The 132,235-nt window shown below is 47.6% G+C and overlaps 3 protein-coding genes across 9 annotated transcripts; 1 reads left to right on the top strand and 2 right to left on the bottom strand.

Moving 5' to 3' along the window:
- Positions 1 to 19,349: 19,349 nt before the first annotated feature.
- LOC147007680 (netrin-3-like) lies at positions 19,350 to 97,426 on the bottom strand. 7 transcript variants are annotated; one of them, XM_085866596.1, is made up of 5 exons: positions 96,749 to 97,411; positions 84,053 to 84,204; positions 83,666 to 83,803; positions 73,142 to 73,405; positions 67,246 to 67,503 (listed from the first exon to the last, which is right to left on the bottom strand). In XM_085866596.1, the coding sequence occupies exons 1-5, from the start codon at positions 96,955 to 96,957 to the stop codon at positions 67,403 to 67,405; spliced, it is 864 nt and encodes a 287-aa protein (XP_085722722.1). In that variant the 5' UTR covers positions 96,958 to 97,411; the 3' UTR covers positions 67,246 to 67,402. The 7 variants fall into 7 exon arrangements, with proteins under 7 accessions (XP_085722724.1, XP_085722726.1, XP_085722723.1 ...); XM_085866598.1 differs by lacking the exons at positions 67,246 to 67,503; positions 73,142 to 73,405 and adding an exon at positions 19,350 to 19,536 and having other exon boundaries at positions 96,749 to 97,426; XM_085866600.1 differs by lacking the exons at positions 67,246 to 67,503; positions 73,142 to 73,405; positions 83,666 to 83,803; positions 84,053 to 84,204; positions 96,749 to 97,411 and adding exons at positions 19,352 to 19,536; positions 29,168 to 29,218; positions 30,420 to 30,470; positions 30,659 to 32,117.
- A 17,045-nt stretch (positions 97,427 to 114,471) lies between these two features.
- Positions 114,472 to 115,467, top strand: LOC147007679 (protein FAM200A-like). Its single transcript, XM_085866602.1, has one exon. The coding sequence runs from the start codon at positions 114,472 to 114,474 to the stop codon at positions 115,465 to 115,467; it is 996 nt and encodes a 331-aa protein (XP_085722728.1).
- A 1,934-nt stretch (positions 115,468 to 117,401) lies between these two features.
- Positions 117,402 to 127,086, bottom strand: LOC147007678 (uncharacterized). Its single transcript, XM_085866601.1, has 3 exons — positions 126,876 to 127,086; positions 126,483 to 126,620; positions 117,402 to 119,250 (listed from the first exon to the last, which is right to left on the bottom strand). The coding sequence occupies exons 1-3, from the start codon at positions 126,961 to 126,963 to the stop codon at positions 117,905 to 117,907; spliced, it is 1,572 nt and encodes a 523-aa protein (XP_085722727.1). The 5' UTR covers positions 126,964 to 127,086; the 3' UTR covers positions 117,402 to 117,904.
- Between the last annotated feature and the right edge of the window lie 5,149 nt (positions 127,087 to 132,235).

Genomic DNA, 132,235 nt, shown 5'->3' with positions numbered 1-132,235 from the left:
CCCATCCTCCCTCCATGTCCCATCATCCCTCCATGTCCATTCATCCCTCCATGTCCCATCATCCCTCCATGTCCCATAATCCCTCCATGTCCCATCATCCGCCCATGTCCCATCATCCGCCCATGTCCCATTATCCCTCCATGTCCCATCACCCCTCCAAGTCCCATCATTCCTCCATGTCCCATCATCCCTCCATGCCCATCATCCCTCCATGTCCCTTCATCCCTCCATGTCCCTTCATCCCGCCATGTCCCATCACCCTCCAAGTCCCGTCATCCCTCCATGTCCCATCATCCCTCCATGTCCCATCATCCCTCCATGTCCCATCATCCCTCCACGTCCCATCACCCTCCAAGTCCCGTCATCCCTCCATGTCCCATCATCCCTCCATGTCCCTTCATCCCTCCATGCCCATCATCCCTCCATGTCCCATCATCTGCCCATGTCCCATCATCCCTCCATGTCCCATCATCCCTCCATGTCCCATCACCCTCCAAGTCACGTCATCCCTCCATGTCCCATTATCCCTCCATGTCCCATTATCCCTCCATGTCCCATCATCCCTCCATGCCCATCATCCCTCCATGTCCCATCATCCCTCCATGTCCCATCATCCTTCCATGTCCCATCATCGCTCCATGTCCCATCACCCTCCAAGTCCCGTCATCCCTCCATGTCCCATCATCCCTCAATGTCCCATCATCCCTCCATGCTGATCATCCCTCCATGTCCCATCATCCCTCCATGTCCCATCATCCCTCCATGTCCCTTCATCCCTCCATGTCCCATCATCTGCCCATGTCCCATCATCCCTCCATGTCCCATCATCCCTCCATGTCCCATCATCCCTCCATGTCCCATCACCCTCCAAGTCCCGTCTTCCCTCCATGTCCCATCATCCCTCCATGTCCCATCACCCTCCAAGTCCCGTCATCCCTCCATGTCCCATCATCCCTCCAGGTCCCATCATCCCTCCATGCCCATCATCCCTCCATGTCCCATCATCCCTCCATGTCCCATCATCCCTCCATGTCCCATCATCCCTCCATGCCCATCATCCCTCCATGTCCCAACATCCCTCCATGTCCCATCATCCCTCCATGTCCCATCATCCCTCCATGTCCCATCATTGATCCATATCCCATCATCCCTCCATGTCCCATCATCGATCCATATCCCATCATCCCTCCATGTTCCATCATCCCTCCATGTCCCATCATCCCTCCATGCCCATCATCCCTCCATGTCCCATCATCCCTCCATGTCCCATCATCCCTCCACGTCCCATCACCCTCCAAGTCCCGTCATCCCTCCATGTCCCATCATCCCTCCATGTCCCTTCATCCCTCCATGCCCATCATCCCTCCATGTCCCATCATCTGCCCATGTCCCATCATCCCTCCATGTCCCATCATCCCTCCATGTCCCATCACCCTCCAAGTCACGTCATCCCTCCATGTCCCATTATCCCTCCATGTCCCATCATCCCTCCATGCTCATCACCCTCCATGTCCCATCATCCCTCCATGTCCCATCATCCTTCCATGTCCCATCATCGCTCCATGTCCCATCACCCTCAAAGTCCCGTCATCCCTCCATGTCCCATCATCCCTCAATGTCCCATCATCCCTCCATGCCGATCATCCCTCCATGTCCCATCATCCCTCCATGTCCCATCATCCCTCCATGTCCCTTCATCCCTCCATGTCCCATCATCTGCCCGTTTCCCATCATCCCTCCATGTCCCATCATCCCTCCATGTCCCATCATCCCTCCATGTCCCATCACCCTCCAAGTCCCGTCTTCCCTCCATGTCCCATCATCCCTCCATGTCCCATCACCCTCCAAGTCCCGTCATCCCTCCATGTCCCATCATCCCTCCAGGTCCCATCATCCCTCCATGCCCATCATCCCTCCATGTCCCATCATCCCTCCATGTCCCATAATCCCTCCATGTCCCATCATCCCTCCATGCCCATCATCCCTCCATGTCCCAACATCCCTCCATGTCCCATCATCCCTCCATGTCCCATCATCCCTCCATGTCCCATCATCCCTCCATGTCCCATCATTGATCCATATCCCATCATCCCTCCATGTCCCATCATCGATCCATATCCCATCATCCCTCCATGTTCCATCATCCCTCCATGTCCCTTCATCCCTCCATGCCCATCATCCCTCCATGTCCCATCATCCATCCATGTCCCTTCATCCCTCCATGTCCCATCATCCCTCCATGTCGCATCATCCGCCCATGTACCATCATCCCTCCATGTCCCATCAACCCTCCATCTCCCATCATCCCTCAATGTCCCATCATCCCTCCATGTCCCATCACCCCTCCAAGTCCCATCATTCCTCCATGTCCCATCATCCCTCCATGCCCATCATCCCTCCATGTCCATTCATCCCTCCATGTCCCATCATCCCTCCATGTCCCTTCATCCCTCCATGTCCCTTCATCCCTCCATGCCCATCATCCCTCCATGTCCCATCATCCCTCCATGTCCCATCACCCTCCAAGTCCCGTCATCCCTCCATGTCCCATCATGCCTCCATGTCCCATCATCCCTCCATGCGCATCATCCCTCCATGTCCCATCATCCCCCCATGTCCCATCATTCGTCCATGTTCCATCATCCCTCCATGTCCCATCATCCCTCAATGTCCCATCATCCCTCCATGTCCCTTCATCCCTCCATGTCCCTTCATCCCTCCATGTCCCATCATCCCTCCATGTCCCATAATCCCTCCATGTCCCATCATCCGCCCATGTCCCATCATCCGCCCATGTCCCATTATCCCTCCATGTCCCATCACCCCTCCAAGTCCCATCATTCCTCCATGTCCCATCATCCCTTCATGCTCATCATCCCTCCATGTCCCATCATCCCTCCATGTCCCTTCATCCCTCCATGTCCCATCACCCTCCAAGTCCCGTCATCCCTCCATGTCCCATCATCCCTCCATGTCCCATCATCCCTCCACATCCCATCATCCCTCCACGTCCCATCACCCTCCAAGTCCCATCATCCCTCCATGTCCCATCATCCCTCCATGTCCCTTCATCCCTCCATGCCCATCATCCCTCCATGTCCCATCATCCACCCATGTCCCATCATCCCTCCATGTCCCATCATCCCTCCATGTCCCATCACCCTCCAAGTCCCATCATCCCTCCATGTCCCATCATCCCTCCATGTCCCATCATCCCTCCATGCCCATCATCCCTCCATGTCCCATCATCGCTCCATGTCCCATCATCCCTCCATGTCCCATCATCCCTCCATGTCCCATCACCCTCCAAGTCCCGTCATCCCTCCATGTCCCATCATCCCTCCATGTCCCATCATCCCTCCATGCCCATCATCCCTCCATGTCCCATCATCCCTCCATGTCCCTTCATCCCTCCATGCCCATCATCCCTCCATGTCCCAACATTCCTCCATGTCCCATAACCACCCATGTCCCATCATCCCTCCATGTCCCATCATCCCTCCATGTGCTATCATCCCTCCAAGTCCCGTCATCCCTCCATGTCCCATCATCCCTCCATGTCCCATCACCCTCCAAGTCCCGTCATCCCTCCATGTCCCATCATCCCTCCATGTCCCATCATCCCTCCATGCCCATCATCCCTCCATGTCCCGTCATCCCTCCATGTCCCATCATCCCTCCATGTCCCATCATCCCTCCATGCGCATCATCTCTCCATGTCCCAACATCCCTCCATGTCCCATTATCCCTCCATGTCCCATCATCCCTCCATGCTCATCATCCCTCCATGTCCCATCATCCCTCCATGTCCCATCATCCCTCCATGTCCCATCATTGATCCATATCCCATCATCCCTCCATGTCCCATCATCGATCCATATCCCATCATCCCTCCATGTTCCATCATCCCTCCATGTCCCTTCATCCCTCCATGCCCATCATCCCTCCATGTCCCATCATCCCTCCATGTCCCATCATCCCTCCACGTCCCATCACCCTCCAAGTCCCGTCATCCCTCCATGTCCCATCATCCCTCCATGTCCCTTCATCCCTCCATGCCCATCATCCCTCCATGTCCCATCATCTGCCCATGTCCCATCATGCCTCCATGTCCCATCATCCCTCCATGTCCCATCACCCTCCAAGTCACGTCATCCCTCCATGTCCCATTATCCCTCCATGTCCCATCATCCCTCCATGCTCATCATCCCTCCATGTCCCATCATCCCTCCATGTCCCATCATCCTTCCATGTCCCATCATCGCTCCATGTCCCATCACCCTCAAAGTCCCGTCATCCCTCCATGTCCCATCATCCCTCAATGTCCCATCATCCCTCCATGCCGATCATCCCTCCATGTCCCATCATCCCTCCATGTCCCATCATCCCTCCATGTCCCTTCATCCCTCCATGTCCCATCATCTGCCCATGTCCCATCATCCCTCCATGTCCCATCATCCCTCCATGTCCCATCATCCCTCCATGTCCCATCACCCTCCAAGTCCCGTCTTCCCTCCATGTCCCATCATCCCTCCATGTCCCATCACCCACCAAGTCCCGTCATCCCTCCATGTCCCATCATCCCTCCAGGTCCCATCATCCCTCCATGCCCATCATCCCTCCATGTCCCATCATCCCTCCATGTCCCATAATCCCTCCATGTCCCATCATCCCTCCATGCCCATCATCCCTCCATGTCCCAACATCCCTCCATGTCCCATCATCCCTCCATGTCCCATCATCCCTCCATGTCCCATCATCCCTCCATGTCCCATCATTGATCCATATCCCATCATCCCTCCATGTCCCATCATCGATCCATATCCCAACATCCCTCCATGTTCCATCATCCCTCCATGTCCCTTCATCCCTCCATGCCCATCATCCCTCCATGTCCCATCATCCATCCATGTCCCTTCATCCCTCCATGTCCCATCATCCCTCCATGTCCCATCATCTGCCCATGTCCCATCATCCCTCCATGTCCCATCATCCGCCCATGTCCCATCATCCCTCGATGTCCCATCATCCGTCCATGTCCCATCACCCCTCCAAGTCCCATCATTCCTCCATGTCCCATCATCCCTCCATGTCCCATCATCCCTCCATGTCCCATCATCCCTCCATGTCCTTCATCCCTCCATGTCCCATCATCCCTCCATGTCCCATCATCACTCCATGTCCCATCATCCCTCCATGTCCCATCATCCCTCCATGTCCCATCATCCCTCCATGTCCCGTCATCCCTCCAAGCCCCATCATCCCTCCCTGTCCCATCATCCCTCCATGTCCCATTATCCCTCCATGTCCCATCACCCCTCCAAGTCCCATCATTCCTCCATGTCCCATCATCCCTCCATGCCCATCATCCCTCCATGTCCCATCATCCCTCCACATCCCATCATCCCTCCACGTCCCATCACCCTCCAAGTCCCGTCATCCCTCCATGTCCCATCATCCGTCCATGTCCCTTCATCCCTCCATGCCCATCATCCCTCCATGTCCCATCATCCACCCATGTCCCATCATCCCTCCATGTCCCATCATCCCTCCATGTCCCATCATCCCTCCATGCCCATCATCCCTCCATGTCCCATCATCCCTCCATGCCCATCACCCCTCCATGCCCATCATCCCTCCATGTCCCATCATCGCTCCATGTCCCATCATCCCTCCATGTCCCATCATCCCTCCATGTCCCATCACCCTCCAAGTCCCGTCATCCCTCCATGTCCCATCATCCCTCCATGTCCCATCATCCCTCCATGCCCATCATCCCTCCATGTCCCATCATCCCTCCATGCCCATCATCCCTCCATGTCCCATCATCCCTCCATGTCCCAACATCCCTCCATGTCCCATCACCACCCATGTCCCATCATCCCTCCATGTCCCATCATCCCTCCATGTGCCATCATCCCTCCAAGTCCCGTCATCCCTCCATGTCCCATCATCCCTCCATGTCCCATCACCCTCCAAGTCCCGTCATCCCTCCATGTCCCATCATCCCTCCATGTCCCATCATCCCTCCATGCCCATCATCCCTCCATGTCCCGTCATCCCTCCATGTCCCATCATCCCTCCATGTCCCATCATCCCTCCATGCGCATCATCTCTCCATGTCCCAACATCCCTGCATGTCCCATCATCCCTCCATGTCCCATCATCCCTCCATGCCCATCATCCCTCCATGTCCCATCATACCTCCATGTCCCATCATCCCTCCATGTCCCATCATCCACCCATGTCCCATCATCCCTCCATGCCCATCATCCCTCCATGTCTCATCATACCTCCATGTCCCATCATCCCTCCATGTCCCATCATCCCTCCTGTCCCATCATCCCTCCATGTCCCATCATTGATCCATATCCCATCGTCCCTCCATGTCCCATGATCGATCCATATCCCAACATCCCTCCATGTTCCATCATCCCTCCATGTCCCTTCATCCCTCCATGCCCATCATCCCTCCATGTCCCATCATCCATCCATGTCCCTTCATCCCTCCATGTCCCATCATCCCTCCATGTCCCATCATCCGCCCATGTCCCATCATCCCTCCATGTCCCATCATCCCTCAATGTCCCATCATCCCTCCATGTCCCATCACCCCTCCAAGTCCCATCATTCCTCCATGTCCCATCATCCCTCCATGCCCCATCATCGATCCATATCCCATCATCCCTCCATGTTCCATCATCCCTCCATGTCCCTTCATCCCTCCATGCCCATCATCCCTCCATGTCCCATCATCCCTCCATGTCCCATCATCCCTCCACGTCCCATCACCCTCCAAGTCCCGTCATCCCTCCATGTCCCATCATCCCTCCATGTCCCTTCATCCCTCCATGCCCATCATCCCTCCATGTCCCATCATCTGCCCATGTCCCATCATCCCTCCATGTCCCATCATCCCTCCATGTCCCATCACCCTCCAAGTCACGTCATCCCTCCATGTCCCATTATCCCTCCATGTCCCATCATCCCTCCATGCTCATCACCCTCCATGTCCCATCATCCCTCAATGTCCCATCATCCCTCCATGCCGATCATCCCTCCATGTCCCATCATCCCTCCATGTCCCATCATCCCTCCATGTCCCTTCATCCCTCCATGTCCCATCATCTGCCCATGTCCCATCATCCCTCCATGTCCCATCATCCCTCCATGTCCCATCATCCCTCCATGTCCCATCACCCTCCAAGTCCCGTCTTCCCTCCATGTCCCATCATCCCTCCATGTCCCATCACCCTCCAAGTCCCGTCATCCCTCCATGTCCCATCATCCCTCCATGTCCCGTCATCCCTCCATGCCCATCATCCCTCCATGCCCATCATCCCTCCATGTCCCATCATCCCTCCATGCCCATCATCCCTCCATGCCCATCATCCCTCCATGTCCCAACATCCCTCCATGTCCCATCATCCCTCCATGTCCCATCATCCCTCCATGTCCCATCATCCCTCCATGTCCCATCATTGATCCATATCCCATCATCCCTCCATGTCCCATCATCGATCCATATCCCATCATCCCTCCATGTCCCTTCATCCCTCCATGCCCATCATCCCTCCATGTCCCATCGTCCATCCATGTCCTTTCATCCCTCCATGTCCCATCATCCCTCCATGTCGCATCATCCGCCCATGTACCATCATCCCTCCATGTCCCATCACCCCTCCATGTCCCATCATCCCTCAATGTCCCATCATCCCTCCATGTCCCATCACCCCTCCAAGTCCCATCATTCCTCCATGTCCCATCATCCCTCCATGCCCATCATCCCTCCATGTCCCATCATCCCTCCATGTCCCATCATCCCTCCATGTCCCTTCATCCCTCCATGTCCCTTCATCCCTCCATGCCCATCATCCCTCCATGTCCCATCATCCCTCCATGTCCCATCACCCTCCAAGTCCCGTCATCCCTCCATGTCCCATCATCCCTCCATGTCCCATCATCCCTCCATGCGCATCATCCCTCCATGTCCCATCATCCCCCCATGTCCCATCATTCGTCCATGTTCCATCATCCCTCCATGTCCCATCATCCCTCAATGTCCCATCATCCCTCCATCTCCCTTCATCCCTCCATGTCCCTTCATCCGTCCATGTCCCATCATCCCTCCATGTCCCATAATCCCTCCATGTCCCATCATCCGCCCATGTCCCATCATCCGCCCATGTCCCATTATCCCTCCATGTCCCATCACCCCTCCAAGTCCCATCATTCCTCCATGTCCCATCATCCCTCCATGCCCATCATCCCTCCATGTCCCATCATCCCTCCATGTCCCTTCATCCCGCCATGTCCCATCACCCTCCAAGTCCCGTCATCCCTCCATGTCCCATCATCCCTCCATGTCCCATCATCCCTCCATGTCCCATCATCCCTCCACGTCCCATCACCCTCCAAGTCCCGTCATCCCTCCATGTCCCATCATCCCTCCATGTCCCTTTATCCCTCCATGCCCATCATCCCTCCATGTCCCATCATCCACCCATGTCCCATCATCCCTCCATGTCCCATCATCCCTCCATGTCCCATCACCCTCCAAGTCCCATCAACCCTCCATGTCCCATCATCCCTCCATGCCCATCATCCCTCCATGTCCCATCATCACTCCATGTCCCATCATCCCTCCATGTCCCATCATCCCTCCATGTCCCATCACCCTCCAAGTCCCGTCATCCCTCCATCTCCCATCATCCCTCCATGCCGATCATCCCTCCATGTCCCATCATCCCTCCATGCCCATCATCCCTCCATGTCCCATCATCCCTCCATGTCCCATCATCCCTCCATGCCCATCATCCCTCCATGTCCCAACATCCCTCCATGTCCCATCACCACCCATGTCCCATCATCCCTCCATGTCCCATCATCGATCCATATCCAATCATCCCTCCATGTCCCATCATCCCTCCATTGCCCTTCATCCCTCCATGTCCCTTCATCCCTCCATGCCCATAATCCCTCCATGTCCCTTCATCACTCCATGCCGATCATCCCTCCATGTCCCATCATCCCTCCATGTCCCATCATCCACCCATGTCCCATCACCCCTCACAGTCCCATCATCCCTCCATGTCCCATCATCCCTCCATGTCCCATCATCCCTCCATATCCCTTCATCCCTCCAAGTCCCTTCATCTCTCCATGCCCATCATCCCTCCATATCCCATCATCCCTCCATGTCCCATCATCGATGCATATCCCATCATCCCTCCATGTCCCATCATCCCTCCATGTCCCATCATCTCTCCATGTCCCATCATCGATCCATATCCCATCATCCCTCCATGTCCCATCACCCCTCCAAGTCCCATCATCCCTCCATATCCCATCATCCCTCCATGTCCCATCATCCCTCCATGCCCATCATCCCTCCATGTCCCGTCATCCCTCCATGTCCCATCATCCGCCCATGTCCCATCATCCCCCCATGTCCCATCATCTCTCCATGTCCCATCATCGATCCATATCCCATCATCCCTCCATGTCCCATCATCCCTCCATGTCCCATAATCCCTCCATGTCCCATCATCCCTCCATGTCCCATCATCCATCCAAGTCCCATTATCCCTCCATGTCCCATCACCCCTCCAAGTCCCATCATCCCTCCATGTCCCATCATCCCTCCATGTCCCATCATCGATCCATGTCCCATCATCCCTCCATGTCCCATCATCCCTCCATGTCCCATCATCGATCCATATCCCATCATCCCTCCATGTCCCATCATCCCTCCATGTCCCATCATCCCTCCATGCCCATCATCCTTCCATGTCCCATCATCCCTCCATGTCCCATCATCGATCCATGTCCCATCATCCGTCCATGTCCCATCATCGATCCATTTCCCATCATCCCTCCATGTCCCATCATCCCTCCATGTCCCATCATCTCTCCATGTCCCATCATCGATCCATTTCCCATCATCCCTCCATGTCCCATCATCCCTCCATGTCCCATCATCTCTCCATGTCCCATCATCCCTCCATGTCCCATCATCTCTCCATGTCCCATCATCGATCCATATCCCATCATCCCTCCATGTCCCATCATCGATCCATGTCCCATCATCGATCCATTTCCCATCATCCCTCCATGTCCCATCATCCCTCCATGTCCCATCATCCATCCATCACCCATCATCCCTCCATGTCCCATCATCCCTCCATGTCCCATCATCGATCCATGTCCCATCATCCCTCTATGTCCCATCATCTCTCCATGTCCCATCATCGATCCATATCCCATCATCCCTCCATGTCCCATCATCCCTCCATGTCCCATCATCTCTCCATGTCCCATCATCGATCCATTTCCCATCATCCCTCCATGTCCCATCATCCCTCCATGTCCCATCATCTCTCCATGTCCCATCATCCCTCCATGTCCCATCATCTCTCCATGTCCCATCATCGATCCATATCCCATCATCCCTCCACGTCCCATCATCGATCCATGTCCCATCATCGATGTCATTTCCCATCATCCCTCCATGTCCCATCATCCCTCCATGTCCCATCATCCATCCATAACCCATCATCCCTCCATGTCCCATCATCCCTCCATGTCCCATCATCGATCCATATCCCATCATCCCTCCATGTCCCATCATCCCTCCATGTCCCATCATCGATCCACATCCCATCATCCCTCCATATCCCATCATCCCTCCATGTCCCATCATCCGTCCATGTACCTTTGTGTCCGCGATATTTCAAAAACTGTTGAACATTTCTTTATCATCTTTCAGATATGTATTCCTTATAACATGATCTCATCCTGATTCGATCACGGCTGTAATTGGATGAATTATGTAACAATACTTACAAAGGTTGTCATGATCTTCTGTGGCAAAGCTCCACATTTTCCTCGCACCATCTGAAACGGGATGTGCATGATATTGATTCCGGTGTTTGTCCAAGTTTGGACAAAACCACAAAATAACAGCACAGAGGAAAAACTAATAAAAACAACAACAACAACAAACCTGGAAACAGTTTCCCTTGTTTTCAAAGCAACCACAAGTGTTGCATCAACGACCCAGAAAAACAACCACTTGCCCACTTTCTTGGTCAAGTGTTCAGCAACAACCAGGTTTGTATATCTTATAATATATTATTTATTTGTTTCACAGTTTTCCAGGTATATGTCCGTTGTTTCAAGGTATATGTCCATTGTTTATAGGTATATATCGATTGATAATAGGAATATGTTGATGGTTTAAAGCTTATAGGTATTCTATGTTGTTTATAGGTAGATGTCCATTGCTTAAAGGTATATGTGTTGCTTAAAGTGATATACAGCACGATATCTCAAAAAAGTTGTTGATGGATTATGACAAAACTTGGTGAATGAGTTGGTTCGGTGACATGAACAAACCGATTAAATTTTGGTTCAGGTCCGGATGCAGATCCACCTATCCGTGAGATACAAAATGTAAACTGTCTGTCTGTGCAATCCAAGCCAACTCCACTCTTGGGTAACTGACTTCCTCCACCCTCGTCGTCAATGTGTGGCTCTCAACAGAACCCTTTTATCTGCTCTCCCTGTCATGGTTGTAGAACATCAAAGCAGTGTTCAAGACCCCCATATTATTCCTTGTCTTCATCAATGATATCACTGACTCTCTGGAAAATCCTCTTCATCTCTTTGCTGATGCCTCCATTCTCTGCCGTGACATCCCTTGTCATCTTGACAGACAGGTGGCAGCTTCTTCCCTCTCATCAGACCTTGACAATATCACAAACTGATCAAACACTTGGAATATGTCTTTCAATCCGAATAAATCCATGACACTCATTCTCTCTCTCCGATAGGACCGCACTGCAAACGCTTCCATATCCCTTCTCAACAACCCTCTTGAAGAGGTTCATTCACTCAGACAATTGTATCTCACTCTCAGCTATGATCTCTCTTGGACAAGCCACATTTCAAAATTGGCCTCCAAAGCCAGACTCCGACTGGGGATCCTCCATCGTGTGAAGTCCTTCCATGGCACACCTGAGCTCCTATCTTCCGCCAAGGCCTTCATCTGCAGATTCATGGAGTACGGCTTTCTCCTCTGGGCTGGCTCCCTTGCCTCACGTCTTGCTTTGCTTGACACCGTGGAAACAAAGGCCTTCAATATCATTGGACTCTCGCGATGAAGCTGAATCTCTGGGCCTTTCACTTCGCCACCGCCGACAGGTCGGTGGTCTCTCTTGCCTTCTTCTGCCTCATTTCTAGTTTTGCACCCTCTGCCCTCTCCGTTATTTGTCCCCAAGTATCTGCACGACGCACGCATTCCACAAGCCACTCTCTCCAATCACTGCTCACCTCTACTCATGTATTCCTCTCTTTTCCCGCCTGTGGAACGACATTCCACATTCTCTGCAATCTCATTCTTCGTCTTCAAGACAGCTGTTCACCACCATCTCAGGTGGTGAGTCCGGAGTACGGTGAGTACGTGTTGTACTTTGAGCTGTTGATATTCTTGTTTAACAAATGGTGTTTCAAAAATATAAAACAGAGGTTTGCCTTTTGTTGTCTGGGGAGGAGCCTCTGATGAGTTGCTGCGCCCCTCAATTTCCGATGGAAAATCCCTTTTAAACACTCTCAACGTACATTTCAACTTTAACATTCACTTCCCCCTTTCACATCAACTCTCCACCACAAAGGAAGAGGACTCTCCACCTCCTGAACTCTCGCACCGAACTTGGAACACCAAACTTGGTGGACAGATCTTGGTGAAGATCCGAATCCGGATAAGAGAATCTTCATTGTTTTTCCAAGTGATTCTTCACCGTTCAGAGATGGGGAGAAAAACGATACGGACGAAGTACACGGGGGCAACAAGATGGACACAACGAGGACTTTCAGGAAGGAAATCAGGGCATTTGAAGGAGGTGGGTTTGAGGTGGATTAACGGGGGTAGAAAAGATTGTGGTGTTGGATGGGGGAAGACATGAGATGGTGGTGAATGGCTGTTTTGAAGACCTGGAGGGAAGAGAGCGATTGAAGAGAGTGTGGGAGTTTTCTCCAGAGGCGGGAAAAAAGAGGAATGAAAAAGTGAAGGTGAGCAGTGATTCGTGATTTTGGTAGTTTTACCAGAAGGGGGTTGCTGGCGGACCTTGAGCGCTCTGTAGAAATGTAGGCGGGACAGAGCACAGACGGAGCGGGGGGGGGGCGAGACCAGAGAGGAGACAGTAGAAGACAGAAAGACCACTGACCTGCCTGCGGTGAGAGTGAGAGAGCCAAAAACTCAGCCTCATGGTGGGAGACACAAATGATCCGAAAAGCCTTGGTTTCCACAGCGTGAAGCTGAGGCAGGGGCACCAGCCCAGAGGGGAGAGCAGTACTACATCAGGCTGAGGATGAAAGCTTTGTATGTGGTTGTGAGCTCAGGTGTGTCAAGGAAGGACTTTGCGAATGGCGCTGGAGGTCAGATGGGGGAAATGGACGCCAGATGAAATGTGGGAAAAGGTTCAATGACAGAAGGTTGGGAGTGAAGGTGCCTGGCAGGCAGCAGGGTGAGTTTTATGATCATGCTCTATTAGAAAGGGAGACCATTTAGGTCATGCCACAACCTGCAGCCAAGTTGAGAAGACAATGCAATGCATGGTGGGCCATTGCCATCGACCAATCAAGTTTATCCACACCTTATCCAGCGGAAAGCCGTCCAACCCTAGTTTCACCTTCGGATAGTTAACCAGGGCTTACGAATGATTTTTGAAAAAGAAATTTTTTATGATTTTTCAAAAATTTCAAAGTCCCATTGCGAGGAAACGGTCGTGTCCATAGCAACGGTTCTCATTTGCACACAACTCGTTCATGGTATGAACCTTCCAACCAAGTTTCATCGAAATCTCCATTGTATTAACGGAGCACTTGACCGAACAGAGGGACAGACAGACAGACAAACAAGCCGGTTGGCAGACATGGGTAGTCGCCTACCCAATAGAACCTGGCGCGATGTACCCGTTCGATGGGGAATGGCCTGATGATTAAGCACAAGAAAATTCATGATTCTCGCTTGAAGGGTTGATGCATTAGATTGTTTTTTCGTTAAAATACCCCCACATTTAGAGGTTTTTCGGCCGTTGCTCGGCAACGGAGGGGTCCGTAGCAACGGTTCTTTCTCACACATAACTTGGACATACCATGAACCAACCATACCAGTTTTATGTATTTCTGACTCAAAGTCTCTAAGATATAAGGAACTTCGTTTTTTCATTGTTTTCGACCAGGGTTCATTCAAAGTCTATCTTCTCCGACAGTTTTCATGGGATCCGACTGGAAAATTTTGACAATATGGCTGAATGTACTGTCCGCAGTCGCTCGTGGCCCGATTTTTGATTTTCGTAAAAGTAATTTTTTTATTATTTTTCAAAAATTTCAAAGTCCGGTTGATAGGCAACGGTGGTGTCCATAGCAACGGTTCTCATTTGCACACAACTCGGTCATGGTATGAACCAACCAACCAAGTTTCATCGAAATCGCCATTGTATTAACGGAGCACTTGACCGAACAGAGGGACAGACAGATAAACAAGCCGGTTGGCGGACATGGGTAGTCGCCTACCCAAGACAACCTGACGCGATGTACCCGTTCGATGGGGAATGGCCTGATGATTAAGCACAAGAAAATTCATGATTCTCGCTTCAAGGGTTGATGCTGCAGATTGTTTTTTCGTTAAAATACCCCCACATTTAGAGGTTTTTCGGCCGTTGCTCGGCAACGGAGAAGTCCGAGCAACGGTTCTTTCTCACACATAACTAGGACATTCCATGAACGTACCATACCAGTTTCATGTATATCTGATTCATAGTCTCTGAGATATAACGAACTTCGTTTTTTTATTGTTTTTGACCAGGGTTCATTCAAAGTCTATCTTCTCCGACAATTTTCATAGGATCCGGCTGGAAATTTTTGACAATATGGCTGAATGTACTGCCCACAGTTGCTCGTGGCCAGATTTTTGATTTTAATTTTTTTTATGATTTTTCAAAAATTTCAAAGTCCAGTTGCTCGGCAACGGTAATGCCCAGAGCAACGGTTCTCATTTGCACACAACGAGGTCATGGTATGAACCTACCAACCAAGTTTCATCGAAATCGCCATTTTATTAACTGAAATCGCCATTTTAAATACTGATAAGGGGAGAACAAATCTCAAAAAAAAAAAAATTCGACTAGATCGACTTCCCAATATCGACGGAAATACTGCTAATAAGGAGAGAACAAATTTCAAAAAAAAATTTTTGAATTTTTTTTTTTCGACGAGATCGACTCCCCAACAGACAGACAAGCCGTTCGGCGACATGGCTGCTCGCTCTCAATGGAAAGCTGGCCGACGAGACTTGCCGATATTCATGTGCATGCTATCAATCAATTTCGCACAATAAATATGATTATCACAGCCCTCTTAGTTTGCGCCCAGAAACCCACATTGTGAAATTTCAGGCATGTTTCCAAAGAGACTCTAACAAATGGCAGCCCTGGTAATTCCATTTATCTATTCGCTAAAGATTTTATTTTTTTAGATGATGCTGCAAGACATTCTCCTTGGGCACAAAAAAACAGTTCCCTCGGAGGTCCAGTTTCGGAGGTATTAATTTTTTTGTACAGTCCACAATAAGTGGACGATGTACGATAAAGTATTTTAGCTGTTGCTAAGCAACGGATGGTGTGCATAGCAACCATTCATTTTTGTGTACATGCGACCCACATTGTTCACATGTCACCCAAGTTTCATCAAAATCACACTCTTTCTCTTAGAGATATACGCAATTAACCGTTTCTGAAATGTTCGACATGTACTCGCCCAAAACCTATTTCCTCCGACAAATAGTTTTTGTTGGGGCTGCAAATTGGCATGAAGGGAGCGAGATAGAATGCGCACAGAACTCTAGGCTTCGATTTTTCGATTTTTTGACCACTCTAAAGGGCCGTTGCTGTGCCGTTGCTTGGGCCCGGGGTCCCATATTCGAAAGCACACGATTCCCAGAAATATTGGTCCTACCTACCAAATTTCATTGGAATCGGTTGAGTGGTTTAGTCCCTTGGCTTGACCAAAGTTTCGCGGACAGACAGACAGATGGAAATGTCCAGAATAAGGGTGCTCTAAGAGCAGCCAACAGACAAGCCGGTCGGCGACGAGGGATCCGCGAGGATCGAAGCATTGGAGCTGATGCTTTTCATTCTGACCGATCCACCAACGAAGATTCATTGCCAAGACGTATTGGTTCACATACAATTGTTCCTCTGTCGGGCAAGATTTTTCCGATTGCGTATTTTGCCAACTGGCACTCCTCATAAAAAATGACGGAAAATGGACACCCTATTTTTGAAGGACTACCATTTCGAAAAAAAACCTAAATCAAAAATCGGCTCGAGTAAAATTTTCGAAATATCTCGAAGTATTTAATTCCGAAGTCTCGTTTCTCCACATTCAAACCTGAAGGACAAGTATTGAAAATAGTGAACGCAGTTTTTCGGCCGCTGCATAGCAACTCAAACAAAAAACGCTGCATAGCAACTCATGAAACTCAAACGCGCACACTCCCAGCCTATTTGGCACCTGTGCGCCAAGTTTCATCGAAATCGGTTTGCTGGTTTGTGCTGTGGAGCCTCGCGTTGCAGACACACACACACACACACACACACACACACACACACACACACACACACACACACACACACACACACACACACACACACACACACACGGAAAACCCGACAATAAGGGTACTCTCGCGACCACCCAACAGACGGAAAACCCGACAAAAAGGGTACTCCAGCGACCACCCAACAGACGGAAAACCCGACAATAAGGGATATCTCGCGAATCCAACAGATGGAAAACCCGACAATAAAGATACTCTTGCGAATCCAACAGACGGAAAACCCGACAATGAGAGTACTCCAGTGAATCCAACAGACAAACATATCGACGGAAATACTGATCTTCAGGGTAGAAAAAAAAATCAAAAAAAAGTTTTTTTGACATTTGTTTTTTCGACAAGATCGACGACCCAACAAACAAACTGGACGATTACAATATCCCGCTCCCTCCCTCCGGGGGGCGGAATAATAATTGAGCTTTTTGTATTCCACCAGTAGAAGTATCCGTTGCTTCCCTGACGGTTTCATCAAATGGCAGCACGTTGTCCTTTCAAACATTCTGCTCCATTCACTCCATCATTTTCCCGGGGTCATCTTCCCTCTGCTTGGAAGTCAACTGACATCATCTTCATGAACCATCCTTGCTGCTTCCATCTCCATCTGGCGTGAGCAAAAATCACCTCCGCTTCGCTGCAAAGTTCATTGTTGTTTACTTTGGTTTGAACCTCCGTTTGAAATGAGTGAAATGAAACATTCCCCTTCCCTCGTACCGCCTTCTGCTCCAATCAAGCTGCCTTCCCCACCTCACGATGCCCCTCCCCCTCATGCTGCTTTCTTATCCCCTTGTGCCACCTCCCCCTCCTCAACAGCAATCAATTACCAGATCACAGCAGGATAGCCAAGAGGTACGCATGATCGCTCTCAGCTGTCTCGCCTGGGTTTGAATCCCGACCCAGCTATAAACTGTCATCCCGGTGTTTCACAGGCAGGGTGATTCATAAATGTGTGTTGTGTCCCGCATGGTGTTAAACTCGGCGTCACATCTGCCTGGATCCCCCCTCCTCTCCCCTCCTCCTCTCCCTTCTCCCTCTCCAACCCCTATCCCTCTCTATCCCACCCCTATCCATCTCTCTCTCTCTGTCTCTCTCTCTCTCTCTCTCTCTCTCTCTCTCTCTCTCTCTCTCTCTCTCTCTCTCTCTCTCTCTCTCTCTCTCTCTCTCTCTCTCTCTCTCTCTCATCCCTCTCCCTCACCCCTTTTGGTCTCTCTCCTCATCCTCTCTCTACTCACCCTATCCCTGTCTCTCCTACCACTCTTCCTCCTCTATCCTTTTATTCCCTCTTTCTCCCTCTTCCCCTCTCACCTCCATCCCCTCTCATCTCCCTCCTCTCCTCTATCCTTCCCATCCCTCCTTGCCCTCGTCAACTCCTTCCTCTCCCTACCCCCTCTCCCTCTTCCCTTGAATATTCCCATCAGCGAAGCGACAGGAAGTATTTGCTGGTAAACAAGTAAACAAACACGAATTAAGCTTTATATTTTACATTTCACACTTTCTTCAATTAAAAGAGGTTATGATAGACTATAAATTATTTAATTAGTTAGGTGCTCATGAGAGTTCAAGTCCCTGACCCTCAGTGATGGGTAATGTTGCTAAAAGTGTCCTTTATGATCCATCCATGAAAACACACTCTGTACAGAGGGAGCATCAGTGCTGCGACAGCAGTCACCTGCGTTATTGGACACAATCCTGGACAGGTGACCACTCTGATACAGGATACTCAAACGGCTCAATCATCCCAGCAAGCTGGTGTCACTTTGCCAACCTCAGAAGGATGACAAGCTGAGTCAACCCCACCTGGTATGAATTCAACAGCCAAGTGGGATTTGAACTCAGGACCAAGTAAACCAAGCCCACCACCTTAACCATGAAACCAACACCAGGTATACCTTTATGATATTTTGCCAAAACAGATCAACAGAGTCGCCACAAACACACCTATCCCGTGACAATGGTTTCATAACAGTTCTTACAGCGGGTCAAAGGTCAAGGTCACAGCTTCAGGTCAAAATTTCGGGAAAAATGATTTTGGGTCAAACTTTGACCTTGAACTTGTGACTTCCATCCATCGAGCAGAATTAATTAGTTTCCTGGTAAACTCTCACCAACTCTACTTTACAAACAGCCTCCTGGTTTAGTGGTAACTCAGTTCACCCTTCACATCTTTAAATATAATATTGAACATAATTTGGCCGAAAATAAGGTTGGTACAAGACGAGCTATAAACTCCCAACCAAGTGATGCACAGGGAATGTGTTGCATCAGTGAGCATACCTTCCTCTGAAAGCAAGGGTACGTGTCTTGTCTTCTCATCCCGTGATTCCTCGAGGACGTTTAAGATGCCACTGCAGTCCCCAGGAACAGGCCATTGTGTGTTGGTGCAGAGGCGCATCATCACAAGTAAATCTTCATCTGATTTGTTGTAAACGAGATTAAAGAGGAATCGAATGCTGAATGAAGTGATGAGGTACATAATGATGTCATACTAACATGTACAAGAGGGAGGGTAACATCTCATGGATGGGATTTCCATTCTCAATTCAATTCCGGCTCCGCTCCAGACATCGTGACATTCACTAAATCAATGAGTTCCTGTGTTAGTAAACAGCACGGATCAGCACAGGAAACACAAGTTCTCGGTACGGAGTGAACGTCACGTACCGGGTCTGGACTCCTTGTCCTCGGGTGAACCGACCATGGACCCGCGGTCTTCCGGAGAACCTCGCGGACCGACCACGTATCCTCCATCGGAGCCGCTCGTGGATCCCGGGGTGTTCTCTCTGAGATCTCGGGTCATGGTGGACCGCACGTCGTGTCGGGTGAAGGACGGTACGCTGTGGTAACCGAGTGAAGAGCGCGAGCTGTTTGGGGAAAATGCGAACCGCGAGATCGCGGTGTCTGATTGGTTCCCGCCAAATCACGTGTCCATGATTTAAAATAAATACAAAGATTGAACGTTTCGTTTTAACGGATTGTTTGTGTTTCAGATTGTGTTGTGAAAGTGAAAAACGAGTCCGAGTTCGTCGATGATTATTCCCTCGATACGAATCAACGTTCTTTATTTTCTGTTTTTGTATTTATCGACAATCTTCCCTCCATAACGGAATTATTTTTGGGTCATTCTCACATAACTGACAGAATCAGGAGGTGGTAACATTAGAAAATTATTTGAACAAGATTAAAATTTTCAGGTCCGAATGTGGCAATTGTGACGTAGTTTCAGGTGTATTTGCTGAAAGCAGCGCTGAATTACCTCTCATTTCGCCGGTTTTTCACCGCAATTTCAGTGCTTTATGTCCGTCGAGTCATTCCCGTTACGGAAATGAAAGGGCTTGTGTATCCGACAATGATGTTTTCAAGAGACGTCAAAGATGCCAAGAATATTCTACCTCCATCATGTTTATTGAGAAACAAAAGAAAAAGTTGTCATCAATAAGAAATCGGTGTGCAATTCGTCATTAAACATCGGTGCAATGAACAATTGGTCAGCGCTGGTGCCTGATTGATTGGATTAAAATCATGAGAAACACACATGTTGGACCACTAAGTATGAGTCGATACTTTTAAAAATAAAATAATATCTTGAATTCACAGTGACATACAGCAAACCAGAAATGATAGGAACCGAGTGACGGATTTGTTCATGATGTCGGCGCTGGGGTTGGGCCAAGTACGGTGTTCCTCAACAGAAAAAAAATATAATTGGATCGCCGGCAATACAATCTGGAGCCATTTCCGACATTCAAAGCGGATCGATGAAAGAAGACGATTTGAAGAGCACAGAAGCGCACCCCCTTGAATCCGCAACTGAAACGGTGCCCTGGTGCGATTGAGAAATTTTGGCGAGTGGCGTCAGCTGGGATCCCGCAGCACGAAGGGCAGGTGTGTAACGCACGGTGGTTCACACGGTGGATGGCCCGAAGGCGAGCGTGTCATGCGATTAACGGGGCGACATTACGCCCTCATGTTCCGGCCAAACGAAAGGGACGAATGGACTGTAAACTGCCGCCCTGGAGACGCAAAGCTCGTCGAGCCTTGCCGCGAGTGCACGATGCCCGGCTTGGATGTCGCGAACATCGTCGCGCGGGGGCAAAGGAGCATTAGTTATGGGAAGGGTTGAGCGTTAGATACACCGGCCTCATGGGGGCATGAGCAGTCCTCCATGGGGCCCGGAAACATCAGTTGGGAGAAATTTAGTATAGAATTTAGAATGCATTGGAGACATGGACGACATTGAACGTGTGGTGGGGACGTAGATTAGCTACGTATAATTAAATGGAACGTGCATTAGAATAAGGGATGACGGGAACACGAGCTAGAATAAGGGAACACGAGCTAGTTGAGGGAATGTAGTTAGTTGAGCGTCAGTGTGGTGTGAAAAAAAAAAAACAAGAAAGAAACATGATGAGTGAACGTGGGTCAGCGGGCCCGAGTGTGAATGGAGTGAATGTGGAATGGAATGGTGCAACCGAATGATTGGGGGGAGGATTGAATACCACCCAAGGGAACCCAGGGTTCGTGTAATAATAGTTAGTAGATTAGTTAAATTAACCAAAAGGATGTCGTTTGGTTGTTGGTGTTGAACGAAGGCACGAAACCTTTTTGTAGGGTGCACGAGACTATTGACCAGCTGGGAGCGTGGCTGATGAAATATGCGCAATGAGTAGAGGGCACCCCGGGCAGCGAAGTAGTCGGCCAGAGTTGGCCATGGGTCTAAGCGACCGAGTTAGTGTAATGAGCACGGATACCCACGGGAAAGGGACCCGGAGCACCAAAATGCCACGTGGGCATCTACGGGGAAATGCCACGAAGGGCATTCCCCACGTTCATAAGGAGTAGCTCGGCTCGGAGACAGCCTCAACGACCCGGGGGTGCCGAAGATCGAGTTCGGCAAGTGTGTAGACCTGCCAGTGGAGCCACGCTTCCCAGCCACGAAATTGTACGAGAGCACGGGAGAAAATTTGCGGGCCAGGCCCAAATGAATAACGAACACCGACACAGGCGACGGGATTCGTGGTTGCTGGAACCAATAGTTTAAAGAGACAGGGGTGTTGAAAAGCCCAGCGGATAGATGAACGTTTAATAAATGCGAGGATATATAAGAAACATGTACCCCTTCGCACCATCCATCCCTTCGCTGTTCGTAGGCCACTGGACTCATCTTGAAAATGTTGAAACCTGTGGGAGCTATTCTGAGGCTGCATTGGGCTCGAGACAGATTCACTTGTCTCTTCCTCAATCCTTTCAAAAGGGATCTTAGGGATTGGGAATAGACAGTTTGGACAGGTTAGTCGAACAAAAACGATAAGGGGGTTTGGGACACACATAATTTTTTTTTTAAACAAAAAAAAGTCAAAATTTAGTTTTTTTGTGACAACCGAATGGGGGTGGGTATGGACAATGACAGGCATAGGCAATAGGTTGAGGGGAGACTGTAGGGAAGGACCGAGACCGTCTTCGGACCGGCCAACGCCACCACACTCCCTCCACAACCTCCTGAGACCACACCGAGGCTGGGCAGCTTCATGTGCCAACCTGTTGTTGTATCGCACCTTACCTGGTCTGCATTTGCCAAGCCTTTATCTGCCTTTGCCTCGACTCCATTTGCCATACCTTAATTTGCCTTGCCATGTCACTCACCTTTACCATGTGTGCCAGGACCATCTTTGTGACAGTATTTGCAAGGACTGCCTTGCAGGCAGCTGCGTTACAGGTGACTGCATTTGCGCAGTCCGGACATCTATCTCCTTGTTGTATAAAGGCCAGTTCAAATGGACTGTGAGACGGCGTGTGGCCTGCCGTGAAAGGGTGAGTTGCCTCCAGCAACCAGGAACAGGAAAAATAAATAAAACCAACAAACAAAGGACCATTGAGGGCCCTGAAGATGCCTGATCATCGATTCCTGCTGCTGCACTCATCCCCGAATGTTGCCTTTATTGTTCTCTCCTGAAGTCACAGTTCCTGGGCCATGGGTAATGTAAATATGAGAAATGTATATCGTTCTAATCCACCTGTTTGTTTGTTTAGTTCCGGCAATGTAGCTAAGTTGTCCGAATGAGTCTGTTAGTTTAGTTACGCAATGCACTAGGTTATTTATTTTTGGGACATGTATTCAAAATGTCGCACTCAGGGATCCGGAGGTAAAATGTTCTGGGGGAACCTACACCTGCATGCCACACGAATGTTTACGACTCGGGTCGAGTCTGGCAAAATGGAGGGGGGTAGTGTTGCGGTTACCGGAACCGCATGCATACAACAGATAGATGTCCCGAGACAGTTATGCCATTAATATACGTGTCGATAGACCCCTTCCTTTTGTTTAGTGGGAAGATAAGGGAGTGCGTTGCGATGGTCTAATACTTCGGTTATTAAATCATTTTCCCCTTTTATTTCATCCCAACTCTTTTTCTTCCCTCCATTTCATTTCTGAGGTAAATCTGCCTGCTTGCCCCTCGTCTCGTCTTCCACAGCCGTGCATCAACGTCTCCCCAAAACCAGACATGTGCGGCGAGTCACGTACGCTTTGGTACCCAGGTGGGCGGGCTGTGCCGGCGTCTGCCCGAAGCCCGGACCAGGCTGGCGGGCCACGTGGGGAGCCAGTCAGAACGCCCGATTCGGGCGATAACATTGGATTTGGCATGGCCCCTCCCACGAGCTCCGGGCTCGATAAAACACGGAGAAATCCTCCGTGTAAGTGTGGAATTGAGAAGTGTTTTGTTCGGTGTGGGTGTTCTTCACGCGGAGTGTTCCTGCTTCTTGACTCCGCCCACATCTCGCGTCGACGAATCGCCTCCTGCCTGCTCCAGCCTGCTGCTCCACGCTCGCATTCTGGACTCCGCCCTTCTCCACTCAAGCTCCTCCTTCGGAACACAATCTCCACACGTGCGGCTGTGGCTAGAGCAACGTGACAATTGTCGGGAACCGCACCATGGAGCATCCCTCCCCTGAAACGCCTATGTACCGAAAACTATTACCTCAACTCCCCTCCATCCCTGGCTGCAAAAGTCCTTCACATTTGGGTTTCTTTTCCTGTGTGTGTCTGAGTGTGCTGTTGCCTGTCTGTCAAGTAAGACTGTCGAAGATCCTTATTGTTGTTACTGTTAATAATCTCACGTCAAGTCTGCACTGTGTCTGCTTTAGTAAGTTGCTTGATTATTGTCACACCCCACACCCCTCTCCTCTTTCCCTGCGTTACATACCCAATAAACCCTTGTTGTACCACATGCTTTTCTCGCTTGCTGTAAATAAATAATCATCATTAGAAATATTCCCAGCTCGCCTTTGTCTTCTCTCTCATTGGTCCAGCATGGTTCGAATCTAAGTTTAGCCGGGTCTTTATTCCCAACGATCCGTTCCTACTTTTGCCGGTATGTCCTTGGCAGTGCCGCTCGGCTGCATCCGATCCGGAAAGGTGATCCGATCCGGTACAGTAGTGTTTTCAAAACTATGGGTCGCGACCCAAACGTGGGTTGCAAAGGGTCCAAAAATGGGTCGCGAGGACCCCGGCAAAAAAAATTATTTTTATAAATCAAGCGGGTAAAAGGCAATCGTGCAAACGCCACATCGTCGGACAATGCCGTTTGGTACCGTTCCACTCGGTAATTCAGCCCGAGGTGCAGCTGCACTTCCGTTTCGACCTACTCTTGCCGTTCAGTACTTTGTACCCGCCCAAAACGGTTCACTGCAGGTCAATCATTTCGCCAGCTCACCTTTCCAATTACTCGCTCTCTCTGCAACCGAAGTAATTTCGTGAGGTGACGAACTCAGTCCGGTCACTTCACATTGGCTGACCGACAAGTCGAGACGCTGTTTTGTGTGATCTGCCTTGCTGGCTGGACTGCGCAGCGCAGTTTTCTGCTCCACATTGCGTTGCGTGTTTTGTGTCAGTTCGCCTTGACACTGATTCCACTGACTGATCTAGTCTCCTCTTTCGTTTTGCAGGATGGCAAAGCGTTCCTACAATCAAGCATTTTTGGATGTGGGCTTCACTTCTATCAGTGATTGTGATTCTGTGAAGCCACAATGTGTGTTGTGCTTCGATGTGCTGTCCAACAAATCGCTGAAGGAAAACAAACTGAAGAGGCATCTGGCGACGAAGCACGATTTGTTAGGGTAGTCGCCTACCCAATAGAACCTGACGCGATGGTCCCGTTCGATGGGGAATGACCTGAGGATTAAGCACAAGAAAATTCATGATTCTCCCTTCAAGGGTTATTGCTGCAGATTGTTTTTTCGTTAAAATACCCCCACATTTAGAGGTTTTTCGGCCATTGCTAGGCAACGGAGGGGTCCATAGCAACGGTTCTTTCTCACACATAACTAGGACATACCATGAACCTTCCATAGCAGTTTCATGGGAATCTGACTCATAGTCTCTGAGAAAAAACGAACTTCGTTTTTTTATTGTTTTCGACCAGGGTTCATTCAAAATCAACCTTCTCCGACAGTTTTAATAGGATCCGGCTGGAAATATTTGACAATATGGCTGAATGTACTGCCCACAGTCGCTCGAGGCCTGATTTTGATTTTCGAAAAAATAATTTTTTTATGATTTTTCAAAAATTTCAAAGTCCAGTTGCTTGGCAACGGTGATGCCCAGAGCAACGGTTCTCATTTGCACACAACCAGGTCATGGTATGAACCTACCAACCAAGTTTCATCGAAATCGCCATTGTATAAACTGAAATCACCATTTTAAATACTGATAAGGGAAGAACAAATCTCAAAAAAAATTTTAAAAATTTCGACGAGATCGACTTCCCAATATCGACGGAAATACTGATAAAAAGGAGAACAAATTTCAAAAAAAAATTTTTGAATTTTTTTTTTTTTCGACGAGATCGACTCCCCAACACAGACAAGCCGTTCGGCGACATGGCTGCTCGCTCTCGATGGAAAGCTGGCCGACGCGACGAGCCGATATTCATGTACATGCTATCAATCAATTTAGCACAATAAATATGATTATCACAGCCCTCTTAGTTTGCGCCCAGAAACCCACCTTGTGAAATTTCAGGCATGTTTCCAAAGAGACTCCAACAAATGGCAGCCCTGGTAATTCCATTTATCAATTCACGAATGATTTTATTTTTTTAGATGATGCTGCAAGACATTCTCCTTGGGCACAAAAAAACAGGTCCCTCGGAGGTCCAGTTTCGGAGGTATTGATTTTTTTGTACCGTCCACAATAAGTGGACGATGTACGATAAAGTATTTTAGCTGTTGCTAAGCAACGGATGGTGTGCATAGCAACCATTCATTTTTGTGTACATGCGAGCCACATTGTTCACATGTCACCCAAGTTTCATCAAAATCACACTCTTTCTCTTAGAGATATACGCAATTAACCGTTTCTGAAATGTTCGACATGTACTCGCCCAAAACCTATCTCCTCCGACAAATATTTTTTGTTGGGGCTGCAAATTGGCATGAAGGGAGCGAGATAGATTGCGCACAGAACTCTCGGCTTCGATTTTTCGATTTTTTGACCACTTTAAAGGGCCGTTGCTGTGCCGTTGCTTGGGCCCGGGATCCCATATTCGAAAGCACACGATTCCCAGAAATATTGGTCCTACCTACAAAATTTCATTGGAATCGGTTGAGTGGTTTAGTCCCTTGGCTTGACCAAAGTTTCGCGGACAGACAGACAGATGGAAATGTCCAGAATAAGGGTGCTCTAAGAGCAGCCAGCAGACAAGCCGGTCGGCGATGAGGGATCCGCGAGGATCGAAGCATTGGAGCTGATGCTTTTCATTCTGACCGATCCACCAACGAAGATTCATTGCCAAGACGTATTGGTTCACATACAATTGTTCCTCTGTCGGGCAAGATTTTTCCGATTGCGTATTTTGCCAACTGGCACTCCTCATAAAAAATGACGGAAAATGGACACCATATTTTTGAAGGACTACCATTTCGAAAAAAAAACCTAAATCAAAAATCGGCTCGAGTAAAATTTACTAAATATCTCGAAGTATTTAATTCCGAAGTCTCGTTTCTCCACATTCAAAACTGAAGGACAAGTATTGAAAATAGTGAACGCAGTTTTTCGGCCGCTGCATGGCAACGGGTGGTTGCTCAGCAACGAAACTCAAACGCGCACACTCCCAGCCCATATGGCACCTGTGCGCCAAATTTCATCGAAATCGGTTTGCTGGTTTGTGCTGTGGAGCCTCGCGTTGCAAAGACACACACACACACACACACACACACACACACACACACACACACACACACACACACACACATACACACACACACACACACACAGACGGAAAACCCGACACTAAGGGTACTCTCGCGACCACCCAACAGACAGAAATCCGAAAATAAGGGTACTCTGGCGACCACCCAACAGACGGAAAACCCGACAATAAAGGTATTCTCGCGACCACCGAACAGACGGAAAACCCGACAATAAAGGTACTCTTGCGAATCCAACAGACGGAAAACCCGACAATGAGAGTACTCCAGCGAATCCAACAGACAAACATATGGACGGAAATACTGATCTTCAGGAAAGAAAAAATAAAATCAAAAAAATTTTTTTTTGACATTTGTTTTTTCGACAAGATCGACGACCCAACAAACAAACCGGACGATTACAATATCCCGCTCCCTCCCTCCGGGGGGCGGAATAATAATTGAGCTTTAAGTATTCCACCAGTACAAGTACCCGTTGCTTCCCTGACGGTTTCATCAAATGGCAGCACGTTGTCCTTTCAAACATTCTGCTCCATTCACTCCATCATTTTCCAGGGTCATCTTCCCTCTGCTTGGAAGTCAACTGACATCATCTTCATGAACCATCCTTGCTGCTTCTATCTCCATCTGGCGTGAGCAAAAATCACCTCCGCTTCGCTGCAAAGTTCATTGTTGTTTACTTTGGTTTGAACCTCCGCTTGAAATGAGTGAAATGAAACATTCCCCTTCCCTCGTACTGCCTTCTGCTCCAATCAAGCTGCCTTCCCCCCCTCACGATGCCCCTCCCCCTCATGCTGCCTTCCCATCCCCTTGTCCCGCCTCCCCCTCCCTCAACAGCAATGTATTACCAGATCACGGCAGGGAAGCCAAGAGGTACGAATGATCGCTCTCAGCTGTCTCGCCTGGGTTTGAATCTCGACCCAGCTCTGAACTGTCATCCCGGTGTTTCACAGGCAGGGTGATTCATAAATGTGTGTGTTGTGTCCCGCATGGGTGTTAAACTCGGCGTCACATCTGCCTGGAGCCCCTCTCCTCTCCCCCTCACCTCCTCCTCTCCCTTCTCCCTCTCCAACCCCTATCCCTCTCTATCCCACCCCTATCCCTCTCTCATCCCTATCCCTCTCCCTCACCCCTTTTGGTAATGTGTGTGTACGTGCACGGAACGAGCCGCTTAAGCGGTCCGTGTCCGAAGTCGACCTGCGGCGTGGTACAACTCCTCGGTACGCTACCCGCGCAGGTACTTAGGTATATCGACATTCGGCGATTCACCCTATTTTGAGCGGGTAGAATGCGGACTGGGTTGTGGTGAGGTTAAAGCCCCACCCGTGACTGACTCCTGGCGGTTGTTCCAGGAGGGTCACGACTGAATTGTCCGTTCCGGTGGGTGACGCGTCGCGATTCGAGTTACGTGGCCGATCACACGCCGGACGGGCCAGAATTCGTAACAATATTAATTTTACAGGCCATATCTACACTCTACAGACATACGCGGCCAGCTCTGGATTAACATAATTTACAAGTTTAAGTACCCGTGATTTAAACAAATTGTCACATTCAAGCATGATGAGGTCATTGGTCAAAATTACATCTTTTCCATTATAAATGAAAAAAGGTTAAAAATATACGTGTTTACTATGGAAGACATATATCAAGTCCTTTATTGGCTTTCATTTGACACGATGACCTTTGACCTTACGTGGCCTTGAAAGGTCAAAATCATTTTGCGGTCATTACTTCGTCAAAAATGGTTTAATTGACTTCAAACTTAGACTAAAATATTCCTTATTCTATTCCTTATAATCAACATTCAGGTTAAGGATGTTGTCAAATTTAAATTTGATCACCAAAATAACTTTATGCCTTAAATGGGCGAGATTTGTTGTGCCTGGCACCACTTGTTTTGTTGTTTTTTCGGCGAATAAATCCGTTCGTTTTAAAAGAATGAAGAGCCTTGTGTTCTTCTTGTGATTCCCGCACGCACAAAGCCACCATTGTTTGAGCGCAATCCAGGGGAGTAAAAGCCAGTTTCGGTCCATCCGTCCAGCATCGGTCTCAATCAGCATGGATACGACAATAACAATAATAATGGTGATGTTGATGATGATGTTGATGATGATCATGATGATGATCTTGATGATGATGATGGTGATGATGATAATGTTTATTATTATGGTGATGATGATGGTGATGTTGATGATAATGTTGATTATGATGATGATGATGGTGATGTTGATGATAATGTTGATTATTATGATGATAATGGCTTTAATAGTGAAGTGAAGAACTCACCAAGAGTGTTGGTCCTCTTCGGCTCTTGTCCCACAGAATCAGCAAGCACACCTGAGGGGGAGTCATTGAGTCAGGAAGAACAATGACAATGTTTTTGTTTGTTTTGTTCAGAAGCAATAAAGGAATCAGAACAGCACTCGGTCGAGTGTATACCTCCTCCAGGCTGTACAGTTTACGTTTTCTATCCCGCTGTGGGCCGGATCTGGATCTGGACGTGAACCAAAATCGAATCACCTTGTTGTTGTCACACACCCAACCTGTCCACCAAGTTTTGCCCGAATCCATCCGATATCGTGCAAAATATCGTTTTGGGCCTGATCTCTCAATGATGAAGAATCATTTCAAAAAATTCAAATATCCAGATCCGGATCGGGATCTTCAACTAAAATCTAATTATTTCTTCCTTGTCACACACCCAATGTGTCCACCAACCTTCGTCCGAATCCATCTCTAACTTTTTGATAGATCGTGCTCAAATACAAACAGACGGACGGACGAGGGTGAAAACATAATCTCAATCCACCTTCGTTGGTGGAGGTAAAAATGATCGTGATGGTAATGATGAGGCGATGATGATGATAATTATGACAATGATGATAATTATGAGGGCGATGATGATTATAATTATGATAATTATGATGGTGATGATCATGATAATGATGGTGACGATGATAATTATGATGACGATAATTATCGTGATGATGATAATTATGATGGTGATGATGATGATAAGTATGATGCTGATAATTATGGTGATGATGATAATTATGATAATCATGATAATTATGAGGGCGATGATGATGATGATGATAATTATGATAATCATGATGGTGATGATGATAATTATGATGATGATGGGGCGATGATGGTGATGATAATTATACTAATGATGATAATTATGATGGTGATGATGATGATAATTATGGTGATGATGGGGCGATGATGATGATAATTATGATGGTGATGATGATAATTATGGTGATGATGGGGCGATGATGATAATGATAATTATGGTGATGATGATAATTATGGTGATGATGATAATTATGGTGATGATGATGATTATGATAATTATGATGGTGATGATGGTGATAATTATAGTGATGACGGGGCGATGATGATGATGATAATGATGATAATTATGATGGTGATGATGATGATAATTATGGTGATGATGATAATTATGATGATGATAATTATGGTGATGATAATTATGATGGTGATGACTTTAATAGTGAAGTGAAGAACCCACCAAGAGTGCTGTTCCTCTTCGACTCTTGTCCCACAGAATCAGCAGGCATACCTGAGAGGTAGAGTCAGGAAGAACAATTCGATTAAGGATACATATTGTTAGAGCAGAATGATGAAAATGTTATTGTTTGTTGAATATCAGATTGAGAAGCATGAAATAAGTTTAAGGTTTTAGTGCAAAGGTGTTAGCGAATACCATTGGTGGACCCGTAACGCAGAGTAAAATGGAGGAGTACGTACGGGTGCATGGAATGGTGCTTGAACCGGGTCCTTGATAACCCTCCGCACATCGGTTGCACTTGAGACCCTCGACTCCATGTTTACAGTCGGATCGCCCGGTCCGTAGGCTGCACATATCGGATATCGATCCGAGAAGGTTGCAGTCACAAGCTACCGAGGCACACGGAGGCAACACCCCATAGGGTATTCAAACAAATGCACAATCGACCGGTTCACCCTGTTGCTTGTATCATTCCTGGGAGGTGTGGCTCTGTCGGTGAGGCAGTGATTCGCAATTTGGCAAGGATGCCTGAACACAATGGCCTACTCTTTTCAATAAGGGCACAGTGGGATATTTAACACCGACCAGTGTATGCTGGCTGAAAGGACACCCGGCTTAACGTCCCGTACGGACTGAAGACCTCCCTCCTCCACGCCCTCCCTACCCCCGACACAGTCTATAAAACATCAACCTATAATTCCAGCAATCTCTGTGTGTCCGTGTGTGTGTGTGTGTGTGTGTGTGTGTGTGTGTGTGTGTGTGTGTGTGTGTGTGTGTGTGTGTGTGTGTGTGTGTGTGTGTGTGTGTGTGTGCGTGTGTGTCTGTATGTGTGTCTGCGACCGCCGTTTCTCGACAACCACTGGTCCGACCTAATTGAAACTTGCCAGGTATATTGCTGGGGACCTGAGGATGTGCCTTTTCAAGGTTTGATATAAATCGGCCAAGCGGTTCCCAAGTTACGGCTATTTATTTGCCAACGAATGACAGGACACGGTGCGATGACATCACTATTGACGTCACAATTAAAAAAAATGTTTTTTTGATTTTATGTCACAATTGACGCTGGGGACCTGAGTATGTGCCTTTTCAAGGTTTAATATTAACCGGACAAGCGGTTCCCAAGTTACGTCCATTTATTTGCCAACCAATGACAGGACACGGTGCTATGACATCACTATCGACGTCACAATTTAAAAAAAAAAATTTTTTGATATGATATCATAATTGACGCTGGGGACCTGAGGGTGTGCCTTTTCAAGGTTTGATATTAATCGGACAAGCGGTTCCCAAGTTACGGCCATTTATTTGCCAACCAATGACAGGACACGGTACTATGACATCACGATTGACGTCACAATTAAAAAAAAATTTTTTTTGATGTGATGTCACAATTGACGCTGGGGACCTGAGGATGAGCCTTTTCAAGGTTTGATATCGTTCTTCTTCATCCGTTTCAGCTGTTTCCCAAGTGTTTCCCAAGTTATGGCCATTTATGATACGATTGGTCCGATATAATTGAAACAATGCCCCAATCCAGTTTTTTTTTCGCACGTACGGCCACGCACATACGGGCCCGCACGTATGGGCCCGCACAAGTATTTAATAAAGGCAACAACATGTCCAAACTCAGACCTAATATCGATCCCGAATTTCTACCCAATCCCACACCCCCCCAGCTACCATACGCATCTCCCACCTACTCAAGTACTCACGTTTGCAGGCGTTGTGATGACTTATCTCGAAATCGAAATCTTGGTGGAATCCCAGGAAACAGGTCTGACAGTGTCGTCCGATCGTATTGTGTCCGCAACCGATGCACTGACTACCAGCGCCGGTGAATCCGTGCCAATCTCGGTCGAACTTGCACCTGCGTGAGTGCCCGTTGCATTTGCACGCTGCAGGTGTGCGAGTAGGAACACAAAGGGAAATACAATGAGAATCACGGACACTTCCCCACCCCCCCAACCGCTCAACAAATGCAACTGTCTCTCCTTATGTGCACTCCTCGTCATAGAACATAACGAACGATTAACAGGGTGCTGAATGAGTGTTCGAGCACACCAACATTCTCATTCCTATGACGACACCGATTTGACCTGTGAACTGTGAAAAATCGAACCTGCTGTCTGGAAAACATCATAAATCAGATCTGTTCAATGCATCGAAACAAATACAACAAGTTGAATCCTTCATCCCTCACAGACCCCCTTCTACATACAGTACAAGTGAAGTTGAATCCTTCATCCTTCACAGACCCCCTTTTACATTCAGTACAAGTGAAGTTGAATCCTTCATCCCTCACAGACCCCCTTCCACATTCAGTGCAAGTGAAGTTGAATCCTTCATCCCTCACAGACCCCCTTTTACATTCAATACAAGTGAAGTTGAATCCTTCATCCCTCACAGACCCCCTTCTACATTCAGTACAAGTGAAGTTGAATCCTTCATCCCTCACAGACCCCCTTCTACATTCAGTACAAGTGAAGTTGAATCCTTCATCCCTCACAGACCCCCTTCTACATACAGTACAAGTGAAGTTGAATCCTTCATCCTTCACAGACCCCCTTCTACATTCAGTACAAGTGAAGTTGAATCCTTCATCCCTCACAGACCCCCTTCTACATACAATACAAGTGAAGTTGAATCCTTCATCCCTCACAGACCCCCTTCTACATTCAGTGCAAGTGAAGTTGAATCCTTCATCCCTCACAGATCCCCTTCTACATACAATACAAGTGAAGTTGAATCCTTCATCCCTCACAGACCCCCTTCTACATACAGTACAAGTGAAGTTGAATCCTTCATCCTTCACAGACCCCCTTCTACATTCAGTACAAGTGAAGTTGAATCCTTCATCCCTCACAGACCCCCTTCCACATACAATACAAGTGAAGTTTAATCCTTCATCCTTCACAGACCCCCTTCCACATTCAGTGCAAGTGAAGTTGAATCCTTCATCCCTCACAGACCCCCTTTTACATTCAGTACAAGTGAAGTTGAATCCTTCATCCCTCACAGACCCCCTTATACATACAATACAAGTGAAGTTGAATCCTTCATCCCTCACAGACCCCCTTTTACATTCAGTACAAGTGAAGTTGAATCCTTCATCCCTCACAGACCCCCTTATACATACAATACAAGTGAAGTTGAATCCTTCATTCCACACAGACCCCCTTCCACAGACAGTACATGTGAAGTTGAATCCTTCATCCCTCACAGACCCCCTTCTACATACAGTACAAGTGAAGTTGAATCCTTCATCCCTCACAGACCCCCTTTTACATTCAGTACAAGTGAAGTTGAATCCTTCATCCCTCACAGACCCCCTTCTACATACAATACAAGTGAAGTTGAATCCTTCATCCTTCACAGACCCCCTTCTACATACAGTACAAGTGAAGTTGAATCCTTCATCCCTCACAGACCCCCTTCTACATTCAGTACAAGTGAAGTTGAATCCTTCATCCCTCACAGACCCCCTTCTACATTCAGTACAAGTGAAGTTGAATCCTTCATCCCTCACAGACCCCCTTCTACATACAGTACAAGTGAAGTTGAATCCTTCATCCCTCACAGACCCCCTTCTACATACAGTACAAGTGAAGTTGAATCCTTCATCCCTCACAGACCCCCTTCTACATACAGTACAAGTGAAGTTGAATCCTTCATCCCTCACAGACCCCCTTCCACATTCAGTGCAAGTGAAGTTGAATCCTTCATCCCTCACAGACCCCCTTCTACATTCAGTGCAAGTGAAGTTGAATCCTTCATCCCTCACAGACCCCCTTCTACATTCATTACAAGTGAAGTTGAATCCTTCATCCTTCACAGACCCCTTCTACATACAATACAAGTGAAGTTGAATCCTTCATCCTTCACAGACCCACTTCCACATTCAGTGCAAGTGAAGTTGAATCCTTCATCCCTCACAGACCCCCTTCTACATACAGTACAAGTGAAGTTGAATCCTTCATCCTTCACAGACCCCCTTCCACATTCAGTGCAAGTGAAGTTGAATCCTTCATCCCTCACAGACCCCCTTTTACATTCAGTACAAGTGAAGTTGAATCCTTCATCCCTCACAGACCCCCTTCTACATACAATACAAGTGAAGTTGAATCCTTCATCCCTCACAGACCCCCTTCTACATTCAGTACAAGTGAAGTTGAATCCTTCATCCCTCACAGACCCCCTTCTACATACAGTACAAGTGAAGTTGAATCCTTCATCCCTCACAGACCCCCTTCTACATTCAGTACAAGTGAAGTTGAATCCTTCATCCCTCACAGACCCCCTTCTACATACAATACAAGTGAAGTTGAATCCTTCATCCTTCACAGACCCCCTTCTACATTCAGTACAAGTGAAGTTGAATCCTTCATCCCTCACAGACCCCCTTCTACATTCAGTACAAGTGAAGTTGAATCCTTCATCCCTCACAGACCCCCTTCTACATACAGTACAAGTGAAGTTGAATCCTTCATCCCTCACAGACCCCCTTCTACATTCAGTACAAGTGAAGTTGAATCCTTCATCCCTCACAGACCCCCTTATACATACAATACAAGTGAAGTTGAATCCTTCATCCCTCACAGACCCCCTTCTACATTCAGTACAAGTGAAGTTGAATCCTTCATCCCTCACAGACCCCCTTCTACATACAGTACAAGTGAAGTTGAATCCTTCATCCCTCACAGACCCCCTTCCACATACAGTACAAGTGAAGTTGAATCCTTCATCCTTCACAGACCCCCTTCTGCATACAATACAAGTGAAGTTGAATCCTTCATCCCTCACAGACCCCTTCCACATACAATACAAGTGATGTTTAATCCTTCATCCTTCACAGACCCCCTTCCACATACAGTACAAGTGAAGTTGAATCCTTCATCCTTCACAGACCCCCTTCTACATACAATACAAGTGAAGTTGAATCCTTCATCCCTCACAGACCCCCTTCTCACAGACCCCCTTCTACATTCAGTACAAGTGAAGTTGAATCCTTCATCCCTCACAGACCCCCTTCCACATTCAGTGCAAGTGAAGTTGAATCCTTCATCCCTCACAGACCCCCTTTTACATTCAGTACAAGTGAAGTTGAATCCTTCATCCCTCACAGACCCCCTTCTACATTCAGTACAAGTGAAGTTGAATCCTTCATCCCTCACAGATCCCCTTCCACATTCAGTGCAAGTGAAGTTGAATCCTTCATCCCTCACAGACCCCCTTTTACATTCAGTACAAGTGAAGTTGAATCCTTCATCCCTCACAGATCCCCTTCTACATTCAGTACAAGTGAAGTTGAATCCTTCATCCTTCACAGACCCCCTTCCACATACAGTACAAGTGAAGTTGAATCCTTCATCCCTCACAGACCCCCTTCCACATACAATACAAGTGAAGTTTAATCCTTCATCCCTCACAGACCCCCTTCTACATACAATACAAGTGAAGTTGAATCCTTCATCCCTCACAGACCCCCTTCTACATTCAGTACAAGTGAAGTTGAATCCTTCATCTCTCACAGACCCCCTTCTACATTCAGTACAAGTGAAGTTGAATCCTTCATCCCTCACAGACCCCCTTTTACATACAATACAAGTGAAGTTTAATCCTTCATCCCTCACAGACCCCCTTCTACATACAATACAAGTGAAGTTGAATCCTTCATCCCTCACAGACCCCCTTCTACATTCAGTACAAGTGAAGTTGAATCCTTCATCCTTCACAGACCCCCTTTTACATTCAGTACAAGTGAAGTTGAATCCTTCATCCCTCACAGACCCCCTTCCACATGCAGTGCAAGTGAAGTTGAATCCTTCATCCCTCACAGACCCCCTTTTACATTCAGTACAAGTGAAGTTGAATCCTTCATCCCTCACAGACCCCCTTCTACATTCAGTACAAGTGAAGTTGAATCCTTCATCCCTCACAGACCCCCTTTTACATTCAATGCAAGTGAAGTTGAATCCTTCCTCCCTCACAGACCCCCTTCTACATTCAGTACAAGTGAAGTTGAATCCTTCATCCCTCACAGACCCCCTTCTACATTCAGTACAAGTGAAGTTGAATCCTTCATCCCTCACAGACCCCCTTTTACATTCAATATAAGTGAAGTTGAATCCTTCATCCCTCACAGACCCCCTTCCACATACAGTACAAGTGAAGTTGAATCCTTCATCCCTCACAGATCCCCTTCGACATACAATACAAGTGAAGTTGAATCCTTCATCCCTCACAGACCCCCTTCCACATACAGTACAAGTGAAGTTGAATCCTTCATCCCTCACAGACCCCCTTCCACATACAGTACAAGTGAAGTTGAATCCTTCATCCCTCACAGACCCCCTTCTACATACAGTACAAGTGAAGTTGAATCCTTCATCCCTCACAGACCCCCTTCTACATTCAGTACAAGTGAAGTTGAATCCTTCATCCCTCACAGACCCCCTTCTACATACAATACAAGTGAAGTTGAATCCTTCATCCCTCACAGACCCCCTTCTACATTCAGTACAAGTGAAGTTGAATCCTTCATCCCTCACAGACCCCCTTCTACATACAATACAAGTGAAGTTGAATCCTTCATCCCTCACAGACCCCCTTCTACATTCAGTACAAGTGAAGTTGAATCCTTCATCCCTCACAGACCCCCTTCTACATACAATACAAGTGAAGTTGAATCCTTCATCCCTCACAGACCCCCTTCTACATACAGTACAAGTGAAGTTGAATCCTTCATCCCTCACAGATCCCCTTCTACATACAATACAAGTGAAGTTGAATCCTTCATCCCTCACAGACCCCCTTCTACATACAATACAAGTGAAGTTGAATCCTTCATCCCTCACAGACCCCCTTCTACATTCAGTACAAGTGAAGTTGAATCCTTCATCCCTCACAGACCCCCTTCTACATTCAGTACAAGTGAAGTTGAATCCTTCATCCCTCACAGACCCCCTTCTACATACAGTACAAGTGAAGTTGAATCCTTCATCCCTCACAGACCCCCTTCTACATACAGTACAAGTGAAGTTGAATCCTTCATCCCTCACAGACCCCCTTTTACATTCAGTACAAGTGAAGTTGAATCCTTCATCCCTCACAGACCCCCTTTTACATTCAGTACAAGTGAAGTTGAATCCTTCATCCCTCACAGACCCCCTTTTTACATTCAGTACAAGTGAAGTTGAATCCTTCATCCCTCACAGACCCCCTTCTACATTCAATACAAGTGAAGTTGAATCCTTCATCCCTCACAGACCCCCTTCCACATACAGTACAAGTGAAGTTGAATCCTTCATCCCTCACAGATCCCCTTCGACATACAATACAAGTGAAGTTGAATCCTTCATCCCTCACAGACCCCCTTCTACATACAGTACAAGTGAAGTTGAATCCTTCATCCTTCACAGACCCCCTTCTACATACAGTACAAGTGAAGTTGAATCCTTCATCCCTCACAGACCCCCTTCTACATACAATACAAGTGAAGTTGAATCCTTCATCCCTCACAGACCCCCTTCTACATTCAGTACAAGTGAAGTTGAATCCTTCATCCCTCACAGACCCCCTTCTACATTCAGTACAAGTGAAGTTGAATCCTTCATCCCTCACAGACCCCCTTCTACATACAGTACAAGTGAAGTTGAATCCTTCATCCCTCACAGACCCCCTTCTACATTCAGTACAAGTGAAGTTGAATCCTTCATCCCTCACAGACCCCCTTCTACATTCAGTACAAGTGAAGTTGAATCCTTCATCCCTCACAGACCCCCTTCTACATACAATACAAGTGAAGTTGAATCCTTCATCCTTCACAGACCCCCTTCTACATACAGTACAAGTGAAGTTGAATCCTTCATCCCTCACAGACCCCCTTCCACATTCAGTGCAAGTGAAGTTGAATCCTTCATCCCTCACAGACCCCCTTTTACATTCAGTACAAGTGAAGTTGAATCCTTCATCCCTCACAGACCCCCTTCTACATACAATACAAGTGAAGTTGAATCCTTCATCCCTCACAGACCCCCTTCTACATACAGTACAAGTGAAGTTGAATCCTTCATCCCTCACAGACCCCCTTCTACATACAGTACAAGTGAAGTTGAATCCTTCATCCCTCACAGACCCCCTTCTACATACAGTACAAGTGAAGTTGAATCCTTCATCCCTCACAGACCCCCTTCTACATACAGTACAAGTGAAGTTGAATCCTTCATCCCTCACAGACACCCTTCTACATACAGTACAAGTGAAGTTGAATCCTTCATCCTTCACAGACCCCCTTCTACATACAGTACAAGTGAAGTTGAATCCTTCATCCCTCACAGACCCCCTTCTACATTCAGTACAAGTGAAGTTGAATCCTTCATCCCTCACAGACCCCCTTTTACATTCAGTACAAGTGAAGTTGAATCCTTCATCCCTCACAGACCCCCTTCTACATTCAGTACAAGTGAAGTTGAATCCTTCATCCCTCACAGACCCCCTTCTACATACAATACAAGTGAAGTTGAATCCTTCATCCCTCACAGACCCCCTTCTACATTCAGTACAAGTGAAGTTGAATCCTTCATCCCTCACAGACCCCCTTCTACATTCAGTACAAGTGAAGTTGAATCCTTCATCCCTCACAGACCCCCTTCTACATTCAGTACAAGTGAAGTTGAATCCTTCATCCCTCACAGACCCCCTTCTACATTCAGTACAAGTGAAGTTGAATCCTTCATCCCTCACAGACCCCCTTCTACATACAGTACAAGTGAAGTTGAATCCTTCATCCCTCACAGATCCCCTTCTACATACAATACAAGTGAAGTTGAATCCTTCATCCTTCACAGACCCCCTTCTACATATAGTACAAGTACAAGTACAAGTGAAGTTGAATCCTTCATCCCTCACAGACCCCCTTCTACATACAGTACAAGTGAAGTTGAATCCTTCATCCCTCACAGACCCCTTCTACATACAGTACAAGTGAAGTTGAATCCTTCATCCCTCACAGACCCCTTCTACATACAGTACAAGTGAAGTTGAATCCTTCATCCCTCACAGACCCCCTTCTACATACAGTACAAGTGAAGTTGAATCCTTCATCCCTCACAGACCCCCTTCTACATTCAGTACAAGTGAAGTTGAATCCTTCATCCCTCACAGACCCCCTTCTACATTCAGTACAAGTGAAGTTGAATCCTTCATCCCTCACAGACCCCCTTCTACATACAGTACAAGTGAAGTTGAATCCTTCATCCCTCACAGACCCCCTTCTACATACAATACAAGTGAAGTTGAATCCTTCATCCCTCACAGACCCCCTTCTACATACAGTACAAGTGAAGTTGAATCCTTCATCCCTCACAGACCCCCTTCTTCATACAATACAAGTGAAGTTGAATCCTTCATCCCTCACAGACCCCCTTCTTCATACAATACAAGTGAAGTTGAATCCTTCATCCCTCACAGACCCCCTTCGACATACAATACAAGTGAAGTTGAATCCTTCATCTCTCACAGACCCCCTTCTACATATAGTACAAGTGAAGTTGAATCCTTCATCCCTCACAGACCCCCTTTTACATTCAGAACAAGTGAAGTTGAATCCTTCATCCCTCACAGACCCCCTTCTACATACAATACAAGTGAAGTTGAATCCTTCATCCCTCACAGACCCCCTTCTACATTCAGTACAAGTGAAGTTGAATCCTTCATCCCTCACAGACCCCCTTCTACATACAGTACAAGTGAAGTTGAATCCGTCATCCCTCACAGACCCCCTTCTACATACAGTACAAGTGAAGTTGAATCCTTCATCCCTCACAGACCCCTTCTGCATACAATACAAGTGAAGTTGAATCCTTCATCCCTCACAGACCCCCTTTTTCATTCAGTACAAGTGAAGTTGAATCCTTCATCCCTCACAGACCCCTTCTGCATACAATACAAGTGAAGTTGAATCCTTCATCCCTCACAGACCCCCTTCTACATTCAGTACAAGTGAAGTTGAATCCTTCATCCCTCACAGACCCCCTTCTACATACAGTACAAGTGAAGTTGAATCCTTCATCCCTCACAGACCCCCTTCTACATACAATACAAGTGAAGTTGAATCCTTCATCCCTCACAGACCCCCTTCTACATACAGTACAAGTGAAGTTGAATCCTTCATCCCTCACAGACCCCCTTCTACATTCAGTACAAGTGAAGTTGAATCCTTCATCCCTCACAGACCCCCTTCTACATACAGTACAAGTGAAGTTGAATCCTTCATCCCTCACAGACCCCCTTCTACATACAGTACAAGTGAAGTTGAATCCTTCATCCCTCACAGACCCCCTTCTACATTCAGTACAAGTGAAGTTGAATCCTTCATCCCTCACAGACCCCCTTCTACATTCAGTACAAGTGAAGTTGAATCCTTCATCCCTCACAGACCCCCTTCTACATTCAGTACAAGTGAAGTTGAATCCTTCATCCCTCACAGACCCCCTTCTACATACAGTACAAGTGAAGTTGAATCCTTCATCCCTCACAGACCCCCTTCTACATACAATACAAGTGAAGTTGAATCCTTCATCCCTCACAGACCCCCTTCTACATACAATACAAGTGAAGTTGAATCCTTCATCCCTCACAGATCCCCTTCTACATTCAGTACAAGTGAAGTTGAATCCTTCATCCCTCACAGACCCCCTTCTACAAACAATACAAGTGAAGTTGAATCCTTCATCTCTCACAGATCCCCTTCTACATACAATACAAGTGAAGTTGAATCCTTCATCCCTCACAGAAGCCTTCTACATTCAGTACAAGTGAAGTTGAATCCTTCATCCCTCACAGACCCCCTTCTACATACAATACAAGTGAAGTTGAATCCTTCATCCCTCACAGACCCCCTTCTACATACAATACAAGTGAAGTTGAATCCTTCATCCCTCACAGACCCCCTTCTACATACAATACAAGTGAAGTTGAATCCTTCATCCCTCACAGACCCCCTTCTACATTCAGTACAAGTGAAGTTGAATCCTTCATCCCTCACAGACCCCCTTCTACATTCAGTACAAGTGAAGTTGAATCCTTCATCCCTCACAGACCCCCTTCTACATTCAGTACAAGTGAAGTTGAATCCTTCATCCCTCACAGACCCCCTTCTACATACAATACAAGTGAAGTTGAATCCTTCATCCCTCACAGACCCCCTTCTACATTCAGTACAAGTGAAGTTGAATCCTTCATCCCTCACAGACCTCCTTCTACATACAATACAAGTGAAGTTGAATCCTTCATCCCTCACAGACCCCCTTCTACATTCAATATAAGTGAAGTTGAATCCTTCATCCCTCACAGATCCCCTTCCACATACAATACAAGTGAAGTTGAATCCTTCATCCCTCACAGACCCCCTTTTACATTCAATTCAAGTGAAGTTGAATCCTTCATCCCTCACAGACCCCTTCTGCATACAATACAAGTGAAGTTGAATCCTTCATCCCTCACAGACCCCCTTCTACATACAATACAAGTGAAGTTGAATCCTTCATCCCTCACAGACCCCCTTCTACAAACAATACAAGTGAAGTTGAATCCTTCATCTCTCACAGATCCCCTTCTACATTCATTACAAGTGAAGTTGAATCCTTCATCCCTCACAGACCCTCTTCTACATACAGTACAAGTGAAGTTGAATCCTTCATCCCTCACAGACCCCCTTCTACATACAATACAAGTGAAGTTGAATCCTTCATCCCTCACAGACCCCCTTCTACATTCAGTACAAGTGAAGTTGAATCCTTCATCCCTCACAGACCCCCTTCTACATTCAGTACAAGTGAAGTTGAATCCTTCATCCCTCACAGACCCCCTTCTACATACAATACAAGTGAAGTTGAATCCTTCATCCCTCACAGACCCCCTTCTACATACAATACAAGTGAAGTTGAATCCTTCATCCCTCACAGGAGCCTTCTACATTCAGTACAAGTGAAGTTGAATCCTTCATGCCACACACGACCCATCGTACATACAGTACTAGTGAAGTGGAATCCTTCATCCGTCACAGACCCCCTTCTACATACAATACAAGTGAAGTTGAATCCTTCATCCCTCACAGACCGCCTTCTACATACAGTACAAGTGAAGTTGAATCCTTCATCCCTCACAGACCCCCTTCTACATTCAGTACAAGTGAAGTTGAATCCTTCATCCCTCACAGACCCCCTTCTACATACAGTACAAGTGAAGTTGAATCCTTCATCCCTCACAGACCCCCTTCTACATACAGTACAAGTGAAGTTGAATCCTTCATCCCTCACAGACTCCCTTCTACATACAATACAAGTGAAGTTGAATCCTTCATCCCTCACAGACCCCCTTCTACATTCAGTAAAAGTGAAGTTGAATCCTTCATCCCTCACAGACCCCTTCAACATGCAGTACAAGTGAAGTTGAATCCTTCATCCCTCACAGACCGCGTTTTACATTCAGGACAAGTGAAGTTGAATGCTTCATCGCTCACAGACCACGTTCTACATACAGTACAAGTGAAGTTGAATCCGTCAGCCCTCACGGACCCGCTTCTACATACAGTACAAGTGAAGTTGAATCCTTCATCCCTCACAGACCCCTTCTACATTCAGTACAAGTGAAGTTGAATCCTTCATCCCTCACAGACCCCCTTCTACATTCAGTACAAGTGAAGTTGAATCCTTCATCCCTCACAGACCCCCTTCTACATACAATACAAGTGAAGTTGAATCCTTCATCCCTCACAGACCCCCTTCTACATACAGTACAAGTGAAGTTGAATCCTTCATCCCTCACAGACCCCCTTCTACATTCAGTACAAGTGAAGTTGAATCCTTCATCCCTCACAGACCCCCTTCTACATTCAGTACAAGTGAAGTTGAATCCTTCATCCCTCACAGACCCCCTTCTACATACAATACAAGTGAAGTTGAATCCTTCATCCCTCACAGACCCCCTTCTACATACAGTACAAGTGAAGTTGAATCCTTCATCCCTCACAGACCCCCTTCTACATTCAGTACAAGTGAAGTTGAATCCTTCATCCCTCACAGACCCCTTCCACATTCAGTGCAAGTGAAGTTGAATCCTTCATCCCTCACAGACCCCCTTCTACATACAGTACAAGTGAAGTTGAATCCTTCATCCCTCACAGACCCCCTTCTACATTCAGTACAAGTGAAGTTGAATCCTTCATCCCTCACAGACCACCTTCTACATACAGTACAAGTGAAGTTGAATCCTTCATCCCTCACAGACCCCCTTCTACATACAGTACAAGTGAAGTTGAATCCTTCATCCCTCACAGACCCCCTTCTACATACAGTACAAGTGAAGTTGAATCCTTCATCCTTCACAGACCCCCTTCTACATACAGTACAAGTGAAGTTGAATCCTTCATCCCTCACTAACCCCCTTCTACATTCAGTACAAGTGAAGTTGAATCCTTCATCCCTCACAGACGCCCTTCTACATGCAGTGCAAGTGAAGTTGAATCCTTCATCCCTCACAGACCCCCTTCTACATTCAGTACAAGTGAAGTTGAATCCTTCATCCCTCACAGACCCCCTTCTACATTCAGTACAAGTGAAGTTGAATCCTTCATCCCTCACAGACCCCCTTCTACATTCAGTACAAGTGAAGTTGAATCCTTCATCCCTCACAGACCCCCTTCCACATTCAGTGCAAGTGAAGTTGAATCCTTCATCCCTCACAGACCCCCTTCTACATTCAGTACAAGTGAAGTTGAATCCTTCATCCCTCACAGACCCCCTTCTACATTCAGTACAAGTGAAGTTGAATCCTTCATCCCTCACAGACCCCCTTCAACATACAGTACAAGTGAAGTTGAATCCTTCATCCCTCACAGACCCCCTTCTACATTCAGTACAAGTGAAGTTGAATCCTTCATCCCTCACAGACCCCCTTTTACATACAGTACAAGTGAAGTTGAATCCTTCATCCCTCACAGACCCCCTTCTACATACAGTACAAGTGAAGTTGAATCCTTCATCCTTCACAGACCCCCTTCTACATACAATACAAGTGAAGTTGAATCCTTCATCCCTCAAAGACCCCCTTGTAGAGTACAAGTGAAGTTGAATGCATTGTTATCCATCGACCAGCATGTTTGTGGGTGCGTTGCAAACTTCACTCCCTGTCGCTGGAAGGACAACAAGCTCCTTGTCAGTTGTTGATCCAAGGACGAGAGGTCCAAATCAGGGATGGGTTCATGGTGTATCTCAGATTTCAAAAACTGAGGCAGGAATGCCTGGACCACAGCTTGGGGAAGAGGTTCGATTTCAAACGCGTGACTTTGGCAGGCTTGCTTCACTGGGGAAGCCAGAGGAGCAGATGGAGAAGGGATGGAGGGAAAAGAAAGTCAGGCATTGTTAAAAACTGTTCATTGCATTTTAAACTTTCTTCCGTAAGCATTTTTGGCGGTGGTTTCCATGTTCCCTTGAGCGAGTGTATTGAGAAGGGACACTCGTCCATCAATATCCTTCTGGCCCTGTAATCACTCTGATGCAATGCCATGGTCGCCGTCCAGAAGGAGAATACAGTATTTCAATTTCCATCCACATCCCAGAGGAGCTCGGCGGTGGAGTGCGGAAAGCTTGGTTGGATTGTCCTCACTGGTGTAGTAGGTTCGATTCCTGTGACTGTTCAGTGGAAAATGAATCATTCTGCCACTAAGTGGTGACCTGTTGAAGGATTAATTCGAGCCACTGAAGCGTTCACAACTGGTCACGAGTAAAAATGAATGAATGAATGAATGAATTAATGAATTAATTAATTAATTAACAGCCAATAAATTCACCATTTGGTGGAAGTCTGTTTCTCCCACCACCACCGAAGGTGGAAGTTTGTTTCTCCCACCACCACCGAAGGTGGAAGTCTGTTTCTCCCGCCACCACCGAAGGTGGACCGAGGTCATGTTTTCACCCCTGTCTGTGAGAAGGATATCTAAAAAAAAAGTTGTGGACGGATTCGGACGAAACTTGGCGGACAGGTTGGTTGTCCGACAAGGACGAATTGATTCGATTTTGATGAAGATCCGGATCCGGGAACGAGACATTATTTAAATTTTTAAACGTGATTCTTCACGATGAGAGACACGGCCAAAAAAAACAACGTGTACCTCGTGTCGTTTCAAAAAGTTACGGAAGAGTTTTTACAAAACTTAGTGGACGAGTTGGTTTTGGTGAGGACAACAAGCCGATTCGATTTCGGTTCAGGTCCGGATCCAGATCGGGGGGACGCTAAACGTACACCGATCAGCCTGGCGGAGGTATGTTCTCTACCGAGTGCCGTTCTCGTGACTACTGCTTATGTTTCGGATTTGAACTTTGTTTTCTTGGAGCTTCTTCGATTTCAATACCGTGTTTGGAAGCCATTGTGGTTATTGAAAAGGTACACAGAACACCCAAAGGGCAACAGCCAGCCACGGCTGATGGCGGTCGAGTGTGTGTCCGGTGACTTGTCTACGGTTGGCATCCGAAGCCGAGGTTCCGATGAAAGCAGATTTCATGTCCGACATCGATCCCCCGCAGTATCTACCTCATCCACCACACTAAAGAGGTGGTGAGTATGACTCGTTCACCAGTCTTCTTCATCTGGAGAACGAATTGACATTTATAGTGACAATAATTCTTTAAAAGGATGATTTTCCCCCCAAAATTATAGAGACCTTACTATTATAGAGACCCACACACCTGTACTACGATAGAGACCCACACACCTGTACGATTATAGACACCCATACACCTGTAATATTATAGAGATCCAGACACCTGTACTATTATAGAGACCCACACACCTGTACTATTATAGACCCACACACCGGTGCTATTTTCGACACCCACACAACTGTACTATTATAGAGACCCACACACCTGTACGATTATAGACACCCACACACCTGTACAACAAAAGAGACCCACACACCTGTACTATAATAGACACCCACACACCTGCACTATTATAGAGACCCACACACCTGCACTATGAAAGACACCCACACACCTGTACTACTATACAGACGCATACACCTGTACTATTATAGAGACCCACACACCTGTACTATTATAGAGACCCACACACCTGTACTATTATAGACACCCACACACCTGTACTATTATAGAGACCCACACACCTGTACTATTATAGAGACCCACACACCTGTACTATTATAGAGACCCACACACCTGTAATATTATAGACACGCATACACCTGTAATATTATAGAGACCCACACACCTGTACTACGATAGAGACCCACACACCTGTACGATTATAGACACCCATACACCTGTAATATTATAGAGACCCACACACCTGTACTACGATAGAGACCCACACACCTGTACGATTATAGACACCCATACACCTGTAATATTATAGAGATCCTGACACCTGTACTATTATAGACACCCAGACACCTGTACTACTATTGAGACACACACCGGTGCTATTTTCGACACCCACACACCTGTACTACTATACAGACGCATACACCTGTACTATTATAGAGACCCACACACCTGTACTATTATAGAGACCCACACACCTGTACTATTATAGACACCCAAACACCTGTACTATTATAGAGACCCACACACCTGTACTACGATAGAGACCCACACACCTGTACGATTATAGACACCCATACACCTGTAATATTATAGAGATCCAGACACCTGTACTATTATAGAGACCCACACACCTGTACGATTATAGACACCCATACACCTGTAATATTATAGAGACCCACACACCTGTACTACGATAGAGACCCACACACCTGTACGATTATAGACACCCATACACCTGTAATATTATAGAGACCCACACACCTGTACTATTATAGACCCACACACCTGTACTATTATAAAGACCCACACACCTGTACTATTATAGACACCCACACACCTGTACTATGATGGAGACCCACACACCTGTACTACTATAGAGACCCACACACCTGTACTATTATCGAGACCCACACACCTGTACTATAATAGAGACCCACAAACCTGAACTATTATAGACCCACAGACCTGTACTATTATAGACACCCACACACCTGTACTATGATGGAGACCCACACACCTGTACTACTATAGAGACCCACACACCTGTACTATTATCGAGACCCACACACCTGTACTATAATAGAGACCCACAAACCTGAACTATTATAGACACCGACACACCTGTACTATTATGGAGACCCACACACCTGTACTACTACAGAGACCCATACACCTGTACTATTATAGAGACCCATACAACTGTACTATTATAGACACCCACACACCTGTACTATTATAGACACCCACACACCTGTACTATTATAGACACCCAGACACCTGGACTATTATCGACACCCACACACCTGTACTATTATAGACACCCACACACCTGTACTATTATGGAGACCCACACACCTGTACTACTATAGAGACCCATACACCTGTACGATGAAAGAGACCCACACACCTGTACTATTATAGAGAACCACACACCTGTACTACGATAGAGACGCATACACCTGTACTATTATAGACACTCACACACCTGTACTTATTGTTCCCCACCCCTCCGACAACGTCGGAAACGAGGGGCATTAAAATGAGCTCCATCTAACCGAGCGACCGACACATCATCTGTCCATGTCCCATCATCCGTCGATGTCACATCATCCATCCATGTCACATCATCCGTCCATGTCCCATTATCCGTCCATGTCCCATCATCCGTCCATGACCCATCATCCGTCCATGTCACATCATCCATCCATGTCCCATCACCCGTCCATGTCACATCATCCCTCCATGTCCCTTCATCCCTCCATTTCCCATCATCCCTCCATGCCCATCATCCCTCCATTTCCCATCATCCCTCCATGTCCTGTCATCCGTCCATGTCCCATCATCCCTCCATGTCCCATCATCCCTCCGTGTCCCATCATCCCTCCGTATGCCATCATCCATCCGTGTCCCATCATCCGTCGGTGTCCCATCATCCCTCCATGTCCCATCATGCCTCCCATCTCCATGTCCCATCATCGTATGCCCATCATCCCTCCATGTCCCATCATCGCTCCATGTCCCATCATCCCTCGATGTCCCATCCATCCATGTCCCATCATCCCCTCCATGTCCCATCATCCCTCCCATGTCCCATCATCCCTCCATGTCCCATCATCCCTCCATGTCCCATCATCCCTCCATGTCCCATCATCCCTCCATGTCCCATCATCCCTGATGTCCCATCATCCCTCCATGTCCCATCATCCCTCCCATGTCATGTCCCATCATCCCTCAAGTGTCCCATCATCCCTCCATCCCTCTCCTCGTCCATTCCCTCCATGTCCATCATGTCCCTCCATCCGCCCATGTCCCATCATCGTGTCCCATCATCCCTCCATGCCCATCATCCGTCCATGTAACATCATCCCTCCATGTCCCATCATCCCTCTGTGTCCCATCATCCCTCCATGTGTCCCATCATCCACCGTGTCCCATCATCCCCTCCATGTCCCATCATCCCTCCATGTCCCATCATCCCCATCCGTGTCCCATCATCCCTCCATGTCCCATCATCCCTCCATGTCCCATCATCCCTCCATGTCCCATCATCCCTCCAAGTGTCCCATCATCCTTCGTGTGTCCCATCATCCCTCCATGCCCATCATCTCTCCTTGTCCCATCATCAATCCATATCCCATCATCCCTCCATGTCCCATCATCCCTCCATGTCCCATCATCTCTCCATGTCCCATCATCGATGCATATCCCATCATCCCTCCATGTCCCATCATCCCTCCATGTCCCATCATCGATCCAGAACCCATCATCCCTCCTTGTCCCATCATCCCTCCATGCCCATCATCCCTCAGTGTCCCATCATCCCTTCGTGTCCCATCATCCCTCCATGCCCATCATCTCTCCTTGTCCCATCAACAATCCATATCCCATCATCCCTCCATGTCCCATCATCCCTCCATGTCCCATCATCTCTCCATGTCCCATCATCCCACCGTGTCCCATCATCCCTCCTTGTCCCATCATCCATCCATGTCCCATCATCCCTCCTTGTCCCATCATCCCTCCATGTCCCATCATCCCTCCATGCCCATCATCCCTCCGTGTCCCTTCATCCCTCCATGCCCATCATCCCTCCATGTCCCATCATCCCTCCGTGTCCCATCATCCCTCCGTGTCCCATCATCACTCCTTGTCCCATCATCCATCCATGTCCCATCATCCCTCCTTGTCCCATCATCCCTCCATGTCCCTTCATCCCTCCATATCCCATCATCCCTCCGTGTCCCATCATCCCTCCTTGTCCCATCATCCCTCCTTGTCCCATCATCCATCCATGTCCCATCATCCCTCCTTGTCCCATTATCCCTCCATGTCCCATCATCCCTCCATGCCCAACATCCCTCCGTGTCCCATCATGCCTCCCTGTCCCATCATCCCTCCGTGTCCCATCATCCCTCCTTGTCCCATCATCCCTCCATGTCCCATCAACACTCCATGCCCATCATCCCTCCGTGTCCCATCATGCCTCCCTGTCCCATCATCCCTCCGTGTCCCATCATCACTCCTTGTCCCATCATCCATCCATGTCCCATCATCCCTCCTCGTCCCATCATCCCTCCATGTCCCTTCATCCCTCCATGCCCATCATCCCTCCATGTCCCTTAATCCCTCCATGCCCATCATTCCTCCATGTCCCATCTTCCCTCCATGCCCATCATCCCTCCGTGTCCCATCATGCCTCCCTGTCCCATCATCCTTCCGTGTCCCATCATCCCTCCTTGTCCCATCATCCCTCCATGCCCTATCATCCCTCCATGTCCCTTCATCCCTCCATGCCCATCATCCCTCCATGTCCCATCATCCCTCCGTGTCCCATCATCCCTCCGTGTCCCATCATCACTCCTTGTCCCATCATCCATCCATGTCCCATCATCCCTCCTTGTCCCATCATCCCTCCATGTCCCTTCATCCCTCCATGTCCCTTCATCCATCCATGTCCCTTCATCCCTCCATGTCCCTTCATCCGTCCATGTCCCATCATCCCTCGATGCCCATCATCCCTCCATGTCCCATCATCCCTCCTTGTCCCATCATCCCTCCTTGTCCCATCATCCCTCCTTGTACCATCATCCATCCATGTCCCATCATCCCTCCTTGTCCCATCATCTCTCCATGTCCCATCATCCCTCCATGCCCAACATCCCTCCGTGTCCCATCATGCCTCCCTGTCCCATCATCCCTCCGTGTCCCATCATCACTCTTGTCCCATCATCCCTCCGTGTCCCATCATCACTCTTGTCCCATCATCCATCCATGTCCCATCATCCCTCCTTGTCCCATCATCCCTCCATGTCCCATCAACACTCCATGCTTATCATCCCTCCGTGTCCCATCGTGCCTCCCTGTCCCATCATCCCTCCGTGTCCCATTATCACTCCTTGTCCCATCATCCATCCATGTCCCATCATCCCTCCTCATCCCTCCATGTCCCTTCATCCCTCCATGCCCATCATCCCTCCATGCCCATCATCCCTCCATGTCCCATCATACCTCCATGTCCCATCATCCCTCCATGTCCCATCATCCACCCATGTCCCATCATCCCTCCATGTCCCATCATCCCTCCATGTCCCATCACCCCTCCAAGTCCCATCATCCCTCCATGTCCCATCATCCCTCCATGTCCCATCACCCTCCAAGTCCCGTCATCCCTCCATGTCCCATCATCCCTCCATGTCCCATCATCCCTCCATGTCCCATCATCCCTCCATGCCCATCATCCCTCTATGTCCCATCATCCCTCCATGCCCATCATCCATCCATCTCCCCTCATCCCTCCATGCCCATCATCCCTCCATGTCCCATCATCCCTCCATATCCCATCATCCCTCCATGTCCCATCACCCCTCCAAGTCCCATCATCCCTCCATGTCCCATCATCCCTCCATATCCCATCACCCTCCATGTCCCATCATCCTCCAAGTCCCGTCATCCCTCCATGTCCTGTCATCCCTCCATGTCCCATCATCCCTCCATGCCCATCTTCCCTCCATGTCCCATCATCCCTCCATGCCCATCATTCCTCCATGTCCCATCATCCCTCCATGCCCATCATCCCTCCATGTCCCAACATCCCTCCATATCCCATCATCCCTCCATGTCCCATCATCCCTCCATGTCCCATCATTGATCCATATCCCATCATCCCTCCATGTGCCATCATCCCTCCATGTCCCATCATCAATCCATATCCCATCATCCCTCCATGTCCCATCATCCCTCCATGTCCCTTCATCCCTCCATGTCCCTTCATCCCTCCATGTCCCATCATCCCTCCATGTCCCATCATCCCTCCATGTCCCATCACCCTCCAAGTCCCATCATCCCTCCATGTCCCATCCTTCCTCCATGCCCATCATCCCTCCATGTCCCATCATCCGCCCATGTCCCATCATCCCTCCATGTCCCATCATCCTTCCATGTCCCATCATCCCTCCATGTCCCATGACCCTCCATGCCTATCATCCCTCCATGTCCCATCATCCCTCCATGCCCATCATCCCTCCATGTCCCATCATCCCTCCATGTCCCATCATCCCTCCATGCCCATCATCCCTCCATGTCCCATCATCCCTCCATGTCCCATCATCCATCCATGTCCCTTCATCCCTCCATACCCATCATCCCTCCATTTCCCATCATCCCTCCATGTCCCATCATCCCTCGATGTCCCATCATCCCTCCATGTCCCATCATCCCTCCATGTCCCATCACCTCTCCTAGTCCCATCATCCCTCCATGTCCCATCATCCCTCCATGTCCCATCATCCCTCAATGTCCCATCATCCCTCCATGCGCATCATCCCTCCATGTCCCATCATCCCTCCATGTCCCATCATCCATCCTGTTCCATTATCCCTCCATGTCCCATCATCCCTCCATGTCCCTTCATCCCTCCATGTCCCATCATCCCTCCATGTCCCATAATCCCTCCATGTCCCATCATCCACACATGTCCCATCATCCGCCCATTTCCCATGATCCCTCCATGTCCCATCACCCCTCCAAGTCCCATCATCCCTCCATGCCCATCATGTCCCATCATCCCTCCATGTCCCATCATCCCTCCATGTCCCTTCATCCCTCCATGTCCCATCATCACTCGATGTCCCATCATCCCTCCATGTCCCATCGTCGATCCATATCCCATCATCCCTCCATGTCCCTTCATCTCTCCATGCCCATCATCCCTCCATGTCCCATCACCATCCAAGTCCCATCATCCCTCCATGTCCCATCATCCCTCCATGTCCTGTCATCCGTCCATGTCCCATCATCCCTCCATGTCCCATCATCCCTCCGTATCCCATCATCCCTCCGTGTCCCATCATCCATCCGTGTCCCATCATCCCTCGGTGTCCCATCATCCCTCCGTGTCCCATCATGCCTCCATCTCCCTTCATCCCTCCATGTCCCATCATCCCTCCATGCCCATCATCCCTCCATGTCCCATCATCCCTCCATGTCCCATCATCCCTCGATGTCCCATCATCCCTCCATGTCCATCATCCCTCCTCGTCCCATCATCCCTGCATGTCCCATCATCCCTCCTCGTCCCATCATCCCTCCATGTTAAATCATCCCTCCATATGTCCCATCATCCCTCCGTGTCCCATCATCCCTCCATGCCATTCTCCCTCCATGTCCATCATCCCTCCATGTCCCATCATCCCTCCGTGTCCCATCATCCCTCCATGTCCCATCATCCGTCCATGTCCCATCATCCCTCTGTGTCCCATCATCCATCTGTGTCCCATCATCCCACCATGTCCCATTATCGCTCCATGTCCCATCATCCCTCCATGTCCCATCATCCATCCATGTCCCATCATCCCTCCTTGTCCCATCATCCCTCCATGCCCATCATCCCTCCGTGTCCCATCATCCCTCCGTGTCCCATCATCCCTACGTGTCCCATCATCCCTCCATGCCCATCATCTCTCCTTGTCCCATCATCAATCCATATCCCATCATCCCTCCATGTCCCATCATCCCTCCATGTCCCATCATCTCTCCATGTCCCATCATCGATGCATATCCCATCATCCCTCCATGTCCCATCATCCCTCCATGTCCCATCATCGATCCATAACCCATCATCCCTCCATGCCCATCATCCCTCCGTGTCCCATCATCCCTTCGTGTCCCATCATCCCTCCATGTCCCATCATCCCTCCTTGTCCCATCATCCATCCATGTCCCATCATCCCTCCTTGTCCCATCATCCCTCCATGTCCCATCATCCCTCCATGCCCAACATCCCTCCGTGTCCCATCATGCCTCCCTGTCCCATCATCCCTCCGTGTCCCATCATCCCTCCTTGTCCCATCATCCCTCCATGTCCCATCAACACTCCATGCCCATCATCCCTCCGTGTCCCATCATGCCTCCCTGTCCCATCATCCCTCCGTGTCCCATCATCACTCCTTGTCCCATCATCCATCCATGTCCCATCATCCCTCCTCGTCCCATCATCCCTCCATGTCCCTTCATCCCTCCATGCCCATCATCCTTCCATGTCCCTTAATCCCTCCATGCCCATCATTCCTCCATGTCCCATCATCCCTCCATGCCCATCATCCCTCCGTGTCCCATCATGCCTCCCTGTCCCATCATCCTTCCGTGTCCCATCATCTCTCCTTGTCCCATCATCCCTCCATGCCCTATCATCCCTCCATGCCCATCATCCCTCCATGTCCCATCATCCCTCCGTGTCCCATCATCCCTCCGTGTCCCATCATCACTCCTTGTCCCATCATCCATCCATGTCCCATCATCCCTCCTTGTCCCATCATCCCTCCATGTCCCTTCATCCCTCCATGTCCCTTCATCCATCCATGTCCCTTCATCCCTCCATGTCCCTTCATCCGTCCATGTCCCATCATCCCATCATCATGTCCCATCATCCCTCCTTGTCCCATCATCCCTCCTTGTCCCATCATCCATCCATGTCCCATCATCCCTCCTTGTCCCATCATCTCTCCATGTCCCATCATCCCTCCATGCCCACCATCCCTCCGTGTCCCATCATGCCTCCCTGTCCCATCATCCCTCCGTGTCCCATCATCACTTGTCCCATCATCCCTCCGTGTCCCATCATCACTCTTGTCCCATCATCCATCCATGTCCCATCATCCCTCCATGTCCCATCAACACTCCATGCCCATCATCCCTCCGTGTCCCATCGTGCCTCCCTGTCCCATCATCCCTCCGTGTCCCATTATCACTCCTTGTCCCATCATCCATCCATGTCCCATCATCCCTCCTCATCCCATCATCCCTCCATGTCCCTTCATCCCTCCATGCCCATCATCCCTCCATGTCCCATCATCCACCCATGTCCCATCATCCCTCGAGGTCCCATCATCCCTCGATGTCCCATCATCCCTCCATGTCCCATCACCTCTCCAAGTCCCATCATCCCTCCTTGTCCCATCATCCATCCATGTCCCATCATTCCTCCTTGTCCCATCATCCCTCCATTCCCTATCATCCCTCCATGTCCCATCATCCCTCCATGCCCATCATCCCTCCGTGTCCCATCATCCCTCCGTGTCCCATCATCACTCCTTGTCCCATCATCCATCCATGTCCCATCATCCCTCCTTGTCCCATCATCCCTCCATGTCCCTTCATCCCTCCATGTCCCTTCATCCATCCATGTCCCTTCATTCCTCCATGTCCCTTCATCCGTCCATGTCCCATCATCCCTCCATGCCCATCATCCCTCCATGTCCCATCATCCCTCCTTGTCCCATCATCCATCCATGTCCCATCATCCCTCCTTGTCCCATCATCCATCCATGTCCCATCATCCCTCCTTGTCCCATCATCCCTCCATGTCCCATCATCCCTCCATGCCCAACATCCCTCCGTGTCCCATCATGCCTCCCTGTCCCATCATCCCTCCGTGTCCCATCATCACTCTTGTCCCATCATCCCTCCGTGTCCCATCATCACTCTTGTCCCATCATCCATCCATGTCCCATCATCCCTCCTTGTCCCATCATCCCTCCATGTCCCATCAACACTCCATGCCCATCATCCCTCCGTGTCCCATCATGCCTCCCTGTCCCATCATCCCTCCGTGTCCCATCATCACTCCTTGTCCCATCATCCATCCATGTCCCATCATCCCTCCTCGTCCCATCATCCCTCCATGTCCCTTCATCCCTCCATGCCCATCATCCCTCCATGTCCCATCATACCTCCATGTCCCATCATCCCTCCATGTCCCATCATCCACCCATGTTCCATCATCCCTCCATGTCCCATCATCCCTCCATGTCCCATCACCCCTCCAAGTCCCATCATCCCTCCATGTCCCATCACCCCTCCAAGTCCCATCATCCCTCCATGTCCCATCATCCCTCCATGTCCCATGTCATCCCTCCATGTCCCATCATCCCTCCATGTCCCATCATCCCTCCATGTCCCATCCATCCCTCCATGCCCATCATCCTCCATGTCCCATCATCCCTCCATGGCCATTCATCCCTCCGTGTCCCATCATCCCTCCGTGTCCCATCATCCCTCCTCGTCCCATCATCCCTCCTTGTCCCATCATCCCTCCATGTCCCATCAACACTCCATGCCCATCATCCCTCTATGTCCAATCATGCCTCCCTGTCCCATCATCCCTCCGTGGCCCATCATCACTCCTTGTCCCATCATCCATCCATGTCCCATCATCCCTCCTCGTCCCATCATCCCTCCATGTCCCTTCATCCCTCCGTGTCCCATCATGCCTCCCTGTCCCATCATCCTTCCGTGTCCCATCATCCCTCCTTGTCCCATCATCCATCCATGTCCCATCATCCCTCCTTGTCCCATCATCCCTCCATGCCCTATCATCCCTCCATGTCCCTTCATCCCTCCATGCCCATCATCCCTCCATGTCCCATCATCCCTCCGTGTCCCATCATCCCTCCGTGTCCCATCATCACTCCTTGTCCCATCATCCATCCATGTCCCATCATCCCTCCTTGTCCCATCATCCCTCCATGTCCCTTCATCCCTCCATGTCCCTTCATCCATCCATGTCCCTTCATCCCTCCATGTCCCTTCATCCGTCCATGTCCCATCATCCCTCCATGCCCATCATCCCTCCATGTCCCATCATCCCTCCGTGTCCCATCATCCCTCCTTGTCCCATCATCCCTCCTTGTCCCATCATCCATCCATGTCCCATCATCCCTCCTTGTCCCATCATCCCTCCATGTCCCATCATCCATCCATGTCCCATCATCCCTCCTTGTCCCATCATCCATCCATGTCCCATCATCCCTCCTTGTCCCATCATCCCTCCATGTCCCATCATCCCTCCGTGTCCCATCATCACTCTTGTCCCATCATCCATCCATGTCCCATCATCCCTCCTTGTCCCATCATCCCTCCATGTCCCATCAACACTCCATGCCCATCATCCCTCCGTGTCCCATCGTTCCTCCCTGTCCCATCATCCCTCCGTGTCCCATCATCACTCCTTGTCCCATCATCCATCCATGTCCCATCATCCCTCCTCGTCCCATCATCCCTCCATGTCCCTTCATCCCTCCATGCCCATCATCCCTCCATGTCCCATCATACCTCCATGTCCCATCATCCCTCCATGTCCCATCATCCACCCATGTTCCCATCATCCCTCCATGTCCCATCATCCCTCCATGTCCCATCACCCCTCCAAGTCCCATCATCCCTCCATGTCCCATCATCCCTCCATGTCCCATCACCCTCCAAGTCCCATCATCCATCCGTGTCCCATCATCCCTCCATGTCCCGTCATCCCTCCATGTCCCATCATCCCTCCATGCCCATCATCCCTCCATGTCCCATCCTCCCTCCATGCCCATCATTCCTCCATGTCCCATCATCCTTCCATGCCCATCATCCCTCCATGTCCCATGATCCCTCCATGTCCCATCATCACTCCATGTCCCATCATCCCTCCATGTCCCATCATTGATCCATATCCCATCATCCCTCCATATCCCGTCATCCCTCCATGTCCCATCATTGATTTGTATCCCATCATCTCTCCATGTCCCATCATCCCTCCATGTCCCATGATCCCTCCATGTCCCTTCATCCCTCCATGCCCATCATCCCTCCATGTCCCATCATCCCTCCATTTCCCATCATCCCTCCATGTCCCATCATCCCTCCATGTCCCATCATCCCTCCATGTCCCATCATCCCTCCATGTCCCTTCATCCCTCCATGCCCATCATCCCTCCATGTCCCATCATCCGCCCATGTCCCATCATCCCTCCATGTCCCATCATCCTTCCATGTCCCATCTTCCCTCCATGCCCATCATCCCTCCATGTCCCATCATCCCTCCATGTCCCATCATCCCTCCATGTCCCATCATCCCTCCATGTCCCATCATCCCTCCATGTCCCATCATCCCTCCATGTCCCATCATCCCTCCATGTCCCATCATCCACCCATGTCCCATCATCCATCCATGTCCCTTCATCCCTCCATGCCCATCATCCCTCCATGTCCCATCATCCGCCCATGTCCCATCATCCCTCGATGTCCCATCATCCCTCCATGTCCCATCATCCCTCCATGTCCCATCACCTCTCCAAGTCCCATCATCCCTCCATGTCCCATCATCCCTCCATGTCCCATCATCCCTCCATGTCCCATCATCCCTCCATGCGCATCATCCCTCCATGTCCCATCATCCCTCCATGTCCCATCATCCCTCCATGTCCCATCATCCGTCCTGTTCCATTATCCCTCCATGTCCCATCATCCCTCCATGTCCCATCATCCCTCCATGTCCCATAATCCCTCCATGTCCCATCATCCACCCATGTCCCATCATCCGCCCATTTCCCATGATCCCTCCATGTCCCATCACCCCTCCAAGTCCCATCATCCCTCCATGCCCATCATCCCTCCATGTCCCATCATCCCTCCATGTCCCTTCATCCCTCCATGTCCCATCATCACTCCATGTCCCATCATCCCTCCATGTCCCATCGTCGATCCATATCCCATCATGTCCCTTCATCCCTCCATGCCCATCATCCCTCCATGTCCCATCACCATCCAAGTCCCGTCATCCCTCCATGTCCCTTCATCCCTCCATGCCCATCATCCCTCCATGTCCCATCATCCCTCCATGTGCCATCATCCCTCCATGTCCCATCATCCCTCCACGTCCCATCATCACTCCATGTCCCATCATCCCTCCATGTCCCATCATCCCTCCATGTCCCATCATCGATCCATAACCCATCATCCCTCCATGTCCCATCATCCATCCATGTCCCATCATCCCTCCATGCCCATCATCCCTCCATGTCCCATCATCCCTCCTTGTCCCATCATCCATCCATGTCCCATCATCCCTCCTTGTCCCATCATCCCTCCATGTCCCATCATCCCTCCATGCCCAACATCCCTCCGTGTCCCATCATGCCTCCCTGTCCCATCATCCCTCCGTGTCCCATCATCCCTCCTTGTCCCATCATCCCTCCATGTCCCATCAACACTCCATGCCCATCATCCCTCCGTGTCCCATCATGCCTCCCTGTCCCATCATCCCTCCATGTCCCATCATCCCTCCATATCCCATTATCCCTCCATGTCCCATCATCCCTCCTCGTCCCATCATCCCTCCATGTCCCTTCATCCCTCCATGCCCATCATCCCTCCATGTCCCTTAATCCCTCCATGCCCATCATTCCTCCATGTCCCATCATCCCTCCATGCCCATCATCCCTCCGTGTCCCATCATGCCTCCCTGTCCCATCATCTCTCCTTGTCCCATCATCCCTCCATGCCCTATCATCCCTCCATGTCCCATCATCTCTCCCTGTCCCATCATTGATCCATATCCCATCATCCTCCATGTCCCATCATCCCTCCATGTCCCATCATCGATCCATTTCCCATCGTCCCTCCATGTCCCATCATCCCTCCATGTCCCATCATCTCTCCATGTCCCATCATCCTCCATGTCCCTTCATCCATCCATGTTCCTTCATCCCTCCATGTCCCTTCATCCGTCCATGTCCCATCATCCCTCCATGCCCATCATCCCTCCATGTCCCATCATCCCTCCGTGTCCCATCATCCCTCCTTGTCCCATCATCCCTCCTTGTCCCATCATCCATCCATGTCCCATCATCCCTCCTTGTCCCATCATCCCTCCATATCCCATCATCCCTCCATGCCCAACATCCCTCCGTGTCCCATCATGCCTCCCTGTCCCATCATCCCTCCGTGTCCCATCATCACTCTTGTCCCATCATCCATCCATGTCCCATCATCCCTCCTTGTCCCATCATCCCTTCATGTCCCATCAACACTCCATGCCCATCATCCCTCCGTGTCCCATCGTTCCTCCCTGTCCCATCATCCCTCCGTGTCCCATCATCACTCCTTGTCCCATCATCCATCCATGTCCCATCATCCCTCCTCGTCCCATCATCCCTCCATGTCCCTTCATCCCTCCATGCCCATCATTACTCCATGTCCCTTAATCCCTCCATGCCCATCATTCCTCCATGTCCCATCATCCCATCCCGTGTCCCATCATCCCTGTCCCATCATCCTCCATGTCCCATCATCCCTCCTTGTCCCATGTCCCATCATCCCTCCATGTCCCATCATCCCTCCATGTCCCATCATCCCTTCCATGTCCCATCATCCCTCCATGTCCCATCATCCCTCCATGTCCCATCATCCCTCCGTGTCCCATCATCCCCATGTCCCATCATCCCTCCATGTCCCATCATCCCTCCATGTCCCATCATCCCTCCTGTCCCATCATCCTCCATGTCCCATCATCATCCCTCCATGTCCCTTCATCCATCCATGTCCCATTCATCCCTCCATGTCCCTTCATCCGTCCATGTCCCATCATCCCTCCATGCCCATCATCCCTCCATGTCCCATCATCCCTCCATGTCCCATCATCCCTCCATGTCCCTTCATCCCTCCATGCCCATCATCCCTCCATGTCCCATCATCCCTCCGTGTCCCATCATCCCTCCGTGTCCCATCATCACTCCTTGTCCCATCATCCATCCATGTCCCATCATCCCTCCTTGTCCCATCATCCCTCCATCCCTCCATGTCCCTTCATCCATCAATGTTCCTTCATCCCTCCATGTCCCTTCATCCGTCCATGTCCCATCATCCCTCCATGCCCATCATCCCTCCATGTCCCATCATCCCTCCGTGTCCCATCATCCCTCCATGCCCATCATCCCTCCATGTCCCATCATCCCTCCGTGTCCCATCATCCCTCCTTGTCCCATCATCCCTCCTTGTCCCATCCATCCATGTCCCATCATCCCTCCTTGTCCCATCATCCCTCCATATCCCATCATCCCTCCATGCCCAACATCCCTCCGTGTCCCATCATGCCTCCCTGTCCCATCATCCCTCCGTGTCCCATCATCACTCTTGTCCCATCATCCATCCATGTCCCATTATCCCTCCTTGTCCCATCATCCCTTCATGTCCCATCAACACTCCATGCCCATCATCCCTCCGTGTCCCATCGTTCCTCCCTGTCCCATCATCCCTCCGTGTCCCATCATCACTCCTTGTCCAATCATCCATCCATGCCCATCATCCCTCCATGTCCCTTAATCCCTCCATGCCCATCATTCCTCCATGTCCCATCATCCCTCCATGCCCATCATCCCTCCGTGTCCCATCATCCTCCCGTGTCCCATCATCCCTCCATGTCCCATCATCCGCCCATGTCCCATCATCTGCCTATGTCCCATCATCCCTCCATGCCCCATCATCCCTCCATGCCCCATCATCCCTCCATGTCCCTTCATCCATCCGTGTCCCATCATCCCTCCGTGTCCCATCATCCCACGGTGTCCCATCATCCTTCCGTGTCCCTTCATCCCTCCATGCCCATCATCCCTCCATGTCCCATCATCCCTCCATGCCCATCATTCCTCCATGTCCCATCATCCCTCCGTGTCCCATCATCCCTCCTTGTCCCATCATCCATCCATGTCCCATCATCCCTCCTTGTCCCATCATCCCTCCATGCCCATCATCCCTCCGTGTCCCATCATGCCTCCCTGTCCCATCATCCTTCCGTGTCCCATCATCCCTCCTTGTCCCATCATCCATCCATGTCCCATCATCCCTCCTTGTCCCATCATCCCTCCATGCCCTATCATCCCTCCATGTCCCTTCATCCCTCCATGCCCATCATCCCTCCATGTCCCATCATCCCTCCGTGTCCCATCATCCCTCCGTGTCCCATCATCACTCCTTGTCCCATCATCCATCCATGTCCCATCATCCCTCCTTGTCCCATCATCCCTCCATGTCCCTTCATCCCTCCATGTCCCTTCATCCATCAATGTTCCTTCATCCCTCCATGTCCCTTCATCCGTCCATGTCCCATCATCCCTCCATGCCCATCATCCCTCCATGTCCCATCATCCCTCCGTGTCCCATCATCCCTCCTTGTCCCATCATCCCTCCTTGTCCCATCATCCATCCATGTCCCATCATCCCTCCTTGTCCCATCATCCCTCCATATCCCATCATCCCTCCATGCCCAACATCCCTCCGTGTCCCATCATGCCTCCCTGTCCCATCATCCCTCCGTGTCCCATCATCACTCTTGTCCCATCATCCATCCATGTCCCATCATCCCTCCTTGTCCCATCATCCCTTCATGTCCCATCAACACTCCATGCCCATCATCCCTCCGTGTCCCATCGTTCCTCCCTGTCCCATCATCCCTCCGTGTCCCATCATCACTCCTTGTCCAATCATCCATCCATGTCCCATCATCCCTCCTCGTCCCATCATCCCTCCATGTCCCTTCATCCCTCCATGCCCATCATCCCTCCATGTCCCTTAATCCCTCCATGCCCATCATTCCTCCATGTCCCATCATCCCTCCATGCCCATCATCCCTCCGTGTCCCATCATCCTCCCGTGTCCCATCATCCCTCCTTGTCCCATCATCCTTCCATGTCCCATCATCCCTCCTTGTCCCATCATCCCTCCATGCCCTATCATCCCTCCATGTCCCTTCATCCTTCCATGCCCATCATCCCTCCATGTCCCATCATCCCTCCGTGTCCCATCATCCCTCCGTGTCCCATCATCACTCCTTGTCCCATCATCCATCCATGTCCCATCATCCCTCCTTGTCCCATCATCCCTCCATGTCCCTTCATCCCTCCATGTCCCTTCATCCATCCATGTCCCTTCATCCCTCCATGTCCCTTCATCCGTCCATGTCCCATCATCCCTCCATGCCCATCATCCCTCCATGTCCCATCATCCCTCCGTGTCCCATCATCCCTCCTTGTCCCATCATCCCTCCTTGTCCCATCATCCTTCCATGTCCCATCATCCCTCCTTGTCCCATCATCCCTCCATGTCCCATCATCCCTCCATGCCCATCATCCCTCCGTGTCCCATCATCCCTCCGTGTCCCATCATCACTCTTGTCCCATCATCCATCCATGTCCCATCATCCCTCCTTGTCCCATCATCCCTTCATGTCCCATCAACATTCCATGCCCATCATCCCTCCGTGTCCCATCATTCCTCCCTGTCCCATCATCCCTCCGTGTCCCATCATCACTCCTTGTCCCATCATCCATCCATGTCCCATCATCCCTCCTCGTCCCATCATCCCTCCATGTCCCTTCATCCCTCCATGCCCATCATCCCTCCATGTCCCTTAATCCCTCCATGCCCATCATTCCTCCATGTCCCATCATCCCTCCATGCCCATCATCCCTCCGTGTCCCATCATGCCTCCCTGTCCCATCATCCTTCCGTGTCCCATCATCCCTCCTTGTCCCATCATCCATCCATGTCCCATCATCCCTCCTTGTCCCATCATCCCTCCATGCCCTATCATCCCTCCATGTCCCTTCATCCTTCCATACCCATCATCCCTCCATGTCCCATCATCCCTCTGTGTCCCATCATCCCTCCGTGTCCCATCATCACTCCTTGTCCCATCATCCATCCATGTCCCATCATCCCTCCTTGTCCCATCATCCCTCCATGTCCCTTCATCCCTCCATGTCCCTTCATCCATCCATGTCCCTTCATCCCTCCATCTCCCTTCATCCGTCCATGTCCCATCATCCCTACATGCCCATCATCCCTCCATGTCCCATCATCCCTCTGTGTCCCATCATCCCTCCTTGTCCCATCATCCATCCATGCCCATCATCACTCCATGCCCAACATCCCTCCGTGTCCCATCATGCCTCCCTGTCCCATCATCCCTCCGTGTCCCACCATCACTCTTGTCCCATCATCCATCCATGTCCCATCATCCCTCCTTGTCCCATCATCCCTCCATGTCCCATCAACACTCCATGCCCATCATCCCTCCGTGTCCCATCATGCCTCTCTATCCCATCATCCCTCCGTGTCCCATCATCACTCCTTGTCCCATCATCCATCCATGTCCCATCATCCCTCCTCGTCCCATCATCCCTCCATGCCCATCATCCCTCCATGTCCCATCATACCTCCATGTCCCATCATCCCTCCATGTCCCATCATCCACCCATATCCCATCATCCCTCCATGTCCCATCATCCCTCCATGTCCCATCACCCCTCCAAGTCCCATCATCCCTCCATGTCCCATCATCCCTCCATGTCCCATCATCCCTCCATGTCCCATCATCCCTCCATTTCCCATCACCCTCCAAGTCCCGTCATCCCTCCATGTCCCATCATCCCTCCATGTCCCATCATCCACCCATGTCCCATCATTCCTCCATGTCCCATCATCCCTCCATGTCCCATCACCCTCCAAGTCCCATCTTCCCTCCATGTCCCATCATCCCTCCATGCCCCATCATCCCCCATGGTCCCATCATCCCTCCATGTCCCATCACCCTCCAAGTCCCATCATCCTTCCATGTCCCATCATCCCTCCATACCCATCATCCCTCCATGTCCCAACATCCCTCCATGTCCCATCATCCCTCCATGCCCATCATACCTCCATGTCCCATCATCCCTCCATGTCCCATCACCCTCCAAGTCCCGTCATCCCTCCATGTCCCATCCCTCCCCCATCATCCCTCCATGTCCCATCATCCCTCCATGTCCCATCATCCCTCCATGTCCCATCATCCCTCCATGTCCATCAACATCATCCCATCCATCCATGTCCCATCATCCTAGCCCATGTCCCATCATCCTCCATGTCCCATCATCCTTCCATGTCCCATCATCCCTCCATGTCCCATCATCCCTCCATGCCCATCATCCCTCCATGTCCCATCATCCCTCCATGTCCCATCATCCCTCCATGTCCCATCATCCCTCCATGTCCCATCATCCATGTCCCATCATCCCTCCATGTCCCTTCCATCCATTTCCCATTCATCCCTCCATGTCCCATCATCCTCCATGTCCCATCCTCCCATGTCCCAATCATCCCTCCATGTCCCATCATCCCTCCATGTCCCATCAGCCTCCATGTCCCATCACCTCTCCAAGTCCCATCATCCCTCCATGTCCCATCATCCCTCCATGTCCCATCATCCCTCCATGCGCATCATCCCTCCATGTCCCATCATCCCTCCATGTCCCATCATCCCTCCATGTCCCATCATCCACACATATCCCATCATCCCTCCATGTCCCATCATTCCTCCAGGTCCCATCACCCCTCCAAGTCCCATCATCCCTCCATGTCCCATCATCCCTCCATGTCCCATCATCCCTCCATGTCCCATCATCCCTCCATTTCCCATCACCCTCCAAGTCCCGTCATCCCTCCATGTCCCATCATCCCTCCATGTCCCATCATCCACCCATGTCCCATCATTCCTCCATGTCCCATCATCCCTCCATGTCCCATCACCCTCCAAGTCCCATCTTCCCTCCATGTCCCATCATCCCTCCATGCCCATCATCCCCCCATGTCCCATCATCCCTCCATGTCCCATCACCCTCCAAGTCCCGTCATCCCTCCATGTCCCATCATCCCTCCATGTCCCATCATCCCTCCATGCCCATCATCCCTCCATGTCCCATCATCCCTCCATGCCCATCATACCTCCATGTCCCATCATCCCTCCATGTCCCATCACCCTCCAAGTCCCGTCATCCCTCCATGTCCCATCATCCCTCCATGCCCATCATCCCTCCATGTCCCATCATCCCTCCATGCCCATCATCCCTCCATGTAACATCATCCCTCCATGTCCCATCATCCGCCCATGTCCCATCATCCCTCCATGTCCCATCATCCTTCCATGTCCCATCATCCCTCCATGTCCCATCACCCTCCATGCCCATCATCCCTCCATGTCCCATCATCCCTCCATGTCCCATCATCCCTCCATGTCCCATCATCCCTCCATGCCCATCATCCCTCCATGTCCCAACATCCCTCCATGTCCCATCATCCCTCCATGTCCCATTGTCCATCCATTTCCCTTCATCCCTCCATACCCATCATCCCTCCATGTCCCATCATCCGCCCATGTCCCAATCTCCCTCGATGTCCCATCATCCCTCCATGTCCCATCATCCCTCCATGTCCCATCACCTCTCCAAGTCCCATCATCCCTCCATGTCCCATCATCCCTCCATGTCCCATCATCCCTCCATGCGCATCATCCCTCCATGTCCCATCATCCCTCCATGTCCCATCATCCCTCCATGTCCCATCATCCGTCCATGTTCCATTATCCCTCCATGTCCCATCATCCCTCAATGTCCCATCATCCCTCCATGTCCCTTCATCCCTCCATGTCCCATCATCCCTCCATGTCCCATAATCCCTCCATGTACCATCATCCGCCCATGTCCCATCATCCGCCCATTTCCCATGATCCCTCCATGTCCCATCACCCCTCCAAGTCCCATCATTCCTCCATGTCCCATCATCCCTCCATGCCCATCATCCCTCCATGTCCCATCATCCCTCCATGTCCCTTCATCCCTCCATGTCCCATCATCACTCCATGTCCCATCATCCCTCCATGTCCCATCATCCCTCCATGTCCCATCATCACTCCATGTCCCATCATCCCTCCATGTCCCATCATTGATCCATATCCCATCATCCCTCCATGTCCCATCATCCTTTCATGTCCCATCATCCCTCCATGTCCCATCATCCCTCCATGTCCCATCATCAATCCATATCCCATCATCCCTCCATGTTCCATCATCCCTCCATGTCCCTTCATCCCTCCATGCCCATCATCCCTCCATGTCCCTTCATCCCTCCATTTCCCATCATCCCTCCATGTCCCATCATCCCTCCATGTCCCATCATCCCTCCATGTCCCATCATCGATCCATGTCCCATCATCCCTCCATGTCCCATCATCGATCCATATCCCATCATCCCTCCATGTCCCATCATCCCTCCATGTCCCATCATCCCTCCATGTCCCATCATCCCTCCATGTCCCATCATCCCTCCATGTCCCATCATCTCTCCCTGTCCCATCATTGATCCATATCCCATCATCCCTGCATGTCCCATTATCCCTCCATGTCCGATCATTCCTCCTGTCCCATCATCCCTTCGTGTCCCTTCATCCCTCCATGGCCATCATCCCTCCATGTCCCATCATCCACCCATGTCCCATCATCCCTCCATGTCCCATCATCCCTCCATGTCCCATCATCCCTCCATGTCCCTTCATCCCTCCATGCCCATCATCCCTCCATGTCCCATCATCCCTCCATGTCCCATCATCATTCCATGTCCCATCATCCCTCCATGTCCCATCATCCGTCCATGTCCCTTTGTGTCCGCGATATTTCAAAAACTGTTGAACATTTCTTCATCATCTCACAGATATATATTCCTCATGACATGATCTCACCCTGATTCGATTACGGCTGTGATTGGATGAATTATGAAACAATACTTACAAAGGTTGTCATGATCAGTTGCAAAGCTCCACATTTTCCTCGCACCATCTGCAACGGGATGTGCATGATATTGATTCCGGTGTTTGTCCAAGTTTGGACAAAACCACAAAATAACAGCACAGAGGAAAAACGAATAAAAACAACAACAACAACAAACCTGGAAACAGTTTCCTTTGTTTTCAAAGCAACCACAAGTGTTGCATCAACTCCCCAGAAAAACAACCACTTGCCCACTTTCTTGTTCAAGTGTTCAGCAACAACCAGGTTTGTATATCTTGTATTATATTATTTATTTGTTTCACAGTTTTACAGGTATATGCCCGTTGTTTCAAGGTATATGTCCATTGTTTCAAGGTATATGTCCATTGTTTCTAGGTATATGTCGATTGATAATCGGAATATGTTGATGGTTTGAAGCTTATAGGTATTCTATGTTGTTTATCGGTGGATGTCCATTGTTTGTAGGTATATGTTGATTGATAATGAGAGGAATATGTTGATGGTTTAAAGCTTATAGGTATTCTATGTTGTTTATAGGTAGATGTCCATTGTTTAAAGGTATATGTGTTGCTAAAATTGATATACAGCACGATATCTCAAAAAAGTTGTGGATGAATTATGACAAAACTTGGTGAATGAGTTGGTTCGGTGACATGAACAAACCGATTAAATTTTGGTTCAGGTCCGGATGCAGATCCACCTTTCCGTGAGATACAAAATGTAAACTGTCTGTCTGTGCAATCCAAGGCCAACTCCACTCATGGGTAACTGACTTCCTCCACCCTCGTCGTCAATGTGTGGCTCTCAACAGAACCCTTTTATCTGCTCTCCCTGTCATGGTTGTAGAACATCAAAGCAGTGTTCAAGGCCCCCATATTATTCCTTATCGTCATCAATGATATCACTGAATCTCTGGAAAATCCTCTTCATCTCTTTGCTGATGCCTCCATTCTCTGCCGTGACATCCCTTGTCATCTTGACAGACAGGTGGCAGCTTCTTCCCTCTCATCAGACCTTGACAATATCACAAACTGATCAAACACTTGGAATATGTCTTTCAATCCTAATAAATCCATGACACTCATTCTCTCTCTCCGAAAGGACCGCACTGCAAACCCTTCCATATCCCTTCTCAACAACCCTCTTCAAGAGGTTCATTCACTCAGACGATTGTATCTCACTCTCAGCCATGATCTCTCTTGGACAAGGCACATTTCAAAATTGGCCTCCAAAGCCAGACTACGACTGGGGATCCTCCATCGTGCGAAGTCCTTCCATGGCACACCTGAGCTCCTATCTTCTGCCAAGGCCTTCATCTGCAGATTCATGGAGTACGGCTTTCTCCTCTGGGCTGGCTCCCTTGCCTCACGTCTTGCTTTGCTTGACACCGTGGAAACAAAGGCCTTCGATATCATTGGACTCTCGCGATGAAGCTGAATCTATGGACCTTTCACTTCGCCACCGCCGACAGGTCGGTGGTCTCTCTTGCCTTCTTCTGCCTCATTTCTAGTCTTGCACCCTCTGCCCTCTCCGTGATTTGTCCCCAAGTATCTGCACGACGCACGCAATCCACAAGCCACTCTCTCCAGAATCACTGCTCACCTCTACTCATGTATTCCTCTCTTTTCCCACCTGTGGACCGACATTCCACATTCTCTCAAATCTCATTCTTCGTCTTCAAGACAGCTGTTCACCACCATCTCAGGTGATGAGTACGGAGTACGGTGAGTACGTGTTGTACTTTGAGCTGTTGATATTCTTGTTTTAACAAATGGTGTTTCAAAAATATAAAACAGAGGTGTGCCTTTTGTTGTCTGGGGAGGAGCCTCTGATGAGTAGCTGCGCCCCTCAATTTCCGATGGAAAATCCCTTTTAAACACTCTCAACGTACATTTCAACTTTAACATTCACTTCCCCCTTTCACATCAACTCTCCACCACAAAGGAAGAGGACTCTCCACCTCCTAAACTCTCGCACCGAACTTGGAACACCAAACTTGGTGGACAGATCTTGGTGAAGATCCGAATCCGGAGAAGAGAATCTTCATTGTTTTTCCAAGTGATTCTTCACCGTTCAGAGATGGGGAGAAAAACGATACGGACGAAGTACACGGGGGCAACAAGATGGACACAACGAGGACTTTCAGGAAGGAAATCAGGGCATTTGAAGGAGGTGGGTTTGGGGTGGATTAACGGGGGTAGAAAAGATTGTGGTGTTGGATGGGGGAAGACATGAGATGGTGGTGAACGGCTGTTTTGAAGACCTGGAGGGAAGAGTGCGATTGAAGAGAGTGTGGGAGTTTTCTCCAGAGGCGGGATAAAAAGAGGAATGAAAAAGTGAAGGTGAGCAGTGATTCGTGATTTTGGTAGTTTTACCAGAAGGGGGTTGCTGGCGGACCTTGAGCGCTTTGTAGAAATATCGGGGGACAGAGCACAGACGGAGAAGGGGGCAAGACCAGAGAGGAGACAGTCGAAGACAGAAAGACCACTGATGTGCCTGCGGTGAGAGTGAGAGACCCAAAGACTCAGCCTCATGGTGGGAGACACAAATGATCCGAAAAGCCTTGGTTTCCACAGCGTGAAGCTGAGGCAGGGGCACCAGCCCAGAGGGGAGAGCAGTACTCCATCAGGCTGCGGATGAAAGCTTTGTATGTGGTTGTGAGCTCAGGTGTGCCAAGGAAGGACTTTGCGAATGGCGCTGGAGGCCAGATGGGGGAAATGGACGCCAGATGAAATGTGGGAAAAGGTTCAATGACAGAAGGTTGGGAGTGAAGGTGCCTGGCAGGCGGCAGGGTGAGTTTTATGATCATGCTCTATTAGAAAGGGAGACCATTTAGGTCATGCCACAACCTGCAGCCAAGTTGAGAAGACAGTGCAATGCATGGTGGGACATTGCCATCGACCAATCAAGTTTATCCACACCTTATCCAGCGGAAAGCCGTCCAACCGTAGTTTCACCTTCGGATAGTTAACCAGGGCTTACGAATTTTAACCACTGGTTAAAATTAACCACCGCTCTTATCCAATGGTTAAGTTATTCGGGCTTCTCGCAACCGGGCCCAGGAAGACTGGTGTTTAAAGCTATTGCAAAAAAAACTCAGCGGAGAGTGCACCACGGCAATGATGGGCCAAATGACCTCAGCTCCTTGTTTGAGATGTTTATTGTTTTTCAGGCGAACAAACACACGTACAAGGAGAGAATTACCCTGTGGGGCAAAGGGAGTGTTTTGCCGATGACGACCCTGGGTACCTGCAGCACACATGCAAAATTTGGTGTGCATTGGCCCAGCCCCAGATAATTTCCTTGTGGGGTGGAGATTTGGTGTGTGTGTGTGTGTGTGGAGGGGGGGAGGGTGGTGGGGGCGTAGCTTGAATCCCCAAACCTTGCACGAATTCTGAAGTACCTACACCCAAAATATGGTGCCTCCAGGTGCTACGGTTCGGCAGTGAAAGAATAACGCACAAACCCACAAACACTTGAAAATATTTATCAGATTTATTTGCTCACAATTGCCGTTTGTACGTCATGGACCATTATCTCTCCTCCCCGGAACGGAAAACTTATTGTTTGCTTTGATATCAATGACAAACGATTTGTTTCGAGAACAATCGATGCACACTAACTCCTTGAGTACGAACGATTCGCGGCTTGTCTAATCTCGACCTCGTTACTTCCGAACCTATCTTCGTCTCGTTTGAACCCTTTTAGGTTATTCCGCCAAGTCTCCTGCCAAGGAAAACCCACCGTGTGAAGGTAAACTGTGTACTCGAGCGGTGGGCACCGGCCGAGCGGACCAAGTTTCTAAATTCAATTTAATAATTAATAATAACAAAAAAACACTTCATTGTCAGGGTCAGGTGTCCGATCAAAGTGGGGTTGCATCAAAGCGGGACTTCTTGGAACCCGGTCATCACTGCCAGCAGTTATAAAGTGGTAGTTCTAACTGCCACACACCAGCACACAAATGTCACACAAAATACACCACATAAAAGTACACTAACACCACACAAAACAAGTTCTGGTGAGGGTCTGCGACCTCTGATTGCTCTTTTTCTTGTTTATCAATGTGTTTTTTTATATAAATAAACACAGCCCCCTATATTCACGAGATTCCTTGAGTTTTTCCCTCGATGTGAGAGCATTTTCTCCTTCGCAACTGCAGTATGTTGCTGAAACTCATCTCCAAGGATGCACCTGTGTATGAGTGGTGTAACTTGGTAAAATAAATTATGGGAAAGTTATCAAAGATGAAGGCTGAAATGATTGGGAAAAACAAACAATTTAATGGTTCACACCTGCACACCTGATCATAAGCACGTGCAAAGAATAAATCCTGACAGGTGATGTGAAGAACTTCCGACAAGAGGAAGAACAAACAGATATGGGATTCAAGATGTCCCAAAGTTTGAGAAACAAAATAGGATTCCAGTTCAAGTTTAAAATCTATACTTATAAAAAGTATAAAAGGTGTGTATGTTTATGTTTGTGTAAAAAAGATGTATAACGTGATTGTGTGTTGGTATGATTGTGTGTGTTTGAGTGTATTTGTGTGATTGTTTGAGTGTATTCATGTGGTTGTGTGTTTGTGAGTGTGTGTGTCTCCACCTCCATTTTGGGAAAGGGTCATGTTTGTTCGAGCAAGTTGTGAAGTTTTCTTGTTCTCAGAGTTTTGTTCCGATGGATATTTTCAGGATCGTCACTGAACCCTAGACAGTTTGTGGTAATATTCAAGTTAGTTTGTAGTAATATTCATTCCCAGGGATATTTTGTAAGATGTAACAGAGGTTCTTCTTCATCACTCCAGTTGCCACAGCTTTCACTGACACAATGTCAACACTCTTCAACTTCCAGATTATTTTGACTTCATTTTCCAGATCCCGGTATTTGGTCATTTCCCTGACAACACGGGATTCACACCTCTGTTGTATCTTCGTGTGTATTTTTTGATGACGAGATAAAGTTGATGATTGAGAAAACGCCTTATCACAAACAGAGCATTTGTGGGGTTTATCCCCGGAATGTATTCGTTCATGTTTATGTAAACTTGATGATTGATTAAACGCCTTGTTACACACAGAACACTTGTAGGGTTTACACCCCGTATGTATTCGTTCATGGTCATGTAAATTTGATAAAGAAAAAAATGTTTTGTTGCAAACAGAACACTTGTGGGGTTTATCCCCAGAATGTGTTTTTTGATGATAATTTAAACCTGATGACGAATAAAAGGCCTTCGAGCACAGAGAACACTTTAAGGGTTTGTCCCTTGAACATACTCGTTCATGTTGACGTAAATTTGATGATTGATAAAACGCCTTGTTACACACAGAACACTTGTGGGGTTTATACCCAGAATGTGTATTTTCATGATAATTTAAACCTGATGACGAATAAAAGGCCTTCGAGCACAGAGAACACTTTAAGGGTTTGTCCCTTGAACATACTCGTTCATGTTGACGTAAATTTGATGATTGATTAAACGCCTTGTTACAAACAGAGCATTTGTGCGGTTTATCCCCGGAATGTATTTTTTGATGACGATATAAATTTGATGAAGAACAAAAAGCCTTCCTGCATTTCGAACACTTGTGGAGTTTCTCACCGGTGTGCAACGTTTGATGTGTCAACAGATATGAAGAAGAAGCAAATCCCTTCTGACACACAGTGCACCTGTATGACGTCTCACCTGTGCATATTTCAACACATCCTTTCAAACATGATGAGGAAGTGAAGTCTTTGTTGGAAACAGCAAAATTGTTTGTCTTCTCACTTCTTTGGCTCTCCTGTTGCAAGACATTGATAAACCTGTCGCAGTTGTTGTTGTTTGTAGACACACCCCAAAACTTGTCAACATCCTGACAAAAAGTCTCTGTCAGGTGATGATCGAAAGAAACTTCTTTTTCCAATGACGAGGAACAGTTGACACTTGAAGACTTTTCAAATTTTTTCTCTGCAAATTAACAATGGAGCAAAAACATCAATAAATCACTTTTGAAACTTGAACATCACTCGGAGAGCACATAGTCTCACCTTGCACGTTCATCATGAACAAAATTACCATTATTAACTGAAGACCCCACTATTATGGCGCACTACTATCATGGCCCACATGCTCGTATCATCCATGCACCCTATTATATCACATTGTTTCTTAGAATGTGTTATGAACATTAAAAATGTAATTATTCACTCACGTCTGGTCATACTCAGATAAAGGAAGTTTCAGATTTTTCAGAGAAGGATTTCAATTAAACCAATCATGGCTGGAATAAGACCACTGATGACGTCATCAGTATCACACTAAATACCCCATGGGGAGTTGATAACATATGCAAAGTTTCAATTATTTTTGTTGAGTGGTTTCAGAAAAAGATATTCAATTTTTCCCTTCAATTTAATATGTAACAATGTGACACATGACGACAATGTTAACAATAAAAACATTCTCCATCGGGAGTTCCTCTGATGTTTAAAATTTTGCATCGATCGGACAAGCGGAAACAGAGAAATCAATTTTTAAAGTGAAAATATGAAGGTGTGGACACATAGACAGACAGACACAAACGCACACAAACACATTGAACACATTGGACAAATACATCAGTTCAGGAAAGGAAAGACAAACCCAAAACTGAAAAAGAGAATTCAAAATGTAAAAAACAAAAATAAAATTGGAGACAAAGACCTCGAGAGCTTTGGGTGTTGAAAACAAACTCAATCTGGAAATGATAACTGGAAAGATAAAATTAATAAATAACCAGTCTGAAGACGACGATGGTTCACGAGCGGTATTTGACGATGTAGATTGTTTCAGAAGTCAAGGATGATACAATGTGATAATGTTTGACCAAGTTATAAAAACGATCAACATGATGTGGTACGAGTGACGGGTTATTCGCTGCAAAATGTTCGAAAACCCGGTTTCGTTCAACAACTTTCAAAATTTGACCTTTGCATAACCTTTAAAGGTCACAAAACAATGTTGTGGACATTAAAATAAGGAAACAGGATACGTGCGAAAGCTTAATGTAGTTCGTCGAAGAAGGTCGAAAACCCGGTTCGATTCCCACAACTTTGAAAATTTGACCTTTGTGAACTTTAAAGGTCAAAGGTCAAGGATTATGACCTTTGGTGCAAAACTTCTTCTGGAACATTCCAGGAACAATATAACGTCATATAGGCTATATGGCATTTCGCACTCCTCGGATTATCCATACATTGATGAAATCAGCGTAAAAACAAACTTGAAGGGGAGGCCACGGGCAAGGTGTTCGAGATGGAGCAAAATGGTTTCAAGACTTTAGGTGGGGAATGACCTCAAGATTATGCATAAAATGTTTGGGCGGTCGTATGATTTTTATGTCAAAATTCGCAATTTTCTAAGTTCATGACCTTGTGACCTTGACCTTGGGACGAAAATGAAAAATCGACCTCCGTGGGGCTATGCAGGTGCCATTGGGCTAACCAAATACCGAAACCCCTGCCAGATTCAACAAACCCCCTCGGAGAATTTGTCGCTCAGTCGCTCGTGTCGCTCAGTCGCTTGTGGCCCGATTTTTGATTTTCCAAAAATATTTTTTTTTGATTTTTCAAAATTTCAAAGTCCCGTTGCTTGGCAACGGTGGTGTCCATAGCAACGGTTCTCATTTGCACACAACTAGGTCATGGTATGAACCTACCAACCAAGTTTCATCGAAATCGCCATTGTATTGACTGAAATCGCCATTTTAAATACTGATAATAAGGGTAGAACAAATCTCAAAATAAAACATTTTTGGAATTTATTTTTTCGACAAGATCGACTACCCAACAAGCAGGTAGGCGGACATGGGTTGGCGCCTCTCCAATAGAAACTGACGCGATGAGTCCGTTCGATGGGGGAATTACCTGAGGATTAAGCACAAGAAAATTCATGATTCTGGCTTCAAGGGTTAATGCTGCAGATTGTTTTTTTGTTAAAATACCCACACATTTAGAGGTTTTTCGGCCGTTGCTTGGCAACGGAGGGGTCCATAGCAACGGTTCTCTCTCACACAAAACGAGGACATACCATGAACCTACCATACCAGTTTCATGTATATCTGAATCATAGTCTCTGAGATATAACGAACTTCGTTTTTTATTGTTTTCGACCAGGGTTCATTCAGTCTTCTTCTCCGACAGTTTTCACAGGATCCGGCTGGAAATTTTTGACAATATGGCTGAATGTATTGCCCACAGTCGCTCGTGGCCCGATTTTTGATTTTCGAAAAAGAAATTTTATTATGATTTTTCAAAAATTTCAAAGTCCCGTTGCTAGGCAACGGTGGTGTCCATAGCAACGGTTCTCATTTGCACACAACTCGGTCATGGTATGAACCTACCAACCAAGTTTCATCGAAATCGCCATTGTATTAACGGAGCACTTGACCGAACAGAGGGACAGACAGACAGACAAACAAGCCGGTTGGCGGACATGGGAAGTCGCCTACCCAATAGAACTTGACGCGATGTACCCGTTCGATGGGGAATGGCCTGATGATTAAGCACAAGAAAATTCATGATTCTCACTTCAAGGGTTGATGCTGCAGATTGTTTTTTCGTTAAAATACCCCCACATTTCGAGGTTTTTCAGCCGTTGCTCGGCAACGGAGGGGTCCGTAACAACGGTTCTTTCTCACACATAACTAGGACATACCATGAACCCACCATACCAGTTTCATGTATATCTGACTCATAGTCTCTGAGATATAACGAACTTCGTTTTTTTATTGTTTTCGACCAGGGTTCATTCAGTCTATCTTCTCCGACAGTTTTCATAGGATCCGGCTGGAAATTTTTGACAATATGGCGGAATGTACTGCCCACAGTCGCTCGTGGCCAGATTTTTGATTTTCGAAAAAATAAATTTTTTATGATTTTTCAAAACATTTCAAAGTCCCGTTGCTTGGCAACAGATGGGTTCAGAGCAACGGCTCTCATTTGCACACAACTTGGTCCTGGTATGAACCTACCAACCAAGTTTCATCGAAATAGCAATTGTATTAACGGAGCACTGGACCGAACAGAGAGACAAACATATCGACGGAAAAAGTGAGAATGGGAGAACAAATTTAAAAAAAAAAACGTTTTTTCGAATGGAGTGACTCCCCAACAGACAAACAAGCCGGTAGGCGGACATGGGTAGTCGCCTACCCAATAGAACCTGACGCGATGGGCCCGTTCGATGGGGAATGACCTGAGGATTAAGCACAAGAAAATTCATGATTCTAGCTTCAAGGGTTAATGCTGCAGATTGTTTTTTCGTAAAATTACCCCCACATTTAGAGGTTTTTCGGCCGTTGCGAGGCAACGGAGGGGCCATAGCAAAGGTTCTTTCTCATACATAACTAGGACATACCATGAACCTACCATACCAGTTTCATGTATATCTGACTCATAGTCTCTGAGTAAAAACGAACTTCGTTTTTTTATTGTTTTTGACCAGGGTTCATTCAAAGTGTACCTTCTCCGACAGTTCTATTCGGATCCGGCTGGAAATATTTGACAATATGGCTGAATGCACTGCGCACAGTCGCTCGTGGCCCGATTTTTGATTTTCGAAGAAATAATTTTTTTATGATTTTTCAAAAATTTCAAACTCCCGTTGCTCGGCAACGGTGATGCCCAGAGCAACGGTTCTCATTTGCACACAACGAGGTCATGGTATGAACCTACTGTGGGGGAAAAATTTATATTAATGTATTTTAAATTGTAACAAATTGAGTTTCAGAAATGTAACTTTTATGCTGCAAATTGAATTGGCTGTCATTTCTGGCCAAAAGACTTTTGCCTTAAATGATAAGAAATGTGTTGTTCTGGAGCAGAGTGACCGAACTGATAAATGAACCTATGCTTAGAAATGTACGAAGTGACTTTTCGTCTCAAGGACACGTCTACAGTCTGGGTGAATATCCCCCAACCTCTCTCTCATGGAAGTATAAAATGTTTTGAAAGGCACATTGTTCTCAGTGCAAGCACGTGAGGAAGTATAGTTTCTCAGTGGCTTGTACTCCTTGGAACTGACCAAGTACCAAGTTAGAAGAAAACTCTCTGATGTAATGTAGAAGTGAATTGAATCGGGTTGGTCTAACTGTTAACTAAAGTAAGAATAAATGAAATAGAACCAAATAACACTGCAAACAAATGGGGATTCTTAAGTTCATTGTACAAGGGTGAGAAGTGTATGGTGTATAATTAGGAAATAAATTGTTTCACAAGGAAGGACTTGTGTGGACATCAGTTTTATCAGTGTCGATAGCGTTTTTGTGGGATTTTATAATCAAATCGGACAAACGTTAAACTCTGTCTGAAGTCAAATAAGATTCCACAATCGGCCGGTTAGAATCCTTCAGGAGGACAATGATCACAACAAGGTGGGTTTAAAAAAATCCACATCACTACCAACCAAGTTTAATCGAAATCGCCATTGTATTAACTGAAATCGCCATTTTAAATACTGAAAATAAGGGAAGAACAAATCTCAAAAAAAACGTTTTTGGAATTTCTTTTTTTCGACAAGATCGACTACCCAACAAGCAGGCAGGCGGACATGGGTTGGCGCCTACCCAATAGAACCTGACGCGATGAGTCCGTTCGATGAGGGAGTTTCCTGAGGATTAAGCACAAGAAAATTCATGATTCTGGCTTCAAGGGTAAATGCTGCAGATTGTTTTTTCGTTAAAATACCCCCACATTTTGAGGTTTTTCGGGCATTGCTTGGCAACGGAGGGGTCCATATCAACTGTTCTCTCTCACACATAACTCGGACATACCATGAACCTACCATACCAGTTTCATGTATATCTGACTCATCGTCTGAGATATTTTCGAAAAATTCGTGATTCTAGCTTCAAGGGTTAATGATTGTTTTTTCGTTAAAATACCCCCACATTTAGAGGTTTTTCGACCGTTGCTAGGCAACGGAGGGGTCCATATCAACGGTTCTCTCTCACACATAACCAGGACATACCATGAACCTACCATACCAGTTTCATGTATATCTGACTCATCGTCTCTGAGATATAACGAACTTCGTTTTTTATTGTTTTCGACCAGGGTTCATTCAAAGTCTATCTTCTCCGACAGTTTTCATAGGATCCGGCTGGAAATTTTTGACAATATGGCTGAATGTACTGCCCACAGTCGCTCGTGGCACGATTTTTGATTTTCGAAAAAGTAATTTTTTTATGATTTTACAAAAATTTCAAAGTCCCGTTGCTAGGCAACGGTGGTGTTCATAGCAAAGGTTCTCATTTGCACACAACTCGGTCATGGTATGAACCAACCAACCAAGTTTCATCAAAATCGCCATTGTATTAACGGAGCACTTGACCGAACAGAGGGACAGACAGACAGACAAACAAGCCGGTTGGCGGAGATGGGTAGTCGCCTACCCAATATAACCTGACGCGATGTACCCGTTCGATGGGGAATGGCCTGATGATTAAGCACAAGAAAATTCATGATTCTCACTTCAAGGGTTGATGCTGCACATTGTTTTTTAGTTAAAATACCCCCACATTTAGAGGTTTTTCGGCCGTTGCTAGGCAACGGAGGGGTCCATAGCAACGGTTCTTTCTAACACATAACTAGGACATACCATGAACCGACCATTTCAGTTTCATGTATATCTGACTCATAGTCTCTGAGAAATAACGAACTTCGTTTTTTTAATTGGTTTTGACCAGAGTTCATTCAAAGTCTATCTTCTCCGACAGTTTTCATAGGATCCGGCTGGAAACTTTTGACAATATGGCTGAATGTACAATCCGGCATTTGACAATATGGCTGAATGTACTGCCCACAGTCGCTCGTGGTCAGATTTTTGATTTTCGAAATTTTTTTTTTAATTATTTTTCAAAAATTTCAAAACATTTCAAAGTCACGTTGCTAGGCAACGGATGGGTCCATAGCAACGGTTCTCATTTTGCACCCAACTAGGTCATGGTATGAACCTACCAAACAAGTTTCATCGAAATCGAAAAATTTCAAAAAATTCAAAGTCCCGTTGCTTGGCAACAGATGGGTCCAGAGCAACGGCTCTCATTTGCACACTACTTGGTCATGGTATGAACCTACCAACCAAGTTTCATCGAAATAGCCATTGTATTAACGGAGCACTGGACCGAACAGAGAGACAAACATATCGACGGAAAAAGTGATAAGGGGAGAACAAATTTCAAAAAAAAATTTTTTCGACTGGATCGACTACCCAACAGACAAACAAGCCGGTAGGCGGACATGGGTAGTCGCCTACCCAATAGAACCTGACGCGATGGGCCCGTTCGATGGGGATTAAGCACAAGAAAATTCATGATTCCAGCTTCAAGGGTTAATGCTGCAGATTGTTTTTTCGTTAAAATACCCCCACATTTAGAGGTTTTTCGGCCGTTGCTAGGCAACGGAGGGGTCCATAGCAACGGTTCTTTCTCACACATAACTAGGACATACCATGAACCTACCATAACAGTTTCATGGAAATCTGACTCATAGTCTCTGAGAAAAAAACGAACTTCGTTTTTTTATTGTTTTCGACCAGGGTTCATTCAAAGTCAACCTTCTCCGACAGTTTTAATAGGATCCGGCTGGAAATATTTGACAATATGGCTGAATGTACTGCCCACAGTCGCTCGTGGCCCGATTTTTGATTTTCGAAAAAATAATTTTTTTATGATTTTTCAAAAATTTATTTACTGAAATCACCATTTATAATACTGATAAGGGTAGAACAAATCTCAAAAAAAAAAAAAAAAATTTCGACTAGATCGACTTCCCAATATCGACGGAAATACTGATAAAAAGGAGAGAACAAATTTCGAAAAAATATTTTTAAATTTTTTTTTTTTCGACGAGATCGACTCCCCAACAGACAGACAAGCCGTTAGGCGACATGGCTGCTCGCTCTGGATGGAAAGCTGGCCGACGCGACGAGCCGATATTCATGTACATGCTATCAATCAATTTAGCACAATAAATATGATTATCACAGCCCTCTTAGTTTGCGCCCAGAAACCCACCTTGTGAAATTTCAGGCATGTTTCCAAAGAGACTCTAACAAATGGCAGCCCTGGTAATTCCATTTATCTATTCGCTAAAGATTTTATTTTTGTAGATGATGCTGCAAGACATTCTCCTTGGGCACAAAAAGCAGGTCCCTCGGAGGTCCAGTTTCGGAGGTATTGATTTTTTTGTACAGTCCACAATAAGTGGACGATATACGATAAAGTACTTTAGCTGTTGCTAAGCAACGGATGGTGTGCATAGCAACCATTCATTTTTGTGTACATGCGAGGCACATTGTTCACATGTCACACAAGTTTCATCAAATTCACACTCTTTCTCTTAGAGATATACGCAATTAACCGTTTCTGAAATGTTCCACATGTACTCGCCCAAAACCGATCTCCTCCGACAAATATTTATTGTTGGGGGTGCAAATTGCCATGAAGGGAGCGACATAGAATGCGCACAGAACTCTAGGCTTCGATTTTTCGATTTTTTGACCACTCTAAAGGGCCCTTGCTGTGCCGTTGCTTGGGCCCGGGGTCCCATATTCGAAAACTCACGATTCCCAGAAATATTGGTCCGACCTACCAAATTTCATTGGAATCGGTTGAGTGCTTTAGTCCCTTGGCTTGACCAAAGTTTCGCGGACAGACAGACAGATGGAAATGTCCAGAATAAGGGTGCTCCAAGAGCAGCCAACAGACAAGCCGGTCGGCGACGAGGGATCCGCGAGGATCGAAGCCCATATGGCACCTGTGCGCCAAGTTTCATCGAAATCGGTTTGCTGGTTTGTGCTGTGGAGCCTCGCGTTGCAGACACACACACACACACACACACACACACACACACACACACACACACACACACACACACACACACACACGGAAAACCCGACAATAAGGGTACTCTCGCGACCACCCAACAGACGGAAAACCCGACAAAAAGGGTATTCTCGCGACCACCCAACAGAGGGAAAACCCGACAATAAGGGATATCTCGCGAATCCAACAGACGGAAAACCCGACAATAAGGGATATCTCGCGAATCCAACAGACGGAAAACCCGACAATAAGGGATATCTCGCGAATCCAACAGACGGAAAACCCGACAATAAGGGATATCTCGCGAATCCAACAGACGGAAAACCCGACAATAAGGGTATTCTCGCGACCACCGGACGGAAAACCTGACAATAAAGGTACTCTTGCAAATCCAACAGACGGAAAACCCGACAATAAGGGTACTCCAGCGAATCCAACAGACAAACATATCGACGGAAATACTGATCTTCAGGGAAGAAAAAAAAAAATTTTTGACATTTGTTTTTTCGACACGATCGACGACCCAACAAACAAACCGGACGATTACAATATCCCGCTCCCTCCCTCCGGGGGGCGGAATAATAATTGAGCTTTAAGTATTCCACCAGTAGAAGTACCCGTTGCTTCCCTGACGGTTTAATCAAATGGCAGCACGTTGTCCTTTCAAACATTCTGCTCCATTCACTCCATCATTTTCCCGGGGTCATCTTCCCTCTGCTTGGAAGTCAACTGACATCATCTTCATGAACCATCCTTGCTGCTTCCATCTCCATCTGGCGTGAGCAAAAATCTCCTCCGCTTCGCTGCAAAGCTCATTGTTGTTTACTTTGGTTTGAACCTCCGCTTGAAATGAGTGAAATGAAACATTCCCCTTCCCTCGTACTGCCTTCTGCTCCAATCAAGCTGCCTTCCCCCCCTCACGATGCCCCTCCCCCTCATGCTGCTTTCCTATCCTCTTGTGCCGCCTCCCCCTCCTCAACAGCAATCAATTACCAGATCACGGCAGGGAAGCCAAGAGGTACGCATGATCGCTCTCAGCTGTCTCGCCTGGGTTTTAATCCCGACCAAGCGATAAACTGTCATCCCGGTGTTTCACAGGCAGGGTGATTCATAAATGTGTGTGTTGTGTCCCACATGGGTGTCAAACTCGGCGTCACATCTGCCTGGAGCCCCTCTCCTCTCCCCCTCCCCTCCTCCTCTCCCTTCTCCCTCTCCAACCCCTATCCCTCTCTGTCCCACCCCTATCCCTCTCTCATCCCTATCCCTCTCCCTCACCCCTTTTGGTCTCTCTCCGATCACATCCCTCTCTCTCCTCACCCTCTCTCTACTCACCCTATCCGTGTCTCTCCCACCACTCTTCCTCCTCTATCCTTTTATTCCCTCTTTCTCCCTCTTCCCCTCTCACCTCCATCCCCTCTCATCTCCCTCGTCTCCTCTATCCTTCCCATCCCTCCTTTCCCTCGTCAACTCCTTCCTCTCCCGACCTCCTCTCCCTCTTTCCTTGAATATTCCCATCAGCGAAGCGACAGGAAGTATTTGCTGGTAAACAAGTGAAAAAACACGAATTAAGCTTTATATTTTACATTTCACACTTTCCTCAATTAAAAGAGGTTATGATAGACTATAAATTATTTAATTAGTTAGTTGCTCATGAGAGTTCAAGTCCCTGACCCTCAGTGATGGGTAATGTTGTTAAAAGTGTCCTTTATGATCCATCCATGAAGACCACACTCTGTACAGAGAGAGCATCAGTGCTGCGACAGCAGTCACCTGGGTTATTGGACACAATCCTGGACAGGTGACCACTCTGACACAGGATACTCAAACGGCTCAATCATCCCAGCAAGCTGGTATCACTTTGCCAACCTCAGAAGGATGACAAGCTGAGTCAACCCCACCTGGTATTAATTCAACAGCCAAGTGGGATTTGAACTCAGGACCAAGTCAACCAAGCCCACCACCTTAACCATAAAACCAACACCAGGTATACCTTTATGATATTTTGCCAAAACAGAAAAACAGAGTCGCAACAAACACACCTTTCCCGTGACAATGGTTTCATAACAGTTCTTACAGCGGGTCAAAGGTCAACGTCACAGCTTCAGGTCAAAATGATTTTGGGTCAAACTTTGACCTTGAACTTGTGACTTCCATCCATCGAGCAGAATTAATTAGTTTCCTGGTAAACTCTCACCAACTCTACTTTACAAACAGCCTCCTGGTTTAGTGGTAACTAAGTTCACCCTTCACATCTTTAAATATAATATTGAACATAATTTGGCCGAAAATAAGGTTGGTACAGGACGAGCTATAAACTCCCAACCAAGTGATGCACAGGGAAGGTGTTGCATCAGTGAGCATACCTTCCTCTGAAAGCAAAGGTAAGTCTCTTGTCTTCTCATCCCGTGATTCCTCGAGGACGTTTAAGATGCCACTGCAGTCCTCAGGAACAGGCCATTGTGTGCCGGTGCAGAGGCGCATCATCACAAGTAAATCTTCATCTGATTTGTTGTAAACGAGATTAAAGAGGAATCGAATGATAAATGAAGTGATGAGGTATAAAATGATGTCATACTAACATGTACAAGAGGGAGGGTAACATCCCATGGATGGGATTTCCATTCTCAATTCAATTCCGGCTCCGCTCCAGACATCGTGACATTCACTAAATCAATGAGTTCCTGTGTTAGTAAACAGCACGGATCAGCACGGGAAACACAAGTTATCGGTACGAAGTGAACGTCACGTACCTGGTCTGGACTCCTTGTCCTCGGGTGAACCGACCACGGACCGCAGCCGCTCGTGGATCCCGGGGTGTTCTCTGAGATCTCGGGTCATGGTGGACCGCACGTCGTGTCGGGTGAAGGACGGTACGCTGTGGTAACCGAGTGAAGAGCGCGAGCTGTTTGGGGAAAAAGCGAACAGGGAGATCGCGGTGTCTGATTGGTTCCCGCCACATCACGTGTCCATGATTTAAAATAAATACAAAGATTGAACGTTTCGTTTTAACGGATTGTTTGTGTTTCAGATTGTGTTGTGAAAGTGAAAAACGAGTCCGAGTTCGTCGATGATTATTCCCTCGATACGAATCAACGTTCTTTATTTTCTGTTTTTGTATTTATCGACAATCTTCCCTCCATAACGGAATTATTTTTGGGTCATTCTCACATAACTGACAGAATCAGATGGTAACATTAGAAAATTATTTGAACAAGATTAAAATTTTCAGGTCCGAATGTGGCAATTGTGACGTAGTTTCAGGTGCATTTGATGAAAGCAGCGCTGAATTACCTCTCATTTCGCCGGTTTTTCACCGCGATTTCAGTGCTTTATGTCCATCGAGTCATTCCCGTTACGGAAATGAAAGGGCTTGTGTATCCGACAATGATGTTTTCAAGAGACGTCAAAGATGCCAAGAATATTCTACCTCCATCATGTTTATTGAGAAACAAAAGAAAAAGTTGTCATCAATAAGAAATTGGTGTGCAATTCGTCATTAAGCATCGGTGCAATGAACAATTGGTCAGCGCTGGTGCCTGATTGATTGGATTAAAAAAATGAGAAACACACATGTTGGACCACTAAGTATGAGTCGATAGTATTAACAATAAAATAATATCTTGAATTTACAGTTACATACAGCAAACCAGAAATGATAGGAACCGAGTGACGGATTTGTTCATGAAGTAGGCGCTGGGGTTGGGCCAAGTACGGAGTTCCTCAACGGAAAAAAAATAAAATTGGATAGCCGGCAATACAATCTGGAGCCATTTCCGACATTCAAAGTTGATCGATGAAAGAAGACGATTTGTAGAGCACAGAAGCGCACCCCCTTGAATCCGCAACTGAAACGGTGCCCTGGTGCGATTGAGAAGTTTTGGCGAGTGGCGTCAGCTGGGATCCCGCAGCACGAAGGGCAGGTGTGTAACGCACGGTGGTTCACACGGTGGATGGCCCGAAAGCGAGCGTGTAATGCGATGAACGGGGCGACGTTACGCCCTCATGTTCCGGCCAAACGAAAGGGACGAATGGACTGTAAACTGCCGCCCTGGAGACGCAAAACTCGTCGAGCCTTGCCACCACGAGTGCACGATGCCCGGCTTGGAAGTCGCGAACATCCTCGCGCGGGGGGCAAAGGAGCATTAGTTATGGGAAGGGTTTAGCGTTAGATAGACCGGCCTCATGGGGGCATGAGCAGTCCTCCATGGGGCTCAGAAACATCAGTTGGGAGAAATTTAGTATAGAATTTAGAATGGATTGGAGACATGGACAACATGGAACGTGTGGTGGGGAAGTCGATTCGCTACGCAGAATTAAATGGAACGTGCATTAGAATAAGGGATGACGGGGAACACGAGCGAGTTGAGGGAATGTAGTTAGTAGAGCGTCAGTGAGGTGTGAAAAAAAAACAAAAAAACAAGAAAGAAACATAATGAGTGAACGTGGGTCAGTGGGCCCGAGTGTGAATGGAGTGAATGTGGAATGCATGGTGCGAACGAATGATTGGGGGGAGGATTGAATCCCACCCAAGGGAACCCAGGGTTCGTGTAATAATAGTTAGCAGATGAGTGAAATTAACCAAAAGGATGTCGTTTGGTTGTTGGTGTTGAACAAAGGCACGAAACCTTTTTGTAGGGTGCATGAGACCATTGACCAGCTGGGAGCATGGCTGATGAAATATGCGCAATGAGTGGAGGGCACCCCGGGCACCGAAGTAGTCGGCCAGAGTTGGCCATGGGTCTAAGCGACCGAGTTAGTGTAATGAGCACGGATACCCACGGGAAAGGGACCCGGAGCACCAAAATGCCACGTGGGCATCGACGGGAAAATGCCAGGAAGGGCATTCCCCACGTTCATAAGGAGTAGCTCGGCTCGGAGACAGCCTCCGCGACCCGGGGGTGCCGAAGATCGAGTTCGGCAAGTGGGTAGACCTGCCAGTGGAGCCACGCTGCCCAGCCACGAAATTGTACGAGAGCACGGGAGAAAATTTGAGGAACAGGCCCAAATGAATAAAGAACACCAACACAGGCGACGGGAATCGTGGTTGCTGGAACCAATAGTTTAAAGAGACAGGCGTGTTGAAAAGCCCCGGGGATAGATTAACGTTTAATAAATGCTAGGGTAGATAAGAAACGTATACCGCTTCGCACCATCCATCCCTTCGCTGTTCGTCGGCCGCTGGACTCATCTTGAAAATGTTGAAACCTGTGGGAGCTATTCTGAGGCTGCATTGGGCTCGAGACAGATTCACCTGTCTCTTCCTCAATCCTTTCAAAAGGGATCTTGGGGATTGGGAATCGACAGTTTGGACAGGTGAGTCGAACAAAAACGATAAGGGGGTTTAGGACACAGAATTTTTTTTTAAGTCAAAATTTAGTTTTTTTTTTGTGACAACCGAATGGGGGTGGGTATGGACAAGGACAGGCATAGGCAATAGGTTGGGGGGAGAATGTAGGGAAGGACCGAGACCGTCTTCGGACCGGCCAACGCCACCACACTCCCTCCACAACCTCATGAGCCCACACCGAGGCTGGGCAGCTTCATGTGCCGACCTGTTGTTGTATCGCACCTTACCTGGTCTGCATTTGCCAAGCCTTTATCTGCCTTTGCCTCGACTCCATTTGCCATACCTTTATTTGCCTTGCCATGTCACTCACCTTTTCCATGTGCGCCAGGACCATCTTTGTGAAAGTATTTGCGAGGACTGCCCTGCAAGCAGCCGCGTTACCGGTGACTGCATTTGCGCAGCCCGGACATCTATCTCCTTGTTCTATAAACGCCAGTTCAAATGGACTGTGAGACGGCGTGTGGCCTGCCGTGAAAGGGTGAGTTGCCTCCAGCAACCAGGAACAGGAAAAACTAGAACTGCCACTTTATAACTGCTGGCAGTGATGACCGGGTACCCAGTCCGTCCGCCTTTGATACAACATGGGACTTTCTGCAGATGACAGTCGCAAAGTTTGGCATTGAAAGGATAAGCGGTGCCAGAGAAAACATTATTTAATAGTGATACAAACACAGGCCTGCTTCGAGACGGCACGGAACAGATGAGTTACGAACCGGGCAGCACAAAGCATTCAATTTCGTTATTACTGGCTTCCAGATTCAAATAATTAAATAATTCTGGCTCCCAAACCGCGTGACCGATCAGGTTGAAATTTTAAACTTTTATTTCGCATGTCACCTGAATTATAAATCTGAAGTTTCGCATATATAGAGGCAGCGGTTCCAGAGTAAACATTAATTAATATTTATCCTTCAATCCAAGATGGCGGCCAAACCATGTGACTTGTGATGTCATAATTTGCACCACGTGTGCAAACACGATGGTGGATGATAACTGCAAATTTTCGCTTCTCCAGGTTAAGCAGTTCCAGAGAAAACATTATTTAATATTTTTCTTAAAACCAACATGGCTGCCAAACCCTGGGCCCGATCGTTGAAATTTCAAACCCTCATTCCGCATGAGCGTTCCACCATAAACTTGATGTTTCACATTTATTGATGCAGTAGTTCCAGAGTAAACATTAATTAATATTTTTCCTTCAATCCAATATGGCTGCCAAACGTTGCATCGTACCTCAAAACGGGGTGGGAACTTTTTTTTCGTCATGGAGAGGCGGTCATAGTGGTGGAGTTTCGCCTGGATCTGTTCAGCCGTTTCAGAGAAAAAGACGTTTGAAGATATTGTTTTTCAATCCAAGATGGCTGACGAACCATGTGACCTATGACATCAGAAATGTATATTCTGCTTCCAACTGGCATTGGAACACGACGTGAAGTTTCGTGTTAATCGGTAAAGGTGCGTTTTTCAATCCAAGATGGCCGCCAAACCATGTGACGTGTGACATCATAATTTTTACCAAGCGTGCATACTGCCTGCTAGATGATAATTACAAATTTTCGATTCGTTTGGTTAAGCGGTTCCAGAGAAAACATTATTTAATATTTTTCTGAAATCCAAGATGGCGGCCAAACCATGTGACTTATCAATTCGAAATTAACAAACTTATATCGCCTTCCTGTCCCGAATATAGTTCTGAAATCCCTTCATTGGGCCAACGCTTCTGGAGAAGAAGATGTTTGAAGGTTTTCGGGTTTTTTCAAGATGGCCGCCAAACCATGTGACCGATCAAAAACAAATTAACAAACTTGAGAAAGGACCTCATGGGGAATATATCTGTGAAGTTTCGTCTTCATCTGTCTTGCCCTTCTGGAGAAGAAGATTTTTAAAATTTATTCATTTTCAATCCAAGATGGCTGCCGAACCTTGTGACCGAGGATATCATGAATTTAAATTCTGCTTTCCATCGTCGACCCGAACAAGTGTGTGAAGTTTTGTGTAAATCGGATAAAGTCTATTTTTCTATCCAAGATGGCCGCCAAACCATGTGACTTCTGAGGTAAAAATTTTTACCATGTATGCAGACTTGAGCGAGGAAGGCACTTGCAAATTTTCGCTTCGATGGCTTATGAAATACCAGAGAAAACATTATTTAATATTTTTCTTAAATCCAACATGGCGGCCAAACCATGTGACCTATCACTTTGCAATTAACAAACTTGCATCGCATACATATCCCGAATATAGTTGTGAAATCTCGCCTTCATGGGACCAGCGCTTCTGGAGAAGATGTTTGAAGGTTTTAGGGTTTTTTCAAGATGGCCGCCAAACCATGTGACGTATCAACAACAAATTAACAAACTTGAAAGAGGACCTCAGGGGGAATGTGCGTGTAAAGTTTCGCCTTAATCTGCATAGCCGTTCTGGAGAAGAAGATTTAAAAAAAAAAACACTAAAAAACAAGATGGCGGCCGAATTACGTCATCGATGACGTCAAAAAAAACATTTTCGTCAGTGATTTTTGGCGTAGATGATGCTCAGAATTTTTCAGATTTTTCCCATATGGCGTTCTACTTGACGAATTTTCACCGGTATATCGCTTCACCTATGACGTCACGAAAAATCACACGTGTTCCCCATAGGGAGCTTAGTAAATGTATCAAACGAAAATTTTTTCCATTGCACGGTTTCCGAGATACAGATGTCCAAAGTTTATCGCTTTTTTCAAGATGGCGACCGTACCACGTGACCAATGACGTCATAATTATAACGTGATTGTGCTATCAAAAAAGATACATACTATGGTGAAAATTTCCTGTCGATCGGACTTAGTGTTCCAGAGAAAATGATTTTTAAAGCGAAAAAGGGTGCAAAATGCCGGCGGAAGAATAATAATAATAATGCGTAATAATAAACAGAAGAAAAACAATAGGGTACCCTGTACTCACAGGGTACCCTAATAAATAAAACCAACAAACAAAGGACCATTGAGGGCCCTGAAGACGCCTGATCATCGATTCCTGCTGCTGCACTCATCCCCGAATGTTGCCTTTATTCTTCTCTCCTGAAGTCACAGGTCCAGGGCCATGGGTAATGTAAATATGAGAAACGTATATCGTTCTAATCCACCTGTTTGTTTGTTTAGTTCCGGCAATGAAGCAAAGTTGTCCGAATGAGTCTGTTCGTTGAGTTACGCAACGCACGAGGTTATTTATTTTTGGGACATGTATTCAAAATGTCGCACTCGGGGATCCGGAGGTAAAATGTACTGGGGGAACCTACACCTGCATGCCACACGAATGTTAACGACTTGCGTCGAGTCTGGCAAAATGGAGGGGGGGGAGTAGTGTTGCAGTTCTCGGAACCGCATGCATACAACAGATAGATGTCCCGAGACAGTTATGCCATTAATATACGTGTCGATAGACCCCTTCCTTTTGTTTAGTGGGAAGACAAGGGAGTGCGTTGCGATGGTCTAATAGTTCGGTTATTAAATCATTTTCCCCTTTTATTTCATCCTCACTCTTTTTCTTCCCTCCATTTCATTTCTGAGGTAAATCTGCCTGCTTGCCCCTCGTCTCGTCTACCACAGCCGTGCATCAACGTCCACCCAAAACCAGACATGTGCGGCGAGTCACGTACGCTTTGGCACCCAGGTGGGCGGGCTGTGCCGGCGTCTGCCCGAAGCCCGGCCCAGGCTGGCGGGCCACGTGGGGGGTCGGAGCCAGTCACAACGCCCGATTCGGGCGATAACATTGGATTTGGCATGGCCCCTCCCACGAGCTCCGGGCTCGATAAAACACGGAGAAATCCTCCGTGTAAGTGTGAAATTGAGAAGTGTTGTGTTCGGTGTGGGTGTTCTTCACGCGGAGTGTTCCTGCTACTTGACTCCGCCCACATCTCGCCTCGACGAATCGCCTCCTGCCTGCTCCCGCCTACTGCTCCACCCTCGCATTCTGGACTCCGCCCTTCTCCACTCAAGCTCCTCCTTCGGAACACGATCTCCACACGTGAGGCTGTGGCCAGAGCAACGTGACAATTGTCGGGCACCGCACCATGGAGCATCCCTCCCCCGAAACGCCCATGTACCGAAAACTATTACCTCAACTCCCCTCCATCCCTGGCTGCAAAAGTCCTTCACATTTGGGTTTTTTTTTTCTGTGTGTGTCTGAGTGTGCTGGCGCCTGTCTGTCAAGTAAGCCTGTCGAAGATCCTTATTGTTGTTGCTGTTAATAATCTCGCGTCAAGTCTGCACTGTGTCTGCTTTAGTAAGTTGCTTGATTATTGTCACACCCCACACCCCTCTCCTCTTTCCCTGCGTTACATACCCAATAAACCCTTGTTGTACCACATGCTTTTCTCGCTTGCTGTAAATAAATAATCATCATTAGAAATATTCCCAGCTCGCCTTTGTCTTCTCTCTCATTGGTCCAGCATGGTTCGAATCTAAGTTTAGCCGGGTCTTTATTCCCAACGATCCGTTCCTACTTTTGCCGGTACGTCCTTGGCAGTGCCGCTCGGCTGCATCCGATCCGGAAAGGTGATCCGATCCGGTAGATTTGTGTTTTCAAAACTATGGGTCGCGACCCAAACGTGGGTTGCAAAGGGTCCAAAAATGGGTCGCGAGGACCACGGCAAAAAAAATTATTTCTTGTAAATCAAGCGGGTAAAAGGCAATCGTGCAAACGCCACATCGTTGGACAGTGCCATTTGGTACCCTTCCACTCGATAATTCAGCCCGAGGTGCAGCTACACTTCCGTTTCTACCTACTCTTGCCGTTCAGTACTTTGTACCCGCCCAAAACGGTTAACTGCAGGCCAATCATTTCGCCAGCTCGCCTTTCCAATTACTCGCTCTCTCTGCAACCGAAGTAATTTCGTGAGGTGACGAACTCAGTCCGGTCACTTCACATTGGCTGACCGACAAGTCGAGACGCTGTTTTGTGTGATCTGCCTTGCTGGCTGGACTGCGCAGCGCAGTTTTCTGCTCCACATTGCGTTGCGTGTTTTGTGTCAGTTCGCCTTGACACTGACTCCACTGACTGATCTAATCGCCTCTTTCGTTTTGCAGGATGGCAAAGCGTTCCTACAATCAAGCATTTTTGGATGTGGGCTTCACTTCTATCAGTGATCGTGATTCTGTGAAGCCACAATGTGTGTTGTGCTTCGATGTGCTGTCCAACGAATCGCTGAAGGAAAACAAACTGAAGAGGCATCTGGCGACGAAGCACGATTTGTTAGGGTAGTCGCCTACCCAATAGAACCTGACGCGATGGTCCCGTTCGATGGGGAATGACCTGAGGATTAAGCACAAGAAAATTCATGATTCTCCCTTCAAGGGTTAATGCTGCAGATTGTTTTTTCGTTAAAATACCCCCACATTTAGAGGTTTTTCGGCCGTTGCTAGGCAACGGAGGGGTCCATAGCAACGGTTCTTTCTCACACATAACTAGGACATACCATGAACCTTCCATAACAGTTTCATGGAAATCTGACTCATAGTCTCTGCGAAAAAACGAACTTCGTTTTTTTATTGTTTTCGACCAGGGTTCATTCAAAATCAACCTTCTCCGACAGTATTAATAGGATCCGGCTGGAAATATTTGACAATATGGCTGAATGTACTGCCCACAGTCGCTCGTGGCCCGATTTTTGATTTTCGAAAAAATAATTTTTTTATGATTTTTCAAAAACTGATGATTTTTCTGGGCAACGGTGATGCCCAGAGCAACGGTTCTCATTTGCACACAACCAGGTCATGGTATGAACCTACCAACCCAGATTCATCGAAATCGCCATTGTATAAACTGAAATCACCATTTTAAATACTGATAAGGGAAGAACAAATCTCAAAAAATTTTTAAAAAATTTCGACGAGATCGACTTTCCAATATCGATGGAAATACTGATAAAAAGGAGAGAACAAATTTCAAAAAAAAAATTTTGAATTTTTTTTTTTCGACGAGATCGACTCCCCAACACAGACAAGCTGTTAGGCGACATGGCTGCTCGCTCTCGATGGAAAGCTGGCCGACGCGACGAGCCGATATTCATGTACATGCTATCAATCAATTTAGCACAATAAATATGATTATCACAGCCCTCTTAGTTTGCGCCCAGAAACCAACCTTGTGAAATTTCAGGCATGTTTCCAAAGAGACTCTAACAAATGGCAGCCCTGGTAATTCCATTTATCTATTCGCTAAAGATTTTATTTTTTTAGATGATGCTGCAAGACATTCTCCTTGGGCACAAAAAACAGGTCCCTCGGAGGTCCAGTTTCGGAGGTATTGATTTTTTTGTACCGTCCACAATAAGTGGACGATGTACGATAAAGTATTTTAGCTGTTGCTAAGCAACGGATGGTGTGCATAGCAACCATTCATTTTTGTGTACATGCGAGCCACATTGTTCACATGTCACCCAAGTTTCATCAAAATCACACTCTTTCTCTTAGAGATATACGCAATTAACCGTTTCTGAAATGTTCGACATGTACTCGCCCAAAACCTATCTCCTCCGACAAATATTTTTTGTTGGGGCTGCAAATTGGCATGAAGGGAGCGAGATAGATTGCGCACAGAACTCTCGGCTTCGATTTTTCGATTTTTTGACCACTTTAAAGGGCCGTTGCTGTGCCGTTGCTTGGGCCCGGGGTCCCATATTCGAAAGCACACGATTCCCAGAAATATTGGTCCTACCTACCAAATTTCATTGGAATCGGTTGAGTGGTTTAGTCCCTTGGCTTGACCAAAGTTTCGCAGACAGACAGACAGATGGAAATGTCCAGAATAAGGGTGCTCTAAGAGCAGCCAACAGACAAGCCGGTCGGCGACGAGGGATCCGCGAGGATCGAAGCATTGGATACGATGCTTTTCATTCTGACCGATCCACCGACGAAGATTCATTGCCAAGACGTATTGGTTCACATACAATTGTTCCTCTGTCCGGCAAGATTTTTCCTATTGCGTATTTTGCCAACTGGCACTCCTCATAAAAAATGACGGTAAATGGACACCCTATTTTTGAAGGACTACCATTTCGAAAAAAAAAACCTAAATCAAAAATCGGCTCGAGTAAAATTTTCTAAATATCTCGAAGTGTTTAATTCCGAGGTCTCGTTTCTCCACATTCAAAACTGAAGGACAAGTATTGAAAATAGTGAACGCAGTTTTTCGGCCGCTGCATAGCAACGGGTGGTTGCTCAGCAACGAAACTCAAACGCGCACACTCCCAGCCCATATGGCACCTGTGCGCCAAGTTTCATCGAAATCGGTTTGCTGGTTTGTGCTGTGGAGCCTCGCGTTGCAGACACACACACACACACACACACACACACACACACACACACACACACACACACACACACACACACACACACACACACACACACACACACACACACACACACACACACACACACGGAAAACCCGACAATAAGGGTACTCTCGCGACCACCCAACAGACGGAAAACCCGAAAATAAGGGTACTCTGGCGACCACCCAACAGACGGAAAACCCGACAATAAGGGTATTCTCGCGACCACCGAACAGACGGAAAACCCGACAATAAAGGTACTCTTGCGAATCCAACAGACGGAAAACCCGACCATAAGGGTATTCTCGCGACCACCGAACAGATGGAAAACCCTACAATAAGGGTACTCTTGCGACCACCCAACAGACGGAAAACCCGACAAAAAGGGTACTCTCGCGAATCCAACAGACAAACATATCGACGGAAATGCTGATCTTCAGGGAAGAAAAAAAAAAATTTTTTTGACATTTGTTTTTTCGACAAGATCGACGACCCAACAAACAAACCGGACGATTACAATATCCCGCTCCCTCCCTCCGGGGGGCGGAATAATAATTGACCTTTATGTATTCCACCAGTACAAGTACCCGTTGCTTCCCTGACGGTTTCATCAAATGGCAGCACGTTGTCCTTTCAAACATTCTGCTCCATTCACTCCATCATTTTCCCGGGGTCATCTTCCCTCTGCTTGGAAGTCAACTGACATCATCTTCATGAACCATCCTTGCTGCTTCTATCTCCATCTGGCGTGAGCAAAAATCACCTCCGCTTCGCTGCAAAGTTCATTGTTGTTTACTTTGGTTTGAACCTCCGCTTGAAATGAGTGAAATGAAACATTCCCCTTCCCTCGTACTGCCTTCTGCTCCAATCAAGCTGCCTTCCCCCCCTCACGATGCCCCTCCCCCTCATGCTGCCTTCCCATCCCCTTGTGCCGCCTCCCCCTCCCTCAACAGCAATGTATTACCAGATCACGGCAGGGAAGCCAAGAGGTACGCATGATCGCTCTCAGCTGTCTCGCCTGGGTTTGAATCTCGAACAAGCTATAAACTGTCATCCCGGTGTTTCACAGGCAGGGTGATTCATAAATGTGTGTGTTGTGTCCCGCATGGGTGTCAAACTCGGCGTCACATCTGCCTGGAGCCCCTCTCCTCTCCCCCTCACCTCCTCCTCTCCCTTCTCCCTCTCCAACCCCTATCCCTCTCTATCCCACCCCTATCCCTCTCTCATCCCTATCCCTCTCCCTCACCCCTTTTGGTCTCTCTCCGATCCCATCCCTCTCTCTCTCCTCACCCTCTCTCGACTCACCCTCTCTCTCCTCACCCTCTCTCTCCTCACCCTCTCTCGACTCACCCTATCCGTGTCTCTCCCACCACTCTTCCTCCTCTATCCTTTTATTCCCTCTTTCTCCCTCTTCCCCTCTCACCTCCATCCCCTCTCATCTCCCTCCTCTCCTCTGTCCTTCCCATCCCTCCTTTCCCTCGTCAACTCCTTCCTCTCCCGACCTCCTCTCCCTCTTTCCTTGAATATTCCCATCAGCGAAGCGACAGGAAGTATTTGCTGGTAAACAAGTAAAAAAACACGAATTAAGCTTTATATTTTACATTTCACACTTTCCTCAATTAAAAGAGGTTATGATAGACTATAAATTATTTAATTAGTTCGGTGCTCATGAGAGTTCAAGTCCCTGACCCTCAGTGATGGGTAATGTTGTTAAAAGTGTCCTTTATGATCCATCCATGAAGACCACACTCTGTACAGAGAGAGCATCAGTGCTGCGACAGCAGTCACCTGGGTTATTGGACACAATCCTGGACAGGTGACCACTCTAACACAGGATACTCAAACGGCTCAATCATCCCAGCAAGCTGGTATCACTTTGCCAACCTCAGAAGGATGACAAGCTGAGTCAACCCCACCTGGTATTAATTCAACAGCCAAGTGGGATTTGAACTCAGGACCAAGTCAACCACCTTAACCATAAAACCAACACCAGGTATACCTTTATGATATTTTGCCAAAACAGATAAACAGAGTCGCTACAAACACACCTTTCCCGTGACAATGGTTTCATAACAGTTCTTACAGCGGGTCAAAGGTCAACGTCACAGCTTCAGGTCAAAATGATTTTGGGTCAAACTTTGACCTTGAACTTGTGACTTCCATCCATCGAGCAGAATTAATTAGTTTCCTGGTAAACTCTCACCAACTCTACTTTACAAACAGCCTCCTGGTTTAGTGGTAACTAAGTTCACCCTTCACATCTTTAAATATAATATTGAACATAATTTGGCCGAAAATAAGGTTGGTACAGGACGAGCAAAAACTCCCAACCAAGTGATGCACAGGGAAGGTGTTGCATCAGTGAGCATACCTTCCTCTGAAAGCAAAGGTAAGTCTGAAAGCAAAGCTCTGAAAGCAAAGTCTCTTGTCTTATCATCCCGTGATTCCTCGAGGACGTTTAAGATGCCACTGCAGTCCTCAGGAACAGGCCATTGTGTGCCGGTGCAGAGGCGCATCATCACAAGTAAATCTTCATCTGATTTGTTGTAAACGAGATTACAGAGGAATCGAATGATGAATGAAGTGATGAGGGATATAATGATGTCATACTAACATGTACAAGAGGGAGGGTAACATCCCATGGATGGGATTTCCATTCTCAATTCAATTCCGGCTCCGCTCCAGACATCGTGACATTCACTAAATCAATGAGTTCCTGTGTTAGTAAACAGCACGGATCAGCACGGGAAACACAAGTTATCGGTACGAAGTGAACGTCACGTACCGGGTCTGGACTCCTTGTCCTCGGGTGAACCGACCACGGACCGGAGCCGCTCGTGGATCCCGGGGTGTTCTCTGAGATCTCGGGTCATGGTGGACCGCACGTCGTGTCGGGTGAAGGACGGTACGCTGTGGTAACCGAGTGAAGAGCGCGAGCTGTTTGGGGAAAATGCGAACAGGGAGATCGCGGTGTCTGATTGGTTCCCGCCACATCACGTGTCCATGATTTAAAATAAATACAAAGATTGAACGTTTCGTTTTAACGGATTGTTTGTGTTTCAGATTGTGTTGTGAAAGTGAAAAACGAGTCCGAGTTCGTCGATGATTATTCCCTCGATACGAATCAACGTTCTTTATTTTCTGTTTTTGTATTTATCGACAATCTTCCCTCCATAACGGAGTTATTTTTGGGTCATTCTCACATAACTGACAGAATCAGGAGGTGGTAACATTAGAAAATTATTTGAACAAGATTAAAATTTTCAGGTCCGAATGTGGCAATTGTGACGTAGTTTCAGGTGCATTTGATGAAAGCAGCGCTGAATTCCCTCTCATTTCGCCGGTTTTTCACCGCGATTTCAGTGCTTTATGTCCGTCGAGTCATTCCCGTTACGGAAATGAAAGGGCTTGTATATCCGACAATGATGTTTTCAAGAGACGTCAAAGATGCCAAGAATATTCTACCTCCATCATGTTTATTGAGAAACAAAAGAAAAAGTTGTCATCAATAAGAAATTGGTGTGCAATTCGTCATTAAGCATCGGTGCAATGAACAATTGGTCAGCGCTGGTGCCTGATTGATTGGATTAAAAAAATGAGAAACACACATGTTGGACCACTAAGTATGAGTCGATAGTATTAACAATAAAATAATATCTTGAATTCACAGTGACATACAGCAAACCAGAAATGATAGGAACCGAGTGACGGATTTGTTCATGATGTAGGCGCTGGGGTTGGGCCAAGTACGGAGTTCCTCAACGGAAAAAAAATAAAATTGGATAGCCGGCAATACAATCTGGAGCCATTTCCGACATTCAAAGCGGATCGATGAAAGAAGACGATTTGTAGAGCACAGATGCGCACCCCCTTGAATCCGCAACTGAAACGGTGCCCTGGTGCGATTGAGAAGTTTTGGCGAGTGGCGTCAGCTGGGATCCCGCAGCACGAAGGGCAGGTGTGTAACGCACGGTGGTTCACACGGTGGATGGCCCGAAAGCGAGCGTGTAATGCGATGAACGGGGCGACGTTACGCCCTCATGTTCCGGCCAAACGAAAGGGACGAATGGACTGTAAACTGCCGCCCTGGAGACGCAAAACTCGTCGAGCCTTGCCACCACGAGTGCACGATGCCCGGCTTGGAAGTCGCGAACATCCTCGCGCGGGGGGCAAAGGAGCATTAGTTATGGGAAGGGTTTAGCGTTAGATAGACCGGCCTCATGGGGGCATGAGCAGTCCTCCATGGGGCTCAGAAACATCAGTTGGGAGAAATTTAGTATAGAATTTAGAATGGATTGGAGACATGGACAACATGGAACGTGTGGTGGGGAAGTCGATTCGCTACGCAGAATTAAATGGAATGTGCATTAGAATAAGGGATGACGGGGAACACGAGCGAGTTGAGGGAATGTAGTTAGTAGAGCGTCAGTGAGGTGTGAAAAAAAAAAAAACAAGAAAGAAACATAATGAGTGAACGTGGGTCAGTGGGCCCGAGTGTGAATGGAGTGAATGTGGAATGCATGGTGCGAACGAATGATTGGGGGGAGGATTGAATCCCACCCAAGGGAACCCAGGGTTCGTGTAATAATAGTTAGCAGATGAGTGAAATTAACCAAAAGGATGTCGTTTGGTTGTTGGTGTTGAACAAAGGCACGAAACCTTTTGTAGGGTGCATGAGACCATTGACCAGCTGGGAGCATGGCTGATGGAAATATGCGCAATGAGTGGAGGGCACCCCGGGCACCGAAGTAGTCGGCCAGAGTTGGCCATGGGTCTAAGCGACCGAGTTAGTGTAATGAGCACGGATACCCACGGGAAAGGGACCCGGAGCACCAAAATGCCACGTGGGCATCGACGGAAAATGCCAGGAAGGGCATTCCCCACGTTCATAAGGAGTAGCTCGGCTCGGAGACAGCCTCCGCGACCCGGGGGTGCCGAAGATCGAGTTCGGCAAGTGGGTAGACCTGCCAGTGGAGCCACGCTGCCCAGCCACGAAATTGTACGAGAGCACGGGAGAAAATTTGAGGAACAGGCCCAAATGAATAAAGAACACCAACACAGGCGACGGGAATCGTGGTTGCTGGAACCAATAGTTTAAAGAGACAGGCGTGTTGAAAAGCCCCGGGATAGATTAACGTTTAATAAATGCTAGGGTAGATAAGAAACGTATACCGCTTCGCACCATCCATCCCTTCGCTGTTCGTAGGCCGCTGGACTCATCTTGAAAATGTTGAAACCTGTGGGAGCTATTCTGAGGCTGCATTGGGCTCGAGACAGATTCACCTGTCTCTTCCTCAATCCTTTCAAAAGGGATCTTGGGGATTGGGAATCGACAGTTTGGACAGGTGAGTCAGAACAAAACGATAAGGGGGTTTAGGACACAGAATTTTTTTTTCAAGTCAAAATTTAGTTTTTTTTGTGACAACCGAATGGGGGTGGGTATGGACAAGGACAGGCATAGGCAATAGGGTTGGGGGAGAATGTAGGGAAGGACCGAGACCGTCTCGGACCGCCAACGCCACCACACTCCCTCCACAACCTCATGAGCCCACACCGAGGCTGGGCAGCTTCATGTGCCGACCTGTTGTTGTATCGCACCTTACCTGGTCTGCATTTGCCAAGCCTTTATCTGCCTTTGCCTCGACTCCATTTGCCATACCTTTATTTGCCTTGCCATGTCACTCACCTTTTCCATGTGCGCCAGGACCATCTTTGTGAAAGTATTTGCGAGGACTGCCCTGCAAGCAGCCGCGTTACCGGTGACTGCATTTGCGCAGCCCGGACATCTATCTCCTTGTTCTATAAACGCCAGTTCAAATGGACTGTGAGACGGCGTGTGGCCTGCCGTGAAAGGGTGAGTTGCCTCCAGCAACCAGGAACAGGAAAAATAAATAAAACCAACAAACAAAGGACCATTGAGGGCCCTGAAGACGCCTGATCATCGATTCCTGCTGCTGCACTCATCCCCGAATGTTGCCTTTATTGTTCTCTCCTGAAGTCACAGGTCCAGGGCCATGGGTAATGTAAATATGAGAAACGTATATCGTTCTAATCCACCTGTTTGTTTGTTTAGTTCCGGCAATGAAGCAAAGTTGTCCGAATGAGTCTGTTCGTTGAGTTACGCAACGCACGAGGTTATTTATTTTTGGGACATGTATTCAAAATGTCGCACTCGGGGATCCGGAGGTAAAATGTACTGGGGGAACCTACACCTGCATGCCACACGAATGTTAACGACTTGCGTCGAGTCTGGCAAAATGGAGGGGGGGGTAGTGTTGCGGTTCTCGGAACCGCATGCATACAACAGATAGATGTCCCGAGACAGTTATGCCATTAATATACGTGTCGATAGACCCCTTCCTTTTGTTTAGTGGGAAGACAAGGGAGTGCGTTGCGATGGTCTAATAGTTCGGTTATAAAATCATTTTCCCCTTTTATTTCATCCCCACTCTTTTTCTTCCCTCCATTTCATTTCTGAGGTAAATCTGCCTGCTTGCCCCTCGTCTCGTCTACCACAGCCGTGCATCAACGTCTACCCAAAACCAGACATGTGCGGCGAGTCACGTACGCTTTGGCACCCAGGTGGGCGGGCTGTGCCGGCGTCTGCCCGAAGCCCGGCCCAGGCTGGCGGGCCACGTGGGGGGTCGGAGCCAGTCAGAACGCCCGATTCGGGCGATAACATTGGATTTGGCATGGCCCCTCCCACGAGCTCCGGGCTCGATAAAACACGGAGAAATCCTCCGTGTAAGTGTGGAATTGAGAAGTGTTGTGTTCGGTGTGGGTGTTCTTCACGCGGAGTGTTCCTGCTACTTGACTCCGCCCACATCTCGCCTCGACGAATCGCCTCCTGCCTGCTCCCGCCTACTGCTCCACCCTCGCATTCTGGACTCCGCCCTTCTCCACTCAAGCTCCTCCTTCGGAACACGATCTCCACACGTGCGGCTGTGGCCAGAGCAACGTGACAATTGTCGGGCACCGCACCATGGAGCATCCCTCCCCCGAAACGCCCATGTACCGAAAACTATTACCTCAACTCCCCTCCATCCCTGGCTGCAAAAGTCCTTCACATTTGGGTTTCTTTTTCTGTGTGTGTCTGAGTGTGCTGGCGCCTGTCTGTCAAGTAAGCCTGTCGAAGATCCTTATTGTTGTTGCTGTTAATAATCTCGCGTCAAGTCTGCACTGTCTGCTTCAGTAAGTTGCTTGATTATTGTCACATCCCACACCCCTCTCCTCTTTCCCTGCGTTACATACCCAATAAACCCTTGTTGTACCACATGCTTTTCTCGCTTGCTGTAAATAAATAATCATCATTAGAAATATTCCCAGCTCGCCTTTGTCTTTTCTCTCATTGGTCCAGCATGGTTCGAATCGAAGTTTAGCCGGGTCTTTATTCCCAACGATCCGTTCCTACTTTTGCCGGTACGTCCTTAGCAGTGCCGCTCGGCTGCATCCGATCCGGAAAGGTGATCCGATCGGGTAGAGTAGTGTTTTCAAAACTATGGGTCGCGACCCAAACGTGGGTTGCAAAGGGTCCAAAAATGGGTCGCGAGGACCCCGGCAAAAAAATTTATTTTTTTAAATCAAGCGGGTAAAAGGCAATCGTGCAAACGTCACATCGTTGGACAATGCCGTTTGGTACCGTTCCACTCGATAATTCAGCCCGAGGTGCAGCTTCACTTCCGTTTCTACCTACTCTTGCCGTTCAGTACTTTGTACCCGCCCAAAACGGTTAACTGCAGGCCAATCATTTCGCCAGCTCGCCTTTCCAATTACTCGCTCTCTCTGCAACCGAAGTAATTTCGTGAGGTGACGAACTCAGTCCGGTTACTTCACATTGGCTGACCGACAAGTCGAGACGCTGTTTTGTGTGATCTGCCTTGCTGGCTGGACTGCGCAGCGCAGTTTTCTGCTCCACATTGCGTTGCGTGTTTTGTGTCAGTTAGCCTTGACACTGACTCCACTGACTGATCGAGTCGCCTCTTTCGTTTTGCAGGATGGCAAAGCGTTCCTACAATCAAGCATTTTTGGATGTGAGCCTCACTTCTATCAGTGATCGTTATTCTGTGAAGCCACAATGTGTGTTGTGCTTCGATGTGCTGTCCAACGAATCGCTGAAGGAAAACAAACTGAAGAGGCATCTGGCGACGAAGTACGATTTGTTAGGGTAGTCGCCGACCCAATAGAACCTGACGCGATGGTCCCGTTCGATGGGGAATGACCTGAGGATTAAGCACAAGAAAATTCATGATTCTCCCTTCAAGGGTTAATGCTGCAGATTGTTTTTTCGTTAAAATACCCCCACATTTCGAGGTTTTTCGGCCGTTGCTAGGCAACGGAGGGGTCCATAGCAACGGTTCTTTCTCACACATAACTAGGACATACCATGAACCTTCCATAACAGTTTCATGGAAATCTGACTCATAGTCTCTGAGAAAAAACGAACTTCGTTTTTTTATTGTTTTCGACCAGGGTTCATTCAAAATCAACCTTCTCCGACAGTTTTAATAGGATCCGGCTGGAAATATTTGACAATATGGCTGAATGTACTGCCCACAGTCGCTCGTGGCCAGATTTTTGATTTTCGAAAAAATAATTTTTTTTTGATTTTTCAAAAATTTCAGTCCAGTTGCTCGGCAACGGTGATGCCCAGAGCAACGGTTCTCATTTGCACACAACCAGGTCATGGTATGAACCTACCAACCAAGTTTCATCGAAATCGCCATTGTATAAACTGAAATCACCATTTTAAATACTGATAAGGGAAGAACAAATCTCAAAAAAATGTTAAAAAATTTCGACGAAATCGACTTCCCAATATCGACGGAAATACTGACAAAAAGGAGAACAAATTTCAAAAAAAAATTTTTGAATTTTTTTTTTTTCGACGAGATCGACTCCCCAACAGACAGACAAGCCGTTAGGCGACATGGCTGCTCGCTCTCGATGGAAAGCTGGCCGACGCGACGAGCCGATATTCATGTACATGCTATCAATCAATTTAGCACAATAAATATGATTATCACAGCCCTCTTAGTTTGCGCCCAGAAACCCACCTTGTGAAATTTCAGGCATGTTTCCAAAGAGACTCTAACAAATGGCAGCCCTGGTAATTCCATTTATCTATTCGCTAAAGATTTTATTTTTTTAGATGATGCTGCAAGACATTCTCCTTGGGCACAAAAAAACAGGTCCCTCGGAGGTCCAGTTTCGGAGGTATTGATTTTTTTGTACTGTCCACAATAAGTGGACGATGTACGATAAAGTATTTTAGCTGTTGCTAAGCAACGGATGGTGTGCATAGCAACCATTCATTTTTGTGTACATGCGAGCCACATTGTTCACATGTCACCCGTCTCATCAAAATCACACTCTTTCTCTTCGAGATATACGCAATTAACCGTTTCTGAAATGTTCGACATGTACTCGCCCAAAACCTATCTCCTCCGACAAATATTTTTTGTTGGGGCTGCAAATTGGCATGAAGGGAGCGAGATAGATTGCGCACAGAACTCTCAGCTTCAATTTTTCGATTTTTTTAAATTCTTTTCGATATTTTGACCACTCTAAAGGGGCGTTGCTATGCCGTTGCTTGGGCCCGGGGTCCCATATTCGAAAGCACACGATTCCCAGAAATATTGGTCCTACCTACCAAATTTCATTGGAATCGGTTGAGTGGTTTAGTCCCTTGGCTTGACCAAAGTTTCGCGGACAGACACACAGATGGAAATGTCCAGAATAAGGGAGCTCTAAGAGCAGCCAACAGACAAGCCAGTAGGCGACGAGGGATCCGCGAGGATCGAAGCATTGGATATTGTTGTGGTTACCAAATTCGCAAACCACCATTCAGGTCCCTTAGGTGAGGTATCTCGGTAAGTGCATGTGTAGTTAGGCCCAAACCCGTTGTCTAGTGGGAATACATGTCATTTATGCGTGCTGCGACTCTTCAGGATAGCCGTTTTTCTTTTACTATCTTTATTTTGGACCAACCGCCATGATTACAACCACAACCACCGCTTCACCACAACCGCCACGACCTTCACATCACACCTCGCAACCGTAGCATCGCCACCGTTCTTGCCCCGCTGTGGGTACCGGTGTTGGACTTGTGTAGGGCGCACGTTGAACAGCGTGTACAAAATCACGGATTTTGTGCTTCAAAAACGGATCAAAAACGACACACGCCCACTTTTTGCCGTCCAATCGGTGAGCGAGGGGCGATTTGGGCCCCGCCTCCAGAACGATCGATATATGCAAATTTGTGGATCAAAAAGCCTTCACGCCCACTTTTCCTCGGGCCAATGGGGAGCGAGGTGAAAGGTCGAAGGGAGGGGGTCAAAGGCGAAGCTACGGGGGGATAAAAAGGACGGGGTTCGTCAGAAGGAGAACGAGAACGAGAAGGAGTCGGAGGGAGAAGGAGTCGGAGGGTGGAGAGTCGAGTGTGGAAGTCTGGAGCCCGAAGCCTGCAGTAGCTGGAGAAGCTGAAGAGAGTCGAACGAGGGGAGCCCAAAGAAGAGTCCAGGGTGGAGAGTCCAGAGGCGGAGAGGCGGCAGCGGCGAGGGCAGACGAGGGGGTGCTCGCGTCGGTGCCAGGAGCTGCACGCCCGAGGGAGGCCGGCAGCGCGACCTGGCCGAGGTGGAGACGCACACCAGGGATAATAAAGATCCTCTATACCCCGAGCATCAGCAACCCCCTCCTGTTTAACCCCCGCGCTGAGATAGTGCGACAAAGGGGGCCCCTTTTCCCACCCCCTGCCTGACACTGTCCGCGAGGCCCGCGGAGAGAGGCGCCATCGCCGCTCCGCGTCTCATCACCAGACGGGTAGGCGCGACCCGGTCTCGGCCTCAGGCCCGCCTCATTCTTGAGGTATTTCTTTTCCTTGGTTTTGGGTATGTGTTGTCGGCGCCGTCTGTGAAGTAGAATTGTATAAGTGTTGCCGTGTGCTCGGTAGTCGGTATTAGCTCTGCACTGTGTTTTCACTTTTATATTTGCTTTTTGTGTAAATGGAATTGTGTTTTCTTTTTTTTGTGTGCTTTTGGTGGAATTGTATTTGTGTGCTTCCCGTGTGCCGCGAATAAATGTGCTTTATTGTTGAACTGTTCTCCCACTTCGCTTCGTCTTTTCCTCCATTGAATCCCCATCTTGCTTCACGTAAAGGGTTGGTAGTGGGCTGAATACGCCCGATAATTAATCGAACCGTCGAGGTCGACGATAACACCGCTCGGTTATTCTGATAGTACGGAACGGGTCGCTTGAGTGGCCCGTGTCCGAAGTCGACCTGCGGCGAGGTGCGATCGCCCGGTCTACCCTCCGCGTGGGTACTTAGGTAGTTCGAATTTGGCGAGCAACCCTATCCCACGCGGGGGCTGATTGGCTCGATCGCGGTGAGACCGAAAGGTCCACCCGTGACTGGTTCCCGGCGTTAGTCCGAGAGGGTCACGACTGGATTGTCCGTCCGGTGGGCGACGTGCCGCGATTCGAGTTACGTGGCCGTCGCACGCCGGCGGGCGCGAATACCGCAACAATATGATGCTTTTCATTCTGACCGATCCACCAACGAAGATTCATTGGCAAGACGTATTGGTTCACATACAATTGTTCCTCTGTCCGGCAAGATTTTTCCTATTGCGTATTTTGCCAACTGGCACTCCTCATAAAAAATGATGGTAAATGGACACCCTATTTTTGAAGGACTACCATTTCGAAAAAAAACCTCAATCAAAAATCGGCTCGAGTAAAATTTTCTAAATATCTCGAAGTGTCTCGTTTCTAATTCCGAAGTCTCGTTTCTCCACATTCAAAACTGAAGGACAAGTATTGAAAATAGTGAACGCAGTTTTTCGGCCGCTGCATAGCAACGGGTGGTTGCTTAGCAACGAAACTCAAACGAGCACACTCCCAGCCCATATGGCACCTGTGCGCCAAGTTTCATCGAAATCGGTTTGCTGGTTTGTGCTGTGGAGCCTCGCGTTGCAGACACACACACACACACACACACACACACACACACACACACACACACACACACACACACACACACACACACACACACACACACGGAAAACCCGACAATAAGGGTACTCTGGCGACCACCCAACAGACGGAAAACCCGACAAAAAGGGTACTCCAGCGACCACCCAACAGACGGAAAACCCGACAATAAGGGATATCTCGCGAATCCAACAGACGGAAAACCCGACAATAAGGCCAAAAAAAAAAAAATGTTGCATTGGCGTAACCCGCCCGACCCTAAAAATTCCGCCGACCCTACGTTTTTTTTTTGTTTTTTTGCTCTCGAAAAATTTTGCCGACCCTATTTTATTGCTATTTTTGTTGTTTTGCTTTCGTTTTCAAGTATCTTGTTGATTGCGATCGCGATCGCAAAAACCCGGAAGTGTTTCGGACAGAACCCGCCGACAAAAAGGGTGGTACTCGAGCCGGGGGAGATTTTGGGAGGGATTTATTAGGAAAAATAAAATAAAATAAAAAAAGATCCCGACCGACCTACCCTATTTTTCAGTGACCCGTTACGCCAATGCAACATTTTTTTTTTTTTGGCCTAAGGGTATTCTCGCGACCACTGAACAGACGGAAAACCCGACAACAAAGGTACTCTTGCGAAACCAACAGACGGAAAACCCGACAATAAGGGTACTCCAGCGAATCCAACAGACAAACATATCGATGGAAATATTGATATTCAGGGTAGAAAAAAAAAATCAAAAAAAATTTTTTTTGACATTTGTTTTTTCGACAAGATCGACGACCCAACAAACAAACCGGACGATTACAATATCCCGCTCCCTCCCTCCGGGGGGCGGAATAATAATTGACCTTTAAGTATTCCACCAGTACAAGTACCCGTTGCTTCCCTGACGGTTTAATCAAATGGCAGCACGTTGTCCTTTCAAACATTCTGCTCCATTCACTCCCATCATTTTCCCGGGGTCATCTTCCCTCTGCTTGGAAGTCAACTGACATCATCTTCATGAACCATCCTTGCTGCTTCTATCTCCATCTGGCGTGAGCAAAAATCACCTCCGCTTCGCTGCAAAGCTCATTGTTGTTTACTTTGGTTTGAACCTCCGCTTGAAATGAGTGAAATGAAACATTCCCCTTCCCTCGTACTGCCTTCTGCCTTCCCCCCTCACGATGCCCCTCCCCCTCATGCTGCTTTCCTATCCCCTTGTGCCGCCTCCCCCTCCTCAACAGCAATGTATTACCAGATCACGGCAGGGAAGCCAAGAGGTACGCATGCTCGCTCTTAGCTGTCTCGCCTGGGTTTGAATCCCGACCCAGCTATGAACTGTCATCCCGGTGTTTCACAGGCAGGGTGATTCATAAATGTGTGTGTTGTGTCCCGCATGGGTGTCAAACTCGGCGTCACATCTGCCTGGAGCCCCTCTCCTCTCCCCTCCCCTCCTCTTCTCCCTTCTCCCTCTCCAACCCCTCTCCCTCTCTCTCCCACCCCTATCCCTCTCTCATCCCTATCCCTCTCCCTCACCCCTTTTGGTCTCTCTCCGATCCCATCTCTCCCTCTCCTCACCCTCTCTCTACTCACGCTATCCGTGTCTCTCCCACCACTCTTCCTCCTCTATCCTTTTATTCCCTCTTTCTCCCTCTTCCCCTCTCACCTCCATCCCCTCTCATCTCCCTCCTCTCCTCTATCCTTCCCATCTCTCCTTTCCCTCGTCAACTCCTTCCTCTCCCGACCTCCTCTCCGTCTTTCCTTGAATATTCCCATCAGCGAAGCGACAGGAAGTATTTGCTGGTAAACAAGTAAAAAAACACGAATTAAGCTTTATATTTTCCATTTCACACTTTCCTCAATTAAAAGAGGTTATGATAGACTATAAATTATTTAATTAGTTAGGTGCTCATGAGAGTTCAAGTCCCTGACCCTCAGTGATGGGTAATGTTGTTAAAAGTGTCCTTTCTGATCCATCCATGAAGACCACACTCTGTACAGAGAGAGCATCAGTGCTGTGACAGCAGTCACCTGGGTTATTGGACACAATCCTGGACAGGTGACCACTCTAACACAGGATACTCAAACGGCTCAATCATCCCAGCAAGCTAGTATCACTTTGCCAACCTCAGAAGGATGACAAGCTGAGTCAACCCCACCTGGTATTAATTCAACAGCCAAGTGGGATTTGAACTCAGGACCAAGTCAACCAAGCCCACCACCTTAACCATAAAACCAACACTAGGTATACCTTTATGATATTTTGCCAAAACAGATAAACAGAGTCGCTACAAACACACCTTTCCCGAGACAATGGTTTCATAACAGTTCTTACAGCGGGTCAAAGGTCAACGTCACAGCTTCAGGTGAAAATGATTTTGGGTCAAACTTTGACCTTGAACTTGTGACTTCCATCCATCGAGCAGAATTAATTCGTTTCCTGGTAAACTCTCACCAACTCTACTTTACAAACAGCCTCCTGGTTTAGTGGTAACTAAGTTCAACCTTCACATCTTTAAATATAATATTGAACATAATTTGGCCAAAAATAAGGTTGGTACAGGACGAGCTATAAACTCCCAACCAAGTGATGCACAGGGAAGGTGTTGCATCAGTGAGCATACCTTCCTCTGAAAGCAAAGGTAAGTCTGAAAGCAAAGCTCTGAAAGCAAAGTCTCTTGTCTTATCATCACGTGATTCCTCGAGGACGTTTAAGATGCCACTGCAGTCCTCAGGAACAGGCCATTGTGTGCCGGTGCAGAGGCGCATCATCACAAGTAAATCTTCATCTGATTTGTTGTAAACGAGATTACAGAGGAATCGAATGATGAATGAAGTGATGAGGGATATAATGATGTCATACTAACATGTACAAGAGGGAGGGTAACATCCTATGGATGGGATTTCCATTCTCAACTCAATTCCGGCTCCGCTCCAGACATCGTGACATTTACTAAATCAATGAGTTCCTGTGTTAGTAAACAGCACGGATCAGCACGGGAAACACAAGTTATCGGTACGAAGTGAACGTCACGTACCGGGTCTGGACTCCTTGTCCTCGGGTGAACCGACCGCGGACCGGAGCCGCTCGTGGATCCCGGGGTGTTCTCTCTGAGATCTCGGGTCATGGTGGACCGCACGTCGTGTCGTGTGAAGGACGGTACGCTGTGGTAACCGAGTGAAGAGCGCGAGCTGTTTGGGGAAAATGCGAACCGCGAGATCGCGGTGTCTGATTGGTTCCCACCAAATCACGTGTCCATGATTTAAAATAAATACATTGATTGAACGTTTCGTTTTAACGGATTGTTTGTGTTTCAGATTGTGTTGTGAAAGTGAAAAACGAGTCCGAGTTCGTCGATGATTATTCCCTCGATACGAATCAACGTTCTTTATTTTCTGTTTTTGTATTTATCGACAATCTTCCCTCCATAACGGAGTTATTTTTGGGTCATTCTCACATAACTGACAGAATCAGGAGGTGGTAACATTAGAAAATTATTTGAACAAGCTTAAAATTTTCAGGTCCGAATGTGGCAATTGTGACGTAGTTTCAGGTGCATTTGATGAAAGCAGCGCTGAATTCCCTCTCATTTCGTTGGTTTTTCACCGCGATTTCAGTGCTTTATGTCCGTCGAGTCATTCCCGTTACGGAAATGAAAGGGCTTGTGTATCCGACAATGATGTTTTCAAGAGACGTCAAAGATGCCAAGAATATTCTACCTCCATCATGTTTATTGAGAAACAAAAGAAAAAGTTGTCATCAATAAGAAATCGGTGTGCAATTCGTCATTAAACATCGGTGCAATGAACAATTGGTCAGCGCTGGTTCCTGATTGATTGGATTAAAAAAAATGAGAAACACACATGTTGGACCACTAAGTATGAGTCGATAGTATTAACAATAAAATAATATCTTGAATTCACAGTTACATACAGCAAACCAGAAATGATAGAAACCGAGTGACGGATTTGTTCATGATGTGGGCGCTGGGGTTGGGCCAAGTACGGAGTTCCTCAACCGAAAAAAATATAATTGGATAGCCGGCAATACAATCTGGAGCCATTTCCGACATTCAAAGCGGATCGATGAAAGGACGATTTGTAGAGAACAGAAGCGCACCCCCTTGAACCCGCAACTGAAACGGTGCCCTGGTGCGATTGAGAAATTTTGGCGAGTGGCGTCAGCTGGGATCCCGCAGCACGAAGGGCAGGTGTGTAACGCACGGTGGTTCACACGGTGGATGGCCCGAAAGCGAGCGTGTCATGCGATTAACGGGGCGACATTACGCCCTCATGTTCCGGCCAAACGAAAGGGACGAATGGACTGTAAACTGCCGCCCTGGAGACGCAAAGCTCGTCGAGCCTTGCCACGAGTGCATGATGCGCGGCTTGGATGTCGCGAACATCCTCGCGCAGGGGCAAAGGAGCATTAGTTATGGGAAGGGTTTAGCGTTAGATACACCGGCCTCATGGGGGCATGAGCAGTCCTCCATGGGGCCCGGAAACATCAGTTGGGAGAAATTTAGTATAGAATTTAGAATGCATTGGAGACATGGACGACATTGAACGTGTGGTGGGGACGTAGATTAGCTACGTATAATTAAATTGAACGTGCATTAGAATAAGGGATGACGGGGAACACGAGCTAGTTGAGGGAATGTAATTCGTAGAGCGTCAGTGTGGTGTGAAAAAAAAAAATACAAGAAAGAAACATGATGAGTGAACGTGGGTCAGCGGGCCCGAGTGTGAATGGAGTGAATGTGGAATGCATGGTGCGAACGAATGATTGGGGGGAGGATTGAATCCCGCCCAAAGGAACCCAGGGTTCGTGTAATAATAGTTAGTCGATGAGTTAAATTAACCAAAAGGATGTCGTTTGGTTGTTGGTGTTGAACGAAGGCACGAAACCTTTTTGTAGGGTGCACGAGAGTATTGACCAACTGGGAGCGTGGCTGATGAAATATGCGCAATGAGTAGAGGGCACCCCGGGCAGCGAAGTAGTCGGCCAGAGTTGGCCATGGGTCTAAGCGACCGAGTTAGTGTAATGAGCACGGATACCCACGGGAAAGGGACCCGGAGCACCAAAATGCCATGTGGGCATCGACGGGGAAATGCCACGAAGGGCATTCCCCACGTTCATAAGGAGTAGCTCGGCTCGGAGACAGCCTCAACGACCCGGGAGTGCCGAAGATCGAGTTCGGCAAGTAGGTAGACCTGCCAGTGGAGCCACGCTTCCCAGCCACGAAATTGTACGAGAGCATGGGAGAAAATTTGCGGGCCAGGCCCAAATGAATAACCAACACCAACACAGGCGACGGGAATCGTGGTTGCTGGAACCAATAGTTTAAAGAGACAGGCGTGTTGAAAAGCCCAGCGGATAGATTTACGTTTAATAAATGCTCGGATATATAAGAAACGTGTACCCCCTTCGCACCATCCATCCCTTCGCTGTTCGTAGGCCGCTGGACTCATCTTGAAAATGTTGAAACCTGTGGGAGCTATTCTGAGGCTGCATTGGGCTCTAGACAGATTCACTTGTCTCTTCCTCAATACTTTCAAAAGGGATCTTAGGGATTGGGAATAAACAGTTTGGACAGGTTCGTCGAACAAAAACGATAAGGGGGTTTGGGACACACATAATTTTTTTTTAAACAAAAAAAAAGTCAAAATTTAGTTTTTTTGTGACAACCGAATGGGGGTGGGTATGGACAAGGACAGGCATAGGCAATAGGTTGGGGGAGACTGTAGGGAAGGACCGAGACCGTCTTCGGACCGGCCAACGCCACCACACTCCCTCCACAACCTCCTGAGACCACACCGAGGCTGGGCAGCTTCATGTGCCAACCTGTTGTTGTATCGCATCTTACCTGGTCTGCATTTGCCAAGCCTTTATCTGCCTTTGCCTCGACTCCATTTGCCATACCTTAATTTGCCTTGCCATGTCACTCACCTTTACCATGTGCGCCAGGACCATCTTTGTGACAGTATTTGCAAGGATTGCCCTGCAGGCAGCCGCGTTACCGGTGACTGCATTTGCGCAGCCCGGACATCTATCTCCTTATTGTATAAAGGCCAGTTCAAATGGACTGTGAGACGGCGTGTGGCCTGCCGTGAAAGGGTGAGTTTTCTCCAGCAACCAGGAACAGTAAAAATAAATAAAACCAACAAACAAAGGACCATTGAGGGCCCTGAAGACGCCTGATCATCAATTCCTGCTGCTGCACTCATCCCCGAATGTTGCCTTTATTCTTCTCTCCTTAATTCACAGTTCCTGGGCCTTGGGTAATGTAAATATGAGAAATGTATATCGTTCTAATCCACCTGTTTGTTTGTTTAGTTCCGGCAATGTAGCTAAGTTGTCCGAATGAGTCTGTTCGTTTAGTTACGCAACGCACTCGGTTATTTATTTTTGGGACATGTATTCAAAATGTCGCACTCAGGGATCCGGATGTAAAATGTTCTGGGAGAACCTACACCTGCATGCCACACGAATGTTAACGACTCGGGTCGAGTCTGGCAAAAGGAAGGGGGGGGGGGTAGTGTTGCGGTTACCGGAACCGCATGCATACAACTGTCCCGAGACAGTTATGCCATTAATATACGTGTCTATAGACCCCTTCCTTTTGTTTCGTGGGGAAGACAAGGGAGTGCGTTGCGATGGTCTAATAGTTGGGTTATTAAATCATTTTCCCCTTTTATTTCATCCCCACTATTTTTCTTCCCTCCATTTCATTTCTGAGGTAAATCTGCCTGCTTGCCCCTCGTCTCGTCTACCACAGCGTGCAGCAAACCGAAGGTACCCTCTGCCTGCTTGCCCCTCGTCTTGTCTACCACAGCCGTGCATCAACGTCTACCCAAAACCAGACATGTGCAGCGAGTCACGTACGCTTTGGCACCCAGGTGGGCGGGCTGTGCCGGCGTCTGCCCGAAGCCCGGCCCAGGCTGGCGGGCCACGTGGGGGGTCGGAGCCAGTCAGAACGCCCGATTCGGGCGATGACATTGGATTTGCCACGAGCTCCGGGCTCGATAAAACACGGAGAAATCCTCCGTGTAAGTGTGGAATTGAGAAGTATTTTGTTCGGTTTGGGTGTTCTTCACGCGGAGTGTTCCTGCTACTTGACTCCGCCCACATCTCGCCTCGACGAATCGCCTCCTGCCTGCTCCCGCCCACTGCTCCACCCTCGCATTCTGGACTCCGCCCTTCTCCACTCAAGCTCCTCCTTCGGAACACGATCTCCACATGTGCGGCTGTGGCCAGAGCAACGCGACAATTGTCGGGTACCGCACCATGGAGCATCCCTCCCCCGAAACGCCCATGTACCGAAAACTATTACATCAACTCCCCTCCATCCCTGGCTGCAAAAGTCCTTCACATTTGGGTTTCTTTTTCTGTGTGTGTCTGAGTGTGCTGGCGCCTGTCTGTCAAGTAAGCCTGTCGAAGATCCTTATTGTTGTTGCTGTTAATAATCTCGCGTCAAGTCTGCACTGTGTCTGCTTTAGTAAGTTGCTTGATTATTGTCACACCCCACACCCCTCTCCTCTTTCCCTGCGTTACATACCCAATAAACCCTTGTTGTACCACATGCTTTTCTCGCATGCTGGAAATAAATAATCATCATTAGAAATATTCCCAGCTCGCCTTTGTCTTCTCTCTCATTGGTCCAGCATGGTTCGAATCTCAGTTTAGCCGGGTCTTTATTCCCAACGATCCGTTCCTACTTTTTCCGGTACGTCCTTGGCAGTGCCGCTCGGCTGCATCCGATCCGGAAAGGTGATCCGATCCGGTAGATTTGTGTTTTCAAAACTATGGGTCGCGACCCAAACGTGGGTTGCAAAGGGTCCAAAAATGGGTCGCGAGGACCACGGCAAAAAAAATATTTTTTCTAAATCAAGCGGGTAAAAGGCAATTGTGCAAACGCCACATCGTAGGACAATGCCGTTTGGTACCCTTCCACTCGATAATTCAGCCCGAGGTGCAGATACACTTCCGTTTCTACCTACTCTTGCCGTTCAGGACTTTGCACCCGCCCAAAACGGTTAACTGCAGGCCAATCATTTCGCCAGCTCGCCTTTCCAATTACTCGCTCTCTCTGCAATCTAAGTAATTTCGTGAGGTGACGAACTCAGTCCGGTCACTTCACATTGGCTGACCGACAAGTCGAGACGCTGTTTTGTGTGATCTGCCTTGCTGGCTGGACTGCGCAGCGCAGTTTTCTGCTCCACATTGCGTTGCGTGTTTTGTGTCAGTTCGCCTTGACACTGACTCCACTGACTGATCTAGTCGCCTCTTTCGTTTTGCAGGATGGCAAAGCGTTCCTACAATCAAGCATTTTTGGATGTGGGCTTCACTTCTATCAGTGATCGTGATTCTGTGAAGCCACAATGTGTGTTGTGCTTCGAAGTGCTGTCCAACGAATCGCTGAAGGAAAACAAACTGAAGAGGCATCTGGCGACGAAGCACGCGGAGCACGTCAACAAGGATCGTGAGTTTTTCGAGCGCCGAGAAGCGGCTCTGAAGCGGAGCCGGTTTGAGCCGGCGACGAATGCAGTGCTTTTGGCCGCCAAGCAAGCGACGCTGGAGCAGGCAGGAGCAGGCATCCTTCCTCGTCGCGCAGCGCATCGCAAGGAAGATGAAGCCGCACACGATCGGCGAACAGCTCGTCAAGCCCGCAGCCATGGACATGGCCAGACTCGTCTGCCGCGACGACGCGCCCAAGAAAATGCAGTCCATCTCGCTGTCCGACAACACGATTCGCAGCCACATCGTCGACCTTTCGCGAGATATAGAGCTGCAGATATTCCTCAACGAGAAGAACCATCGCCATGCCATCCGGTTCCACGAGAAGCCCTGGATGCTGAAAGTCTGCTACCTCAACGACGTCTTCGCCTCAGTGAACGAACTGAACACATCCATGCAAGGCAGGGATCAAAACATCATCACGCTCTCCGAGAAACTGTCGACCTTCAAGGAAAAGCTGCTGCTCTGGAAGGGGAAACTGGAGCGCAGAAGAACAGCGGTGTTTCCGTCATTGAACGAGTACTTGGAGGAGTGGGAGGACGACGAGATTGGAGTGCTCGATGCGATCAAGCCCATCCTGGTGAACCATTTGGAGAACCTGATCACCGAGTTCGATCGCTACATCCTGGACAGAGATCTGGCGTCCCAGCACTGGATCAGGAATCTGTTCCAGGCTAAGGTTGACGCCCTGTCTGAGGATGCCCATGGACTGCAGGAAGAGTTCATCGAGCTGCATCACGACGAGTTCCATCGACAACTCTACGACAAAGCGTCACTTGGAGAGTTCTGGACTGCGGTCAAGAAAGAAAAGCCCATAATCGGCGCTGAAGTCATGAATGTTCTGCTCCCGTTTGCGACCACGTATCTGCGTGAGCAAGGCTTTTCGATGCTGACGGTCATCAAAACCAAGGCGCGCAATCGCCTCGACCCCGGCCACGACATGCGCATTGCGCTCAGCAAGATCGAGCCCCGCATCGAAGACATCATGCAGACGAAGCTGCAATTACACCTCTCGCACTAATATAGTATGTATTAGCGCTGTTTGTCTGATTTTATTATGATTTTATGTTTCGTGGAAAAAGACGCTGATTGAAGCTTGGGTCGCGAGATTTTCACCACACCCGGAGTTGGGTCGCGCTCAAAAAAGTTTGGTAAACACTGCGGTGGAGTGATCCGGTTCGGACAAGGCGTACTGAGGGTGTGGTTTCCCGGTGGTTAAACCGCATGGTTAATTAGGTAACCTGATTCTCGACGGGAGGACCCGAGGTCACACGATTGAGTTATTAGCGTCCACGGTGGGTTAAGCGACCCGCCGCGTCACGGAATTATCCGTGAGCGACGGCCTCCAATTCCAGGGAGTCTGGTGGGAATCGACGAAGGGGGATCGAACCCCCACCAAGTGGTCTTCTCACCCGACCCCGCAACAATATAAAACCTTCTTCCCCAGAATGGCTGGACAGATCAAGAGAAAACTTCACCTAAATGTTCCCCAAGCATGTGTGCACCAGGTTAAGGAATAATTCATGTCACATGGTTTGGCAGCCATATTGGATTTAAAGAATATGAAATAATGTTTTCTCTGGAACCGCTGAATGTCGACATAAAACTTCATGGGGAATACACGTTTTAAATTCTAGTAGTGATGGGGAATACATGTTTTAAATTCTAGTAGTGATGGGGAATACATGTTTTAAATTCTAGTCGTGATGGGGAATACATGTTTTAAATTCTAGTCGTGATGGGGAATACATGTTTTAAATTCTAGTAGTGACGGGGAATACATGTTTTAAATTCTAGTAGTGATGGGGAATACATGTTTTAAATTCTAGTAGTGACGGGGAATAGATGTTTTAAATTCTAGTCGTGATGGGGAATACATGTTTTAAATTCTAGTAGTGATGGGGAATACATGTTTTAAATTCTAGTCGTGATGAGGAATACATGTTTTAAATTCTAGTCGTGATGAGGAATACATGTTTTAAATTCTAGTAGTGATGGGGAATACATGTTTTAAATTCTAGTAGTGATGGGGAATACATGTTTTAAATTCTAGTCGTGATGAGGAATACATGTTTTAAATTCTAGTAGTGATGGGGAATACATGTTTTAAATTCTAGTAGTGATGGGGAATACATGTTTTAAATTCTAGTAGTGATGGGGAATACATGTTTTAAATTCTAGTAGTGACGGGGAATACATGTTTTAAATTTCAACTTGATTGGATGTATGGTCTTGCAGCCAGAATTATTAATTTTTTTGATATGGGGTTGTTTTATTTTATGTTAATCAACCTCACTTGGCTGTTCCTGAACGGGTTTGAGGGTGGAGGAGTAACAGCTGAAAAGTGAATCATATCCAGGTTTCTACTGATGACTTCATCTTTTATTTTTGCTTGTGTGAGTTCCTTCTGATTACTCCAATGCAGGACTGTATCTGTTTGGTCTTCCATTTGATTTGAATTTATTTTAATCCCATTCTCAATTTAATTTAACAATTAATAAAAAAAACACTTCACGGGTCAGGGTCAGGGTCAGGTGTCCGATCAAAGTGGGGTTGCATCAAAGCGGGACTTCTTGGAACCCGGTCATCACTGCCAGCAGTTATAAAGTGGCAGTTCTAATTATGTCTCTTCTTCATTATGTAACACACCAGTACACAAACGTCACACAACATCCACCGCATAAAAGTTCACCAACACCACACAAGACAAGTTCTGGCGAGGGTCTGCAATCTCTGATTGCTCTTTTTCTTGTTTATCAATGTTTTTTATATAAATAAACACAGCCCCCTGTATTCACGAGGTTCCTTCAGTTTTTCCCTCGATGTGAGAGCATTTTCTCCTTCGCAACTGCAGTATGTTGCTGAAACTCATCTCCAAGGATGCACCTGTGTGCGAGTAGTGTAACTTGGTAAAATAAATAATGGGAAAGTTATCAAAGATGAGGGCTGAAACGATTGGGAAAAACAAACAATTTAATGATTCACACCTGTACACCTGATCATAAGGACGTGCAAAGAATAAACCCTGACAGGTGATGTGAAGAACTCCCGACAAGAGGAAGAACAAACACAGATATGGGATTTAAGATATCCCAAAGTTTGAGAAACAAAATAGGATTCCAGTTCAAGTTTAAAATCTATATGTATAAAAGGTATAAAAGGTGTGTGTATTTTTGTATGTGTAAAAAAGATGTATAACGTGATTGTGTGTTGGTATGATTGTGTGTGTTTGAGTGTATTTGTGTGATTGTTTGAGTGTATTCATGTGGTTGTGTGTGTGTGTGTGTGTATCCACATACATTTTGGGAAAGGGTCATGTTTGTTCGAGCAAGTTTTAGTTTTCTTGTTCTCAGAGTTTTGTTCCGGTGGTTATTTTCAGGATCGTCACTGAACCCCAGACAGTCTCTAACTCGAGTTATTTTGTGGTAATATTCATTCCCAGGGATATTTTGGAAGATCTAACAGAGGTTCTTCATCATCACTCCAGTTGCCACAGGTATCACTGACACAATGTGGACACTCTTCAACTTCCAGGTTATTTTGACTTCATTTTCCAGATCCCGGTATTTGGTCATTTCCCTGACAACACGGGATTCACACCTCTGTTGTATCTTCGTGTGTATTTTTTGATGACGAGATAAAGTTGATGATTGCGAAAACGCCTTATCACAAACAGAGCATTTGTGGGGTTTATTCCCGGAATGTATTCGTTCATGGTTTTGTAAATTTGAAGATTGATTAAACGCCTTGTTACAAACAGAACACTTGTAGGGTTTATTCCCGGAATGTGTATTTTGATGATAATTTAAAGCTGGTGAAGAAAAAAAGGCCTTCGAGCACACAGAACACTTGAAGGGTTTATCACCGGAATGTATTCGTTCATGGTTATGTAAACTTGATGATTGATTAAACGCTTTGTAACAAACAGAACACGTGTAGGGTTTACACCCCGTATGTATTCGTTCATGGTTATGTAAAGTTGATAAAGAAAAAAATGTTTTGTTGCAAACAGAACACTTGTGGGGTTTATACCCAGAATGTGTATTTTGATGATAATTTAAAGCTGGTGAAGAAAAAAAGGCCTTCGAGCACACAGAACACTTGTATGGTTTATCCCCGGAATGTATTCGTTCATGGTTTTGTAAACTTGATGATTGATTAAACGCCTTGTTACACACAGAACACTTGTAGGGTTTATACCCAGAATGTGTATTTTGATGATAATTTAAACCTGATGACGAATAAAAGGCCTTCGAGCACACAGGACACTTGTGGGGTTTCTCCCCGGAATGTATTCGTCCATGTTTATATAAACTTGATGATTGATTAAACGCCTTGTTACACACAGAACACCTGAAGGGTTTACACCCCGTATGTATTTTTTGATGACGATATAAATTTGATGAAGAACAAAAAGCCTTCCTGCATTGTGAACACTTGTAGGGTTTCTCACCGGTGTGCAACGTTTGATGTGTCAACAGATATGAAGAAGAAGCAAATCCCTTCTGACACACAGTGCACCTGTATGACGTCTCACCTGCGCATATTTCAACACATCCTTTTAAACATGATGAGGAGGTGAAGTCTTTGTTGGAAACAGCAAAATTGTTTGTCTTCTCACTTCTTTGGCTCTCCTGTTGCAAGACATTGATAAACCTGTCGCAGTTGTTGTTGTTGTTTGTAGACACACCCCGAAACTTGTCAACATCCTGACAGAAAGTCTCTGTCAGGTGATGATCGAAAGAAACTTCTCTGTCAAATGACGAGGAACAGTTGATACTTGAAGACTTTTCAATTATATTCTCTGCAAATTAACAATGGAGCAAAAACATCAATAAATCACTTTTAAAAGTTGAACAGCACTCCGAGAGCACATAGTCTCACCTTGCACGTTCATTCTGAACAAAATTACCATTATTAACTCAACACCCCACTATTATGGCGCACGACTATCATGGCCCACATCCATGCACCCTATTATATCACATTGTTTCTTAGAATGGGTTATGAACGTCAAAAATGTAATTATTCACTCACGTCTGGTCAAAGGTCAGATAAAGGAAGTTTCAGATTTTTCAGAGAAGGATTTCAATTAAACCAATCATGGCTGGAATTACACTACACTGATGATATCATCATTATCACACTATATACCCCATGGGGAGTTGATAACATGTGCAAAGTTTCAATTATTTTCGTTGAGTGGTTTCAGAAAATGATATTCAATTTTTCCCTTTAATTAAATATGGCTGCCATACCATGTGACACATGACGACAATGTTAACAATAAAAACATTCTCCATCGGGAGTTCCTCCGATGCTTAAAATTTTGCATCGATCGGACAAGCGGAAACAGAGAAATCAATTTTTAAAGTGAAAATATGAAGGCGTGGACACATAGACAGACAGACACAAACACAAACAGACACATTGAACACATTGGACAAATACATCAGTTCAGGAAAGGAAAGACAAACCCAAAACTGAAAAAGAGAATTCAAAATGTAAAAAAACAAACACAAAATTGGAGACAAAGACCTCGAGAGCTTGGGTGTTGAAAACAAACTCAATCTGGAAATGATAGCTGGAAAGATAAAGATAATAAATAACAAGTCTGAAGACGACGATGGTTCACGAGCGGTATTTGACGATGTAGATTGCTTCAGAAGTCAAGGATGAGACAATGTGATAATTTTTGACCAAGTGATAAAAATGATCAACATGATGTGGTACGAGTGACGGGTTATTCGCTGCAAAATGCAGAAAACCCGGTTTCGTTCAACAACTTTCAATATTTTACTTTTGCATAACCTTCAATGGTCACAAAACAATGTTGTGGACATTAAAATAAGGAAACAGGATACGTGCTATAGCTTAATGGAGTTAGTTCGTCAAAGAAGGTCGAAAACCTGGTTCTATTCCCACAACTTTAAAAATTTGACCTTTGTGAACTTTAAAGGTCAAAGGTCAAGGATTATGACCTTTGATGCAAAACTTCCTCTTGAACATTCCAGGAACAATATAACGTTATATAGGCTATATGGCATTTCGCACTCCTCGGATTATCCATACTTTGATGAAATCGGCGTAAAAACAAACTTGAAGGGGGCGCCATGGGCAAGGTGTTCGAGACAGAGCAAAATGGTTTCAAGACTTTCGGTGGGGAATGATCTCAAGATTATGCAAAAAAATATTGTCATCCTCGCTCTCAAAGTTTGGGCGGTCGTATGATTTTTATGTCAAAATTCGCAATTTTTTAAGTTCGTGACCTTGTGACCTTGACCTTGGGAGAAAAATGAAATATCGAGCTCTGTGGGGCTATGCAGGTGCCATTGGGCTAACCAAATTCCGAAACCCCTGCCAATTCGACAAACCCCTCGGAGAAGATGGATTTTTATGACAAAATTCGCAATTTTCTAAGTTTGTGACCTTGTGACCTTGACCTTGGGGCGAAAATGAAAAATCGACCTCCGTGGGGCTATGCAGGTGCCATTCGGCTGACCAAATACCGAAACCACTGCCAGATTCAACAAACCCCCTCGGAGAAGATGCAAATTGAAATTGGCTACCCGCTAATAACACGTTTTTTTGGGCGTGGCTCCGCCCATAATGGGCGCACCACGCCCATTCTCAGGAAAACACAACTGGATCATGATATGTACCTCCCACCAAACTTTTATCAGGATCGGATCAACACCCACGGAGCTATGCTCGGGACAGACAGACAGACAGACAAGCCGGTAGGTGGACATGGGTTTCCGGCCGTTGCTACGCAACGGAGGGGTCCATAGCAACGGTTCTTTCTCACACATAACTTGGACATACCATAAACCTACCATTCCAGTTTCATGTATATCTGACTCATCGTCTCTGAGATATAACGAACTTCGTTTTTTATTGTTTTCGACCAGGGTTCATTCAAAGTCTATCTTCTCCGACAGTTTTCATAGGATCCGGCTGGAAATTTTTGACAATATGGCTGAATGTACTACCCACAGTCGCTCGTGGCCAGATTTTTGATTTTCGAAAAAATAAATTTTTTATGATTTTTCAAAAATTTCAAAACGTTTCAAAGTCCCGTTGCTAGGCAACGGATGGGTTCATAGCAACGGTTCTCATTTGCACACAACTTGGTCATGGTATGAACCTACCAACCAAGTTTCATCGAAATCGAAAAATTTCAAAAAATTCAAAGTCCCGTTGCTTGGCAACAGATGGGTCCATAGCAACGGCTCTCATTTGCACACAACTTGGTCATGGTATGAACCTACCAACCAAGTTTCATTGAAATAGCCATTGTATTAACGGAGCACTGGACCGAACAGAGAGACAAACATATCGACGGAAAAAGTGATAATAAAGGGAGAACAAATTTCAAAATTTTTTTTTTTCGACTGGATCGACGACCCAACAGACAAACAAGCCGGTAGGCGGACATGGGTAGTCGCCTACCCAATAGAACCTGATGCGATGGGCCCGTTCGATGGGGAATGACCTGAGGATTAAGCACAAGAAAATTCATGATTCTCGCTTCAAGGGTTAATGCTGCAGATTGTTTTTCGTTAAAATTCCCCCACATTTAGAGGTTTTTCGGCCGTTGCTAGGCAACGGAGGGGTCCATAGCAACAATTCTTTCTCACACATCACTAGGACATACCATGAACCTACCATGCCAGTTTCATGGAAATCTGACTCATAGTCTCTGAGAAAAAATGAACTTCGTTTTTTAATTGTTTTTGACCAGGGTTCATTCAAACTCAACCTTCTACGACAGTTTTAATAGGATCCGGCTGATGGCTGATTTTAATAGGATAATTTGACAATATGGCTGAATGTACTGCCCACAGTCGCTCTTGGCACGATTTTTGATTTTCGAAAAAATAATTTTTTTATGATTTTTCAAAAATTTAAAAGTCCCGTTGCTAGGCAACGGTGATGCCCAGAGCAACGGTTCTCATTTGCACACAACCAGGTCATGGTATAAACCAACCAACTAAGTTTCATCGAAATCGCCATTGTATTAACTGAAATCGCCATTTTAAATACTGATAAGGGAAGAACAAATCTCAAAAAATATATATATATATATATTTCGACTCGATCGACTTCTCAATATCGACGGAAATACTGATAATAAGGGGAGAACAAATTTCAAAAAAAAAATTTTTTAATTTTTTTTTTTCGACGAGATCGACTCCCCAACAGACAGACAAAAGCCGTTCGGCGACATGGCTGCTCGCTCTCGATGGAAAGCTGGCCGACGCGACTAGCCGATATTCATGTACATGCTATCAATCAATTTAGCACAATAAATATGATTATCACAGCCCTCTTCGTTTGCGCCCAGAAACCCGCCTTGTGAAATTCCAGGCATGTTTCCAAAGAGACTCTAACAAATGGCAGCCCTGGTAATTCCATTTATCTATTCGCTAAAGATTTTATTTTTTTAGATGATGCTGCAAGACATTCTCCTTGGGCACAAAAAAACAGGTCCTTCGGAGGTCCAGTTTCGGAGGTATTGATTTTTTTGTGCGATAAAGTATTTTAGCTGTTGCTAAGCAACGGATGGTGTGCATAGCAACCATTCATTTTTGTGTACATGCGGCCACATTGTTCACATGTCACCCAAGTTTCATCAAAATAACACTCTTTCTCTTAGAGATATACGCAATTAACCGTTTCTGAAATGTTCGACATGTACTCGCCCAAAACCTATCTCCTCCGACAAATATTTTTTGTTAGGGCTGCAAATTGGCATGAAGGGAGCGAGATAGAATGCGCACAGAACTCTAGGCTTCGATTTTTCGATTTTTTTTTATCTTTTCGATTTTTTGACCACTCTAAAGGGCCGTTGCTCTGCCGTTGCTTGGGCCCGGGGTCCCATTTTCGAAAGCACACGATTCCCAGAAATATTGGTCCTCCCCACCAAATTACATTGGAATCGGTTGAGTGGTTTAGTCCCTTGGCTTGACCAAAGTTTCGCGGACAGACAGACAGATGGAAATGTCCAGAATAAGGGTGCTCTAACAGCAGCCAACAGACAAGCCGGTCGGCCACGAGGGATCCGCGAGGATCGAAGCATTGGATACGATGCTTTTCATTCTGACCGATCCACCGACGAAGATTCATAGCCAAGACGTATTGGTTCACATACAATTGTTCCTGTCTGGCAAGATTTTTCCTATTGCGTATTTTGCCAACTGGCACTCCTCATAAAAAATGACAGTAAATGGACACCCTATTTTTGAAGGACGACCATTTCGAAAAAAAAAACCTAAATCAAGTAAAAGTAAAATTACTCTCGAGTAAAATTTTCTAAATATCTCGAACTGTTTGATTCCGAAGTCTCGTTTCTCCACATTCAAAACTGTAGGACAAGTATTGAAAATAGTGAACGCGGTTTTTCGGCCGCTGCATAGCAACGGGTGGTTGCTCAGCAACGAAACTCAAACGCGCACACTCCCAGCCCATATGGCACCTGTGCGCCAAGTTTCATCGAAATCGGTTTGCTGGTTTGTGCTGTGGAACCTCGCGTTGCAGACACGCACACACACACACACACACACACACACACACACACACACACACACACACACACACACACACACACACACACACACGGAAAACCCGACAATAAGGGTACTCTCGCGACTACCCAACAGACGGAAAACCCGAAAATAAGGGTACTCTGGCGACCACCCAACAGACGGAAAACCCGACAATAATGGATATCTCGCGAATCCAACAGAGGGAAAACCCGACAACAAGGGTATTCTCGCGACCACCGAACAGACGGAAAACCCGACAATAAGGGTACTCTGGCGACCACCCAACAGACGGAAAACCCGACAATAAGGGATATCTAGCGAATCCAACAGACGGAAAACCCGCCAATAAGGGTACTCTGGCGACCACCCAACAGACGGAAAACCCGAAAATAAAGGTACTCTAACGAATCCAACAGACCCGACAATAAGGGTACTCCAGCGAATCCAACAGACAAACATATCGACGGAAATACTGATAATAATAAGGGTCGAAAAAAAAAATCAAAAAAAATTGTTTTTTGACATTTGTTTTTTCGACAAGATCGACGACCCAACAAACAAACCGGACGATTACAATATCCCGCTCCCTCCCTCCGGGGGGCGGAATAATAATTGAGCTTTATGGATTCCACCAGTACAAGTACCCGTTGCTTCCCTGACGGTTTCATCAAATGGCAGCACGTTGTCCTCTCAAACATTCTGCTCCATTCACTCCATCATTTTCCCGGGGTCATCTTCCCTCTGCTTGGAAGTCAACTGACATCATCTTCATGAACCATCCTTGCTGCTTCCATCTCCATCTGGCGTGAGCAAAAATCACCTCCGCTTCGCTGCAAAGTTCATTGTTGTTAACTTTGGTTTGAACCTCCGCTTGAAATGAGTGAAATGAAACATTCCCCTTCCCTCGTACTGCCTTCTGCTCCAATCAAGCTGCCTTCCCCCCCTCACGATGCCGCTCCCCCTCATGCTGCTTTCCCATCCCCTTGTGCCGCCTCCCCCTCCTCAACAGCAATGTATTACCAGATCACGGCAGGGAAGCCAAGAGGTACGCATGATCGCTCTCAGCTGTCTCGCCTGGGTTTGAATCCCGACCCAGCTATGAACTGTCATCCCGGTGTTTCACAGGCAGGGTGATTCATAAATGTGTGTGTTGTGTCCCGCATGGGTGTTAAACTCGGCTCACATCTGCCTGGATCCCCCTCCTCTCCCCTCCTCCTCTCCCTTCTCCCTCTCCAGCCCCTATCCCTCTCTATCCCACCCCTATCCATCTCTCTCTCTCTCTCTCTCTCTCTCTCTCTCTCTCTCTCTCTCTCTCTCTCTCTCTCTCTCTCTCTCTCTCTCTCTCTCTCTCTCTCTCTCTCTCTCTCTCTCTCTCTCTCTCTCTCTCATCCCTATCCCTCTCCCTTACCACTTTTGGTCTCTCTCCTCACCCTCTCTCGACTCACCCTATCCGTGTCTCTCCCACCACTCTTCCTCCTCTATCCTTTTATTCCCTCTTTCTCCCTCTTCCCCTCTCACCTCCATCCCCTCTCATCTCCCTCCTCTCCTCCATCCTTCCCATCCCTCCTTTCCCTCGTCAACTCCTTCCTCTCCCGACCTCCTCTCCCTCTTCCCTTGAATATTCCCATCAGCGAAGCGACAGGAAGTATTTGCTGGTAAACAAGTAAAAAACACGAATTAAGCTTTATATTTTACATTTCACACTTTCCTCAATTAAAAGAAGTTATGATAGACTATAAATTATTTAATTAGGTAGGTGCTCATGAGAGTTCAAGTCCCTGACCCTCAGTGATGGGTAATGTTGTTAAAAGTGTCCTTTATGATCGATCCCTGAAGACCACACTCTGTACAGAGGGAGCATCAGTGCTGCGACAGCAGTCACCTGGGTTATTGGACACAATCCTGGACAGGTGACCACTCTAACACAGGATACTCAAACGGCTCAATCATCCCAGCAAGCTGGTATCACTTTGCCAACCTCAGAAGGATGACAAGCTGAGTCAACCCCACCTGGCATTAATTCAACAGCCAAGTGGGATTTGAACTCAGGACCCAAGTAAACCAAGCCCACCACCTTAACGATGAAACAAACACCAGGTATACCTTTATGATATTTTACCAAAACAGATAAACAGAGTCGCTACAAACACACCTATCCCGTGACAATGGTTTCATAACAGTTCTTACAGCGGGTCAAAGGTCAACGTCACAGCTTCAGGTCAAAATTTCGGGAAAAATGATTTTGGGTCAAACCTCGACCTTGAACTTGTGACTTCCATCCATCGAGCAGAATTAATTAGTTTCCTGGTAAACTCTCACCAACTCTACTTTACAAACAGCCTCCTGGTTTAGTGGTAACTCAGTTCACCCTTCACATCTTTAAATATAATATTGAACATAATTTGGCCTTAAATAAGGTTGGTACAGGACGAGCTATAAACTCCCAACCTGGTGATGCACAGGGAAGGTGTTGCATCAGTGAGCATACCTTCCTCTGAAAGCAAAGGGAAGTCTCTTGTCTTCTCATCCAGTGATTCCTCGAGGACGTTAAATATGCCACTGCAGTCCTCAAGAACAGGCCATTGTGTGCCGGTGCAGAGGCCCATCATCACAAGTAAATCTTCATCTGATTTGTTGTAAACGAGATTAAAGAGGAATCGAATGATGAATGAAGTGATGAGGTATATAATGATGTCATACATCACATGTTCAAGTCAAGAGGGAGGGTAACGTGTCATGGATGGGATTTCCATTCACAATTCAATTCCGGCTCCGCTCCAGACATCGTGACATTCACTCAATCAATGAGTTCCTGTGTTAGTACACAGCACGGATCAGCACGGGAAACACAAGTTCTCGGTACGGAGTGAACGTCACGTACCGGGTCTGGACCCCCTTGTCCTCGGGTGAACCGACCATGGACCCGCGGTCTTCCGGAGAACCTCCCGGACCGACCACGTATCCTCCATCGGAGCCGCTCGTGGATCCCGGGGTGTTCTCTCTGAGATCTCAGGTCATGGTGGACCGCACGTCGTGTCGTGTGAAGGACGGTACGCTGTGGTAACCGAGTGAAGAGCGCGAGCTGTTTGGGGAAAAAGCGAACCGCGAGATCGCGGTGTCTGATTGGTTCCCGCCACATCACGTGTCCATGATTTAAAATAAGTTCAAACATTGAACGTTTCGTTTTAACGGATTGTTTGTGTTTTAGATTGTGTTGTGAAAGTGAAAAACGAGTCCGAGTTCGTCGATGATTATTCCCTCGATACGAATCAACGTTCTTTATTTTCTGTTTTTGTATTTATCGACAATCTTCCCTCCATAACGGAGTTATTTTTGGGTCATTCTCACGTAACTGACAGAATCAGGAGGTGGTAACATTTAAAATTCTTTGAACAAGATTAAAATTTTCAGGTCCGAATGTGGCATTTGGGACCAGGTGTATTTGATGAAAGCTTTTTAGGAAACGAATTTACGAAACCTTTTTGTCGGGTGCACGAGACTATTGACCGGCTGGGAGCGTGGCTGAGGAAATATGCGCAATTAGTGGAGGGCACGCCTGGCACCGAAGTAGTCGGCTGGAGTCGGCCAAGGGACGAAGCGACCGAGTTAGTGTAATGGGCACGGGTACCCACGGGAAAGGGACCCAGAGCGCCAAAATGCCATGTGGGCATCGACACGGAAATGCCAGGAAGGGCATTCCCCACATTCATAAGGAGTAGGTAGGCTCGCAGACAGCCTCAGCGACCCGGGGGTGCCGAAGATCGAGTTCGGCAGGTGGGTAGACCTGCCAGTGGAGCCACGCTGCCCAGCCACGAAATTGTATACGAAATTGGACATCCATGTCCTTGTTGTATAAAGGCCAGTTCAAATTTTTTTTTTTTTTTTTTTTTTTTTTTTGTATACCTTGGTCGAGGCTCGTATGAGAGCTAACACACAACTCACAGCAAGGAGGCATGAGACAAGAGGGGTGGGAGTGGAAGGGACAAAACATTGGGGAACAGACACAGGTGAACTGTGGAAGGGAGAGGGATGGGGATGGGACGGGGAACATGGCGAGGAGAAGATGGACATTACAGGGACTTTCAGGAAGGAAAGCAGGAGAATTGAAGGAAGTGGGCTTGGGTGGATTATCGGGGGTAGAAAAGATCGAGGATTTGGATGGGGGAAGATAAGAGGTGGTGGTGAACAGCTGTTTTGAAAGCCTGGAGGGAAGAATGGGAAAGAATAGAGTGAGGAAGTTTATTCCAAAGGCGGGAAAAAAGAGGAATGAAAGAGTGAAGATGAGCAGTGATTCGTGATTTTGGTAGTTTTACCAGAAGGGGGTTGTTGGCGGACCTTGAGCGCCCTGTGGAAATGTGGTTGGGACAAATCGCAGAGAGAGCAGGGGGGCAAGGCTGGAGAGGAGTCGGTAGAAGACAGAAAGACCACCGACCAACCTGCGGTGATTGAGTGAGAGGCCCAAAGACTCAGCTTCATTGCGGGAGATGCCAATGATCTTAAAAGCCCTGGTTTCGACAGCGTGAAGTCGAGAAAGGTGGGAGGCAGGAGCACCAGCCCAGAGGGGAGAGCAGTACTCCATCAGGCTACGGACAAAAGCTTTGTAAGTAGTCAGGAGCTCAAGAGGGCCGAGGAAGGACTTTGCACGACGGAGGATTCCCAGTCGGCGACTGGCTTTTGAGGCAAGGTTGGAAATGTGACTTTCCCAGGAAAGGTCATGGCAGATAGTGAGACCCAGAAGCTTGAAAGAAAAGACTTCTTCCAGAGGATTGTTGAGAAAGTGGATGGGGGGTTTTGTAAACGGTCCTTTCGAAGAGACATAGTGAGAGTGTGAGATTTGTGTGGATTGAAAGACATGTTCCACGTGTTGGACCAGTTTGTGATTTTATCCAGATCTGCAGTGAGCGAAGAAGCTGCTGCTTGCCGGTCTGAGGGATGACAGATGGTACGGCAGAGGGTGGAGTCGTCGGCAAAGAGAAATAGAGGATTTTCCAGAGAGTCCGAGAGATCATTGATGAAAACCAGAAAAAGAACAGGGCCCAGAACGCTACCTTGAGGAACTCCAGCCTGCACAGGAAGAGGGGATGAAAGAACTCCGTTTAGGGCCACACGTTGACTGCGACAGGAGAGGAAGTCTGCGAGCCATGAGTGGAGATGGCCTTGAATACCATGGGAAGAGAGTTTGGTGAGTAGGGCAGGGTGCCAGACTGTGTCAAAAGCACGTGATATGTCCAGGGATACGGCTCGGATTTCCTGTCTGGCATTGAGGACCTCCATCCATTGATGGGAGAGCAGTAGCAGCATATCCAGGGTAGAGTGACCTGGTCTGAAACCAAATTGATGATTGGAAATCAAGCCATTGGAGAAGAGGAAGGATTTCATGTCTGAAGCAATGATGGATTCCATAACCTTGCTGATGATTGGGAGAAGGCTGATTGGTCTGTAGTTACAGGGATCTGTTTTTGCACCTTTTTTATGCAGGGCAGTGATGTTAGCAGATTTCCAAGCAGATGGCAGATGACCTTGGGAAAATGAGAGGGTGAATAGAACAGAGAGAGGGTGAGCAAGAGCAGAAGAGCAGGCTTTGAGGACACGTGGGCTGATGCCGTCTGGACCGGTTGCAGAATCTGACTCGAGGTTTGAAAGCGAGCTCTCCACCTTGTCAGGAGAAAAGGATACAGAGTCCAGGGACAGTTGGGTGCGACTGGGTAAAGTGGGTAGAGATAGTGATGGGTTTGGGACACAAGATTTAGCTGCAAACACCGAGTTTAGACATTCAGCTTTATCACGTGTGGAATCAGCAGTGCGGCCATTTGAGGTAAGGGAGGGGATGGAGGGGGAACATACACCAGAAACAGATTTGATTAAACGCCACCAGGATTTTGAGGAGGGAGAGAGGTTTGAGAGTTCAGACTTGAGATGAGAAAGATGTTGTTTTCTGGCTCTCCTGAGGGTAGATACACACTTGTTCCGAGCTTTGTGGAAAGAACTGAGATTGCCCTCAGTTGGGTTTGCTTTCCATGAGGCAAAGGCAAGTTGTTTCAGGACAACTGCCTCACCACAAGCTTCAGTAAACCAAGGGCGGGAGGAAGGGTAAGACAACTGAACACGAGAGGGGATAAATCTGTGCATGAGGGAGAGCAAGTTTCTTTGAAAGAATTCCCAGGATGAGTTGATGTTTGAGAAAGTAGTGATAGGAGACCAGTCTGTAAGTTTGATGGCTGCTCGGAGACCCTGCCAGTCGGCTTGAGTGAAATGCCAGACTCGACGGCGGTGAGGTGGTTCTCTGATGACAGCCAGAGAGATGTCCACTTTAACAAGGACGTGGTCAGAAGAACCAATTGGAGCGAAGGAAGAGCAGCAGATATTGTCAGGGAAATTTGTCAAAATCAGATCCAGAAGAGATGGAGTACCATTGGTTGAGATCCGGGTCGGGAAGTTGACCGATTGAGTCAGTCCCAATGAGTCACAGAAAGCTTTTGCTGATGTCCCATGGCAGGTGAGAGAGGTACCCACACCTAGCCAACTGGCGTGATGACAATTGAAGTCGCCACATAAGAGGAAGAGAGAGTTTGGATGAGAAGATAGAAGATGGTCCATGTTTTCGGAGAGTGAGGTGTAGATGGAGTCATCACTGTTCGGTGGACGGTACAGTACACATATAAACATGAGGTGGGAGTGGAGGGGAAGCCGAAGCCAGAGGTATTCCTGGGGGTGTGGGGGAGTGAGAGCAGTGCAGGGAGAGTGAGGAATAGAGTCTTTGATGAAGAGAGCAACACCTCCACCAGGACGAGGCTCAGGTCTGTCATACCGGAGGAGGGAGTAACTAGGGAGAGATACTTGGGAGTCAGACACGTCTTGGGAGAGGAAAGTTTCTGTTAGGCAGATAATGTCTGGTTTGTCAGTGGCAACCTGCATGGAAAGATCTGAAAGGTTTGAGCGAAGGCCCCGGATATTTGAGGTCCACACTTTTAATGAAGAGGTAGGGGAGGAGGCTTTGGGTGCAGGAGGTGGAGGGGGCGGGGGAGGGTAGGACGAGGGACGAGGGGGGGAGGTAAGGAGGGTTGCTGAAGGAGTGTGGGGTATTGCAGAATAGCGAGGGGAGGGGGCCGAATGAGGAGGAGAAAAGGCTCTGTGGTGCTGGGAGAGAGGGGGGACAAGAGACAAGGAAGATGGCAGTTGAGGATTTGAGGAGGTGGAGTGAAGAGATGGAGGTGAGAGGGCAGTGGAGGGAGGCAGGTTGGTGGATGAGAGGGGGGCAACTTAGAGAAGGAAGAGTGAGGGGGATGAAAGGTGGGAGAAAGGTGAGGGGGGAATTTTTGAAAGAGGTGAGAGGGAGGCTTGGAGGGAGAAGAGTGGGATGGTTGCTTTGAGAGTGAGAGTGAGGGGTGAGGGGGGTGAGTTGGCACTGAAGTTGGAAAAAAAGAATGGTTGATGGAAAGCGAGCATCCATGGCAAACTGTGGTTTTTAAAAGTTTTAGGTCAGAGATGGACTGTGAGACGGCGTGTGGCCTGCCGTGAAAGGGTGAGTTGCCTCCAGCAACCAGGAACAGGAAAAATAAATAAAACCAACAAACAAAGGACCATTGAGGGCCCTGAAGACGCCTGATCATCGATTCCTGCTGCTGCACTCATCCCCGCATGTTGCCTTTATTGTTCTCTCCGAAAGTCACAGGTCCTGGGCCATGGGTAATGTCAATATGAGAACTGTATATCGTTCTAATCCACATGTTTGTTTGTTTATTTCCGGCAATGTAGCTCAGTTGTCCTAATGAGTCTGTTAGTTTCGTTACGCAACGCACGAGGTTATTTATTTTTGGGACATGTATTCAAAATGTCGCACTGGGGGATCCAGAGGTAAGCTGTACTGGGGGATCCTACACCTGCATGCCACACGAACGTTCACGGCTCAGGTCGAGTCTGGCAAAACGGAGGGGGGTAGTGTTGCGGTTCTCGGAACCGCATGCATGCAACAGATAGATGTCCCGAAACAGTTGTGCCATTAATATACGTGTCGATAGACCCCTTCCTTTTGTTTAGTGGGAAGACAAGGGAGTGCGTTGCGATGGTATAATAGTTCGGTTATTAAATCATTTTCCCCTTTTATTTCATCCCCACTCTTTTTCTTCCCTCCATTTCATTTATGAGGTTAATCTGCCTGCTTGCCCCTTGTCTCGTCTACCACAGCTTGCAGCACAACCCAGGGTACCCTCTGCCTGCTTGCCCCTCGTCTCGTCTACCACA

The sequence above is a fragment of the Eptatretus burgeri genome, unplaced genomic scaffold, assembly GCF_056783735.1.
Source record: "Eptatretus burgeri isolate ZD-2024b unplaced genomic scaffold, Ebu_testis_v1 Ebu_testis_scaffold_50, whole genome shotgun sequence".
In the NCBI taxonomy this organism is placed as follows: Eukaryota; Metazoa; Chordata; class Myxini; order Myxiniformes; family Myxinidae; genus Eptatretus; species Eptatretus burgeri.
This window is presented reverse-complemented; position numbering and strand designations above follow the sequence as displayed.

Excerpts from the sequence above, each read along its gene's own strand:
- LOC147007680 (XM_085866593.1), bottom strand. The coding sequence starts at position 96,957 with ATGTGGCGGGAACCAATCAGACACCGCGATCTCCCTGTTCGCATTTTC. Across the intron at positions 84,205-96,748 it reads GGACAAGGAGTCCAGACCCG|CTCGCGCTCTTCACTCGGTT; the intron begins GTACGTGACGTT and ends TTCCCCAAACAG. Across the intron at positions 73,406-83,665 it reads ACCTTTGCTTTCAGAGGAAG|AGAAAAAATTTGAAAAGTCT; the intron begins GTATGCTCACTG and ends GTTAATTTGCAG.
- LOC147007678 (XM_085866601.1), bottom strand. The coding sequence starts at position 126,963 with ATGGAGGATACGTGGTCGGTCCGGGAGGTTCTCCGGAAGACCGCGGGT. Across the intron at positions 126,621-126,875 it reads GACAAGGGGGTCCAGACCCG|ATGAAGATTTACTTGTGATG; the intron begins GTACGTGACGTT and ends ACAACAAATCAG. Across the intron at positions 119,251-126,482 it reads CCCTTTGCTTTCAGAGGAAG|AGAATATAATTGAAAAGTCT; the intron begins GTATGCTCACTG and ends GTTAATTTGCAG.
- LOC147007679 (XM_085866602.1), top strand. The coding sequence starts at position 114,472 with ATGCAGTGCTTTTGGCCGCCAAGCAAGCGACGCTGGAGCAGGCAGGAG.